Here is a 144179-nt window from a genome sequence, read left to right on the forward strand (position 1 = left end):
CTTACAAGTTGGTTCACGGTGCACTGATTTTAATAATAAAGACTGAAGTAATTAAAGATTCTACCAATAAGACACAGATAAAGTTAATCATATAGGCCTATGGAACTCAAAGCATGCATCCACAAAAGGAATGTTGATAACATATCTTGACAGGAGATGAGTCCCCCAATATTACTAACTGAAAGGGGCAAATCATATATCATTGTTAGAATTTAAAGACTCTGTGGCCATATCTCCCTGAACACAGCTGATCGCTTCTGATCTTGGAAGCTATGCAGAGTTAGGGCCTTTTAGTGCTTGGATGGGAGAATTCATCTATATGTATTTGTGTGTCCATGTGTGTATATATGCATGTTTGCTGTTACAAGAAAAAGAAAAGAGAACTTAGCAGCAGGGTGTTAGGAGTGGGATGGAGTCATTTCTGTTAGATTGCCCAAATCAGCAGTTTCATTTAGGTAAGTTTTATATCCCTCCTTCATGGATGACACTCATTTAGTAATAACGTTACACCACTTAACAATTTTATTTATTCATTTATTTGTGTGTGTGTGTGTGTGTGTGTGTGTGTGTTTGAGTGATGTACATGTGGAAGTCCAAAGATAGCTTGAGACTCCTGTTGAATCTCTCCTTCTGTCTCACCTACCCCAGGAACTTTTAACAAAAAATTTGAAAATGAGCTACTGTATTTATTACATTTCTATTGTTGTGACAAAGCACCATGACCAAAGCTGCTTATAAAAGAAAGCTTTTAATTGGACTTACGGTGTCAAAGGGTTAGTGTCTGTGATGGTGGAGCAAAGACATGGATGGCAGTAGAAACAGCTGAGAGCTCACAACTTGATAAGCAAGCAGGACCAGAAATCGGCACAATGGGAATAGTAGAAGTCTTTTGAAATCTCAAAGCCTGTCCCAAGTGACACACCTCCTTCAACAAAGCCATACCTCCTAATCCTTACTAAACAGTTCCACCATCTGGGAATCAAAAATTGCGTGTAGTTTTGAATCGCTATTGCCTTTGCCCAGGCAGACTGTGTTGCTAGTCCCTTACAGCTTCCCTTTTGTTTACCTGCCTTTGCTCCAGGAGGTGACTGCACTACCAGCTTCCACCTGAGACTCTTGAATCTGCAGACAACACACACACACACACACACACACACACACACACACACACACTCAAACAGTTTGTTCCTCTACAATTTGTCTTCTAGGCACTATTGCTGGGTGTGACTATCTCCCACCTGGAAAAGTGTGCCCTTATCAATTTATTGTCTTCATTTCTCCACCTGCTCTAAACTTGGTGGCTAGTCCCACCTAACCCCTTCCAAACATCATTGGCCACCTGCCTGTAGCGAAGGCCACAGGCCTGAGCTCCCCCAACCCCACCCCCTAAGACCTCACATGGTTGCTGTGTTCTTCTTCCTCCAAAACATGGCAGAAAGATCCGTTTGGCTTCCCAGCATCTGTGTTTTCCTCCTGGCAAAAAAAAAAATTGTCACTACAGAGGTTAGCCTGTTGAACAGAGCAAGTTCCATGGCAATCAAGGGTACAACAGAGAAAAATTTCTGTCTCAAACCAAAAAAAAAAAAAAAAAAAAAGAAAGAAAAGCAAGAAAAGCAAGCAAGCAAGCAAGAAAGAATGCAAGAAAGAAAGAAAGAAAGAAAGAAAGAAAGAAAGAAAGGAAGAGAAAGGAAGGAAGGAAGGAAGGAAGGAAGGAAGGAAGGAAGGGAGAAGAGAAAGAAAAGAGTCTGTGCATGTGTAGATGTGATGGTAACTGAGAGTAGCTTCCCTAGGGTCATATGTGAAGGGGGTGGTTCTGATGTTAAAGTCCTGTTCCCCAGTCCACAGTGGCTGATTATGATTTGCCTCGTGCTCTAGCATGGGTGTAATTTTGCCAGCTACAGATAGTTTCTGCAAAGGTGTGATGTTTGGAATTCTGGAGACTTTTCAGAGGATAAATAAATGTGAGGGCCGAAAGAAGCTGGGGTGTGTTGTTGATTGGTTTCTGTAGGTCATAGTTAGTTAAGTAGCCTTACACAAAGAAGAAAGAAGAAGAAGAAATTAGATATCCAGACAGTGAAAATTGAACTCGTCCAGAGGAACTTGGCACCTCTAATCAACAGGAAACAGTCTAATGATAACATCACTTCCTTTCCCCCTTTATCCTTTTTGTCTCTCCTATCTAGTGTTTGGGGTTAAAGGGTAGAGAAGGGTGGAAGGAAGTAGTTAAAGTTATAGGCCTCAAACTCAGAGATCTGTCTGCTTCTGCCTCCTGAGTGCTGGGGTTAAAAGCGTGCACCATAACCTCCTGGCAGTCTCATTTCTTATGCAGGATGAATCCTTCAGAATGAAAGAATATGTATCTAAAGAACTATTTGCATATGTTGCTTAAAATAATGTATGTATGACTGCTTTTTATACCAACATAGTGAAAAACATTTCAGTTCTATGTCTACCTTAATGCTAGTTTCTTGTTCAATGGGTATTTAGTGTGTGAACAAAAATATTTTTAAAAACTACCTCCTTTGACCTTGCTCAAGAATTGTTTTAAATTAGTTGTGTGTGTGTGTGTATGTGTGTGTACATGTCTTTGTGTGTATACATGCTATGGCATACCCATACAGATCATAAGACAACTTTTGGGAGTTGGTTTTCTCCTTTCATTATGTGGGTCCCAGGTATGAATATGGGCTGTCAGAGTTTCATGGCAAGTATTTTTGCCCACTGAGCCAATCTTTCTCCACCAACAATTTTTTAATAAAGTTATTTAATATTATTTTATGAGTATGGGTTTTGCCTGCACATATGTCTTAGGACCATGTGCATGCCTAATGTCCAAGGTGGCCAGGAGAGAGCACCTTATTCCCTGAATTGCAGTTACAGATGGATGGGAGCCACCATGTGAGTACTGGGAATTGATCTTGGGTCCTCTGGAAGAACAGTCAATGCTCTGAAGCTCTGAGCCAGCTCTGCAGCCCCTCACTTGTACTTTGATTTTGTCTTGTGTGGCCTTGTGGAATAGCCACTCAGAGTTCACTGGTGCTTGTCAGCATTGACATTTAGGGGACAACATCTGGCCTGCTGACATATTGCTGGACTTCCAGCTCTCCCAAGACCTCTTTCATCTAACATCACATCCTCGGTCTTTCCTCCACAGTGGCCTCCAGCCTCTACTTCTCTCTCTTCTCAGTGAAGAAAATGGTATTCCAGTGGCCTGTTTTCAGATCAGAATCGGATGGTTCCTCTTGAGACCTCACTCTTCCTTCCCCTTTGAAGTTATCACCAAACTGTACTTTTAGCTCATAACTGTATCTCTAAGTTGTTGATTAGTTTCTGTCTCTGCTACTGAGACCTTGGTCTATGCTACTGTCTTCTCTACCTGGAGGCCTGCAGAACTCACAAAATCTAACACAGTTGGCCCATGTAGGGCATGACTGAAAATAGATTGCATCAAGCTAGCAGAGCATGCTAGTTCTGTTTCTTTCCTCAGGTGCCATATTTTGCTCTAAGGCTCCAACTAATCATAGTGGTTTCCAGCTTCTGTTAGACATTTTATCCTCTCTGCTCAGATTTTTTTTCTCCTTGCAACCCTTGCTTCCTCTCACCCCCTAACTTCTGCTAATTCTGTTATCTAACAGAAAATGTTGGATCCTACAAAATCCGATATAGGACTGTTTCAGTCAGGGTTTCTATTACTGCACAAACATCATGACCAAGAAGCAAGTTGAGGAGGAAAGGGTTTATTCAGCTTACCCATTCTCATTGCTGTTCATCACCAAAGAAATTCAGGACTGGAAAACAGGCTAGGAAGCAGGAGCTGATGCAGAGGCCATGGAGAGATACTACTTATTGGCTTACTTCCCCTGGTTTGCTCAGTTTGTTTTCTTATAGAAGCCAAGACTACCAGCCCAGAGATGGTCTCACCAACAAGGGGCCCTCCCCCCTTGACCACTAATTGAGAAAATGCCTTACAGCTGGATCTCGTGGAGGCATTTCCCCAACTGAAGCTCCTTTCTCTGTGGTAACTCCAGCTTGTGTCAAGTCGACACACAAAACCAGCCAGTCTAAGGACTCCCTTACTGTTCTTTCCCATGGCATCCTGTTTTCTATATTTAAATTTGTAAACACTAGACTTCTAAGTATAAATGTACTTGTAAGATTATTTATTTTATCTTTCCAGCACTGTTTTTGTTGTTGTTGTTGTTGTTGTTTGGTTGGTTGGTTTTGTTTTTGTTTGTTTTTTGTCTGTACAGCAATTAGGATGGTTCCCGGTTCCTGGTATGTGACTATTACTAAACAACAATGAGATGCGATGTTAGCTACAGGGATTGTGATGACAATATTTTTAAACAATTTTACCCTATCTCAAACAACCTTTGGGTGACGACTTTCCTTCTCATGCTCCGACTGGATTTGTTTAGATGGGAGATATCTTCTAAAGACTCATGTTCAGGTGACAATTCTGATTCAAATGAACTTCAGTTCACATGCAAGATGTCGTCTTGTGTGGGTCATAATTGGGGTCCTGCAGCCTGCCCAGGGCTCAGGCCACTGGGCGAGGCAGGACACAGGAAGTTTTGACTGTGCACACACCCACACTGCTGCTGGGTGGGCAGCAGGCTGTGAGAAGCCGCCTGACAGTGCTCCAGGGGTGGGGAAGGCACAGTCTGAGGTCCCTGCGGAACCTGCCAGAATTGGTTCTGGATCCCCGGGCCTGCACGGAGCCCTGGGATGGCAGGTTCTAGCTCTCAGACATTCCAGATACCACTGTATGCTGCGGAAGAGCTGAGAACAGGGAAAAGGGCAGGAGGAGAGAGCTCCTGCTGGGTCCCACGGGGTGGATGGTCTTCTGGCTTGCTTTGGCTGGTGGCTTGGGTTGGAGGAAGCCATAGTTGGGACTGCAGGGAGGCCTTCTGCAGGAAGTTAGACATGTGGCTCTTGAGAGGAAGACCTGCTCCATTGTTCCAGCATGGCAGGTCCCAATGAGAAGAGGCAGTCTATGGTTTTATGGCATTTATTGTAGAATAGCAGAAAAAGGAAGAAGAGTAAAGAAGTAGAGGTGGGTCATGGCCATGTGGAGAGAGGGGAGAAGGGAGGGGGAGCAGGAGGGTAAGAGCAAGAGGGTAAGAGAGGAAGGAGGGGGCAAGCAGTTCCTTTTAAAGTGGGCTGGGGCTACCTGGCTGTTTCCAGGTAACTGTGGGGGTGGAGTCCAGAATACCAGGAGCTTAGGGCATTGCTTGTGTGACTGCTAGCCACATACCTCTCTGTGTGTGGTGGAGGTGCTATGGAAGGCTGTATCTTCAACAGGAGTCAGGGGCCAAGGAGGCGTGGCCAAACATCTGCCTCTCTTAGGGTCACTGGAGTTCAAGGCCTTTGCTCGACCAGGGGACAGGCTAGCTGTGCACAGCTCACTGCCCCACAGTCTTGAGAATAGTTCATAGAGTGCCCAGACATGAGATCAGGTCTGAAATTGCATCAAGTAAGTAATATCAGCTGTTGGGCCGGGGTGCTTTTTTTTTTAATTATTTTTTTTTTTGAGAGGTGTGTGTGTGTGTGTCTGTGTGTGGTGTTACAGGGCCCTATAAACAGGTAGACACAGAGGGATGTAGGGAGAACCTGTTGGTCAGGTCTGCTTTGATAGGTTAATTTGCACTTCATTTTGTCGCTGTTTTGAGACCTGAAGAATACCATTATCTCAGAAGATCTAGTTTATCTGCGGTTCTGCTCTAAGACTGTTGAGAAGAACCAAGACTTGATGTGGTCAGACCCTTTGCTTTAGACTTCAGCTTGGGTGCTTGAAATACTGCCAGTTTTGTCCCATTTTGATGGATAATCCTTATAGTGGTTTGAATAAGAATGGCTCCCATAGGCTCATAGATTTGAATGCTTGATCATCAGGGAGTGGCACTACTTGACAGGGATTAGATGTGGCTTCCTTGGAGGAAGTATGTCACCCAGGGTGGGCTTTGGTGTTTTAAAAGCTCAAGCAAGGCCCAGTGTCTCTCTCTTCCTGGTGTCTGTAGATCCAGATCCAAATGCAGAACCCTCCAGTACTTCTCTGCTTCATGGCTGTCTGCATGCTGCCAAGCTCCTGCCACAATGACAATGGACTAAACTTCTGAAACTGTAAGCCAACCCCACTTAAATGGTTTCTTTTATAAGAGTTGCTGTGGTCATGGTGTCTCATCACAGCAATAGAACTGTGACTAAGACTCCTCTCAGATCTCCAAGTATGCTCCCCTCTGCAGAAAACGACAGTTTTACTTCTCATTGCCTCTATTTGTTTGTTAAATCTTTAGAACCCATTAAGGCATTGATCCTCCTGCGTTCTAAGTATCTGGATATTTGTTCATTTCCCATGAAACCAGAGACTTTTACAGAGCAAGACGTTGTGTATTTTCATTTGCATTTTTTAAAATCTAGAGATAGTTACTAAATAGAAGATTCTCAAAATCCTTTGTTGAGGGCCAATGAGATGGCTCTGTTTAAAGATGTGTACAGTCAAGCCGGATGATTTCAGCTCAATTCCGAGGACCCACATGATGGAAGGAGAGAACCAACTCTAATGACTTCTGATCTCCATATGCACATCATGGCATACACTCGCATATGTGTGTGTGTGTGTGTGCGCGCGCATGCATACTCTCTCAAACACACACAATAAATCAACGTACTAAATTCTTTACTGAATAAATTCATGGTTAATATCACAACACGTATTTTAGTGGCCAATTAGCTTTATTCCTATGGCCTGAATCGGTCTTTGAGAATAAAGTTTTGTTGTTTGTTTGTTTTGCTACTAGGTAAACTAGTTGATACCCAAGCAGAGTTTCACATTGTGCTGAAGAGTCCAGTCCAGCTCAAGTCTGGCAGACTTGGATCTGCAACTAAGTCCCCTCCCCTGCATGTACTCTGAGGACCTTCAAACCATGTTTGCCTTCTTTGTAAAAGGAGACCAGTAGCCACACAAATAAACCTCTGTTTTGCAGAGTGACAGCTAGCATAACGAAACAAAACCTGATAGTATGATTCCTGCCCTGTGGAAAGGTAGTGAATTACCATGGTGATTTCTTGGAACTGTCTATCAATTCTGTGATACTGTGTCCAGTTGATGCTGAGCCCATTCATACACCATCAACAGAACTTCCCAGGGCAGGAAGAAGTGGTTTCAGTAAGAGACCTGACTGGAGAGTTTAGAAGTCCTACGATTAGCTCAGTGGCTAATCTCCCAAGTGGCACATGTAGATGATAATGACTCTTTAATAACTGACCAGTGTTTGGCAAAGTTTTCTAATTGCTCAGTGTAGACATTCCAAAAAGAAATGAAAGCACAAGTCACTAAGGGTGCCAAAGATAGTGGATTGGAACGGGAGGTTTGTCTGTAGGTAGGCAAGATAGCTCAGTGAGCAAAGTCACTTCCTGCAAGTACAATTCCTGGGACTCACATGGTAGAGGGAGAGAACTAATTGCAGAAAATTATCCTCCGTTCTTTACAGGTGCACACGTGCTTGCGTGTGTGTGTGTGTGTGTGTGTGTGTGTGTGTGTGCACCTGGGCATTCATGAATGATTGTGTGCATGCACACCCCTTTATCTACCAAGGGTCTAGGCCTTCCTCTCCCTGCCGCTCTTCCCTATATAATCTAACCACCTTGGTTATGTGACCTTTTTGTCTACTCTTTACCCTCCTGGCCTCTTGGTCTGTCTTCTTCCCTTCTTCACATGACTCAGGTCATGTTCACTCTGGATTCTCCCAGATGTCTCTGCCTCTGACTATGTTCTTCCTTTTATGTACAATAAACTTTCTCCTTCAAGTTGCCTATGAAAGTCATATCCTTTCCTTTTCAAATTTTTATTTTTCTGTTTAACAGGTGTGTCCTCCCTAGTGATCATGGTCTCTGGGTCTTGGTTCACAATTAAGGGCGAGAATCTGACTACTCATTGCCCAACCGCGTCAGGCAGGTGTCTGCCTCTCCTCTGGTCAATAGGGTGGCCAGGAAGGCCCGTGAATGGGGGTGATTGCATTTGGAGCCACCCACAGTTGAGAGTCCATGGCAGCAAAGCCCTTCCTGAGCATGATGGGGGGAGATGTCTGTCAGAAGGCAGTACACGAGAAGGTGACAAATTCATCTGAGACAGCATTCTGGGAAATGGAAAAAAATGTCTATAATTTAAAAATGGACAACTACAAAAGTTAATCCAAATCCAAAACAACCCCCTATCTGTTAAAGACCAGTTTTTATATCTTCAATATTTAAGACTGCCTCAATCATGACTATCAGTTACGATCACTCCCACTCATGACTCTGGAGTAGAAACATTTCTAAGGCTGAATCATCAGATTTTTTTTTCTTTTGTATTGCTACTGATTTTGAAATACTTGAAAAGGAATCTGCATGGTAAATAATTCATTAACAAAATACTGACCCACCCACCTTAACCTTAACCCTGGCAGAGAAGACTGGTGGCCACAGAACTTCCTCTTTCACTCACACCAGTAGTGGTATTCATGAGAAACTTCTCTTTATTTGATTAGGGCTGGTTTGTTAAAGAAGTTTGTAATTGGTGGCTCAGACAATGTTGGGTGGAACAGTATTCAACATTCGTAGATTGTCCGGCTCACGTCCTTTGGTCTCTGGATAGGATATAGCCTGCCCACTCTGAGTCTGCGGCTCTGGATGTGACCTCCTTACATCACACAAGAGCTGTACGACCTGGACTGGGTTTCTATTGTGGTTAGTTACTTACTTTGTGGTCTATTGTTGCAGCTTTTTACCTGGACAAGTGGCATTTTACCATGTAACATCTTTTGTATTTGTCATGCACTGCCCTTAGTCTACATTTGTTCCTAATTAATAAAGAATTCATAAGAAAACCTTAAGATGAATTTTCAAAAATAGTGGCATTAAAAACATTCTCCTCTAAGTATCCAAGCTTTTTAATGATGTTTCAAATTTTGCATATGTGGAATTTTTCAAAATGACTGGTGTAAAAATCCAGTGGAAATAACATAAGCTATATTTCTCTGGTAGTTTGCAGTACCTAACCAAGCTTTCCTAACTTAAAATTTCATGAAAAAAGTAATTTATTTCTTAGATATGTGTAGATTTGTTTCTTATTTTGAGTTGAAGGTACTTCTAGGCACATAAATCTATTGATTAATAAGCTGAGTAATCTTATAAAAGGTTACTTTGGGATTCATAAACTCCATATTTACACTGTACCCAGATGGAAACAGACCCGAGAGCTTAGTGAAAGATTCACAGTAAATCATGGAACAGATCACAGCATCACAGTCAGGATACTGGGCTTGTGCATTTTGTCCTGTCCTTGGGTGACTCTGCTCCTTTTGAATGGTGTGCTGGAAAACTCACTTTGTTTCTGCCTCCCTCACCCCTATCCCCAGTGATCTTTCAGGTCCTGCTACTGAGCTACATCCAGGCCTTCAGAGGAGTCTTTCTCGAATTCTCCCTGGAGCCTTTCATGAATCATCTTAAATTTTCTCCCTTTAAATCAATCTTTTATCATGCATAGTTTTGTGGATACTGAAAAGATCTTGAGTTATAAATAATTACAAATAGCCCTGAACCCCTGAGAACACAGGCTTCAAATCTCTGGAGTTTGGAAGCAACATAAAGGAAATGCTTTGGAGTGTCTGGGAGTCAGGTGCCCCAGTCTTTGACAGGCATGGTTTTCTGCACTGTATTCTTATCGTCACTCAGGGAAGAAAAAAACAAAACAGAAAACAAACAACAAAACAAAGCAAAGCCTCCCAAACCATGAAATGGTGAATGTTTTTGCTTTTCAAAGTCCAAAATTAATGTTCATGTGAAACACGTCCACAGTGATAGGATGATTGACATTACGGAAGACAGACCCAAGGTGCAGCTTCTGACTTTAATGGTTTGTTTATAAGTAGAACTCTGACAGTGGAGGAGAAAATTTTCTCTAGAGCAAGCAAATAATTCAACTATTCTTTCAACACTGCCCCTACATTTTCGGTGAAAACTTTATTCTCTTCATAGTCCTCTTTGAGAAGAGTGGGTTTAGTGTGATGGCCATGTGGCTTTTTTCTGTCCTGCAACAGTTGGCTCACTTGTTAGCGATGTAGATGATCTTGTGCTTCTCAATGACACTGATGTCGTGTTCCAGCTGCTTCATCTCTTTTTCCAGCTTCTGCTTGCGAATCTTCTTTGGTACAGAATCAATGAAGACCGAGAGGGATTGGAACTCTTTGTGCACCTCTTCCCAGTTCTTCTTCAGTCCCTGCAAAGGGAAAAGAGACCTTGACATAACAGGTAGACTGGAAAACCAATAAAAAAATTGCCCGTAATGAAGACTGGGAGGGTACAGATGGCTGTTGAAGGAACTTTGGGAATAATAACGTGTCCATTCTGGACTTGGCCACAATAACAGAAAACACATACAGAAAGCAGAGCCCTGCCCTCTGTCATCTGCTCCATCCCCGCTGGGAGCATTTACTTGCTTCACCGGCAATATGGCTGTAGCTCTATTTTCAGTGTCTTATATGTAAGTGCAGAGTTATGAGCATTGTGGAGCCAAGCTTATAGCAAATGCCTTGGTAAAAATCAATGATCTGAAAATTGATAGTCCCAAGTAAAAGTTGGTTTTGGAAATATTTTTTACACATTTATTAGGAAAGTTTTGTCTTTCTAAAGCACATATATGCACACTCATGTATATTTGCGAGTGTGCCTGGGCATGTATGTGCCCAAGTCAGTGAAAGCTAGAATACAATCTCACATATATCATGTTCAGGACCACCACCACATCCTTTGCAGCCCTGGAACTCAGGAACTTAGGTTAGCTGTCCAGTGGTCCCTCCCACTGCTGCCCCCTCCCCCACTGCCAGGATCTACCTGTTTCTTCCACATTCCTGCTAAGATCACAGCACATGTCGCCATGCCTGTCACTCTTACATGGGTGCTGGGGATCAAGCTCAGCTCCCCATGCTCACAAGGTAGACACTTCATACAACAAACCACCCCACCCCCACCTTCACCTCCTCTCTGCTCAGAAGTTTCTATTTTATCCTTATTCTTCAACATGGAGGTCTCATATTTTATTTAGTAAAATGTTATTGTAAGAAAAATACCAAAATTCAATTTTACAATGACCTTTTTGTATATCTTTTCAATATATTACAAAGACTAAATCATCTTCCATATAGTCAAGGGCTCCATACTTCCTGTTAATGTATTCTAGACATTGTTGGAATGTCATTAGATGTAGAACACATGCTAATTTAATAACATAGTTAATGTTTTATGATCTCTAAAACCAACAAATTTAAAATTAAGGATCTCTTAGGAGCTATAAACGCCATTTCCATCTTTGCCTGGCTACATTTCTCGCTCCACTACACCAGGGGCACCACTGACAGGTCTTAAACTACAAATTCAATTCATTCAGTGAAGTTTTACAAAGCAGCACTTTTCATTCATCATAGATCATTTTATTTACACACTTGTCTGTAACAAACTCTACTCCTGGGCGTAATGGTGGAGATAAGAAGATATAGCAGGAGCTTTCAGAGAAGCCAGCCTGTCTGAATTGGTAAACTCCAGGTTCAGTTGGAGACCCTTTCTCAAAAAATATGGTAGACAGTGACAGAAGTCACCCCCACATTGACCCCTAACCTCCACATATGAATACATATAAGTTGGTTTGGAAATATTTTTTATACATTAGAAAAGTTTTGTCTTTCTAAAGCACATATATGCACACTCATGTATATTTCTGAGTGTGCCTGGGCATGTATGTACACAGGTACACATGTGTGTATACGTGCAGACACAAAGAAAAAGTAAATTGCATGTCAAGAGAGAAAGAGCAAGCTTTGGAAGTCCACAAAGGAAGCAAAAGGATGCCACAAAAGAGCAGATGCCATGTGAATAAAGAGAAAGCCAACCTGGGTCATGTAGGCTAAGAAGAAACAGATGCCATTTCTAAAAGTTGAGCCACATAGGCAACAGGCAGTCCCACCATTAGGACAAGTCCAAAGCAGCATTCACAAGCTGTCATTCCATTTTGGTGAGATGGTGAGAAATCCCACAGTGTCATTCTGGGTGACTCAGGGCAACTAACAGGCAGCATCTTGAGCAAGATCCTATTAAAAACCAAGCTTCCTTGAAGTGTGAGAACAGGCCTAGCAGCTTTGGTTTGGCCTGCCACAGGGTCAGGGTGTGGGAAGTCTCTGGAGGCAGAAGTAGAGACCAGCAGGCTGGAGGCTGACAAATCCAGGCTGTAGACAACAGGAAGCTGGGCAGGGAAGTGCATGGGGAAGGATAATCTAACCCTGGAGGCCAGAAACAGACACAAATCAACAAAGAATCGCTCTGCAGTCTGATCAACCTCTGGACCATGATTACTGACTTGCACTGCCGTACAGCCCCAGAAACCTGATGTTTCAGGCATGGTCTGTATACCTAAGAGCTGCTTCCCTCCAACATGGCAGTTAGTACTCAAGAGTTCTTGCAAGTATAAAGACAGTTTCTGCTTGAGCAGATCGCAGTGCTGTGATTGCTTCTCACACTCCCAAGACATTTGGGAGAGATCTTCACGTTTGGGAGACATCTCCAGCTAGAACACTAGCTATCACAGGGATGCAGTACAGCATGTATGTAAAGGATGAGACAATTGCCTGGCCCACAGGCTGAAAAGTTACATGTGGCCAGCAAAGATTCCTGAGAAGAAGAGTAAAGCCACCAAAGTAAAGACAGACCTGGTGAACATCTGGTTTCTCAGTATTGACTCAGCAGCAGTGTAAAGCTGGGAAAGGAAGGGAGTCCACTAGTTCAACTGACCCTGCCTCCACCCCAGAACATATGTAAGTGTCAGTTTCTAATCTTCAAGGGCCTTCAATAGCCAAAGCAATTCTTATCAAAAGAGTGATGCTGGAGGACTCTCAATGCCTGATTTCAGACTATATTAGAGAGCTACAGTAACAAAAACAGCTTGGTACTGGCTTAAATGCAGATATGCAAACTGATGGAATAAAAGAGAGGACCCAGAAATAAACCCACAGAGATATAACCACTGAATTCTTGACAAAGGTGTCAAAAAAGAAAAAAAAAGACACATTGAGAAAGAGAGAGTATTTTCAAAACACGGGGCTGAAAAAAATGGAATTTCTGAGTGTGCAATGAAACTACTCAGATCAGTTCAAAATGCATAGAAGGGATCTTAAGGTAAGACCCGAAGCTTCGCAGTGACTGGGGAAGATGTGTGGGAAATACTTGAGGACATCAGCAGAGGCAACAGGACTGCAACAGCACTGTAAATGAGCCCAATGATTGAGAGTCAGGATACATGAAAGCAAAGCTTTTCTCAGGGTCTGCAGAGAGGGCTCAGAAGTTAAGAGGACTGGCTGCTCTTCTAAAAGGCCACGGTGTGTTTCCCAGTTCTCACACAGCGGCTCATAACTATCTATAACTCAGTTGTAGGAGATCCAACACCTCTCTGACCTCCACAGGCACCAGGCATGTATGTGGTATACACACATACATGCAGGCGAAACACCGATACTTATAAGATAAAATCAAACTGTATAATAGGCTTCTTCAGAGCAAAGGAAATAATTGGCATAGTGAAGACAGCTTTCAGAATAGGGAACAAAAATAAGCACAAATCATTCGACCTGGTCCATTGGCTAAGAAACAGAACAAATAGATCTCCAAAGAAGAAATCCAGAAGTTGTCTACTCGATAGCTGAGAAAATGTTAATATTCTCAGCCATCAACGAAATTCAAATTAAAACTGCTTGAGGTTCCCCATCTCACCCCTGATAGAATGGCTGCCTTGAGAAACATAAATGACAGCAAATACTGGTGAGGATGTGGGGGGAAAGAAATCTTTATAAGCTGCTGGTAGGACTGTGAGCTGATACAGCCACTGTAGAAATCGCTATAAGGGTTTCTTTTCAAGTAGAAATATCACATGACCCAGCTATATCACTCCTGGTTGGGTACCAGCAGAACTCATAGCCATCATGCTACAGAGATCTTTGCATTTTCCATGCCTATTGCTGCACTACTCACAATAGCTAGGAAAGGGAACAAGCCCAAGTGTCTGTCAGCAGAGCAATGGATAAGGAAGAAGGCGACATGTGCACAGCATGTACATGTTCAGCCTTAAAGAAACAAGATGGTAAGATTGGCAGCAATGGATCACTATATTAAGTGACATACAGAGGCTTCTAAGAACAAAGATCACATTTCCCTGATAAAGAGCACAGAGACATAAAAGTATACATATGTGTATGTGCATGCATGTTACATGTGTGTTCATGGGTTCATGTATGTGTGTGAGCGTGCTTGTGTGTGTGTGTCTCTATCATAGCAGCAGGGAAGAATCTCGAGGGGGGAGGGTACAGGGAAAAGGAACAGATCTTAAGCAAGGCAGCAAAAGGAGAGGGTAATGGACCGATGTGACAAGAGAGCAGAAGGGAGGTCCATTGTGTAGAAAGGGACCAGCCAGAGCAGGCCATCGAGTATGGGAGAGGCCAGTGGGGGAGGAGAACAAACTGGAGCAGAGTATATAGCCACATAGCATGAAGCACATCACGATTCCCATCACTCTGTATGCCAACTGTAAACACTGGTAACAAACAGAGGAGGAAATCAAAAGGACAAGAGATCAGTAAGAGGGGGAGAGACATGTGAAGACCATGAAGGGTTGGTATGATCAAAGCACAGCAAGTGCATTTATGAAAATGTTGCAATGATTTCCAGTGATTTGTATCACTATTTTGCTAAGCAAAACCAACCAACCAACCAACCAAAACAAAACAAAAGAACCAAAAAACCAAACCAAACCAACCAACCAACCAAACAAACAAACAAAAAGGATTGGAAGTATCTTATCTTATAAAATAATGAGGTCACAGTAAGTAGAATAAGAACTTCTTTGTGGGGAACAAAGAAGTCTCAGTGATTTACTTCTGTGTTTAGGTAAAGCAATGAGAAGCTAGGCTATGCTAAATAAGACACACTGGTTGGCTGGAGCAATGGGCCAGGTGACTTCTTTGAGTCAGACTGAAGCAACGATCTGAGATGCTGAAAGGTAGAAGCTGAAATCACTATACTTTAACTCTCTCAAGAGGGAGTCAGGTCAGAGACGCTTTTAATAGCACATGACATGGGTCCTGAAGAGAAGCCCTCAAAGAGACTCTGCTTCCCCCTGCTCCTTCATTATAGAACCTGAACATGTCTCCACAGTGCACCACAGGGCCACCTACTGCAGAGAGAAAATGTATACATTTATACACTTTCAAATATCAAAGGGGTTTCAAGCGAGTTGGGGAATATTTTCATATTACTTGCAGTCCCAGAAGCACATCTTTGCCCCCGTGGGCTTCTTTTTGATGGGTAGTTTGCTTTTAACTTCTAGAATGTACAATACTGTCAGGATCAAAGTCAACAACTAAGGATGGAAACTCAATATAATTTTGTATCATGTTGACGCAACCCCTTTGTTGTTTTTAAACCCTTTTTTGTCGTTGTTTACAAAAATGGTCTTTTATCCATTGGAGCAATAGAAATTTGTCTTTTTAACTTTTTTCATTTTTGTTTCTCTTGTTTTTGTACTCAAATAATATTATTTGTGATGTAAATTTTCAAATAGTGAGCTATGACCCATAAAAATTGCCTTTCACTTTCTGTGTTTGGCTCCTTGGCTCCCACACACTCTCTACCTTCCTGCCCTGCCTTGTGACACAGCTAGAATGGACTTCCTGCTTTTTGTCCTTCTGTCCTCTGAGTTTGAAGGCGCTCTGGAGGGAGGGAAGAGAGATTGTGCCTCTACCTCTTGCATCTACATTCCTGAACACACTTTCAGGTGTCCTGTACTGTGAGGTCTTTCCAGCTCATTATGTACTGAGAACACTGACGGTCCTTTTCCCCCCACCGCACAGCAGTCCTTATGTCTATAAATGTTGCTGTATTTCCCTCTCCCTGGTCTTGGAGGTCTCAGGGCCTTGCTGGTTCCCTTCAATGAACTTCACTTCTCTTTACCATTCCTTCCAAAACTCCCCTCAGAACCCCAGCTGAGTCCGTGTTCTGTTTCTCCACTGGAGCCCAGAACTCATACAACTTCCCTTTTACCCAACTTGCCTGTAGTAGGAAAAACAGCAGCCCAGGGTTTGTTAGGTGTGACTTTAGTCCTGACTCACCAACTTAATGATATGTGGCCAAAGGCAAGTGTACCAGTTCACTAGAGTAAGGACTGTGCTTATTTTGTGTGTTAGGCTCTTGACAATAAACACATAGATGTCCACATATTAAGGAAGGGATAAACACACAGGTGAACTGCTTATTATATTTGCATTTAATCTCCTCATCTATAGAGTGAGGTGTTTGGAATCAGGTGCAAAGGGACTGTTACTTGTGTGAAGAAGGAGCTCAGGGCACATGTGCAACCATTGTACCATAGAACTCTGCAGTTCTGAGTTGAGTGGGAAGCAAGGCTCGTCAGTAGGGCCACCATTAGCCTTATAACCGGGTAGCTATGCACTGGCTGGAAAGTAAGGCATTCCATGAAGGGTTTACTATGTTGCCAGTGAAGCATCAAATGGAAGTCCTGGGGTGACCTGAAGAGGAAGGCAAAGAATGTTTCTCCACTATGGCCAAAAGGCACAGGAGCCTTTGCACTCTGAGGAAGGCCTTCCTGTTCCTGTTTTCCACCCTCATGCAGTCCTGCAGGCATGATGATCTGGCCTTTGCAGAGGGATGCGCTTCCTGAAGACAAGTAATAATTGAAAAATAATGGGCTACGAGCCTTTTCCTCCACCAAATGATCTATAATTCTGCATTTCCTGCCTGCCGTGACTACCCCCTCCCTGTATATTTTCAAAACTCCATCATGTCGCCTCCAGAGAGAAGCCCTAGCTCTAGAGCTCCCCCTGCTGTCTAGGTGCTTCTTACTCTGCAGCTCCACGCAACAGCAAGATCTTTCGGTGCTGACAACTACCTTGGGCTTTTCTTAAGCTTGAGATCCACACACCTACAACACACACACACACACACACACACTCACAATTCCTGTCTATCTGGTGCATTTTAGAGATCGTGTCTCACTAATCCAATTAAAGCACTTTCTGTAGCAAAACTTGGATCTCATACCATTTGCGGTATCTTCATGGCTCAGGCTAATATTGTGTAGAGAATGGACATTTAATAAATCTTTATTTGTGCTTATGATTTCATCCTTTAAATGTTAAGTATCATAATTGCATATGGCCCATTTTCAACAGCTACTAATAAGATAAAGTTTGCTTTTTATGTTATGTGTGTGTGCGTGTTTGTGTGTGTTTGTGTGTGTAGTATTTATAATTAAGGGTATGTGGGTGCTATGATGCCTGGGGAGAGGTCAGAGGACAATGGCAGGTATTGGTCCTTACCTACCTTATTTGAGATAGGGTCTCCTCTATATGCCAGACTAATTGGCCCATGAGCTTCCAGGGACTTTCCTGTCAATCAATGCCTTCCATGTTCACATAGGGGCCCTATGCACAAACAAAACATGTACTACCACATTCCATGTTTTATGTGCCACAATCATCAGACAAGCTCGTTACTACTGAGGTATCTCCCCAAATGAATTCTCTTGTTTTATGAAGTCATTGGATACTGTCTTATAGAAAGCTTTCAAAATATATGTAAAAAGAATCATTATGCCACTTCTTTAAGGGTCAGCGTGGTGGCAGAAGAGGACAAGCAGGTGCTTAGTAACTGCTCTGTGTAAATGACAGTGTCACGCCCTGCTCATCTCTTGATGCCTCACACTTCAGATAGACCTCTTCCATTAAACTACAACAACGATATGTCAAATGGCCCATTTATTCAAAATAGAGGAACCATATGTGAAACCTAATATCCATTCACGCAATAACCTGGGTAGCTGAGTTACTAGAATGGAAAAGATACAGCTTGGAGACAGCTTCAATTATTCTAGAGCTCCATCTAGTGAAAAATAGCTCCGTTATGAGTACTTTAAAAAATAAATTTAGTGAATGGAAGTAACTATTTTCTCACTCTTTTAAAATACCAGTTTGTTGTAGGAGAAAGTGGGCTTCCTTACAACCTAAATGCACCAAATTGGAAACAAAATATTTTATGAATCTCTGTATTATGGCTTGCTTTTATTTTTTCCTTTCCCTTTTCAAAGAGTAAGCTTTACTGAGCACTTTTGCTAGAGCCCAAAGAGACTGCTTTGAGACAGTGGAAGCCCCGGCTTCAGTAGCAGGGCTGGGGGGTGGACGAAGAGTTAGAGAGGCCTGAAGCCCACAGGCTCACCTGCAGAACTGCCTCCCTTTCTTCGTCAGAGAGTCTCTTCATGGCCGCTTTCTTGAGGTTCTCCTGGATGTAATTGTCATACTCTTCTTGTGCTTTCTTCACATCCTCATTTCGCTTGCATATGTACTCAGGCGTGATGCCATAATCCTGCGAGGATTTCCAGAGAAAAAAAGCCAATCAGTTTCCTGTGAGCAGTCTTCTGTGTGTGAGCAGAGCAACTGGGAATTAGAGAACAAGAAAGCTTATTGTTTTCAATATTCAAGAAAAAAACAAACAAAAATGACCCAATAAACAAAAACTAGGCAAATTGGCAAAATCCAGCCATTACACATACACACTTACATGCACATACATGCACATGAGCGCACACATACGCCACTTCCAAAACGTAGAGCTAGTTCATTCTGATCTCTTAAAATAAGATGCTGGACCAGAAAGTTGGCTCACTGAGTAAAGGTACTTGCCACCAAGTCTTACAATCTGAATTCAATCTCCTGAACTCACAGGATGGAAGCAGAGAACTGACTTCTATAAATTGTCCTCTGACCTTCACATATGTGTATATACTTGGGCACGCACACACACATAACACACACACACATGCATACACACATGTACACACACATAATACACACATAACACACATACATCACACAACACACATAACACGCACACACAACACACATAATGTACACACACCACACATAACACACATACATAACACACACACATGAGAGCGAGTGAGCGAGCGAGCGAGAGAGAGAGAGAGAGAGAGAACTTGTAGCAATTTGTTTTCTCTCTTCTATCACCAGTGTCTCTTCTTAAACTCTAGACTATTTTTTAGACAGAGTAGCCCAGGCTGGCCTTGAACTCTTTATGTAGACCAGACTAGCCACAAATTTATAGAGATCCACATGCCTCAGATTCTTGAGTGCTGAGACTAACATCACCATAACCAGAAACTTTCACTTTTAGGTGTTGGCTTTTCTGGGGCTGTGGAGAAGGCTCAGTGGTTAGAAACCTTGCTGCCTTTGCAGAAGAGCTGAGTTCAGTTCCTAGCACCCACTGAGGTAGCTCAGAACCAGCAATATCTCCAGTTCCAAGGGAGATGTCCTCTTCTTGTAGGTACTGCAATGATATACACATGGACACATGTGCATATACACAGCTAAAAAAATAAAGTAAGTCTTTTAAAAAAAAGAGTTGTTTTTTTCTTTCTTGTATAATTTAGCTTGAAATCTCTTGAGTATCTCCGAGGTGCCTTCTCTCTCTCTCTCTCTCTCTCTCTCTCTCTCTCTCTCTCTCTCTCACACACACACACACACACACACACACACACACACACACCTGGCTAAATAAAAAAGACAAACCCTCTTAAACCATAAAAGCAAGCCCTTCCTGGGCACTAGGCCCACGGGGAGCTTGGCTGTGGCCTCTAAGGTTGATATGGAAGGGCGAGCTGCCTGTCTGGGCTCCTGGGATGCTCACAGGAACTGATGGTGAGGCCACTGGCTGTACTTCTTTCATATTAGTGAATGTAGTGTCACTGTCTAAAGGACTACAATTTCTTTGTGTTCAGTTTTCAAAACAGTATTTGAGGACATATTGAGTACTAAGAGTAATAGTGAACAGAAAAGTAAGGTGTCTTTCCTCATAGGATTCTTATTCTTGGGTAGAGAAATGTGTTCAGTCTACTTCAAAAGAGGAAAACACTAGGCATCTGTATCTGGGGCCAGGAAGATGGCTCAGAAGTTAAAGAGCACTGGCTGCGTTTGCAGAGGACCTGGGTTCAGTTCCCAGTACTCACATTGTGACTTACAACTATCTGTAACTCCAGTTTCAGGGGATCTAACAACCTTTTCTGGCCTTCACAGCACTGCTCACATAGACAGAGATACATGCAGGCAAAATACTCATTAAAATACTTAGGCAAAGTACACATAAAAATAAATAAACCTAAAAAAATTAAATGACATCTGTATTGATTTTCTTCCCTAAGCAACATGGTATACCAATGATCTATACAGCATTTGCCCTATTATATTGGCTACGTTAAGATATCTAGAGACTAAGAGTAAAGCCCATAACAGGTTATGTATGTTACATACATCTACTAAGCCATTCATATGAAGGCCACAAGTATTTGTGGATATTGGTACCCACAAGGTACCCCTGTGATACTGAGGAAGAAGACTATAACATGTGCACATGCTCTGATGTAAACAAGGGCTAAGAAGGGTAATATGAAAGGGAACCTACTGAAGATAAAGATCCCAGGGAAGTTATCTCCCAGGAAGCAGCCGTGAGGGCTCTGGTAGTCAAGGAAACAACTTATAATTCTCAAAAAGTCATCCCCTGACTTCTGCATGTGAGCTGTGGCACATGCTCCATAATAAAAAGATAGTTTTTTAAAGGTTAGATTATGTTTGGGATGTTATGTTCAGGAAAGGGACCAGTGTAATGCATTTTAGGAAAATAATCTGGCAAATGAGCAAAAGCTTTAGTGATCTTATGGGTTGCTACAAGCTAAGTGGCTGGAGGCTGATGAATGGTGTCACTAATTGTTCTATTATAATGTTTATCCATTCTGGCCATTTTATTAAGTGCCAGACATTGTCAGGTACTTAGTACACTTAATGTCATTTAATGCTCACTATACCCCTGTGGTCGATTCCATGGCATGTCACAGATCCCAAAGTTAGCAAGCAGCAAGTCAGAATTTGAAATGCTAGCTCGCTGTTACTGTGACACACACCATATGCTCATTCATCTTTCAGTTTGTCTCCACAATCTCAACGCACAAATGACATATAATTCATTTAGAACCAATGAGGGGGTGGTCTATTTGTTTTTCCCCAAATTGTATCCCTTTATCATCTGATACTGGTTGTTGTTGTTGCTGTTGTTATGATCTTGGCATAAGCTAAAATCATCTGGGAGGATAGAAGCTCAATTGAGAAAATGGCTTCATCAAATTGGCTTCTAAAACAAGTCTATTTGGGCATTTTCTTGATTAATGGTTGATATGGGAGGGCACAGCCCACTGTGGGTGGTGCCATCCCTACGCTGGTGGTCCTGGGTTTTATAAAAAAAGCAAACTGAGAAAACCATGGGAGCAAGCTAGTCAGCAGCACCCCTCCATGGCCTCTGCATCAGCTCCTGTCTCCCCATTCCTGGGTTGAGTTCCTGGTCTGAGTTCCTTCTGTGATGGACTATAAACTGTAAGACTGAATAAACCCTTCCCCTTCTATGTTGGTTTTGGTCTAGCACATAGGATAGTAATAGAAACCAAACTGAGACATGGTGACCTCCACTACTTATCATGGATTTTTTTTTTTTTGAGTTAACTCTGAAGTTGACCAAATAAGTCTGTGAAGAGAGACAGCAAGAGAACAGCAAGTGTGTGCTGCCTCTGTGGCTTGATAGACACACACTCTCACACTCTGTGAGCTTTATATTTCTGTGATGGAGGATACTTCAACATTTTTTCAAAAAGAAAGTGTATTAACATGGGGAGCACAAACAGGGACGGCACAGAGGAGAGGCAGTGTGTGCAGCCCTTGCTGTCACAACAGATCAATAGTGGGTTGGAAGTGACTTGAAGGAGCCAGTGATGGGACAAGAACCATGGAATAAGTATCCCGAGAAGCCTTAGTAATGTTCTCAGCACGAGGCCAGCGACCCGACAACAGCTGAGTTCTTCCGGAGGTGATCTTAGCCTGCTGGACAAGACAAATTTCCCAGAGAATGGGCGCTGTGCTCTGAATATGGCCTGGAGCCTGTTTCCACTTCTACACTCATAGGTGGTATGCAGCACATCACTGGACTACCTAGATCATCCCTCACGGTTAGAGTTCACCCTCCCTCCTCTCCCCTCCCCTTTCCCATCTTCTCCCTCCCCTTCCCTCATCCTCTCCCCTTCCCTCTCATCTGTTTTTCCTTCTCTTCTTCTTTTCTTTCCCTTTCTCCTTTTCCTCTCTCCCTCTGCTTCTCTATTCCTTAAGCGCGCGCTCTCTCTCCTTCTTCCTTCCTTCCTTCCTTCCTTCCTTCCTTCCTTCCTTCCTTCCTTCCTTCCTCCCTCCCTCCCTCCCTCCCTCCCTCCCTCCTTCCTTCCTCCTTCCTTCCTTCCTTCCTTCCTTCCTTCCTTCCTTCCTTCCTTCCTTCCTTCCTATTTCTTTTCTATTTCTGGTCACAACTAACTACTATTTGTTATTAATATTTAGGACTTTGCAGCTTATTTTAGTATGTGTTCACACATACTTTTATGCTCAACAAAGTATAGAAAATAGGATAAGATTTAAGTATTTTTCTTTGTAAGTTTTTTTTTTTATTTAAAAAACCTTCTCTTTTTTTCTTTTTTCTTTTTCTTTTTTTTGAGACAAGGTTTCTCTGTGTGGCCCTGGCTGTTCTGTAACTCACTCTGTAGACCAGGCTGGCCTCAAACTCAGAGATCTGCCTGCCTCTGCCTCCCAAGTGCTGGGATTAAAGGCATATGCCACCACTGTCTGACAAAAACCTTTTTACTAATTGCAAACTACTAATTTACTAATTTTACAAATTTACTTTTTACATAATGTCTAGCAAATAAAATCCTGTCCCTCCCTAATGAACACCTTTTCAGGTAGAAATCAATGATCCAAGTCATTAATCCCTTTACAGAGCTTTCCCAAAACTCAAATAAAATAAATAGGCTTTTACTAAAATAGTAGCACAGGTTATTTTGGAGAGATTGAAAGGATGGGTCTCTGAAGCTCTGTGTGCTTGTTTCTTACCCCGGCCCCATGTTGATGCAGGTGAATGACTACATCTCACGGCCTCCTGAAAGGTCCGTTCCTCCAGATTTACAGTAGTGACCGCCTTTAGTGACATTTTTACCTCACTGATACTTAATATTTTTAGAGACCGCTGTAGTTATTAAGTACATTAGTAACTAAAATTGAGGAAGACAGCAATAGTACTTTAAATGTGAGCCGCACACAGACCACAGAGCGATGGGGACGGGAAGACGCGTTGTGTGTCCAGGGAGCACACTGTATATCTATCTCAGGGAGAACACTAGCTCTCCGCAGGACTTTGGAATCCATCTCTTACTGACAAACAAGGGCTACCTTTTTGTTGATGTACTTGGGGAATAGCCCTGAAGTTTCAAGGTCATGCTTATCTCCAGTTCTTTTGTCAACATAAATCGGCTTGGGCTTTTTGGCCACGCCCATGATGACGTCAGCTGCATTTGTGTTTATGAAGTTTTTTCCACTCTGTATTCCCATAACTGGATGATCGGTTCTCAAGGGCACTGCAGGCTTCTTGGGAGAGCACCTATTAAACTTTTTTTCTGTTAAATATAACATTTCATTGTTAATGTTCAAAAGTAAACATTATTGCTCACTACTGTTTGGGACATGCAAATATGTACCACTAATATTGAGGTTTCATTATAACATATATAAATACTTAAGGTGAAAAAAAATTCTTTATATCCAAAAGTTTACATCAAATATGCATTGCTTTCCATTTGTCAATAGTACTTCTATAAATGTACTTAAACAGAAAAAATGTAATTAATCAAAATACAGAATTGAGCACAATGTAATAATTGATTTGTTGTTGAGTTACAGCATAAAAAGTAAGAGTGTCATAACAATAGATCATTACTACAGTTCTGATGGCTACTATAAAGGCTATAGCCACCCATATTTAGTTTTACCACTTAAAATAAGCTTATTTTCAGCACTCTTTCAGTATGAACCAGAATTATTTTTAAGAGAAAACTATAACAAAGCCCTTGAATAAATTAATAAAACTTTACATCGGAAGCCCAATAATCTCTGAATATTTTCACAGACACTATTATTACTACAATGAATAATTACTACGCACTCAATGCACAGTATAACAAGTAACAGGTCACCAGTACGACCAAAATTCCCTCTTCCTTCCTTCCTAGTGTGTCCCACCATTCTAAGGGAGCAACCACCAGACTTTTTATTCTCTCTGTTCCACATACTCTTCATGAAAGCAGGTGAAACTGTTTTGTCTAACAGTCTTTCTGGTTCAACAATTCCAGCCAGCATTTTTATATCGTCACATCAACATGGCTTGCCTATTCTAAAATGTAAAACAATTAAAGTTTATTTCTAAGAACTAGAACAACTACTCCTTGTCTTATTCCAATCTCAACTGTACCAATAATTACTGTGGTCTGAGTTTATTCACTTCTGCACTAGTTGACTCTGTTTGTACAGTGATATTCTGGGGCGTTCACAAGAGAGGTCTGCTTAAACGTGGTTTAACCAAAGGAAAGTCTTTGTTAGCTAGCTGGCTGGCGATAACACTGGGTGTTCCGGATCCTAGTGTAGCCTCAAACTTTTCTTAGGGTGAGCTTTTAATCATAAAAATCATGGGCTATGTTGACATACTTCAGTTAACAAGAGCAGTTAGCCAGAAGCAGAACTACAGAAGCCAGAAAGCAAGGTGAGCACATTTAAAGACTTTCCAAGAACTACGGACTTTGATAGATCAGGTCTTTGTTTTAGTTCTGGGAGGTGGTCCTGTCTACAGGCTGAGTTGTATGACCTGGATGGAACTTTTATCATGGAGTCAGTCATACTAAGATCTGGGGACCTGTTAGAAATGAGATTATAGTACTTCCATTTTCAGGGAAAAATAAAACCCATAATTATTGTTAAAGTCTATGGGTTGGACTACCTTCTTCTTGGGGCTGACTTCTGCCCCTCCAGAATTCACATATTAAATCTATAGATATAGTACCTTAGAATGGGAACGTTATTTGAGGGTAAGGTCTTTTAATGTTATTTAGATAAATAGAAGCTATTAGAATATTTGTTAATTCAAGTTAGATATTGGTCCAACTGGTAATAACCATTATAGTTTTTATCTCTTAGAAAAAGGTCTGAAGCTGGGTGTGGTGGCACACACCTTTAATCCCAGAACTTGGGAGGCAGAGGCAGGAGGATTTCTGAATTTGAGGCCAGCCTGGTCTACAGAGTGAGTTCCAGGACAGCCAGGGCTAAACAGAGAAACTCTGTCTCAAAAAACCAAAAAAAAAAAAAAAAATAATAATAATAATAAAAATCTGGAGACAAAATGAGGGGCACCTTGCCCATCAATCAAACACTATACCTGGGGTGCTAACCCTTTTTTAATAAAATCTTAGTGTTAAAGATACAAGTCAGTTCCGGATGCTGAAGCATGGGTGTTGAAGCATGGGCCTCTTTGGATAGGTCAAGAAGTAACTCATGATGCTTGTCCCACCAAGAGTCTGTATAGAGTCAAGTTATCATTGGCCACTATATTTATTTTCTATTTCTACTTCTACTTTCTCCTAATCTTGCCAAACCCCACTCAGTATTAGGTAAAGTTGCTGTTGTCTGTGTATATTTAATATTCATTGATGGTAATATAATGGTAGCTAAATTACCAGCCAAGAATCCTAATTTTTCAAACAGTAAGTGATTTAACCTACTTGGTGGTAGTGTTTTTTCCTTGGAATGCTTCTTTAGAAAATCCTTGGGGGAAGGTATCTCTACTTTTGCAGGTCCCATGGTTTTCATTGCCGTTTTAAATTTCTTCATGTCATTTTTTATAGTTGCTCTAAACAGTGATGTATACCTGAAATTAAAAATTAAAAATTGTAGCATTTCTATTTCTAGTGCAAAATACTTAAAGATTAAAAACAGCCACCAAATTCTGCTTTATAAATGTCTATATTGATAATGGAGAGTGGGCATAAAGATTAACAATCTGACATGGCATCCACTACACTTACCCACACTGGGCTAAAAGAGGGACCAGGGCAAAGGTATTTATTTGTCTCCGTATCATCCTTTGGCTATCCCTAGCATCAGTTGGGCTGTCTCCTCCCTCACTGCTGATCTTAGTTATTTGTGTGTCTCCCACCCGCAAGTCCCAGCCAGTTAGTCTTGCTGAAAGTTTACTCATCTTCACAATGATCCTAAATTTTATTGATTTTCTCTAATGGTGACTTCTTGTTTCATTTCAACATTTTCCCCACTGTTCTTTAGTATTATTTCCCAAAATTTTTTTTGAGGTATAATTTTAACCAAGTATGTTTGGTTTTAAACTTTTGGGACCTTCTGAGTGTTTAGAGCTATAAAATTTCCTCTAAGTACTGCCTTGGCTGCCTCCCAAAGATCCCCAAAGAAAGGAGATCTTTTCCAGGCTTGGGGCACACACCCTTAATCCCAGCATTTGTAAGACAGAGGCAGGCAGATCTGTGATTTTGAGGCCAGTGTACTCTACAAATTGAGTTCCAGGATGGCCAGAGCTACATGGAGCAATACTGTTTGCCCGGGGTATAGTGGGGAAGTTAGGATATCTTTCATTTTTATGCATTAAATACAGTTTATATTGCCTTCAAATAGAAGTTTGCTTATGCTTACTCAGTTTTCACAGATTCAGAGCTCCCAATTATTTTTAACTGATTTCTAATTTATTTCCACTGTCGTTGGAGAATACACTTCGTATGACTTCAATCCTTAGAATAAATACTCACACTTCTGTGTATACTAGAAAGGTTGGAGCCTGAACAGAGTACAACTAGACTCTTGACTGAAGAATAGCCCTCCCTGTCTCAGCGAAAGGTCATCCTCTTTTACCCAGCACATAGCTTTAGGAGGGACACATATGGGGTGGGCTGCTAGTCAGATCACTGAATCAACCTGTTTTTGTAGTTGATATCTTTATTTTTAGAGGGATTTTCTCATAAACTGCATAGAAATTTTAGCCAAGTACTAATCACTTTTATTTTGTATGTTTGTGTCACTTAATTTTAATGTGCTTTTTGGGCTATATTTGTGGGTTGAAAAGATGACTCAGCAGGTTGAGTTTGCCAGGAAGCCTAGGGACCTGGTTTTGATCCCTGGGACCACAGTCAGAGAGACAGAATGACTCCTGAGGATTAAAGAAAGGTATGCACTGCCCCCTCTAATTTATGTCCTTAGCTTGACAATGTTGTGTTCTCTTTTCTGATCTCTAATCTCCATGTTTCATTTTATGTTGTTGCTACCGTGTCTTTAGATTCCTGCTTGTTACTGTGTCTTGAGATTTTTGTTTGTTACTGTGTCCGCAGATTCCTGTTGGTTACTGTGTCTTCAGATACCCATTTTCTTTATGAGTGGCTTCCCTGTTGCTGACCCCATCCAGTGTGCTGTTTTCATTTCAGACATGGTCATCTAGAAGATAGACTTGCATCTTCTTTCCCCTTTCCTTTCTCTCCATATCTTAGTCTTACATTTTTCTACCTCTTTGATTGTGATATTTAAAATGGCTGTTTTAAATGCCATTGTCTAGCATTTTATTATTTGTGCCATTTCTAGCTATTTAGATTGACCACTTCTCTTTAGGTTATAACATATTTTCCTGGTTCTTTGCATGCCTGTTCATTTCTGTTGTTTTATTTTGATTTTGAGACAGGGTTTCTCTGCTTAGCCCTGTCTGTCCTGGAACTCACTTTGTAGACCAAGCTGGCCTCCAACTCACAGAGATCCCCCTGCCTCTGCCTCTCAAGTATGGGGATTAAAGGCATGAGCCACCATACCTGGCTTGCCTGTACATTTTTTATTGGATTTCAAATATTGTGAATTTTATCGCGTTAATTCCTTACTTTTGTCTTTTTTTTACTTTAAAAATGTTTTAACATTTCTTTAGTTTGATTCTAGAATGCAGTTATTATAGTCCAAAAAATTAGTCATTTTAAGGCTAGATGTAAAGTCTTTGGCTTTCTAGCTTTGTCTTTGATTCTGCTCTGCTTCTGAGGCAATGTGTTCTGTGTCTAAGGAGACCGCACCCCTCCGGCCGGTGAGTGGATGAACTTTTCAGCACTGTTCTTTCTGAGGTCATTTTGGTGGTGTTGCATTTCATCACACATATGCACTGTCAGTCAAGGAGCACGAGGACATCTCAGGTAGGTTTCTGTCCCTCTCTGGACACTTCTCTCCTCTCTGGTGCACTGTTCTGTGAGTGCTAGCTGCTTTGTCTTCCCAGCTCTTAGGTCTCTTAATTTTCAGATAATCAAGGGCTTTGTTTTCTTTCTCTGGACTTTGGCCAGGATGTTGTCCCTAGAGTGTCTGTTAGGGCAACTGTAACTGCATGCTTGCCTAAATCCTTTCCATTGTTCAGGAAGGACTGACTGCTCTGTGCTGTCCCCTGTCCGGTGTTTGAAAACCTTTGTTCCATGTGTTTTTTCCTGTTGTCCTAGCTGTTCCTGATGAGAGAATAAATCCCATCCTTACTTGGAAGTACACGTTTGACTATCTTTTTTTTTTTTTTTAATAAAGTATTTAAAAAGGCTGGAGAGATGGCTCAGCAGTTAAGAGCACTGTCTGCTCTTCCAGAGGTCCTGAGTTCAATTCTCAGCAACCACATGGTGGTTCACAACCATCTGTAATGGAATCCGATGCACTCTTCTAGTGTGTCTGAAGACAGGTGCAGTGTACTCATATAAATTAAAAATAAATAAATAAATAAATAAATAAATAAATAAAATCTAAAAAAAGAATCAGAGAGGAGATCTCTGTAAAAAAAATAAAGTATTTAAAATATATTTCTTTTTGTATAGTACTCAATAGCTTTAGAAAATCCTCAGAACCTGATGCTGATGTTATTAAAATTCTATGTGTAATATCTACCCAAATATAGATTTATCAAAATGTTTGTACTAATATTGTTGGAAGAAAACGCATCAAAGTATCTTAGGGATGTGGAATTTGGGATAGTCTGTTTTCTTCCTGATCTGTTCCTAATTTGGGTTTTTAATTTTTGACCATCTCATATTTGTATAAATTCACTCTGCTCACACCCCGTTCCCCACCCAGTCATGCTGTGTCTATCAGCTTGTATTCTCTGCTTGTGTGACTATACCGGCATGTATGCAAAACCAAGCTGTTCCTAGGCTTTAGGACCTTCCCTCAACCATGAACTCAGTAGCTGGGAACATGATGGACATGAATGAGTCATAGACAACTTTCGGAAGTGATCTTCAAGCCTGCGCCTTAAAGCTTTTGCGGAAGTAGGCAGAGAAGGTTTGGCAAACTAGGATGCTTTTTTAGCCTCTGTCTTTTTAGTTTGGAAATTTGTGATTCAATACTTTTTGTGTGTGTATGAATTGAAAACATGCTCATTGGTTAGACAAAACTCTGATATTTGTCGATAAGTAACAATTTTTGTGCCAAATCAATTAGAAATGAATGAATTCAGGTCCCTTCCCTTCATTTTTTTCAATCAGTTTTCCTGTATAAACTCAGTACGTGTTTGTTTATATGCATTGCAATGCCAATTGGTGCTGTCTTCTTTCTTTTTTATTCTTTTCATCCTTTTAGTGTACGTCATCAATATACTTAACTGCTTATATCCATAATTAAGTATTTCTTTCATTTTGGGGGTTTTATAACTACATCATCTCACCCTTTTCCCCTTCCTAACCATCACATATACCCCTCTTGCTCTTTTGCAAATTCATGGCCTCTTTTGCATTACTTGTGACATAAATTATGTGTGCATGTATATGTGCAGCTGTATTTCTTAAATATAATAAAATGTTATGCCTTTTCATGTCAGTATATAGAAAACTTGTTCTTTTAAATAGCTACATTCCATTGCATTTTGGAAATTGTGCAGCTTCATTATAAAGACGGGGCAGGTAATATATTTTTTAAAAGATTTATTTATTTATTTTACGTATAGGAGCACACTCTTGCTGTTTTCAGACACATCAGAAAAGGGCATTGGATCTCATTACATATGGTTGTGAGCCACCATGTGGTTGCTGGGAATTGAACTCAGGACCTTTAACAAATGACAAGCCATTGCTCTTAACCGCTGAGCCATTTCTCTACCCCTGTGGCAGGTAATTTTATTAACTGGACCTGTTTTTTACTTACTTTAAACTGGGCTAGAGATAACTTTTATTTTGAAACTAAAATTGTCATCTTCAATTAACATACTATAATTATTTTATTGCCAATGAGCATAGCATCATAGTCCATTTTATAACATATTAAAAGGATACACATTGCTTAAATGTGCTGAAAATTTGAAAGGACTTTAAATTTTCCTTGTAATGAATGAGAGATCTGAGAAGCCACAGTATGCGTGTGTGTGTGTGTGTGTGTGTGTGTACTTGTGTGTACTCATTAATTTAATCAATTTTAGATTAATATTGCCTCTTGAGCTTGAGCTGTCTTAGAAAGTCCTCCAAATTATGTCTTGAGAATTTTACATTTAGTTAAATACTGCATAAGTTCACTCACAGACATTGGAATGATTTTTTTCAGTTCATCCTATTGATTATATAGGGTAATTAAGTTTTCTAAATTAGATGAAATTCTACTCCCAGAGTAGTTAGTTGTCACCGTTATGCCCTGTACTTAATTTATAGCCATTAATGCAGGTCTATGTCATTGAGTGTAGTTATGGTAATTCTTAAGCTATTGAGAAAAAATACAGTAAATTTCAATGCTGTCAATATAATCTAGAGTTCTGCTTATGGTTATTGGGGCTAGTGCCACATATTGAAATGATGGTAATATAGATACATCAGGCTAAAAAACATACGTCATGAAGGTTAATTTTGCTTTTTTGTCTTCTCTTTTCTTTTAAAAATGACTATTAGAAAATTTTTATTGTATTTCATTTCTAATGCACTGTGTTGGCCTAAATACCAGAAAAATATGTCCAATTAAACTGAAGAGCAACATATCCATTTAAACTGCTTTCATTAAGCTATGCTGGCAATGGAGCAATATCAGGGTAACAAAACATGGCACATGCCATGAGAGAAGGATAATGACCCTGGCTCTCATCCTACACTGTGTTCTCTCTCCAAGAGCCATGAGAAGGTATTTATGGTTCCCCATAAAGAGAATCATACTTCTGCTCAGCTACAACTTAACTTCTGCATATGATGTTGTAACTCGGACATTTCTTCCTTTGTGGATAACTGACTGCCTTCTAGTAGCTCTAAGTCAAATCTGAGTGAGACAGATTCAAGACTTCTGAGTACACAGTCATGTTCTATGTCATTTTGAAATTACATTTACTTTTCTGTCACTATTTTCTTTTTCTATGCTTCTCATCACAACATATCTTATTGCATGAGAAGAAAACAGTGTATGAGTACTAAACAGTATGGGATACATAATAAATTATCAGAAACCAAAGGGGAATGCGCTACTGAAGCCAAGGCACACCTCTAGTTTCTTCCTGTTATTTGGGCAGTTACAAGCTGATACCGCATTGGACCTTGTAGTCAGACTGCTGTCAATCTCTGCTCTTGTCCTTCTTACCTGCCTCAACTAAAACAATGCTAATCATCTGATAGAGTTCCCATTGGAATAGGGATGGTGAAAAAAGCAGTATAGTGCCCGGAATGCCAGACCGACTAGTAAGTTGGACATGACTCTGTGGGTATTATCAGTTGCCACTGTAGCTGTTGACATGTATATTGGGTTAACATTTTAAAGTAAATCAATGTAACACTGTTTTTCCAGAGTCTTGGGTAAGATAAAAATGCAGTCTTACGTCCAAAATTTTTGAATTCTGGTGAATCTAATAAACTGACCTAAGTTCCTAACATTGTTACTTCTCTTATACAGGGTTGTTTGCATAGAATGGTAAACCTTGTTCTCTAATGAAATAAAGTACTGAACAGGTTGACTTATCTACAGATTTCCTTGGCAGCTAATTTTAACTGGTAGTGTTGGCACATTTCCTCTCTCCAGTGGTTTGCCTGCAGAATGCCAGTGAGGCGTGCCAACAGTTCTGACTGTATGTTATCTACAGAAGTGTGGGCGAGAGGCAGTGATGTGGATGAAACATGTCTGCTGCAATTTTTCTTGCTGTCAAAATTCTGTTTGCATATTATGTCCTTCTCTTCATTTATAAGGCAGAAAGCAAAAACTGATATTTTGAAGTATCTCTTCCACTCATTTATTTGAAACTTCCATTAGGGTTTTAAGTAATATATTTCTTTGCAGTTAATCAACATTTTAATGCTCTATTTCTGTTCGACAAGAACACTTCTGTTTGACAAACATGGTGTGGCACATCATGTTTGGGATCAGTTAGTGATCAGTCTCTGCCAGTGCCTTACAGGTGTGGCAACCTCTCCAAGAACTTGGATTATAATTCAATGATGCAAGAGGGACTCGTACATTTAAATATCTTCTTGTTATTAAGCATCTTAGTGAGAAGACTAAGGGAAGAAAGTTTGTAGCAGTGTGGTGAAGAAACATGATGAAATGTTTTATCATGCTTTAAAACAACAACAAATCAGTAGCTTGCTTGTGTGGCATCTTGTCAAAATCATAACAGGATCATTTAGGGCACCCCCTTTATTCCTTCTTATACTAAGTCTGTCTTGTAATTATTTTTTAGGAATAAACCAAGGAATTTATAATTTATGCTGTCACTCTAGCATGCGCAAGAATACTGGGGCACAGTTAGACACAGAACAGGGGCCAAATGAATCCCCTTTAAAACAAACAAACAAACAAACAAACAAACAAACAACAAACTTCCCAGGTGCATTAAAGCTCTTTACCACTTAACAAAATGCTGAACTAGTAGAATATCTTAACATCCAAACTCAGTATTCCATAGAAGGCAGTTTCTTCCAGTGTGCTACAGAGAGGAGGAAGTTTATCTTCAACAGTACATAGGAATTTTGGACCAAAAGTTGATTCAGCTACAAGTAATGTGAGCATTGCAAACTCCACACCGGTGTCAGCATTTTCATTCCTCCCCAGAGATGCCCAGCTGATAAGCAAGGGAAATACAATATCATGATTGCTCTGATATAAGCTGCCTATTCAGTTTGAGTTAAAATGGAAGGACCTACACTTTGCTGTTACCACTCCACGTCATAAAAAATTGGCCATTACATTTGGAAGGAACCTCCGAATGTCTACTTCACTTATTTTCAAATCAGAAAACAAGTGCAAATTGATTGTAGACCTCCACAATAATAATAACTGGTAACTCTTGATTTTTTTTTTTCTTGGTTGTTTGGTTTTAGAGACAGGGTCTGTCTTTGTAGCCCATGCTAGCCTTGAACTCAGATTCTCCCCATCAGCATCCTGGGTGCCGCAACAGGCATGCGCACCTGAGTGCTGGTTCTTTTAAAGTGGCTGTGACTTTCTTAAGTCAAAAGACAAAGGTAAATAACAGAAATCACCAACTCCTAGGAGGCATGGGACTGCCCTCTTCTCTCAGACTTCAATACAGTTTACAAAATACCTATATGGCCAAGTATCTGGGACATTTATTTTGAAGTTTCCTTTTTCAGATTTGGAGATTTTCAGAAATATAACAAACACATAAGAATTTCCTTCAGTTATATATTTTGGAATTTCCATCCATCCAACTGTACCCCTTTCATTAAACCACAAGATCTGTAAAAATCCTAGACATACTCTCTAGTCCATCATTTTTGTTAAACCAATTGAAATACTGAGGCCTAGAAACAAATGAGAATTCAATTTAGACACAAATTACGGGAGGCAAAAGAGTGCCTAAGTCAAATACAACATTGAGTTCCTAAATTAAACATCAGATTTCCTAAAACGGACGGATAAAACAGATTTTTCCCCCTCTTTTCAACGACATGGAATTTCACATTATACACAGCACCTAAAACCAAATTAATAATTGCATATTAGTGGGGGGCTATGATCATAAAATGGACGTCTGACAACACTAGCTCACTTTTTTTTTTTCTCTGTGAAATATGAAACGCTATTTAGATTTGTCCACCTGGTCTTAAGAAGTTGCGACCCAAGATTAAATGTAAAAGTCAGCCCCGTAAGTCTTTAAAAGAGGTCAACGATCTTCCTCTGGGCTGAAGTCATCGCTTTTGCTTACCCACATACCTAGGATGCTGGGGCGGCTCCTTCAAGTCACTGGGTATGAGGTTATAAATACTCTCGGAAGTGCAGGGTGAGTCCATGGCCACCAAGGAATTCCTTAACAAGTACTCAGCTTTTTGGCTCACTTTCCCACTGTCTCAACTCCTTCTCTCACCGCCTTTTTCTTTTCTTACTTTCTTATCAAAGAACTAAAATTTCTCTTTCGTGTAATTTCCCTTTGACCCTTTCGTAACAGTCCCTTTTTCAGGAAGAAAATAATTCTGCTCCGAGTCTGTTTAGCGTTGTTGACCACGTGGTTGCTAAGGAAACAGTTGCTAGGAGACGGGGCAACCTGGCTTTTATCTGATTCCTTTTTTGTAACCTCTTCTGTCTGAGAAAAACGTAAGGAAAAAGACGTTCCTGCGTCTTTGGAAAAGACGACATGAAAACATTGTCCCCCCCCCCCGCACCCAAACATTTTGTGGTTTTCCTCGGTACATCTGGAAAGAAAAATTCTACAATAGGGAGCAGGACAGACACGCACGCGTCACATAATAGTTTCCAACATTCAGGCCGCGCCCCTGCGGAGGTGGAGCGATCGACGGGGAAGGGGAGGAGCCTCGGGGTAATGGGCGGGGCGTCTGGGTTACGTGGTTGGCCTAGTGGCGCAGCGCGCAGTCAGCGCAGGCGCAGAAGCAGCAGCTTGGGGCGGGCTTGCCGGCTGAGGTTGCCAGGCGGTGCCGAAGGCGCTTCCCTTTCTCCCTTTCTCTCTTTCCTCTTCTTTGGGTGGTTTTCTTGGTGAGTTAATGGAGGAGGAATGGAAAGCCAGCGAGAGTTGTTACCCTAGCATCCCCCCTTCCGTCGTGCCCCATCAGGCCTCTCTTTGCCATCCACCTGTCGCACCGGACCCTGCGGCGGGCCCTGCGGTGCTCTGTCTCCACGGTGCGTGCGCGAGCGCTACCCGGCGCCAGGAGGACCAGCCTTTGGAAGAGGGCCTCGAATTTTGCCCAGGTTTCAGCCCTTGACTCCCTTTTTGACATGTTTTTGTTTTTTTCCTCTCCGAGAAGTGCTTATATTTCGTTTGAGCTGTTTGATCTCCCGTTCATGCATATGCACTTGTGATTGCACTCTCATTTGAAAGCCTTCACCCAGTCACATCCTTTGGCCCTGGGATTTGGGAGGAAATTTCGTGGGTCTAAATCCACTTGGCAGTTGCCCTGCCAGGGAAGTCAGGTGCATCAGTTCTTCAATTCTCACTGCCTGGTGGCTGGGTTAAATGGCCTGGTGGCTTAGTGAACTTTTCAGTCCTCACTTGGAAGGCCTCGCTCAATGCAAGTCGTGATTGGAGGCTTCTGCTAAATTTTATTCGATAAGAATAAAGAAACAATTTAGTTTCCCGTTTTTCGGTTTGATAGAATTTATCTATTTTTTTTCTGGGCAGCCCACGGTTCAGATGAATAATCTTTTGGGGTGGGGTGATGTGTTTCCTTATTTCACAGCAGATTGGGTTTCTTTAAAAACATTCCATAGATTAAGGGGTGGATAGGGAGCACCAATTTTTGCTTTTGAAAAAAAATGATTTCTCTGCTGCTTTTTACTTAACATGTAAAGAGAAAAACTTCCTTGTTGGATATATGCTCCTGTGCATGTTAACTGTTGAATCGTGAATTCATAGAATGTAAACAGTATTAACCAACTTGATAGCCATTAGCCAAGGCATATACCTTCCTGACCTCAGGATAGAACCCAAGGATTCAGGTATTTGAGGCCAGTAGTCGGAACCAGGTTGACAACCCAAGGCATGTTCTAATTAGAAGCAGCTGATACGTGAAAAGGGGTGTAAGAATGCAGCTTTCACTAAAGGGGAACGACATAAAGTTAGCAGACATTATTCATGGATTCTGTATGTCAGTGTCTCATTTGTTCAAGTTTATTCATAATTCTTCAATACTTAGCCACACATTATTAGTAATTTATGGACGTAGGCATGGCAGTGAAAATTTGGAAGCGTGGTATGTGATGTTTCCAGCTGAAGTGAGGCCAGCTGTGTTTTGTCTTGTGTGGGGTTTCAGTAACATATATCCTTTCTATATTCTGCAAAACATGCCACATGCTTTGCATTCTTATGGTTTCAGTGGCCACTTAAAGTGATCCCTAAACTGAGTACTCAGGTAGTAGTCCAAAGTATGACGAGACTGGTGTGTATACAGAGAAAGCAGGTATGTTAAGATGAGCTTCATTCAGGAATGAGTTAAGAGTGCTGCTGGCTTCATTCCTATTAATTAATGAGCAGCATATATATGTGTATATATATTAATATATTCATTGGAAAAAGTATTGTGACTAAAGGCTCATGGGAACCCAACCCAGCGTCTCACTTAGGAATTCATAGTGGCCACGCTCACCAGTTCATGGGTGGTGGGAGTGACCCTAACTACATAAACTACATAACTACATAAAGGAGAATACAGTGAAGACTCGGATTACAGGTAAACGGGCAGCAGTGGAGGATTAGTCCATCTTCTTCTGTCTTTTAATTAGCTCAACTAAGACTTGGCCAGAGAGGCTCCAAAGTTATTTTTATGGCTGAATATTACAAAACAAACTTTAGTATGTAGTTTAAGACAGAATTGGAAGGATATTCTTTTATTTGCCATTTGTCATCGCACTTGCCTGCCTTTTGCTAGTCTAATGAGCCCATTTACTGTGAAATTGTATGGATGCAGAATTTATAAGTTGAATTTATAAGTTTACTTAGACCTGCCAGTATTGTTTAGAAAGAGGAAATGAGGTAAATTTTGAAGTGAGACCATGGGGTGGTAGGCCCGAGGAAGACTGGAGAAAGTAAGGAAAGTTAATATGTGTAGTGTTTGCCTTTCCACTGTCTGCTCTTTATGGAATGGATATTAAGTAACCTGTGTAAAATGTTGAATCAAACATGAAATATTCATTGTCTATGAAGACAATAAGAACAAACCAGCTACTCAGCTACTCAGGTAGTCCACCATGTCTTGTGTGTGTGTGCGTGCATTGTGAGTTGTTTAATGCATGTGTGTACCTAAGAGTGTGTGTTCCTATGCATGTGCAGAAACAGAGGATTAATTATGTTGTTTTGAGGTGTCCATAAAAGCAGGTAGTGCTGCTGGGCAGTGGTGGTGCACACCTTTAATTCTAGCACTTGGGAGGCAGAGGCAGGCGATTTCTGAGTTCCAGGCCAGCCTGGTCTAGAGAGTGAGTTCCAGGATAGCCAGGGCTACACAGAGAAACCCTGTCTCGAAAGAAAAAAAAAAAAAGTAGGTAATGCTAACACACACTACCAAAGTACAATTTTGTGAATTGCTGAGTGATTTAAATTAAATGTTTTCACTAGGCTTTGCTTGGCTTCAGAGAGTGTATCAGACTGCATGGCAAACTGGTTTTCTTTGAAATTTATACATGATATCCTTGGTCTTATCTCTGGATAATTTGATTCTGTCTGTAGATTATTTGATATCTATCATTGACTGGAAATTACTAATATTAATATTTGTGGGACCGTGGGTGTGGGGGAAAGAGGGGAGTGGGAGAAAACCCGCATCCTGCCAGAGTTCCATTGCTCTGGGTGGTGGAAGACTGCAGCATGCTTTCTAGTGGCCCCAGGTGGGTGTCTGGCTGTGTGAAGCCACTGACCCCAGCTTGGCGGATTGTGGACAAGGGGCAGTCCCAGGCACCAAGTGCCCAGCTTTGGGCATCCCATACACGGATGTGTAGAAAGGCAGGGGGGAAGAGAGAAGGTAGAAAGAGGGAGACCGACCACTGCCATGTGGAAAGAGGGGGGAAGGGAGAGAGAGAAGGAGGGCTAGAGATGAGAGTAAGAAAGGTGAGAGCTTAAAGAGAGGGAGGAGGGGGTCAAGCAGTTCCTTTTATAGTGGGCTGGGCTATCTTGCTGTTGCCAGGTAACTGTGGGGAGGAGGATATTTGGCTATAGTCAGGAAACTGTGGGGGCTCTGTGGTGTCAGGCACCTGTCTCTGGGAATGTGGCTCACTTTTCTGTCCCTTGTAGAGTTCTCTACTTGGTCGCTAGAGTGAGCCCCATTCAACCAAAATAGGTTGCCTATCATAGTCCCACAAATAGTTCTGTGATACTTACCAGAATATACACTTTGAATTTACCATAGATCTATTTCAGTAGCTAAGACCTGTGTGTGGATAGCAGAGGCTTACAGGGTTTTCAGAGTGGCTTAGATGAACAGGAAAATCTGAAAGAACAGTTTAGGTACTCATTGCATAGCTTTTAGTTTACCAATCTGCCCTCAGCATTAAACATACAGTTAAAAAAATTAAAGTCAGAGGTCATAATGAAAGATACTGCAATTGCTACTATTTGGTTATGTTGTCATTTTGTTTTGTTTTGTTTTTTGTTTTTCGAGACAGGGTTTCTCTGTATAGTGCACATTATGTGCCTATCTGGTTCCTATAGAGGTTAGAAGAGGTGTCAGATTCCCTGAAACTAGAGTTTATAAATGGTTTTGAGCCACTGTGTGGGCACTAAATCAAATCCCGGTCCTCTGCAAGAGCCAGTGCTCTTAACTTCTGAGCCATCACTCCAGCCCTGGATATGTTGTCTTTTATTGCTTGATGATTCAAATAACTTCAATACTGTTACTAAAATACATTTATATGATAAAATTTTCAAGATAAAAGCCCAGTATTTTAATTATTCAATAATAGATTTGGAAACATGAAAAAATTTTCCTTGTCATTTACAAATTTCAAGTGCCATTTTGAAATATTTATGCATAAAATTTTAAGATACTGTATGAAGTTAGGATTAACTTGAAATTCTTTTTCGTTGTAGACCCTGCTTTTTGCAAAGATCGACTTTGCCTCAGACTCAGTACACTCTTCGTCTGTGGTTCCTGTAATGGTGTGCTTCCACTTCAGTGAGTTAAGCACAGCACCACACAAAGCCAAATAAGGAAATGAAGTTTTCCTCTTGACAGGCCAGCTTGCTTGTAAGTAAAATTTAGAGTTAGATTTTAAAAAACGGTCTAAAGATTTTATTGTAAAACAGAGTTTAGGTAGTGTCAAAAGCAGTGAACTGTTGGAAAATTTTTATGAGTAAATATACCACTTAATTTTTGATGTAGTTTAGTTGCATACTAGTTCTATCAGAGAGTGTGTAAAAGGCCTCACTCTGTACCTATAAAGCTACATCAGTCAATTTAAGAAATGTTACAAGTTATTAACACAATACTTGATACCTGGCATGTTTTGTTTTAAAAATGAGTACATTTCCAAAGACGGGTTGGATCGGTATTGAAAATTGTAGATCATCTCGAGATGCCAAAGTGGTATCCTTTCAGCACTGAGTATCTTTATGTGTTTCTTGGCTGTTTATCTCAAGTCTAGAATTTAAGTTCAACCACTAATGATGCTGCAGTAACGCAAACAAGTGAGGACTTTGCTGGTTAATCTTTATTAATTTTTGTCCATTATCCATTCCACTATGGCCTTTTAAAGGCATCCAATATGAAAATATATAAACATGGTCCTCAGCAGTGTGCATATAGGAAGGGAAAGGGCGCACTTGGACTCAGTGTAGAAAGTCGTATCTTACGAGCAAGTGTGGTCATTTACTCCAGTCTTCTATTGTGGATTTTATGAGAAGTTAATAAATAACGATAGTCAGTTGACATGATCATAAAGATAAATTGAATATTAAGACTGTAGCTCAGCTTTTGTGAATTGCAAATGAGTATTTGTGTAACTACACATACTCTGTGTTATAAGCCAACAAATCGTAACCCAGTGTTTCCTACAGTATTTTTACAAGGAAAGGGGACACTAGTAGGAGATACTGTATTTTTTTTTGAGATACTGTATTTTTAAAGTCTTTCTGATAAGGTATTTTCTGAATAGTATTTCTGCTGTCTATTTGCTCTTTGTAATCCTCAGTCATACACTTCATTTTGAATCTCATTTTATTGGTGTCCTGAAATTTGAGAGGATATTAACCAATGCTGTTTTTTTTCTCAAAGAACAAAATAGACATGACAATAGCAGAGGGCCTTGGAGGGAGGAGGTGGGGGAGGAGGGGGTGGGAGGGAGTGGAGGAAAGATAATCAGAACGTAATAAAAGCCTGATGGAAATGGCACGATGAGGCTCATTGGTTACGTAATTAATATGTCATAGTTATAATACCTTGTTAAGAAGAATAGTGCACAGTATTTATTATAAGACTTTTAAAGTGTCCCATCGATTTGAAGTAATTTGAACATCTGTGTATTGAGTGCATGTATATATTCAGTTCTGTCAGGATGTTAGCAGTAATCACATGCCTTTTTTGTGTCTTAAAAAAGGGCTGAAGCCAACCCCTAGGTTGGCCTGGTCAGAAAACTGAAAAGAAATGCTGACCTTGACCAGATGTCACCATTTGAAACAGATAGCACAGGAGTGTCTTTCTAGCCTGCTGGTTAAAGTGCAGAGCCGCACACAGCTCCTGCTTCCACGAGCCTCTGCACGTGCAGAATCAGGGAAGTCATGGCACTCCACCCACTCTCTTGTTGGAGACAAAAATATTGTCCTGATGGGGCCGCCTGGTTCTGGGAAAACAACAGTTGGCAGAATATTAGGTGACAAACTAGGCTGTTGTGTCATCGATGTAGATAGTGATGTCCTTGAGAAAGCCTGGAATATGAGCGCATCTGAAAAATTGCAGGATGTTGGTAATGAGCGATTTTTAGAAGAGGAAGGAAAAACAGTGTTAAACTTGTCTGCATCTGGAAGTGTGATTTCCCTCAGTGGGTCCAATCCCATGCATGATGCTAGCATGTGGCATCTGAAGAAAAATGGAATTGTTGTATACCTAGATGTGCCTCTAACAGATATAATTAGTCGTCTGAAATCAATGAGAATTGATAGGATTGTTGGCCAGAACACTGGAGCATCTCTGAGAGACTCGCTGAAGCACGTAAGACTGTACTATAAGAAGTGGTACGATGCCCGAGTCTTCTGTGAGAGTGGGGCTTCAGCTGAGGAGGTTGCAGACAAAGTGCTTGATGTGGTTAAAAGATACCAAGACGTGGATTCAGAGACATTCATTTCAACAAGGCATGTTTGTCTTAAAGATCATGACAAGAAGTTTCCACCAAAATACTTCAGTGAAGCTGTAGTTGAGGGATTGGCTTCTGATGGTGGCCTCTTTGTTCCTGAGAAGGAGTTTCCAAAACTAAGTCCTGGGGAGTGGAATAACCTAATAGGAGCAACCTACATAGAAAGAGCACAGGTGCTCTTGGAAAGGTGCATTCACCCTGCGGACATACCTGCTGCCAAATTAGGAGAAATGATTGAAACTGCTTATGGGGAAAACTTTGCCTGCTCCAAAGTTGCCCCTGTCAGGCACCTTTCTGGCAATCAGTTCATCTTGGAGTTGTTCTATGGCCCAACGGGGTCCTTTAAGGATTTGTCTTTACAGCTTATGCCTCATATTTTTGCCTACTGTATCCCACCAGGTTGCAATTATGTGATACTTGTAGCCACTTCAGGAGACACTGGGAGTGCAGTCTTAAATGGGTTTAGCCATCTTAATAAAAATGATAAGGAAAGAATAGCTGTGGTCACATTTTTTCCAGAGAACGGAGTTAGTGATTTCCAGAAAGCAGAGATAATTGGCAGTCAGAGAGAAAATGGTTGGGCAATAGGTGTCAGGTCAGATTTTGATTTTTGCCAGACAGCTATTAGAAAAATATTTAATGATTCTGATTTTACTGGCTTTCTGGCTGTGGAATATGGAACAATCTTAAGTTCAGCTAATTCTATAAATTGGGCTCGACTACTTCCGCAGATAGTTTATCATGCCTCTGCATACCTTGAGCTTGTTAACCAACGGTTTATTTCTTTTGGAAGCCCAGTAGATGTCTGTGTTCCCACAGGAAACTTTGGGAACGTGTTGGCGGCAGTGTATGCCAAGATGATGGGAATCCCTATTCGAAAATTTATCTGTGCCTCTAATCAGAACCACGTTTTGACTGACTTCATAAAAACTGGACATTATGATCTAAGGAATAGGAAATTAGCACAAACCTTTTCACCATCAATAGATATTCTCAAGTCTTCCAACCTGGAGCGACATTTATACTTGATGGCTAACAAAGACGGACAGTTAATGGCAAATTTATACCATCAGTTAGAGAGTCAGCTTCACTTCCGGATTGAGAAGATGCTGGTCGAGAAGCTGCAGCAAGAGTTTGTTGCCGACTGGTGCTCTGAGGGAGAATGCCTCGCAGCTATCAGCACTACCTACAATGCATCAGGCTATATTTTGGATCCACATACCGCTGTTGCAAAAGTGGTTGCAGACAAGATGCAAGACAAAAGCTGCCCAGTGCTCATTGCATCCACAGCTCACTACTCCAAGTTTGCCCCTGCTATCATGCAGGCACTGGGGATTAAAGAACTCAACCAGACGTCGTCCAGCCAGCTTTACTTACTGAGCTCGTACAATGCATTGCCCCCTCCTCACGAGGCTCTGCTAGAGAGAATGAAGCAGAAGGAGAAGATGGATTACCAGGTTTGTGTAGCTGATGTGGATGTCCTGAAGAGTCATGCAGAAAAACTCATCCAAAATTGGTTTGTAAGGAAGTCTGAGTAGGGGTTTTTCTTGGAAAGGAGCAATAATAAATCTCAAACATTGATTTGGACTACAATAGCATTTGCTTTATTTTATGTAAATGTTTATGTGTGCATCTGATCTCTGGACTAAGAGACGGAGGCCAGCATAGTACCTGGAACCCTCTGCTATCATGCTTTATTTTCTGCACTTGTTGGTATGGCAGTTTCTCCTTTACCCAACACTTCTGAGTGGAACAAAATATCTGGTATTTAGCATAGCATTTACAAATATTTAAATGCAGTTAGGTGCTGCATATCTAGTCATTTAGTGTTTATTGAACAATTTGTGCTTGAGATAGTTAGCTAACATAGAGGAAGTAGTAAGCTCACTAGGATTAGAATCATCGTTTTTAACCCCTTTCAAATTCCATTTTGGACAATACTTGATGACATGTACACTGTCCAGCTAGAGATTTCGTGGCCCATTCACTGCTCTTTGAATGTCTGTAGTTAGTGCTGGTGAAGTTTGAAAATCAGGCCGATGTAGGATGTAGCAGTTGACAGAACTGTGAAGTAGTGAACACGGAAACAAAGTCACCTACTTCAAGAGAAAGGTGATCCAAGATTAGTAATGTTTAAGATGCTTTATTAAAGTTCAGTTATAGACAGCAGCTCTTCTGTATTATTTTTAGTCTGGTCCTATTTGTTTCACTTAAAAAAACATTTTGGGGTACCTAAATCCACACAAAATGGTAACTGTGTTTCATTTCCATTGCTGTGTAGTGACAGTGATCTTAATTGTGGTTTGTATATTTCCTGAGTATTTACTTTCTGGATTGAAGGGTGTGACTGAATGAAGACATGCAATGGGCTGCTCCCCACCACAAGATGGCATTCCTCACAGCATTTGCTATTGCCCATGACAGTCTGCTTCTGGTTACCTTTCAGAGAAATGTTCAACATTGAAATGATGAAAAAGGTTAATAGTTTTAATGGGCAATAAGCAATTTGTTATACAAGTTTTAAATTAAACCATTTACATGTTAATATCAGCTCTCTGGTTTTGCTTCTAAAATGTAGTTCTAGGGCTTATAATGGAGGCCAGGGATGTCCCTGTACAGTGCACAAAACCCTGGGTTCCATCCTTAGCACCTAGGAAGGTAGACGCAGTAGGAAAAGGTCATGTTTAGTCACACAGTTTGAGGCCAGCCTGGGATACATGAGGTCCTGTTTAAAACAAACAAACAAACAAACAAACAAACAAACAATACTTGAAACACTTTTTGTTAATAGAGACTCAAAGCTCTGTATTTGTGTACACATTCTATCATTTCAGAATATTTGTTTCAGTAGACTTAGAAAATTATCCATAAAAGAAAAAAATTATCCTAATGTTACTCTGCATATGCATGATAATCTACTTTAAAAATAAGGGGATAATGTTGAGCCTTCAATTTTGGACTCAGCAACTCATGAAAGAGCACATGAAGTCCAAGTGATGTACAACACAAAATAATTACTGCAAAATAGTGTGGGAATACATAAAAAGCCAACGCTGCATCCAGGTAGGGCAGAGTTTAACAGAAGAGGGAATAAGGTGAGGTGTCACTCATCTAAGCTCTCATCACCTGGGAAACAGAGGCAGGAGAATTGCGAGCTTGAGACCAGGCTGTGCTACATGGGAAAACTGTCTCTAAATGAATAGGTGAGCCAACAGAAGGGAAATACTGCTGTAAAGTAAGCAGGCTTCATAGTGGATGTAGGTCCTGAGGGTCAGCGTTTGGAAGTTAAGCAGTAGAGAGAGAAGACACTGTGACTTCCTGTTTCACTGGTTGTTATATGATTATTCTCTCAGTATCTAGATGGTTACCTCATGTCTTCATGTGGCCTTTGGGTCCCTGTCACTCTCAAGCTTCTCTTTTTTGTTTGTTTCATTTGAGACAGGGTTTCTCTGTGTAGCCCTGGCTGCCCTGGAACTCACTCTGTAGACCAGGCTGGCTGCAAACTCACAGAGATCCACCTGCCTCTGCCTCCTAAGTGTTGGGACTAAAGGCATGCATGGCCACACCTAGCTTCAGCTCTCCCTTGTAAAGAGTAGAGATGTTCACTTTCCTCCCATGTGACCTAGGATGCAGTCCTCCTTTCAAGGGCTAGTGTCCATGTAAGCCTTGTGTCCAGTGTCCTTCAACTCTGATAACATGCTTCAGTATGATATCTTGCTTCCTCCCTCTCTTGTTCCTTCAATGTCTCCAGGGATCCTGTCTTCCTGTGGTATTTACATGCTCTTTACATAGTTTAGCATTCATAGCAAAACCCACACGTCTACCTTCTGCATTCCTCCTTGCTCTAACCAAGACAGTGCTGCAAAGGCTGTAGGATTGATTCCACTTTCTTGTCTCCACTGTACAGTGAGTGGAGGTAGGTTATAAATACTGAGGTGCATGAGTCTCTGGAGTAAGAGCAGAGCACCACAGACATCTTCACCTCTGGCACCTTAAGAGGTACATATATTCCTCCCCCAAGAAGTAGCTATCCCAAATTCCATGTCTGAAGTCAGTTTCTTTTTTTCTTTAATACCAATTTTGCTATGTTTAGTTTACTATCTAAGTCACGTGGGAGGAGAGTGAGCTGAAGCTGGGTGTGGTGGTGCATACCTTCTGTACCAGCACTTGGGAGGCAGAGTCTGATGGATCTCTCTTGAGTTTGTAGCCAGTCTGTTCTACAGAGTGAGCTCCAAGGCAGTCAGGACTATAAAGAGAAACCCTGTCTCAAAAGAAACAAACAAGAGGAGCTGAGGATGATGGAGACCCAAAGACCACGTGAAGACATGAGATAACCATCTACATGCTGAGAGAACAAGCAAGTGAAGTAGGCAAGACACAGCATCATCTCTCTACTGCTTTTCTTCCAAAAGCCTGACTTGGTTTTGGTTGTTAGTTGTCTTAACTTTGTGAATCTGAAGGCTGGAGAGATGACTCAGCTGTCAAGTGCCCTGGCTACTCTTCCACAGGATACAGGTTTGATCACGGAGCACCCACATGGCAGTTCACAACCATCTATACTTCCAGTTCCAGGAGATGGAGTCTTCTGTCTGGTTAATGCAGGTACCAGACATGTGCACTGTGCACAGACATATATACAGGCAAATGTACACATGACAATTTTAAAATAAATATTCTAGGGGACATGATGACATACATGGGATCCAAATCTTAAAATTTAAGGGAAAGTTAAATAGGCATATAGGGGCTGGAAGGAATTTGACATAGAGTGTGGAAAGTAGTGTTCATTTTGTCTGAAACAAAGGGTATCTGGAGATGAAGCCAGGATGTCAGGCAAGATCTACAGGTTCAAACATTTCTGAGAGCTATGTAATGTGACTGAATGAGTTTAAGTTGAATACCATAGTCCTCTTTTAAAAGGTTGTTTTAGAAGTGTGTATTGCTCATATTCTTAGAGGTCAGAAGAGAGCATCGGATTCCTTAGAACTGGGCTTATGGATAGTTGTGAGCCACCATGTGGCCCTCTGCATGAACATGTCCTCTTGGCCACCTCTGCAAGAACATGTCCTCCATCTCCAGATCTCTCCAATACACACACACCCCATACATATATACATATATATATATTTTAGAGAGAGATCATGTTGGGAACTGGGTGGAGGTAGAGGAATTAAAACTTACAGGTACAGAGCCATTAGAAGGCTAGTACCTGGGCCAAAGCACACATCCTTTCTTCTCTGCCCTTCTCCTCTCTACATATGCTATTCAACCCACCCCAGCCCAGACCTCTTCGCCTGTCTTCTTTACAGGGGTAATCAACTTTTCTCTAGTTGTCATATTCCAGAAGTAGAAGTAGAAGTCTACACAACCATAGTGTATCCCTGGGAGACACAGAACGCTCCAAAACATCTCTTCCACTGCATTGCGTGCTTAAAGCAGGTGGCAAGCCCAGTTAGATTCAAGTTGTACATAAATAAGTTGCAGTTCCTGATGACTGGAGTAACAAAGTCACACAGTTCAAGAATTTGGACTTGGAGTCATCCATTTGGGCCATATTATATGCTCTACTAGTTATAATAAATGGTCATTTCAAGAGGCAGTCACACCAGGAAGATAGTTTTTTGTTCATGATTTGAGAATTCTATCACTAATAATATATAGACAGTGATGAATCCTGCACCTCATGGTGTTTGATCATCTGCCCTTTTTAGCACAAAATTCTGTCTCTTCTTGGTGAAAACATACTGGACTTATGTTCAGGATATACCTGAATTCATGCCATTTAATAACCTCTCTTTAAAGCTTCACCAGATGTGCTCTGTTGGCAAAGTCTTTGCTATACAAGATGAGGACCAGAGTTTATTTCCAGAATCTGTGTTTAAAATGCCAGAGATGATGGTGCATGCTTATAATCCCAGTACTGGGTGTTGAGACAGATGAATCCTGAGTGGGGTGTGTGTGTGTGTGTGTGTGTGTGTGTGTGTGTGTGTGCCGGACTGCCAGCCTCGTCTACTGGGTGAGCTTCCAATCAGTAAGAGACTCTACCAAACAAACCAAGTTAGACTGCACCTAAGGAAAGAAACCTGAGGCTGACCTGCCCTTCACATATGCATAACCACCCTCACACATAAACACACGTATACACAGACAAATGAACAGGATTGTACAAATCTGTCAATAATTATGAGCATAATTTTAAATAGCTCATAGATGTACATCAATATTTAATCCCTCCTCTACTGTTTCAATCTACTTATATCATTTCGATTATTCATGGCAAATTTGTTGAAGTGGAATTCTTAAAGGGCATGGACATTTAAAGCATGCATGTTATCTTCCAGAAAGGATGCTGAGATAGCCTTCTGCTTCCCAAGGCTTTGATGAGGAATAGTGTTCATCTAGGCCTCTGTTTCCTTGTGCAGCTTTTTCCTATCTTTTTTTTTTTCGTTTCTTTTCTCTCTATTGCTTCCTTTCAACACTTACATTGTGTATGTGACTATGGCTTTCTTTGTGTGTAATTAATGTTAACCAAATGAACATGGGTGCGGAGCCATCTGATGGAATGTGAGTGACCTATCACAGATCACACTCTGGAAGAAAAAGGGCTCTTCTCCCAGGAGACTTCATAGCCTTAGCCCATCCATGCTGAAATGTTGACTGGCTCCATCTTTTACAGTCACAGTAACACACACAAACTCTTCAGTGCAGCAGTCTGTCATATCCAGAAGACACTATTTTGTTCTTTACTACTTTCTTGGAAGTAAAGGGGGAAGTTTATGTTGACATGTTTTTTAAAATATATTTTAAAGATGGTGAGATGTGCTTGCTGCCAAGACTGTTGACCCAAGTTTGATTGCTAGGACTCACTTGGTGGAAGTGTGAGAACTAAGTCTTGCAAGCTGTCTTTGTTACTTCCACACGTGTGAGTGAGTGGGAGAGCTCACACAGAAATGTACAAATGAAGAAATAAATGGAATAAAACTTGTCTTAAATATTTAAATATTTAGTGATTAACAATTATACAAATAATTTTGAAGAAAAAAATAATTCTTTTACAAACCAGACCAGTTTAAATACTTTGTAAAATACAGTACAAACGTACAGGTATATTGACAGATAGGTTTGCCCAAACACCCTAAGAATTCTGCTAAAAGGTGGCTGTACTCAAAATTTAATTCTTGTGTGTTAGTTCCCACCTTTAGAGGTCTAAGATATTAATAGAAGCTGTTGTATTTGGGTGAAAAAAAATTGACAGTTTGCTGACTGCAAGCTAATCTGAGTTTTAAGCCAAGAAAGTAGACTCTTGCTCAATTTTTCAACAACTTAAAACAAGGTGGTTTTTATTTTTGTTGTTGTTGGTTTTTGTTTTTGTTCAAAAACCTCAAAGTCGTTGTCTCTGGAACTGTTGGCAGTTTAAGTACCATCTATGCAAATCTTCATACTTAGGACACATGAATCCCAGTTTTTCCTCTTATAAATTTAACCTGATGGTGAACACAGACTTTGAAGGTTCATTCACAGATGCCAATTACTTTTGTTTCTTTCTTTCTTTTTTTTTTTTTGGACAAGGGTATTGTATGTCAGCAGCAGGATTAGATCCCAGCTGACTACTAGGAGATACTGGTCTCTCATTCTGTTTGGCCACTCATATTTGATTACTCAGAGGAATCATGGGTAGAGAAAGCATGCATAATTAAACTGACAAACTCTTGTACCTTATTTTGACTGAAGACGTCTCTTGTGCTGCAGTAGCAAGCAGGGTGGTCGGAATCACAGCTTTCTAACCTTGCTCTTCCCTCTTGTCATTTCAAAGAAGTATTGGCAATCAATGAGACATCTCTCCACCAGGCCCCTATCCCTCTGCTATTAGAAAAGGCACCAGCAAGGAGAAGAAGCTAAGGTTATAATAAGTCCTTTCATTTGCAGGCAAATTTACCTTTTCTAGTACTTTTTGGTTATAAAAGGGAAGAAAGATCTTAGACTTCTGGTTTAGATTTTAGTTTTTCCTTTTCTTGAACACTTACTTTCTAGCCATCTTTAAAAACATTTTTGGGGGCATTTATTTATGTATATTAGTGTTTTGCTCATAGATATGTCTGTGTACCACCTGCATGCCTGTGGGAACCATAAGGTGGCACTGGATCCCTGGAACTGAGGTATAGACAGTTGTAAGCCACCATGGAGGTGCTGGAATTGACCTTGAGTCCTCTACAAGAGTAACAAATGCTCTTACCTCTGAGCCATAGCTCTAGCCCCAGTTTCGTCAATCTTAAAGACTACTTTTCTTTTCTTGCATGGTAGGTTTTGTTGTTGTTGTTGTTGTGGGTTGGGTTGATTTGGGTGTCCTAAAAGTAGCAATGGAAGCAGGTATTTCCGATGGTCTTTGCAGCATCCCTAGCCAGCATATAGAGCAGAAAGAATCACATACACAGTGGGACTGACAAGGCCTTATTTAACTACTTCATATCCCAGAGAGTACTCTCTTGGCCATAATAGTTGCTGTAGTTTCTACCTTTTACCTCTGGATTGCCTTACATATAATTTCTGAAGCATTCTTGCACCCCCTGCACCCTAACCCCACACCACAACAAAAATTGTATAACACTGTTGGCACAAATGGCATCTGCACAGTTCCCTTGCAAATCTTCTGTGGGAACAATTAGCAAAGTCCCACAGCTACATCTGGCTCTCCCATGAAACCGCAGGTCACAGAGGTGGCAGTAAAGTCAAGCAACATTAGCAAGAAAAGGAGGGAAAGAGTTGAGAGAGGATGTGAGAACTTTGAATTGGAAAGTGGAAACATGAACACAGAGGTAAAACCAGCTGAGCGTTTAGAGGCAGCTGGAGGAGGACTGTTGGAGACCCTCTCCATCCTGTCTGCACATGCCACATCATGTCTTTGAGTTTGAACATTCCATGAGAAATGACAGGCACAAGGCCGGTGGGCCTAGGTCCACATGAGGAAGAACAAGCCCAGAAACTGAGAAGCTCAAACCCTAGCCAGGGTCTTGACATCAAGCAGTCATGGCTGATGAGAAGCAGAGAAGCACAGGCTGTGGCTCCAACCAACAGCCAAATCAGATTGGATTTCATTTGTGAGCCAACGTCTCACAGAGCTGTTCTCAGCCCTTAGGACACTTCAAGTGGGGTGATCACGTGGAACTTACATGGCAGGCTGGGAATCAGGGGGGACACGATGGGCTTTTCCTAATCCATTCTTAGATGTTGGTCTCTAGTGGTAAAGGAATCTTTATATGACTTGCCCCAATGCCTTTTTGTTGTTGTTGTTTTGCTTTTTGAGACAGGGTCTAACTATGTAACTCTGGCTGTCTTGGAACTCACTGTGCAGACCCAGCTGGCCTTGAACTCAGAGACCCATCTGCCTCTGCCTCCCAAGTGCTGGGATTCCACACTCCACTCAACACCCCCATGATTTTAAGAAAAGATCAAACTACATTTCTTTCTGTTTTAGTTTTTGTTTGTTTGTTTATGTCTATGCATATCTGCATGTGTGTATGCACATATTCATTTGAGGGCCCAATGGGGCCAGAAGAGGGCTCCTAATCCCCTATAGCTAGAGCTGTAGGTACTTGTGAGCTGCCCGAGGTATGTAGTGGTAATCAAACTATTTCTCTGCAAATCTGCATTTTTAACTTGACTTGATTTAGAATCCCTCAGGAGATTGGTGAGTCAAAGCTCCGGATGCATGTGGAGGCCTGAGTGAGAAAAGATAACTCATCTGAAGTATAATCAGGAGAGACTAAGAGAGAAAAGTAGGGAGCCAGTATCCCTTTCTCTCTACTTTCTGAAGTGCTCTGCTACACACTTCTCCACTGTAGACTGACACCTCTGAAACTGTGACTCAGAATAAGTGATTCCTCATTCAACTTTTGTTTTCCTCAGGACTTTGGTCACAGTGATGAGAAAAGTGATGAATACACCAATAGGGTAAATTATGAAGTGTATTTATGTCTCATCTATAAAATGAGGATAATAAAGTCAAAAGATTGTTGGGAAGATTATTGTAAATCATTAGAAGACACTCCATGCACTATAGTTGAGCTGTTTGTTTTCTGGGGCATTTTTGCTGTTAACTACCAGTCACGAGCAAGGAACTCAGGATTGTTAGGGAAAACTTGAGAACAAGTACACATAGTTTTGGGAGATGACCATAGAACTGGATTTGAAAGTCTAAGGACCCATAGGTCAAACCCAAATGATAAGAATGAATGGGAAAGATAAAAAAGCAAATGAAACAAGACATTAGAGGAAGACAATTCTATCCACTAAGGTGTGGAAACACAGAGTGAGAAGTATCTTGGAAAGACCAGCAAGGGAAGCCGTGTCATCCGAAGAATCATGTGATGGGAATGCCAGGAGCCATACAGAGGAGACAGTGAAACCCAGGATCAGATACCTGCAGTTGTGCAGAATGTCTCAAGATCACAGTGGTGTCAAAAACAACAAAGGGCACTCCATAAAACCCAACCCTTGACATCAGTGATAACATGCGTGATTGCAGAGCTGCCCCAATAGTAATGGTTTGCTGGGCCAAAGTCCAAGCGTAGCCCTGAAGAGACACACTCACTGTATCATAGTTGTCCTTCAAAGTGTTCGGATTTGGGAAGCCGAGCTGAGAGGCCAAATAGAGATGTGTCAGGTTCACAGAATGGTGGAAGTAAATGAACGGAAACAGAGCTATGAGGTGGAGTTTCACGGCTTTAAGGGATAGTGTCTGCAAAATACCTTGCTTTCAGTTGGAGCCTCAAAGTAGCTTGAACTAACCACAACCCTTAGTAGTTTCACAGAAGTTTCAAAGTCAGTTTTAGATACTTTATTTAGAAAGCTAGAGGTGTGTGTGTGTGTGTGTGTGTGTGTGTGTGTGTGTGTGTGTGTAGGGAGTAGGGAAGGTTTTATTTAGCTTACACTTTCACAATATAGTTCATCATCAGCTTAAGCAGGGCAGAAACCTGGAGTCAGGAGCTGATGCAGAGGCCATGGTAGGGTGCTGCTTCCTGGCTTGCTCCTTGTGGTTTCTTACTGAACCCAGGCCCACCAGCTCAGGAAGTGCTGGGCCCTCCTCCATCAATCACTAACTAACTTGTGTCAACTTAACATAAAGCTAGTTACATTTTTTATTCTGTGAAAAGAATAATTTGAGGAAAGTTGACCTCTTTGTAATAATTGCCTTTCTGAACAACACTGGAGATAGTCCACTTATTCGGATAATCCCAGAAGGCAGTTTTACAATGTGATGATTTTTTCCCTGCCATTGTGTCTGCAGGCTTTCTGTTACTTTTACAGAACATCTGAGGTAATCAACTTCAACAAGAAGAAGCGTCTATTTTGGCTCCTGTTTTGGAGTGTCCAGACCATGATCTAATCCCATCTCTCATATTATACCATGGTGAGAGGGCAGTAGGAGGCATTGCTTACCTTCTGGCCAAAAGCAAAGCAGCAGGACCAGTCCTGCAGACTCTTCTGAGAGTAAGGCTCCAAGGACCTGAATCTGACTATTCTCATCAAAAAGCACTGGTACTGCCTAGAGCATAGAGGGCTCAGGAGGAAGCTTTTGGTGTTCGGGGTGGTGGGTGGGGTGGTGAGTGGGGTAGGGGGTGGAGGAGTAGGAGAGTAGAGGGTATGAGGGTGTGAAGGTGCACTGGGGAAGAAGCCTTTCATACACAGGCCACACAGAGATCTTGATGTTGTATGTCAGGCTAATCTCTAGATATTTCACAGTTCACACTGCGGATGTAAGTGGTTGCTTGGATATAAGTAGTTATGTGATTGTAAGTGGCACGGACAAAAGAACAGTTTCATAATTTGATATCCAGTGTCGCGTCCGCTCTCGACCAGCAAGAACGACACGAGCACCAGTCCTTCTAACAGCAGTTTATTCAGCAAACTTCAGTCTTCCTCTCTCTCTCTTCATCTTTTTCCTCATCTATCTCCCTTCATCTTTCTCCCTCTCTAACCCGGGCCTCTCACTCTTATATACTCTGAGTCCCCATCTACTCACAGCAGTCCACGTCACCTCACCAGGCACGCAGCTTCAGCCAATCAGGGCGGCAGGGGCATGTCTCCACCAAATATGGACTTTTTAAACCACCAGCATCATGGTGCACCTGTGCAGCTCTCACGATGGTCGTGGCTTATTTTCAGGTGTAAGAGGAAGTCAGGTGCAAGTCATAAGACTTAGCTGCAGTCCCGGGTGCCATCTTGGGACTGCTGCCACACCCGCTCCTCACAATCCAGCACCAGTGTTAAGCTTTCATATCTTTTGGGTTATTTTTCTAGATAGATAATTATATAAGCTCCAAATTGTAGTTTTGTATCTTTCTTCTCTTCTCATTTTGTTCCTCCAAATGTCAGCTAGAATCTCTAGGACGATGTGAGACACTGATATTAGGTGTCTTTGTTAGTGGTTGGAATTGGATCCCTGAGAACCAGTGGGACACACACACATGCACACACATACACACACTAAATGAAATTTTAAAAATTTAAGAAATAAAGCTTCAGATGATGAAGACTGACCTTTCACTCTCCCGGGTCCTGTGGAAGACCAGCTGATGTGACCAGATTGTATGGATACATTACTACGGTCCTTTTTCTGAATTTCAAGCAGTGTGCCTATATAGAATCAATATCAACTAAATAGATATTCTCTTCTTGTATCTGTACACCAGAGAACTTAAAATTAGGGTTAAAAAATGAGAATGATGGATCTAAAGCTCAGGCCCAGAGTTCAATCTCCAGCACTACATAAACTGGATGTGGTAATACACGCCTGTGATCCTACCCCAGCACCTGAGAAGCAGAGGCAGGAAGATCAGAAGCCTAAAGCCATGTTGGCCACAGAGCTCAGTGCTAACCTCAGATACTTGAGACTCTGCCTTACCAAAAACAAAATCACCTGAGATTTAAAAATTTAAATTTGTAAAAAATAAAGAATTCTGTGCTTGTGTTTTTATTGGGGTGTATCATGGGCCACCTTAAACATGTTCATCCATTCTAATCCTCTAGGGATGCATTCTGGAACTTTTTCTTTGTGCTGCTCTATTGCAGCTAGCCCCAAGTTTCAGGCTTCTTCTTGAAAGAAAATTTCCTTTTCTTCTTGAGGATGCTGGATTTTGCTGCCTCCCCTGGTTCAGTGGCCATTTCCCCCTTTAGTTAAGAAATGTCTTTCTCTTAGGAAGACTTGTAGAAATAGTTGTGATGGTTTGTATATGCTTGGTTCAGAGAGTGGCACTATTAGGAGGTGTGGCCTTGTTGGAGTAGGTGTGTCACTATGGACATGAGCTTTTACACCCTAGTCTTAGCTACCTGGAAGCCAGTATTCTGCTAGCAGCCTTCAGATGAAGATGTAGAACTCTCAGCTGCTCCTACACCATGGCTGCCTACATGCTGCCATGCATTGATGATACCTTGATGATACTGGACTGAACCTCTGAACCTGTATGCCGGCTCCAATTAAATGTCATCCTTATAGGAGTTGCTTTGGTCATAGTGTCTGTTCACAACAGTAAAACCCTAGCTAAGACAATAGTAGTCCTTGTGTTTTTTAATTTAGTCAGATGAGCATTAGCTTATTGATGCAATGACATTCTGTAAGCCACAGAGAAGTGACAGCGTAGTCAGGTTCATGCTGTGTACTTTAGAATAAGACAGAGCTGGCAAAAATTCTTGAACTCTCTTATTTTTACTTTCTTTCCAAGTGAAACAGGAAATACAATAGTTATTTAATAGAGAACAGAACTTAAAAAAAAACCTTCAAATTCCCAGATGATAGAAATGTACCCTATGTTTATAAAAGGTTGAAATGCATTTTATAAAAAGGAGAAATCATTAAAGTTAACGCAAGAGTCATCTTTGCCCTGGTCAATTATGGCAAAAAGTCTAATTCAGTTCAAGTTTTTTACTATTTACTGATAGCATAGTCTTACTCATGTCTACTATGAACAGACTTGGACATTTTATTTATGCATTGAACCTACAAGCTTCTACACTAACAATATTGAAAATAAATAGATGTGCAAACTGAGTGTAGTGCTAAGTCCTGAACAAAGGACAAATACTTATAGGGTCATTGCTGTTCTGATTTCTGGAGTATATCTTCTCTCTTATTTCCATACTTGAGATCCCCCAAAACTATACTGGGTCCTTTCTTGAGTGCTAGGGAAAGAAATCACCAAGACTCCAGAGCAAACAAGGCTGAACAACGAGTCTAGGACTATTTGAGGAAAATTTGGTTTCCCTAGCTCATCACGAGCTTACATCTTTCTCTTGATCTTTGAAGTAATTCTACAACCCAGTGTTTGTAGTATACTGTGTAGTATACTTGTGTACTATATGAATATATCACTTGTCAATTAAAAAGCCTATGACCTATGGCTTAGGAAGGAAATAGAAGGTGGGACATCTGGGAGGAGAAAGAATTTGGATAGAGCCAGGTAGGAGATTGCTGGAAAGATGTGTTAAGACTAACACATGGCACCTGAGCACAGGTAACCAGCCATGTAGCAGAATGTAGGTTAGAATAAATAAATGGGTTAATTTAATTTATGATTCTAGTTAGATTAGAGCCCAGCAATATGGCCAAGGTATTTGTAAATATATTTTGAGTCTGAGTCTTATTTCTAGGAGCATGGGTCTGGGTGGAAGACCTGGACCAAACTTTGACAACTGTTACAATACTCACATGACATAGACACAGTCATATATGCATCAGAAACATACATAATCCATATATTATAAATTAATTACTTTTAAAATATAAAGATTTACATTGAATTACAAAATTCCCATGTAGGCCTCCAAAGAACAGAACAGAAAGCTAGTTTGCCATTTATTTGAAAGCAGTGTTCCTTAGAATTGTTGGGTGGGATGTGCATAGACATGTGCTAGAACACCATCTTATTGCATGACATCCTTGTGGATGAGAAATGACCACCTAGGTCTAACAGTTTGATAAGTAAAAAAGAAACTGAAAGTAATCTCGACTCAAGATATGGGAGGTGATCCACTTCACTTGGGACTGACCATTTTTTTCTAAGTAATCTCTTTAAAATTCTCTATTTGGGCACCACTTGGAGGGGGTAGGGCAGAACATACCCGAGATGATGCCTGCCCAGTGCCACTAGGAGACACTCAGAGGTCCTGGGTGCCACTCAGATGAGCAAGTAAGTGGAGGACAGATGGAAGAGAAAGAGAAACAACGGTGTGTGCATTATGAACAGAGGCAGAGCTGGAGACTCGAAGGTGGCAAGCAACAACCTGATGTGAGTCACCTGTGCTGATGTCTGAGGCCATGGTGACATACTGGTGAGTGCTGCCCCCACCCCCCAGGACCATATCTGTGGACCTGCAGCAGTGGGCTTGTGGGGATGCCTTTGGCCAATGTCACCACCATGGTAAAGCCATGATGATGTCCCTGGTCTGGACTGCTGCCTGGGGCCATGTTCACATCTGAGGGCTGTGCAGGGCTGGCGAGGCCCCTCACTGTTCTGAGGGCATGAACAAGGGAGAGTTGGCTCACCCAACATGGGCTGCAGCACCACATGGACCCAGTGCCCACAGAGGCCAGAAGAAGGCTTCAGATCCTCTGAAACTGGACTTAAAGATGATTGTTAGTGCTGGGGACCGAACCCTGGTTCTTTGGAAGATCAACACTGAGCCATCTTCATATCTTTCTGAGCAAGCATTATATATAATATAGTATAATTATAGTCTAATATAGTAAGGCACAACTATGTCAACTGAATTTATTCTGAATCCACAGAAATTCTCACCTGGTAAGCACATGTGTACCAGTCATGGGGTTATAAAAAGAATGGAGAATGTAGAAGTGGACTCTCAGCTAGGTGCCACTTCCTTTTTAAGAATTTTTGCTGTAAATTGGAAAATTAAAATTATGTATGATTGTATATATTAACAGATTATAAATGTAATTGTACAAATTATACAAATTGTATAAATACATACCTCAAATACTCCTCTTGTGTGTGTAGTAAAAACATTTAAAATTTATTCTTTTAGTACTTTGAAATATGCATAATTACTAAGTGTAGTTGCTATATCATATAATAGACACACAAACAAAACAACAAAAAAATCCGTATTTTTTTCTACTCAGCTCTTTGACCACTGCCCCTGTCTTAGTTAGGGTTCCCATTGCTGTGAACAGACACCATGTTCAAAGCAACTCTTATAAAGGACAACATTTAATTTGGCCTGGATTACAGGTTCTGAGGTTCAGTCCATTATCACCATGGCAGGAAGTATGGCAGTGTCCAGGCAGGCATGGCGCTCAAGGAGCTGAGAGTTCAACATCTCCTTTTGAAGGCAACAAGAAGAAGACTTGTTTTTTTCCAGGCTAAGAAGGGTCTCAAAGCCCATCCCCACAGTGACACACTTCCTCTAACAAGGCCACACCTACTCCAACAAGGTCATACCTCCTAGTGGTGCCACTTCCATAGGGCCAAGTGTATTCAAACCACCATAGCCCCATCCTCACTGAACCTGAAACCTGAAGCTCTTGTTTTGTTTTGCTTTTGGCTGAGTTGGCTAGCCAGCAAGCCCCAGTGATTCTCCTGTCTCACTGTCTCTGTTGGACTGGAGTTAAGTGCACATGCCCAGCTTTTTACATGGGTCCTGGGGATTTAAACTCAGCATGCATAACTTGTGTTCTTATCCACTGAACCATCTCTCCAACCCAGGACTTTGCTTCTCATTGCAAATTTAAGGCCACTCCTTCTTGAAAGGCTGAGGATAAACAGCAGCTTTAGACTGAACAATGCTTTACCATTTGCAAGAATTTAATTCCCTTGCTTCCCTATGAGGTGTATGATTCTTGCTCTCTACTTTCGACATCCAAAACAGAAGTTCTGAGAGATCTTGAGATGTTTAGATTGTGGAGTCAAGGACCAAAACTTATACCTGTATCTTTCCCTTTCAGATTCACTGTTTTTTTTTTTAATATTTATTTATTTTATGTATATGAGTACACTATCACTCTCTTCAGACACTCCAGAAGAGGGCATTGGATCCCATTACAGATGGTTGTGAGCCATCATGTGGTCTCTGAAAATTGAACTTAGGACCTCTGGAAGAGCAGTAAGTGCTCTTAACCGCTGAGCTATCTCTCCAACCCCCACTGGGTTTTTATTAATACATTTTATCAATGTTCTTTGGTACTCTGCTTCTTCAAATCCCCAGCTTGAGTGATAGCATTCACAATATATTCTTTTTCTTGTCATCTTGTGAGTTTTCTATTTGAATAGGAATGTTCATGGATATTTTAAGTACTTTTTTTTCTTGTGTACCAAAGTTAGTCAGGGAACAGAAATACATTACAATTTACCTTAGATGCTGTAGTGGTTATTCCTGGTTGTCAACTTGACTATATCTGGAATGAACTACAATCCAGAATTGGAAGGCTCATCTGCGATCCTAATCTGGAAGCTGGGAGAAAAAAAGTTTCTGACCTGGATCTTGGCATGGAGATCTTGAGGTATAATGGCTATGAATCCCAGAAGATTAAGACAGGGAGATCTCTGAGTTCAAGGTCATCTGGGACAAAGCAAGTCTCAGATCCAGGCATGGTGGCACACACCTTTAATCTGGGCCACACCTTCGGCTGGAGACCTACATAAGGACATTGGGAGGAAGAAGGAAGATTCTCACTCTCTTCTTTGCCTGTTTGCCTTGTGGGACTGAGCAACTGCTAGGTCCTTGGACTTCCATTTACAGCTGCTGCTGACCATTGCTGGGGAGCTGGACTACAGACTGTAAGTTATCAACAAATTTTTTACTATATAGACACTACCCATAATTTCTGTGACTCTAGAGAACCCTGACTAATACAGATGCCAATCTCTGAAAAACATGGTGCTGATATTGGGCCCCCTTTCCATAACCTATCTCCTTTCCATGGGGAGGCATACACCCACAGGGCTGGCAGGCTCCCTTTAGACTTGCCTTTCTAAGTGTGTTTATATTGCTCCCATGTTGTACAGTGTAACCCTTCTGCATAGGCATAGCATTTCACACTAAATTTAGGGAGCAATTTTCAAAACCAACAAATGGTGGCAACCACAAAAACAACCAACCAGCAAGAAGTGGTGCTGTTGGTGGTCACAGGAGACTCTAGTAACTCTAGGCAGCCTCGCTTCTTTTTGAGAAGCCTGATAAAAAGACACCAGGTTACTCCTTTTATGTCTCTTGAACTCTGTGATGCTCTCTGGTTACTTTCATTTATCAGGCTATTGCTGTAGCGCCACCAGCTGTCTACCTTCCCTAAGCTGAGCCCTGGAGCAAGCTCCTAGGCAGCTGCTCCTTGTTGTGATCACACAGGCTGGCAGGAGGATGTACACTACCCAGACCTTCACCCCTGCCAGCATTGATGTATATTTCTGGCACCATCTTTAGTCTCATTCAAGATGTACATGTTATTGTTCTCTCTTCACAGATGAGGAGTCTAAGACTCTGCAGACAAACTGGCTGGCCTAACTGGGGAAAGCAGCAAGAATTTGCATCCAAGTCTGCTGGGAATCAAAGCTTGTGCTCTGTAGAGAGGCAGCACCAGTCTTCCACCCAGTGGTTCCTAGGTCATGGGGAGGAGAAGGCACACACAGGAACAGTTCCTCTGTAGACTCAGCTATACAGCCTGCTAACATCAGAGACTGGTGGCAAGACTCAGGCTGGGACAAAGGTGAATTTGTATATGGGGGCTAACTAGGGACTTCAAAGGGGCTCTGAAAGATGGACATCACCAGGTTCAGTAAAGAGAATACAAGGTGTGTAATACAAGTGTAGCTCCTATCACAGTGCTGCAAACAGGTGAGAAGATAAGGGGATTATTCTATGGGCATGGCTTAGAGGGAGAAATGTCTGGAAGGCCAGAGATTACTTTGTGGAAGGACTGGAATGCTGGGAATTCTAATAAAAGGAAGAGTTAAAGACTGTCCAGTTTACTGACATATTAATGTCATGAAGTTTGGACACTGCTCTTACTTGATGGCATTAAGGTGTCAGTAGAGGAGTATTTATTTGTTTGGTGCACTGATGGTATGGCGTTAACCCCTATAATCTTAAGACTCACCTTGAGGATGTACTACTCTCAGTGAGCCGCCACCTAAAGCTGTGGCAGCTGTCACAAAAGACCCAGCTATGGGAGGAATCCAGGGGGAATCAAAACCCTGTTTAGCTAAAGATAGGCAGTCACAGCTGGGCAGGGCTGGCGTGACTTGCTCCAGAGCAAATTCACTACCAAGGGTTCTTTTCCAAGGTCAGAAAGGCATACTTTACTTGGAAATAAATTATACCCAAAGGCACAAAAACTATAATTAATTGTATTTGACTAAATCAAAAAACAGACAAACAAAAAACCCCTGAAAAAAGCTGAGTGCCAAGATTACAGCTCAGTTGGTAGAGTATTTGCCTACCATACACAAAGTCCTAGGTTAGATCCCTAGTTCCCATGGTGGGGATGCTTCTAATTCTAGCACTTAGGAAGTAGAATAGGAGGATCAAAAATTCAAGGTCATCTTCAGCTTCATAGGGAGTTCTGTTCCGACCTGAGTTACATGATACCCTGCCTCAAAAATAAAATAAATTTACAAAGGTGAAAAAAAAAGAGGTTAAAACCAAAATGACATGTATGATATGGAATGTACATCTAAAATAGATTTATCTAGAGGAAATGAGCATGCTGTGTAGTCATGTACGTCCCCAAAATACACATGGAACTCAGAATGGAGAGAGGTAGAGTGAGGGTCAGGAGAGTGAGAGGAAAGGAAAGAGTCAAGACTGGCACAGCTCGGAGCTGGGCTCTGTCAGGAACTATGGCAAATAATTAGATTTGGGATATTTATGTGTGCACTTTTGTGTACACACACACACACACACACACACACACACACACACACACAGAGAGAGAGAGAGAGAGAGAGAGAGAGAGAGAGAGAGAGAGAGAGACCGAGATGGAGAGACAGACAGACAAAGTTTTTATTGCTTATAATGAGCTCTGGGAAGATTAAGAGTACCAGGTTTCCTTAGGGACTCAATATAGGAATACAATAAGGTAGGTAAACACAGTGTTTCTGGACTCCTAGTCTTTGGAAGAGTCAGATTAAGATGCTACTGCTAAATGTGCTTATCCAAATGATCGCTCTTAGATTCTTCCCTGTGCGAGCTAGCAACACAACAGCAACCACTCGCAGTCAAGCACACACAGAAGAGGCAGGGAGACAGTGGTAGCAGCTAGGTCATGTCCTTACTTTCTTTCCTCTTGATACAAAACAAAATACCACCTGAACATTTTCATGGCCTCACTTATGGAATCCTTCAGGATGTACACTCAAGATTTATTTTAGACCAAATGTGGTTCATTTACACAATGGAATCCTACTCAGCTATTAAGAACGAGGACATCTTGACTTTTGCAGGCAAATGGATCGAACTAGAAAATATCCTGAGTGAGGTAACTCAGACCCAAAAGGACATGCATGGTATGTAGTCACTAATAAGTGGATATTAGCCAAAACAACAACAACACCCATACAGAATACACAAGATACAGCCCACAGAATTCAAAAGGCTCAACAAGCTGAAGTGCGCAAGTGAGAATGCCTCAGTCCCACTTGGGAGAGAAAAGAAAGCAATCATAAGTGGGGAGAGAGGGAGGAACTTGGGAGGGAAAGCGGATGGGGAAGGGGGAACCTGATCTGGTACTGGGTGAGGGGAGAGGTCTGAAGCTCTGAGGGCCTGCAGAAAGAATCTAAAGAGCCAACCTCAGGAAATAGGAGGTTGGGGGGGAACCCCACAGTGCACCAGAGACCTGGGAGGTGAGAGACTCACAGTGCCCAACAGTAGGGAGAGGGAACTTATAGACCTCCAGCAGGAAGACAGGACATCAAGTGAGGGATGAAGTTTCCACCCCACAGTCACACCTCTGACCCATAATTGTTTCTGTCTGAAAGAATTACAGGGATGGAAATGGAGAGAAGCCTGAGGTAAAGAAGGTCCAGTGACAGGCCAAAGTGGGATCCAGCTCAAGGGGAGGTCCCAAGGCCTGAAACTATTATTGAGGCTATGCAGGGCTCACGAAAAGGATCTATCAAGACTGCCCTCCTAAAGACTCAACAAGCGGCTGAAAGAGTCAGATGCAGATATTTGCACCCATCCAAAGGACAGAAGCAGATGATCCCTGTTGTTGAATTAGGGAAGGCTGAAAGAATTTGAGGAGAAGGGCGATCCTATATGAGGACCAGGAGTCTTAAATAATCTGGACCTCCAAGATCTTTCAAACATTGGACCACCAAACAGACAGCATACACCAGCTGATATAAGACCCCTAACATATACACAGTAGAGGACTTCCAGGTCTATGTTCATTCAGAGATGATACACCTAACCCTCCAGAGGCTGGAGATACCAGGGAGTTTAGAGGTCAGATGGAGTGGAGGGTGGGGGCATCCATGTAGAGACGGGGTGTGGTAGGGAGGAGGTGTGGGATGTGGAGCAGTTGGAGGGTAGGAGGGGAAGGGTGAGGATTGGAATATGGAGTGTAAAAACTGAATTACAAATAAAATTAAATTTAAAAATATAAAAGTAATAAAAAATTTTAAAAAAAGATTTATTTTAGACCACTGGAAATCCTACAGTATAAGCTTTCCATATGTGTAGTAGCATTCTACATGTATATATATGTATGTATATTGGAATATATATTCTTTAGAATATATATTCCTTAGAACATATATGTGTATGTATATATATATATATATATATTCATTGCATATATATAAAGTTGGGGTATAGCTCAGTGGTAAAGTGCTTACCTAGCACTAGTTTTAATTTGTGGTACCTGAAAATAAACAAGTAGACACACACATATCTCGCTAGAGCAGAGCCTGTCTCCTTTCTTCTCTTAAGTCGGTCGGTTCAGATGTCTCTCTTCCACTGTCTTTGTCTCAGTAATGTCAGGTCCCAAGAATGGAGACAGGGGTCGGTGGGGAGAAAGGAAGCTTTACTTGTTGCCACCCCAGGCTGAAGCACTTTGCAACCAGGACCAACTGTTCATCTATTTCTTTTCTGGTTCAAGAAAGTCTTCTGTCTCTGACTGCCTTTCCAGCCTGTCCATGTCACGTAATTTAAAATAGGCTACCTTTCACCTAAGCCCAGTTGATTTCTGACACAGAAGTCAGCCCACAGGAAAGAGGGACCTAGTGTAACATCTGAAACCCACACAAAGCAACTGCTCTGAGAAACTGTGGCCACTCCCCTCCACAGGCCCATGCTTCAGAGTTTAGTTTTCCTCTGCATACGTTAGCTTTTTATTTAGGAGGACAGCTGATTGGTGTTACTTTTGTTCCTGATTTGGTTTTAAAGTATAATTTTGTACTAGTTATCAGAGACCTGTATATATAGCACAAAGAGAATTCTTATAGTAGAAATAGCCAAAGTTCTGGTAGTACCTGTTGATATCTCTCTCTCTCTCTCTCTCTCTCTCTCTCTCTCTCTCTCTCTCACACACACACACACACACTCACACACTCACACACACACAGACACACACATACACTTTGTTGCTATATTTGCAGTGCCTAGACCTGGCAAGGTAATTGCTAAGAAACACATGTTGCATGACATATTTTACTGGGAATGGGAGGGTATACCTGCTAATGTTAACCTAAGAAAAGCCTGAAAAAAATCCCAGATGAATTGGACCTGTTACACCATTTTGCCCAAGGCAGCTTTCTGTGAATTCGGTCTGGCAGGGAGTGATAAAACCCTTGTTATCGATACCTGGTATTCCCATGCAAGTGGGTGTAGTATAGGCAACCCTTTGATCTGCCGTGGCTCCTCTCCCTGTGGAGGTGGGGCTCCTGAGAAGCCCTTTGAGCAGACCTGCCTGTACAAGGAAGCCAAGGTAACAGGATGCTGTGAGGTTTAATCCAACCTGATCAGACCAGAAAGAACTCAAGGGTGACTCAGAGTCTAAAAATGTGTTGTGCAAACAGACTGGGTGCCAAGCTCCTGGGTAATTTGGCTGGGTTGGAACAGGCTCCTGGATGAGGAAAGCAAGTCTCCATTCTCATCATACAGGCTTCAACACAGAGCCAAAGAGCACCTCAGCTGCTCGACCTCCTCAACCAGCGCATAGGAAGAAGATTCGTCTCCTTTCAGCAAGGAAAGTCCAGAGAGAAAACCTAATTCATGGAAGCCTCATACGTAGCCCAGACTTGAAACAGACCTTACCTGCTTCCTCAGTCTCCAGGACAAGTGTACATACACTACATCAATGCAGGGAGATTTGCCAGAAGGAATTTTCCCAGTATCTGTCACCTTACTTCCTGAAACTTCAAACATGGTTGGAATCAGAACTGGTAGACTGTTCGCTCTGGGCACAGGGCAAGTAGAGCCCACCACAGCCATACACCCAGAAAGATAAGAGACGCTCTGTCTGTCTCTCTGTCTCTGTCTCTGTCTCTGTCTCTCTCTTACTATGAAGCACAGGCTAGCTTTGAACTCAAAACCCTCCTGCCTCAGCCTCCTGAGTGCTGGGATTACAAGTTCTACCCACCTCCTCCATGTATCTTTAGATGAAGTAAGACCTCTAAGTCCCCGGAGGAGCTAGCTGTCCAGATGTTAAAACTCTGGGCAGGACAGTTTCAGTGCTCCATGGCAACGGGTCTCCATGAGAAGATTCTCAGGTACCAGACTCAGGTGGCAAGGTGTTATAGTCTCTGAGATGTGCTGCAGATACAAGGCAGGCTCCAAGACACATCTAGGCAAGAGAACAGGAACTTGTCACAGGCTCAGCACTTACAGCAGCTTTAAGACTGCTTAACCCATGTTCCAACCCTGTCACCCTCCCATTTAACCAAGACACACCTACAGTCAGTCAGTCAGATAGACAGACACACACACAGTAAAATCAGTAATACTCAGTAAGTTTATCATCGGTATCCTAACCAGCTGCTTCTCCTTTCTAGCCCACACCTTTCTCTTTTCTGTCTGATATATCAACATAGTCCTCACAGCCTAACCCCTGACCCCAGCCAAAGCGGAACTGTTGAAATGCACGTAGTCACTGGGTTACATGCTCTACCTGTTCACTGCTATGCGCTTAGTATTGAGATCAAATAATTTCTGGTACACAGTGGATATGTCAAAATATTTGCTGGGATGACAACTGCAAAAATGTGTACTTACCAGGAACCACAGCAGCTGGCCATCTCTCTGAGGGAAACCAACTATAACCATTACAAGCAAGGAGGAAGGCATATACAATGCCACATCCCTGCTAGCTAAAACTGTAGCTTACTGAGTCATTTCGTACAGTTAAGAATAGGATTTTGGCATTTTCATCAGTTTGGTGGTGTGCTTCCTGTGTATATAGAGACCTCCCTGGTTCCCCAAAGGACACCACTCTGAGAGCCACCGTCCCTGCTAACAAACTGTGACCTGCCCACAGAATCAGTCTTCCTTAATCGAATAGATTTTGCTTTTCCCGGATATTTGCACCAAAGTTCTCTTAATGAAAGACAGAAAAGGTAAGTGCATTTGCTTTGAAAAGTTGTATACAGACTTGCGTATGTGTGTGTGCATACACATGTCAAGGGAGGAAAGATAGAGGCAGAAGATGACAGAGAAGATTCAGGAAGAGTGGAGGTCCCAAACAGCGGCTCCTCATCTGGGAAGTCCCTACTTGGCCTCTAGCATTTCCCTTTTGCGTTTGCTTGTGTCCCTCCAGAGTGACTATCTGCCTTCCTCAGGAAGGAGCTGTCTGCAGGGCCAGCCAAGTTCTCAGCCAATTGCCCATCTGGAGCTAGATTTCTGGCAGCCAGTGACACTGCCACTGCAAGTCTGGCCTTATCCATTAATAATCACTGAACTTGTGTGAGGAGAGCCATGTTTAGACAGCACACACCTCGGTAAGCCAGGCTTGCGGCTAGACAGGGAATATAGGCAGTGAGTCATTTGTGGGGAGAGAGCCTGGTCAGGTCAACCGGCTGCTGGGAAGTGACAGGGAGGCATAGCTGTCCATCCCCGATTGCTCTTTCCACTTCATCCATCCTGTCTGTCCTTCAGTACCCGTGTTCATTTCACTCTCCCGGATCTCCACAGCATCGTGTGTTCTAGGTACATGGGATGCCCTCCCTCTCTCCTGAGGCCACTCGCTTTTCCCTCTGGGCTTTTACACATTATCTCCTGTGCTTACTATGCTCTCCCCTCTGTCCCACTTTCATGCTTCTAAGCCCAACCAAGCTTTTCCTCCTCTGTGAAACGTTCCCTGCGTTCCCTTTCTACAGGGAAGTCCTTTGTATAAACTGGACTCAAAAGGTAGATTTTACATCACCGTGGCTCTCAAGAGTCTCCGGTAGATTTGGAATGCTTGAAGTCGGGAAGGGTAGATTGCTCATCTGTGTATCTCCTTTGCCCATTGAGGGACACAGTATGTATGTGACACAGGATAGGAGAAGAAGCAGACACAGTGCCATGGGCAGCACCTGATCGGCAGAACCAGCTCATTCTGGAGGTGGGCTGTGATGCTTTGTCCAATTCTAGCCCCTCAGAACCTGAAAGGATCCTTGCCCAGTATGTTCTTTAGGAGTGGTCCTTTTGCTGGCTCTCACACATGGAGGTTATTGTTTGGAGGGGCGCAAGGGTTGGGAGTGTAATGGATCCCTTGTTCAAAGCACTTGGGTATGTCAGCTGGAATTTCCCTAGCTCTTTGGATAAAAACGTTGTCTTAGAAATAGTTTGATGGAAAAACAATATACAAAACAATAGCAATAGTCCCCCCCCCCCAAAAAAAAAACACCTCACAACGAAGCCAATCTAGAAGCCAATCTAGTAACTGTTTGCAGCTAACCTAGTTCAGCTCCAGCATTGGATCTCTAGGAGGGCCAAAGCTCAGGACCGAAAGCCTGGTTCGGGCAGATGGGGAGGGTGAAATGGAGGTGGATGATGCCTAGCAGATTTTTGTCCTTCATGCAAGAGGTGGCAAGGCATGGGGTGGGGCAGGGATAGCCGACAAGACGGCTATTTAGAGGAATTGAAATGGAGCTCAAACAGCTTATCCCCACCGTCTCTCAGGCATTTACGGCTAGTGGAGGAAGAGCGAAGGTTAGCATAGAGCATGAAGCTGGGAGACGGAGTGCGACCCACCACCCCCAGCTCAGGGAAGCTTTTCTCTCACTGAGATCTATCATGATATTTGAAAGCACACCAGCGCTTGGATTGCTTGGATTCTCCCCAGCAAAATTTAATTTCTTTAATAAGTTTAATTGGTGCACTAATTGTTCACATTTTGTGCAGTTGAGAATGCTATCAAGCCATGCAATGAGACTCAGAGCCCCTATATCTCAGAATGAATCTGGCCTAAAACCCACCACCCACTAAATAAATAAATAATAAAAAAATTGAAAAACCTATCAGTTGTATGTTCAAATAAGAATTTCTGATGAAAATATTGATGGTATTTTGTCTATTCTAATCACATATGCTTATTGAATAAAATATGGCTGATAAATGCTAAAAAAGTTATATAATAATTTTTTTTATTGTGGTTCCCTTTTGTCTGGGGCTGAAGCTACATGAGGAAGATGTGCGGGGGGGGGGGTGTTCACAGGAAAATTGAATTTATATTCTAGATATCAGCTGGCCAGGGTATGGGTCTACATCTTAGTCATGGAAGGGATTTTATTGCTAGGCCTTTCCATTATCCCAACAGTAGTATTAAAGGTGGTGTCTTGGGTGTTCCCTGATGGCTCAGCCTGTGACACTGTGTGACAAGACCTTTAGTATTACATCTGTCTCTATGTGTATGTGTGATATTTTAGGGAAGGGGACACATGAACTTTCTGAGATTACATGAAAAAAATCATATGTGTGAGGTGGGGAAACAGGTTAGTAAATAAAGAGTTTGCTGTGTAAACACAAGAATCTGCGAACTTGTATAGAAAGCCACGCCCGATGGGGCAGAATAAACTCATGTAACCTCAGCCCTGGGTGCAGTGGAGACAGGTTGATACTGAAGCAACATTTAGCCAGGCAGTCTAGTAAAATTGATGGGAAAAAAGGGTAGAAAATGATTGAATAAAGATATCCAGTATTAACCTCTGGCCTTTACATATATGCCTGTGTAACTACATATACACACATGCACATATCTACACTAACAAGTACATATACTATCCCACCCAGCCTACAGCCTCCCCACATCATATATGTGTACACAGATACTTTTTTGTTGTTTGTTTGTTTGTTTGTTTGTTTGTTTTGAGAATTAAAGCCAAAGCTCTTAATTCAGGATGGGGTCCTCTAAGTGTTCCAACTGGTGGTATCTTGACTTCCCTGAAGAACTGTGTTGAGCTAGGGTGTCTGGTTTAAATGTAACAAACAGATGGAGTCTTATTGAAAAGGAGGCAAATGTGCCTCTCTGTCCTTAGCTTGTCCAGGGTGCCAGAGCTTTCTTTTTTGCCCAGAAGTCTCTGTTCCTTAGCTCAGCCAGCCCATTATGCTTCCTGTGCAGCCACATAGAAATATGTAGCTGGGTCTTTCTGTCTGCTGTTGCTTTTCTTTCCCAGGAGTGTCAGCCTGCATCTCTACTTCTCTGAGTCAGGCCCTCTCCAGTTGTGGCAAAAGCTTAAGGAATGATGGTGGAGTTTAGAGAGCAGAGTGTGACTCTCTGGTTTGCAGACACAGGGACATAGAGCCCATGCATGACTAAAGCCTTTCGCTCAGGAAGAGGAAATGAGTGGACTCATCATTCAAAGATGGCTTCTCTTCCTTGCAATGAGTGCTTAGAAACATACTGACAAAGAATATGGTTCTGGGTAATGAGCAGTGACTTCATCTGTGTGCTGACTTAACCTGGAGATATCACCTTGTATAATCGCCAGTGAGGAGGCATTTGAAATATTCTAATCAGGCATCCACATTCCAAGAGTGGCTAGGTAGCATTTGACATGCCCTAATTAGGGAACAACCCTTTAGAGAGTGTTGCTTAGCGCCTCAAATATTATTGCTAAAATGTATACCACAAAGAGTGTATTCATCTGCATAAGACAAAAGGGAAGCGAAACTCTCCTTCTGGGAATGGGTGGCATTAAGGGGATCCAGTTAACTGGAAAGATCTGATTCCCTGCCACCTTGTCCTGACTGAGGCTTAAAGATTAAGACAATGGATGGCTCCAAGGTTAGATCAGAGGTCCAGAGCACACACCTCAGGGAACTCTGATTTCCCTCTGACCTCGGCTTTCCAGAGTCTCTGGAGTCATAGCTTTAGATACAGTGATTTTTTTTTTTTTTCCACTACGGCTTGAGTGTTTAGGATAAGGTGCTCATTAGATGTCCGAGGACAAAACTGAACTACGCTGACAGAGGAAATGACAGTTCCTGGCCTGTCTCTAAAGCTTGCTTGGCTACTGAGGTGCACAGGACAGCGGGTCTTCACTGGTTTCTAACTGCCTTTGTACTCCCCTCTTCCATTCAAATTAGGGCTTAAAGGGATGTAGGATTAGCTGAGGCCTCAGCATATTAGGAGTTTTCATAGCTATGGCATGGGAGTTTTAATGTGGAAGACCAGCATCATGTGAGCAGAGCCACTGGAGCCGTCAGCAGGCTTCTAGTTGTGATGTTGCTGCCTGTGTACAGTCCCCCCAAAGTATAGCACACTTGCTATTCTCATTTCTTTCTTTACGCCCTTTGTAGATACCATATTCCTGGCTGGAAGCATTCTCCAAACAATGTTCTGCTACTTAATGAGTGTGTGAACTTGAGAAGGCACTTACTATTCCAAAACTTTCAAATATCCATTTTTCTCATCTATAAAATGAGAAGAAATTAATGTATAGAGTTCCCTTTAGTTTACTTATGCTTTTTTTTTCTATTCTTTTCTTTCTTATTTCTTAATTTGATTTATTGACAGAGTCTCATGTCCTAGGCTGGCCTTGAGCTCATTTGCAACTCAGGATGACCTTAAACTTCCCCGATCTTCCTGTGTCTGTTTCTGCAGTGTTGGCATGCTGGGATTACAGGCATGCATCACCAAGCCCAGTTTATGAGGTGATGGGGATCAAACCCAGAACTTTGTCCATGTTAGACAAGGGTTACTGAGATTCTACTATGAGGCATGTACTGCACATGAGAAATTCAATTATTATTGTAAGCTTATATTTTTCAAGACCTACTTTAGTAAGTGTTCTTAAATGCTTTAACCTCCCTTTAGCCCACCACTCACCAGAGGTATTGAAAGGTTAGTAGGGCAAAGGGGACTGAAGACCTGTTTTAAAATAGATTTTTGGGGCAGATTTCAATTTTCATTGTCAGGATAGCAGCAGTTCAGTTCATACAAACATATAAATCAACAGCAGTAGCTTGATCCACTTGCAAACACCATTCAAAAATTAAAATGGCCGTTTGATCCAGAAGAAACATCCCCAGTCTGCAGAAGTGGTAAGAAGTCCCCAGAACGCCACCAGACGCTCTTTGGTGTATTCTTCTCTACAAAATCACAACGAATGATGATCAGGGAAGAAGGCAAGGTGAGCCAAGGCCACAGTGTCATCAGTGAAGACCAGTGTTAGCAAAACCTAACAAAGACCAGCAAAGAATGGCAAGGTGAACCAATGCCACAGAGTTGTCCACTGCCTGTTGGGTTATACCTATATCCTTTTAAACATCACACGTCCTCTCAAGCGTCTGCTCTAGCAAAACATCATATGCTCTTTTTCCAGGCTGCTTCCAGAAAAACACCACGTGTCGTGTCTGTTCTCAGCAAGTATCTTCCCAAGTGCATGCTTCAGCAAAAACTTCCTCTCATAAGACAGTTTCCAGAAAAACATCATGACACAACTGAGTCTGGAAAGCAACCAGAAATTCCCAGTTCATATTGTTTTTATAGTTTTAGTGTATTTAAACTATTTTGACCACGAAAATTTATTTTAAGAACTTTTGTTTTACTCTCCAACCTTTCAAATCAAAACCAAGTCTCTTGTCCTTGCTGTGTGTTCTCATAAAGTCTGGACAACTTGTGTGGAAGCACTATCCTCCATAGTCAAGTTCTTTCTTCATGTTAATCTCTACCTAAATCTCATTAGCTGTTTAAGGTCTGGACTATGGCTTGCCTCCTGTTCCTAACCCTCATTATACAGTAGACATTTAGTAAATATTTAATATGTGAGTAAATAGGCATGTGAACTCATTGGGGATGTATGGCTTCATGAAGTGACAACTCATAGGGAGTTTTTAGGGTTGTCAAATGGCAGTCAGATGGCAAGGAGAGGCAAGAAGAGTAAACCAGTATGATCAGGATATTAAAGCTAGGTTAACAGATGTTAATACTATAACAAACTGCTTCATCCACTGGTAAAAAGGTATCTATCCCCAACACTCCTTGAGGATTCTGCAGGAGAAATAACATTTTGTGAAATACAGTCTCATGTGATGATTTGGACTTCGTTGCGTATTGATTCTATATTTTAATATCTACACACTCTCCTTCTGTCTTAGTCAGGGTTTCTATTCCTGCACAAACATCATGACCAAGAAGCAAGTTGGGGAGGAAAGGGTTTATTTGGCTTACACTTCCATACTGATGTTCATCACCAAGGAAGTCAGGACTGGAACTCAAGTAGGTCAGGAAGCAGGAGCTGATGCAGAGTCCAAGGAGGGATGTTCTTTACTGGCTTGTTTCCCCTGGCTTGCTCAGCCTGCTCTCTTATAGAACCCAAGACTACCAGCCCAGAGATGGTCCCACCCACAAGGGGCCTTTCCCCCTTGATCACTAATTGAGAAAATGCCCCACAGCTAGATCTCATGGAGGCATTTCCTCAACTGAAGCTCCTTTCTTTGTGATAACTCCAGCTGTGTCAAGTTGACACAAAACCAGCCAGTACACCTTCTAAGTACACATTTTAGTTTTTAAAAATGATTTATATCTCTTCTGATCAATTTTATATAAACTCTTATGTTTTTGTAGCTAATATCAGCACAGTTTTATTGATAAGATGATATCTTCCGTGAGACTTGTGCTTGGCTATTGGGAAAGCAGACAGAGTGATTGTAAAATGTTTAGACCAAATTCTCTGATTTTACTTCTACTTGCTAAAAGCACATGGATAGCTGGGGTGGGTATTTTGGTTTTAAAATCAGAATGTCTTTAAGCTCCAAAGAATAAACATGAATGAAATGCTGAACTAAACTTTAAGTTATTGGTATCACTAAATGCTAAAAAAATCCAAAAGTTCTCAAGACAATAGTCAAATTCAAAATGAATCCATTTCCCAAAGTCAGTGATCAATCAACTATTGGAACGAGACAATCTCAAGCTGCACTGGAATGAAGGGCATTTAACCAGAAATAGCCATGCAGCTTCTGGGGTAAGTTTCTTTACTCAGAGGGGCACAGCAGGGCATTGGACTATATAGAAAGGCTTTAACATTTTAAAGATATTTTTTCATGGGATATATTTTGATCATATTCTTTCCCCTCTTTCAATTCCTCTTTGATCTTCTTTATATCACCACCCACCTAATTTTGTGTTCTTTCTCAAAACCAAAACAAAACCCATGAAAATCAAAACAACAACAAAACCCAGTAAGACAAAAATTACCAAGTCAAAACAAAAAAGGTCCTTATCCCATCCTAGACTAGCACAAGATTCCAGGAGATCCAGTGCTCTCTCCTGGCTTGTCCTGAAGTATGGTTGATATACCAAGTTGGTACACCATTGAAGAAAACTGATTTTCTTTTTCCCAGCAGGTATCAATTACAAATCGCTTCTTGGTTAGGGTTAGGACCTTGTGTCCACTTTTTCTTCTCAGTGTTGAGATTTTGTCTGGTTTGAATCTGTTTAGGTCCTGTGTATGTTGTCATAGTCTCTGTTAGTTCATATGTGCACAGGTTCTGTTATGTCTGGAAGACACTGTTTTCTTGGAATCACCCAGATGTGATGACTGGTTTCATGGAGACTGTGTTGGATTAAGTCTTTCTCAAGCACAGCAAATGGGAGAGGAAGACAAAGAATATGTTTGTGTAAGGTGCTGTGCTGAAGAAGATAAAAAGACTGACATACTAGACACAGAGATTTTTGAAGCCCAAGCTCCCATCGAAGCCCACAGCGAAGATAAAAGGATGGAGTGTGGAAAGCTGACATCATCGAAGCACGCAGTCACTGACGATAAACACAGACACTCAGATGACCCTGGGAAGCACAAGGTCAAAATTTTAAAACGGGAGTCTGGTGAGGGAAAAACTTCCTCTGACAGTAGAGATAATGAAATTATCTCTACTCTTAAAATCTTTCTGCCTCCTCTTCTGCATAGATCACTGAGCCTTGAGGGGAGGGGTTTGACAACCCATTTAGGACCCAGTGCTCCAAAGTCTCTCATTCTCTGCACATTGCTCGGTTGTGGGTCTATGTGTTAATCACCACCTATTGCAAGAAGAACCTCTCAGAGAGACTTTTGGTTTCATGACTATATAACAAATAGATTAAATTCACTTATCAACAACATTTTTCTTACTTTTATGATCAAAACCAGATAATGGCCTCATGGGATTCAGCACTCAGCAACTTTGGTTCTAATCTTTTTGGAAAAGCAAGATGGCTTTTAACACAGGAAAAGAGCTAGATTCTTTCCATATTTATATCCCAGATACTCATTTAAAAAAAAATTCTGGTCTTCCTTGTTTATCGGCTGATAACAGATATTGTGACGGTCTAAGATAGTATAGAAAGCATTCCTTCTGGCCGGGTGTGGTGGTGCACACCTTTAACCCCAGCACTCGGGAGGCAGAGGCAGGCGGATTTCTGAGTTCGAGGCCAGCCTGGTCTACAAAGTGAGTTCCAGGACAGCCAGGGCTACACAGAGGAACCCTGTCTCTAAAAACCAAAAAAAAAAAAAAAAAAAAAAAAAAGCATTCCTTCTGATGGCTGAAGCCCAACTCTATTTTTGGCACACGTAGATTATAGAATGCATAACAAGTAGCCTGCTGAATTGTGACACTTGAGAGAAGCAGAGTTGACAATTACCCAACTGCCTCCCTGTCTTGTTTACACGAGAAAAGCATTGGCTCTATCTGGATTGCACTTAACGCCATGGAGATAAAGTCTACTGACATTCAGCCCTAAGAACTTTCTTGGCTTTCACAAAAGTTAAGTGGGCTGTTACTCTTCAGGATAAATGTGGAAAAGAACCACACCGAGGTTGCATTAAGAAATTACTGACTAGAAATTAATCAAGAAGCCTCCTAGCCTTTACATCAGTGGTCCTCAACCTATGGGTTGCACAGGGGCTGAATATCAGATATTTACATTATGATTCATTACAGTAGCAAAATTATAGTCATTTGTACACCCTTCCCCCATCCCTGACTTTTGAAACCTATGGTAGACAGGAGAGATGTTCCTGAGGTCATGAGAGTGGGAGGGCTGGCTTTGCCCCTCCCTGGCTGTAGCACTGGGGAGAACAGACTCTGTACCTTGCCTGGGCAACACAGCAGAGCTGACCTCTGGTGGTGGAGGCAAGGGTCACTAGCCATGAGAGTCTGAGTGTGAGAGAGCCAGCCCTGCAGTGTGTCTGCTGAGCAGTTGTATAGGCAAGGGAGAGATGTTCCCCCTTGCCTCCTTGCCACCTATGGCAGGCAGGAGAATTGACCCCAGGGTCATGATAGTAGGAGAGCTTGCCCTGCCCTTCACCAGCTGCAATACTCGGGAGAGCCGGCCCTGCACCTTGCCTGGGCAGCACAGTAGATGAACTGCTAGAGTGCCTGAAGGAGACTGTGCTACAGACCCAAAGCTGCAGTATCTCCATGACACAGGACATCAGGCTATATGACAGAAAGCCCAGTGAGGGATGGGTTCCCCCCTTTTATAAGCTCAGATTCATAAGTAAACATTAGGCCTTGATCAGAGAACTTTGTCTTGGCTCATTATTTCTCTGGCCACCTTTCCCATCCAACGCCATCTTTCCTTTCAGGCACCCAGTAACCTGTGGCCACTGGCAGTTACAGAAGAGTATGATGGGACGGGGAGATGAGTGAGATTGGGGTGCAATGTGACATTCACAAATAATTTTTTAAAAGTTAAATATTTATTTATTTTATGTATGAGAACACTGTAGCTGTCTTCAGACACACTAGAAGAGGAAATCAGATTCCATTACAGATGATTGTGAGCCATCATGTGGTTGCTGGGAATTGAACTCAGTACCTCTGGAAGAGTGGTCATTGCTCTTAACCTCCGAGCCATCTCTCCAGCCCGATGCATTTGTATTTTAATTTCAAATAAAAAATTAAAAAATCTCTCGAGCCCCGGGCTACCTTGCCAGCAGAGTCTTGCCCAACACCCGCAAGGGCCCACACGGGACTCCCCATGGGATCCTAAGACCTCTGGTGAGTGGAACACAGCGCCTGCCCCAATCCAATCACGCGGAACCTGAGACTGCGGTACATAGGGAAGCAGGCTACCCGGGCCTGATCTGGGGCACAAGCCCCTTCCGTTAGACTCGGGCCCCGGGCTACCTTGCCAGCAGAGTCTCGCCCAACACCCGAAAGGGCCCACACAGGATTCCCCACGGGATCCTAAGACCTCTGGTGAGTGGAACACAGCGCCTGCCCCAATCCAATCACGCGGAACCTGAGACTGCGGTACATAGGGAAGCAGGCTACCCGGGCTTGATCTGGGGCACAAACCCCTTCCGCTCCACTCGAGCCCCGGGCTACCTTGCCAGCGGAGTCGCCTGACACCCGCAAGGGCCCACACAGGATTCCCCACGGGATCCTAAGACCTCTAGTGAGTGGAACACAACTTCTGCCAGGAGTCTGGTTCGAACACCAGATATCTGGGTACCTGCCCTGCAAGAAGAGAGCTTGCCTGCAGAGAATACTCTGCCCACTGAAACTAAGGAGAGTGCTACCCTCCAGGTCTGCTTATAGAGGCTAACAGAGTCACCTGAAGAACAAGCTCTTAACAGTGACGACTAAAACAGCTAGCTTCAGAGATTACCAGATGGCGAAAGGCAAACGTAAGAATCCTACTAACAGAAATCAAGACCACTCACCATCATCAGAACGCAGCACTCCCACCCCACCTAGTCCTGGGCACCCCAACACAACCGAAAATCTAGACCCAGATTTAAAATCATTTCTCATGATGATGATAGAGGACATCAAGAAGGACTTTCATAAGTCACTTAAAGAATTACAGGAGAGCACTGCTAAAGAGTTACAGGCCCTTAAAGAAAAGCAGGAAAACACAGCCAAACAGGTAGAAATCATTAAAGAAAAACAGGAAAACACATCCAAACAGGTGATGGAAATGAACAAAACCATACTAGAACTAAAAGGGGAAGTAGACACAATAAAGAAAACCCAAAGCGAGGCAACGCTGGAGATAGAAACCCTAGGAAAGAGATCTGGAACCATAGATGCGAGCATCAGCAACAGAATACAAGAAATGGAAGAGAGAATCTCAGGTGCAGAAGATTCCATAGAGAACATCGACACAACAGTCAAAGAAAATACAAAATGCAAAAGGATCCTAACTCAAAACATCCAGGTAATCCAGGACACAATGAGAAGACCAAACCTACGGATAATAGGAATTGATGAGAATGAAGATTTTCAACTTAAAGGGCCAGCTAATATCTTCAACAAAATAATAGAAGAAAACTTCCCAAACATAAAAAAAGAGATGCCCATGATCATACAAGAAGCCTACGGAACTCCAAATAGACTGGACCAGAAAAGAAATTCCTCCCGACACATAATAATCAGAACAACAAATGCACTAAATAAAGATAGAATATTAAAAGCAGTAAGGGAGAAAGGTCAAGTAACATATAAAGGAAGGCCTATCAGAATTACACCAGACTTTTCACCAGAGACTATGAAAGCCAGAAGAGCCTGGACAGATGTTATACAGACACTAAGAGAACACAAATGCCAGCCCAGGCTACTATACCCGGCCAAACTCTCAATTACCATAGATGGAGAAACCAAAGTATTCCACGACAAAAACAAATTCACACAATATCTTTCCACGAATCCAGCCCTTCAAAGGATAATAACAGAAAAGAAGCAATACAAGGACGGAAATCACGCCCTAGAACAACCAAGAAAGTAATCATTCAACAAACCAAAAAGAAGACAGCCACAAGAACAGAATGCCAACTCTAACAACAAAAATAAAAGGAAGCAACAATTACTTTTCCTTAATATCTCTTAATATCAATGGACTCAATTCCCCAATAAAAAGACATAGACTAACAGACTGGCTACACAAACAGGACCCAACATTCTGCTGCTTACAGGAAACCCATCTCAGGGAAAAAGACAGACACTACCTCAGAGTGAAAGGCTGGAAAACAATTTTCCAAGCAAATGGACTGAAGAAACAAGCTGGAGTAGCCATTTTAATATCGGATAAAATCGACTTCCAACCCAAAGTTATCAAAAAAGACAAGGAGGGACACTTCATATTCATCAAAGGTAAAATCCTCCAAGAGGAACTCTCAATTCTGAATATCTACGCACCAAATGCAAGGGCAGCCACATTCATTAGAGACACTTTAGTAAAGCTCAAAGCATACATTGCGCCTCACACAATAATAGTGGGAGACTTCAACACACCACTTTCTTCAAAGGACAGATCGTGGAAACAGAAACTAAACAGGGACACAGTGAAACTAACAGAAGTTATGAAACAAATGGACCTGACAGATATCTACAGAACATTTTATCCTAAAACACAAGGATATACCTTCTTCTCAGCACCTCACGGGACCTTCTCCAAAATTGACCATATAATTGGTCACAAAACAGGCCTCAATAGATACAAAAATATTGAAATTGTCCCATGTGTCCTATCAGAGCACCATGGCCTAAGACTGATCTTCAATAACAACATAAATAATGGAAAGCCAACATTCACGTGGAAACTGAATAACACTCTTCTCAATGATACCTTGGTCAAGGAAGGAATAAAGAAAGAAATTAAAGACTTTTTAGAGTTTAATGAAAATGAAGCCACAACGTACCCAAACCTATGGGACACAATGAAAGCATTTCTAAGAGGGAAACTCATAGCTCTGAGTGCCTCCAAGAAGAAACGGGAGAGAGCACATACTAGCAGCTTGACAACACATCTAAAAGCCCTAGAAAAAAAGGAAGCAAATTCACCCAAGAGGAGTAGACGGCAGGAAATAATCAAACTCAGGGGTGAAATCAACCAAGTGGAAACAAGAAGAACTATTCAAAGAATTAACCAAACGAGGAGTTGGTTCTTTGAGAAAATCAACAAGATAGATAAACCCTTAGCTAGACTCACTAAAGGGCACAGGGACAAAATCCTAATTAACAAAATCAGAAATGAAAAGGGAGACATAACAACAGATCCTGAAGAAATCCAAAACACCATCAGATCCTTCTACAAAAGGCTATACTCAACAAAACTGGAAAACCTGGACGAAATGGACAAATTTCTGGACAGATACCAGGTACCAAAGTTGCATCAGGATCAAGTTGACCATCTAAACAGTCCCAGATCACCTAAAGAAATAGAAGCAGTTATTAATAGTCTCCCAACCAAAAAAAGCCCAGGACCAGATGGGTTTAGTGCAGAGTTCTATCAGACCTTCAAAGAAGATCTAATTCCAGTTCTGCACAAACTATTTCACAAAATAGAAGTAGAAGGTACTCTACCCAACTCATTTTATGAAGCCACTATTACTCTGATACCTAAACCACAGAAAGACCCAACAAAGATAGAGAACTTCAGACCAATTTCTCTTATGAATATCGATGCAAAAATCCTCAATAAAATTCTCGCTAACCGAATCCAAGAACACATTAAAGCAATCATCCATCCTGACCAAGTAGGTTTTATTCCAGGGATGCAGGGATGGTTTAATATACGAAAATCCATCAATGTAATCCATTATATAAACAAACTCAAAGACAAAAACCACATGATCATCTCGTTAGATGCAGAAAAAGCATTTGACAAGATCCAACACCCATTCATGATAAAAGTGTTGGAAAGATCAGGAATTCAAGGCCCATACCTAAACATGATAAAAGCAATCTACAGCAAACCAGTAGCCAACATCAAAGTAAATGGAGAGAAGCTGGAAGCAATCCCACTAAAATCAGGGACTAGACAAGGCTGCCCACTTTCTCCCTACCTTTTCAACATAGTACTTGAAGTATTAGCTAGAGCAATTCGACAACAAAAGGAGATCAAGGGGATACAAATTGGAAAAGAGGAAGTCAAAATATCACTTTTTGCAGATGATATGATAGTATATATAAGTGACCCTAAAAATTCTACCAGAGAACTCCTAAACCTGATAAACAGCTTCGGTGAAGTAGCTGGATATAAAATAAACTCAAACAAGTCAATGGCCTTTCTCTATACAAAGAATAAACAGGCAGAGAAAGAAATTAGGGAAACAACACCCTTCTCAATAGTCACAAATAATATAAAATATCTTGGCGTGACTCTAACTAAGGAAGTGAAAGATCTGTATGATAAAAACTTCAAATCTCTGAAGAAAGAAATTAAGGAAGATCTCAGAAGATGGAAAGATCTCCCATGCTCATGGATTGGCAGGATCAACATTGTAAAAATGGCTATCTTGCCAAAAGCAATCTACAGATTCAATGCAATCCCCATCAAAATTCCAACTCAATTCTTCAACGAATTGGAAGGAGCAATTTGCAAATTTGTCTGGAATAACAAAAAACCTAGGATAGCAAAAAGTCTTCTCAAGGATAAAAGAACTTCTGGCGGAATCACCATGCCAGACCTAAAGCTTTACTACAGAGCAATTGTGATAAAAACTGCATGGTACTGGTATAGAGACAGACAAGTAGACCAATGGAATAGAATTGAAGACCCAGAAATGAACCCACACACCTATGGTCACTTGATTTTCGACAAGGGAGCTAAAACCATCCAGTGGAAGAAAGACAGCATTTTCAACAATTGGTGCTGGCACAACTGGTTGTTATCGTGTAGAAGAATGCGAATCGATCCATACTTATCTCCTTGTACTAAGGTCAAATCTAAGTGGATCAAGGAACTTCACATAAAACCAGAGACACTGAAACTTATAGAGGGGAAAGTGGGGAAAAGCCTTGAAGATATGGGCACAGGGGAAAAATTCCTGAACAGAACAGCAATGGCTTGTGCTGTAAGATCGAGAATTGACAAATGGGACCTAATGAAACTCCAAAGTTTCTGCAAGGCAAAAGACACCGTCAATAAGACAAAAAGACCACCAACAGATTGGGAAAGGATCTTTACCTATCCTAAATCAGATACGGGACTAATATCCAACATATATAAAGAACTCAAGAAGGTGGACTTCAGAAAATCAAATAACCCCATTAAAAAATGGGGCTCAGAACTGAACAAAGAATTCTCACCTGAGGAATACCGAATGGCAGAGAAACACCTGAAAAAATGTTCAACATCCTTAATCATCAGGGAAATGCAAATCAAAACAACCCTGAGATTCCACCTCACACCAGTCAGAATGGCTAAGATCAAAAATTCAGGTGACAGCAGATACTGGCGTGGATGTGGAGAAAGAGGAACACTCCTCCATTGTTGGTGGGAGTGCAGGCTTGTACAACCACTCTGGAAATCAGTCTGGCGGTTCCTCAGAAAATTGGACATAGTACTACCGGAGGATCCAGCAATACCTCTCCTGGGCATATATCCAGAATATGCCCCAACTGGTAAGAAGGACACATGCTCCACTATGTTCATAGCAGCCTTATTTATAATAGCTAGAAGCTGGAAAGAACCTAGATGCCCCTCAACAGAGGAATGGATACAGAAAATGTGGTACATCTACACAATGGAGTACTACTCAGCTATTAAAAAGAATGAATTTATGAAATTCCTAGCCAAATGGATGGACCTGGAGGGCATCATCCTGAGTGAGGTAACACATTCACAAAGAAACTCACACAATATGTACTCACTGATAAGTCGATATTAGCCCCAAACCTAGGATACCCAAGATATAAGATATAATTTGCTAAACACATGAAACTCAAGAAGAATGAAGACTGAAGTGTGGACACTATGCCCCTCCTTAGATTTGGGAACAAAACACCCATGGAAGGAGTTACAGAGACAAAGTTTGGAGCTGAGATGAAAGGATGGACCATGTAGAGACTGCCATATCCAGGGATCCACCCCATAATCAGCATCCAAACGCTGACACCATTGCATACACTAGCAAGATTTTATCGAAAGGACCCAGATGTAGCTGTCTCTTGTAAGACTATGCCGGGGCCTAGCAAACACAGAAGTGGATGCTCACAGTCAGCTAATGGATGGATCATAGGGCTCCCAATGGAGGAGCTAGAGAAATTACCCAAGGAGCTAAAGGGATCTGCAACCCTATAGGTGGAACAACATTATGAACTAACCAGTACCCCGGAGCTCTTGACTCTAGCTGCATATATATCAAAAGATGGCCTAGTCGGCCATCACTGGAAAGAGAGGCCCATTGGACTTGCAAACTTTATATGCCCCAGTACAGGGGAACACCAGGGCCAAAAAGGGGGAGTGGGTGGGCAGGGGAGTGGGGGTGGGTGGATATGGGGGACTTTTGGTATAGCATTGGAAATGTAAATGAGCTAAATACCTAATAAAAAATGGAAAAAAAATTAAAAAATATTATCTAGTTGGAGCAATGACCTGGCAGGTAAACACCAAGAGCCGAGAAAGCCTTATGGCCTGAATAAGATCCACAGAACCCATTGTAAAAAGGTAGACACACAGCACATACCAAAAACCTCTTACCTAGAATTGAGAGGAGACAGAGAGAGGAAAGCCCACGAGAAATGAAGAGGCACATTGCCTGGAGTCTGAACGATTCCAGAAAGTCCTCTGACTTCAAGTGCAATCTGGCAACATGCACAATCACATCTACTAAATAAACTAAATATTTTTCTTTTTTGATATATATATATATGATGACAGGGAGGGTACAAGAAGAAGGAGAAGGAGGAAGAGGAGGAGGTAGAGGAGGAGGAAGAGGAGGAGGAAGAGGAGAGAGAAGAAGAAGAAGAAGAAGAAGAAGAAGAAGAAGAAGAAGAAGAAGAAGAAGAAGAAGAAGAAGCAACAGTAACAGCAGAAGCCAATAGTCAAAATGGGACAGAAAATTTGTCTAAAAATCCTATTCATTTTTTAAAGGGTAAATGCCATATCTTTGAACATATAACAAAGTGCCCTAAAATAATTGCCAAGACTCTGGGAGTTTTCTAGATTAAGCAATCCTGAGAAGATAAAATACTGGGAAACTGTGAGAAAGTCGAATATCTGAATTGCTTACACCTTACTCTAAATATTAAGAGTAAAACATCCTTGAGCCTCAAGAACATTGTTAGTAGTGAGATTTTTTTGGCAGAAATGCATCAGTTTCACTTTAAGCAGAGGTGCATCCAAATAAGTCAGAACGGCCTGGCTATTGTTCAACTGGGCATGAGCTGCCTGCTCAGCCCACTCAGGAGCAAGAACAGTGACCACTCAGGCCACCACCATTCTCCCGATGTGCATTCTGGTTTTCAAAGGCATCTTCCGTTGAATGCAACATAAGGAGTCTCACCTCTCTACTAAGAAGCAGGGGTTATTCTCTGGCTCCACCCACCTGCTCCCACAATGGCTCTAGTAGAATTCTCTTTGGTTTACATTTTTTTTCTTCACTGTGTTTATCTATATTGATGTGGTTTTTGTAATGTTTGAAGTAGATACCTAATCATTTCTTCCCATGAAATAACTTCACTCCCAAAACCGGTAACATTTGGGGAGCTAAGGAGGGCAGACAGCCAAAATACCTCTCTGCAATTATAGAAACCATAATGGCCTGCTGAGGTCATTTGTGTGGTTACATGTTTAAGTAGGGTTGGGAGGGATGGGAAAGAGGAGGCTGGCATGAAGAAAACTGAATCTTTGACAGTGGTCTGGAGACTTCCAGCAGACAGATATAACTCATATAAATTTCCCTATCAGAGCAGTAGTAGTTTGTGTATTCACATTTATTTTCTGTTCTTAACCATCTGACTTATTTTTCAGTAAGAGAGTTTCTGGGCAATGTAGGCTTAGGCTTTTTTTCTTTTTCTTTTCCAAAATCTACTTTATTTAGGGTTCTTAAATGCTTCAACCTCTCTTCTATCCACCAACCAGAGGGAGGCAAAAAAGAAGGGTTCCTTAGGCCAATTCCACTCTCCATTGTCAGGATACCAGCTGTCCAGTTCAATAGCAAACAGCAAGCATGAATCAGCAGCAGCAGCAGCCAGGCTCTGCAGAAGCAGCACAAGTCAGCAGAAGGGTACACAATCAGCTTTAACATCATGCAATACCACAAGAAGGGCTTTGGCATAATTATCTCTATGAAGCAAAGACCAACAAAGACCAGCAAAGACCAACAAAGCATGGGACACTGTCCCTATGCAAGAATGTCCTTTTACTGTTTGTGGGGTTCTATTTATATTCTTTCTATACTCACATGCCCTCTCAAGTATCTGTTTTCAGCAAAATATCTCATACCTTCTCACAAGATGGCTTTCAAAAAAACATCATGTGACACAACTGAGTAGTTAAAAAACCCAGACATTTCCACTTCAGGGTAAGAAAGCAGCTAGGTTCCTAGCACACACATTACTTGGTATGCAACTCTAGTTTCAGAGGATCCAACATCCACTTCTGGCCTGCGTGTGAGTCTGTGCGTGCGCACACAACACACACACACACACACACACACACACACACACACACACACACATTAAATAAATAAATACAAGAAGAAAAACCCAATGACTATGAGGGGAAAGAAAACATAAGCTGTCAACTATGAAGTGGTGATAGTGGGTGAGGTCAAAAAGCATTTGAAGGGCTGGAGAGATGACTCAGCAGTTAAAAGCATCAGTGTTCTGGCAATGGACCCAAGTTCATATCCAAGCCCCTATGTCAGGTAACTCACAAGGGCATATAACTCCAGCTCTGTGTGTGGGATTCAATGCCTCTGGCTTCTACAGGCATCCGCACTCACACACATACACCCCCACTCACATGCATTCACCCCACACACAGACACATTCACATATAGATAATTTAAAAAATAATATAAGTAATTAAAAAAAGATCATTATAAATAAAAGTTTAGTCTTATTTATGCAGTCTTGAGAAAGTACCTAGTAAAGGAGTAAGGCTATGCTTAAAGGCATGATTCACTGCGAATTAAAACAAATGTGTGTGTGTGTGTGTGAGAGAGAGAGAGATTTTGCGTGTTGAAACAATCACTTAGATATATGTGTATATTATATATATGAAACATACTGCATGTTTTATATATATATATATATATTGTTTTATGATTACATATATACATATGTATAATCAGATTTAAAATAAAAATTATAAAAAACACAACAGCCTCACTATGTAGGTCAGTTTGGTCTTAAACTTATCACCCTCTGACTTTAACCTCATGAATGCTGGGGTTGCAAGCATGGGCCACTAATCCTGAGCTCCAAAGTAGATTTTTAGTAACCCACATTCTGGTTACAAAGGCACTTGCAGGGGACTTCATTAAGTGCAAGATGTTTTCCCTGAATCCCATTTTAATGAAACAATGGAGAATTAAAAACATAAGGATACTATGGATACTGATATATCTCTTTCTCCATGTATCTTTTTATCTCGAAATCTTTCTATATCTAAAACAATCTCTAAATCTATCTATCTATCTATCTATCTATCTATCTATCTATCTATCTATCTATCTACCTATTCTCTATCTATCATGCTAAATTTACCTCGGAACTCTTCATTCCTTTCAAGACTTGGGCCATAGATCAAGGACGGGGTTTTTAGGGCACTGGCCTTTTACCTTCTCTGCAAGCCTGAGGGTGCTGCTTGGATGCTCCAGTCTAGAGATGAGTGCCACAGGCTGCTGTTCGATGTTATTAAAGCTATTCACTTTCCCACTATATGTTTCCTCTTCACCATTCCCATTCTTCTCATTTCTTTTCCTCTCCTTCCTTTCTTCCTTGGTGTTTACTTTTGAATATATCATATGTGCCCCAGGCTAGCCTCAAAGTCAAAACCCCTTTGTCTCAACCTCTTCTGTGCTATGATTCTGACCATGTTTGATATTATTACAAATGTTGCTTTCCCATTTAATTATCATGCATTCACTATTACAAAGCCTTACTATGTGCCAGGAGCTGAGATATGCTCATTAAAATGCAAGTTCTTTGATGCCCCACACTAGGGCAATTTTTATTATCTCTAATAATGGTCTATGGCTGTTACCCTAAACAAGCCCAGCCTTGTCTAATAATAAAAATGTATATTAATTTGTAAATAAGAAAACAGGTTTATAGGAAGTAAATATTGTTGTATTATTTGCTGTTGTATGTATTATTCTGTATTCACAGACTCAACCAGCTGCAGGCCAAAATTATGTTTTAATAAGTGACTTACTGTATGTGCATAGGTCTCTCATCTATGCCAACAACTATTTCCGTAGTATTTATATTGTAGGGGTGTTACAACTAATCAAGAAATGATGGATGGGAAGGCATGTGCTCAAATTATATGCACATACTATGCCATTTTATACTAGGACCTTGAGGATCTGGGGATGTTATTATCTGAAGAAGAGAGCCTGGAAAAACCAGTCCATATGGATTCCAAGGAATAGTCCATGTTATAAAACCTGCATAGGCAGAATTGGCACCCGTCCCACACCTGTCTGACTCATACGACCCAGGATCCCTCCTGTTTCTTTAACTTCATCTTCTGCACTTCTGAAAAATAAGGCCTTTCGTCCCACCCGGGGCAGAAATAGATCTTAGTAAATGTTCATGGTAGCATCCTTCCATTTTCAGACACAGCTTTGGCTGGCTAGGGTCCGGCTCTGGGCCTCTAGCATGGCCTGGTGTTTTTCTTATTGCTACTTCACCTGTTAAAAACAAGAGCATCCTGCCCAGTGCCTTCTAAGGCAGCAGTGTACCCATTTTGCATTGGTAGCGATGCTCAGTTGCAATCTTCGTGGAAAATCCTCCTTGCTCTGCCACAGCTCCTCTAGGATCCTGAGAGCCTATCTGTCTACCCATCCACCCTAGCCAGCTGTGGCTAAGGCCATCTGGGTCATGGCTAAGCTGTAAGACAGAACTTAATCCTGGTGTAGTTTGTGGGTAACAAGGGTGTCTCCTAGGCCCTGTACTTGGTATTTGTTTTGTTGTTTTTCAGGTAGGGTCTCCCCATGTAGTTCTGGTTTGCCTGAGATTCATTACATAAACCAGGCTCATGTTAAACTTATAGATATCTACCTGCCTTTGCCTTCTGAATGCTGGGATTAAAGATGTGTGCCACCATGACTATTAACTTTCTTAGCACCAGAACTACTTTTTCTCTTACTTTTCAGTCCCAAGAGTCCTAATAAGTCATTTGGATAAGAATGACCGTTTTTGGCTCCTTTCTCAGAAAATCTGGATTGAGCCAGTTGAGTTCAGTTGGAAGTTTTTTTTTGTATAGAGCAATACTCAACTCTATACTAATTACTTCTATGTCACTAGTTCTCAAATTTGCACAGAAACAACCTAAGGGAGGAAATTTTTATTTTGGTTCATGTTTTCGTACTGTCATGATGTCTGGGAATATATGGCTTCAGGAGGGAGGGGATGTATCTGTAGAGATAGGAGCCAGAGGTGGCCATTCACATGATTGGTGAGTCAGTAAACTGAGAATCCATTATAATCTGGAACCAGGAATAGGCATAACCTTCCAAGGCAGCCCTGCCCCTATTGACTCTTCTGCTAGCCAGGTCCCAAAGCTTTCAAAATCACACAAGCTGGGATGATGCCTTCAAAACATGAGTGCAGGTGCCCGGGACATGTCAGCCATTAAGAAAGAGTGTGTGCTGCTCTTTCAGAGAACTTGAAAGCAGGTTCTCATTATCCATGTTGAATGGCTTACAACTCCCTATAATTCCAACTCCGGGGATCCCATGCTTCTGGCCACTACAGGTACCTTTGTCCCTCACCTCCTACCCTATTTTAAATAAGTCCTTAAATAATAACATATGCCTGGACTTGGTGGATTTCAGATTCAAACCATAACCCTCACACTCAAAGATTTCATTTTTTAAAAAAAATCTACTTTTTTTATATGTATCATGTTTATATGGTGAATAAATTTTTATTTTATAGTAGGATGTCTAGGCATTGTGTATGTGGCTACTCAAAAGAATGAGTCAGATATCCTGGAACTGGACTCACAGATGGCTATGAGCCAGCATGTGGATACTGAGAATCGAAACGCTGGTCATCCACAAGAGCAGCGAGTGCTCTAAACTGCTGACTGTCTCTTCAACCCCAAATTCAATGCTTTTAAAGGCCTTATTGATATGTTTATATAAAATTTTCTTGCAGAGCTTATGTATACTGTTTTTGTTTGTCTGTGACCGTTTTTGTTTTATTCCCTTTGATTAGAAGAAAACTTGTTATAAATTATATTAAAACTTGTTATAGTCCAGCAATGTACTCTAGAAGGTTACGCCTCTTCACTTGCTGAACATAGTAATAGTGCTTTCTATTTGGATCCCTGATTCTGGTCGTTACACTCACAAAACTTGAGGTATCTTTTTCAGAAAACTTGCCTATAGGACCCATGAGGCATGCAATGGCCACTATAGCTCTCCTCATATAGTGTCAGGCTGTGTATCTCCCTCTCATACTATCAGAAATTTCGTCCTTTTTCCTTCCCAAGGGAGAAGCAGAATCACATTGTGGTTTTCTCTTTGGTTGGGTTCCATGCTTGTCCCTAAACAGGGATGCATAGGGGACTCATGATAGCGTGAAGTCCCATGAGTTTTCCATTGTTTCACCTTGGAACAATAACACAGTAATTCTCTGAGAGCTAAAGAAACACTAACAGAAGTGCTTACTCCAGATGGAGCGATATTTCAGTTTGCAAGAAAAGCTTCTCCAGAATACCAGCTGTGACGGGAAAGTATTTGTTTGCAGGAGTGATCACATGCCTTAGGAGTTCCCTTTCCACCAGTTAATCATTCACACAGCTCAATCGAGGCGGGTCAACGAGAGTCATGGAAAGATAAGAGGACTGAAGAGCAACATTTACCCAGTCAAAGTCTAGAGATTTTTCCTGCAGCCTCTGTGGTCTGTCTCATGGTCCCCATGCCCATCCCACCACTGGCTAAAGTTGGAGAGCAAGGGAAGGCCAATGGAGAAGGGTTTCAAGATTCACCTTAATGAGCTGAAGAGAGAAATCTTGCTTCCACTCCTTCTTTTTCCTAGGTTCAGGTGTTTCTTAATTTCATTATTCATACCTTGGTCATTTAATTTCTTTAGCTTTACAAGTCTGCCAGTGGATATCTGCCTCTATTTTCCACGTTATTTCAGACCCCAGCAATCCACTCTCCTTCCTTTCCGTAGAGCCTTTCACTAGGTGAGTGAGCTACAAGTGACTGATGAGGAGCGGAAACTGTGGAGACTCCTGGGCCCTGACCAAAATGCTGGATGCCCATTTGCATGTCTGCGGGGAGTTGCAACCATTCTCCTTAAATTAAATAAAAACACCCTCCAAGTCCTCAGACGCACATCTTACCTAGTTCCTCTACTGCTTGCCTTAGCTCAATGAGGGACAGTCTCCTCCAGATTTTCTTTCAATCACACACAAATGCTTGCCTCCTCCACTTTACAGATGCCACCCATATATTTTAAAATATAAGTGTTTTCCTGGATACATAAAACACATCCACTCGCTGACTCTGGCAAATGCCCAAATGAATTTTATGCAGTAAAGAACACGATTTATGAGTTAATTAAAATTATTTGGGTCATTTATAATCACTGTGAATTGAACTGAGCAGAATAAAAATAAAACTTGCCAAAATGGTAACTGTTTCTCTCTGCCTCACAAAATGGTAACTGTTTCTCTCTGCCTTGCAAAGCCCCCTAGCAAAGGTTTCAGTGCTCGCTTTCTAATCGGCCTGGAATCCAAGGGCTTGTTCTTGGCAGGCAGTGTAGTCTGGAGGGTTGTCATCTGCTCCTGTCTCCCTGATAAGTTTTCATTATGGAGAGCGGTGCCTGGCTGGGCACTGCACAGGGAGCTAGGTGAGGTGAGCATGCATTAGCTTCGCCATCCCCCTCCACACACTCCTCACCCTTCCTGCTAGAGCACTTCCTTAGTAACCATCCTTTGTTCTCACTGGTTACAATCTCCTTTATACTCATTCACACAAAAGGAGCACCTTCTTTTTTCCCTAAAAGTAGTTTATTCCAGGTTTTGATTATAAAATGAGTATGTATTTTAACGTAAAAAATTAAGAAAGACGAGGAAAGTTCAGCTCTTAGCAATAGCTCAGAGTTTGAGCCTTTGCTTTTTTTTTTTTAAGATGATTTTATTTTATGTATATTAGTACTTTGCCTAAAAGCATGTGTGTTCATGACCTGTGTGCCTGGTCTCCTAGTAGGCCAGAAGACAGGTTCAGTGAACTACCTTGTGGATGCTGGGCACTGAACCTGGTCCCTCTGGAAAAGCAGCCAGTGCTCCTGGAGACATGTCCTAGCCATATCTGCAGTCCCATAGAGCTTTACTAAAAAAAAAAAAAAAAAAAAAAAAAAAAAAAACCAAAAAACCTAATGAAGATCAGCCAGCTATAGTGATGCAGAGGGAGGAGGCTGCTGAGTTTCCATCAGCTTGGACTACACAGTAAGATCCTGTTTCAAAAAAACAAAAGTGATCTAGCTCAACTTGATCATTAGTTTTCCAATGTGCTAGTTTTCATTTAGTGTTTAATTTTGAAAATTAATTATCATTGTGTGTATGCGTGTGTGCGGGTCCAGTGTCACAGTGTATATGTGGAGATCGGAGGACAGCTTGGTCCTCGCCTACTGTTGGATTTGGGAATTGAACTCAGATCATCAGACTTGTGTGGCAAATGATTTTACTAGTTGAAAAGAGCTTTAGTAGCTGACCCAGCGAGTCATCTGAATCACCATTAGATTGTGATGATAAAGGATTCCTCATAACACATCCGGGAGTGTCGTCAGAGCTTATTCACTGTTTCCTTGGTAGGGAGCATCTGGTCTCCCTCTAGTAGTTAATGCCAAGTGAACACCTCTTCATGTACCCATGGGGCATGCTGATAGAGGATAACCCAAGAGGTGTCTCTGTTACATTAACTGAGGGAACTGGCTACATATAGCAGATACAGTTTTGAAAGGCAAAGGAGCTTTTGCTTCGTTCCCTTGTTTAAACCTTCAGTGTGGCCAAAGCCAGGCAGCAGGTGAGACAGATGCTGCAGGCCTGTCCTCAAATTGTCAGTCAGGTGAGATAGGAGCCTAGGGGAAAGCTGGCATGTTTGCTTTGTAAACTTCCTGACTTCTCTCTATACCACTTCAAATGCAAGACTGGCCCTACTGGGTGTACAGATTTGGTGTCCCTAACTGTGTAATGTGAACGCACAGAGGCCCTTCAGTGACTATTGAAGAGAGGGATCAATCTAGAAATTGAGCAGTCTCCAAAGACATGAAGTGAAACTTCTTCCACTATGTAGGGAAGCCTGACTGCTGTGGAAGTTCAGGTCCCTGTCTCCCTCTAGCGGTTGATCTGCACACTGGACCAGCAGGATGGCTGCCCTGCACAGACCAGAAGCCAAGATCAGTGGTGTCCTTAAATGCCCTTTGAAAATAATAGGAGCCGTGTTTTTGAAAGTGTCTTCCTCACTTCACAGAAGTTTCTGTCTTAAGCAGGCCATCTGTGTCTGCTTCTGCCACCAGGCATCAGTCAAGATTTTCTCCTTCAGGGAAGCACCTCAACTTCTTTTTAAAAATGAATTCAATAACCCACAGTGGGGGTTGTGGTGTGCGAGCTCACGTGTGTGTGTGTGTGTGTGTGTGTGTGTGTGTGTGTGTGTGTGTGTGTGTGTGTGTGAGAATAAAATAGCCATGGAGTTGACAATGCTCACATAAACTATGGAGGAACACACAAACATACTCTCACACATGCACATACATCACACACATGCTAAAAATTGTTTTCGCTTTTCATAAAATTGAAAGCATTAGGAAAACAATAAAAACCTGAAGAGATTTTAGGCTTCACTAGCAAGCCAGCTGCTTGCTTCAGGCTATGTCCAAAGTCTGTGTGAGAGTCTTTTCTCATAGTTTAGTCAATTGCCTCAGTTAGCCACAGCACCCTATATCTTTTATTGCCTTTTATTGAGTTCTTCATGTGCTTGCCATGTCTATAGCCAGGTGAGCAGCTTGGCTAAATGGAGGACCATCTATCTCCTCCCTGGCCTGGCCTGGCCTCCCTCCCACCCACTTCCTTCCCACCCACCTTTCCCCTCCCTATCTGTACTTCCTTCCCACTTCCTTTCTTCCCTTCTATCTGCCTATGTCCCGCCTTTCTAACTCCCTCCTTCTTATCTAAGGCAAACAATTGGAAAAACTGGCACAGATTTTCATATGTGTCTCCTTAGAGGACCTAATCCACTGACTTGTAACTTGGATTCCAGTCCTAGGCATGCAAACGAAGCAGCCGCTTCTTAGAAGAAAGACAGCTTCCTCTCCGCTGCTGCCATTGTGGCCATTGTGCTTGGCTTGTAATTTACAGCAAGTGCCAAACATAAAGTGAGAAACACTTTCCTTTTTGTCACTCTTGGTTCACCTGTCCAGTAAATGTTCTATTGCAGTTCCAACCACCTCCCTCACACCCACCTCGTTGGGATGAAAGCTGGCTATCCCAGCTTCTCAGTCTGTACTTGGCTAAGAACAGGCCATCTTTCAGGACTTAATGTGCAGCTGCAATGAGAGGGGGACAAATACATCCACCTCACCAGAATTACAATGAGGCGGTGCATCCAGGCTGTATGTCAACTGATGTCACGGTGGGCAAGGAAGGCGGTGACCTGTATGAGTGGTGTTTGTACTTCAGTCCAGAAACCATTGCCCACCCCCTTTTTTGGAGGAGAGCTCTTTATGGACTTGCAGGCAAAGTGCTGGAGGAAAGGAATTCAAAGGATGCTGTTAGCAAAGCTGAGGGGTGGGGGTTATTCTAAGAGGTCAAACTATGCAATATGCACTCGCCTCCCAAGACTTAGTCCTGAGGTCCCGAGGCTCTGGAGAGATGGGCAGTTAGGAGCTGGAGGGCTTTGCATGAGAGGCATTGAGGAAGCTACTTCCTCAGTGTGCTGGCTCCTGCTCTAGCTGGTGTTGAACAACTAAGGAAAAGGGAAGGGAAAAGGGAGGTGAAATCCAGGGTGGGCTGGCACTCACTGATTTTCACTAGGTGATCTGCATTTTATTTAAAACTTTCTGGCTTCAATGGGAGGGGATGTGCCTAGTCCTTTGGTGACCTGATGAGCCAGGTACCCAAAGGGTGCTTTGTCCTTCTCAGAGGAGAACGGGAGGGGGAGGATGGCGAGGGACCGTGTAAGGGGGCTCTTGGAGGAGATGAGGCCTTGATCAGGATGGAAAGTGAATAAATAAACAAATAAATGAGAGAGACAGAAAAAAGACTTGCCGGTTTTCAGTCCTGGTGGAAGGATGTGTGGGCTCTTCTTGAAATGCAGCAGGGAACTACTGTATTAGCCCACCCTGTGTAGAAGAAAACTATAGTAGGTTTTGAACAAATTGATGAGTAAAAGTTGAGTCAGTCAAAGGTCAGAACTACCCCTTGCCTCCTTAGGTGCAAATATTGAACACCGAAGCCGTCGGACCACATAGTTTTAATTTTGCATTGTCATTCCCGTCTTAGCCTCTTGACGTCCCTTAAGTCTGGGTAGGGAAGGGAAAAATGCTTGTCTTTGCTTTAAGCCCCAGTTTACCTTTTAAAAGTTTTGATGAAAAAGAAGCTAACCCAACTTTCTCTTAGATTGTTGTAGCACCCTAGTACCCCAACACTTACAACATGTGATGTTAATGAATGATGCTCTCAGAGGTTTTGTTCTCAGTGAGAACAAAGCAAGTCCTGTTTTCACTGCAGACTTGGCTGACCCCGAAGCTGTCTCACCCCATGACTGCTGATGGAAGGAACCAGACCATCCGCGTGCCCTCTGGCACTTGGCCTTGCTTGGAGTAACATTGCTGGTCCCTTGGTGGAGAGATTCTTCTTGCTGAATGACTTGGGGACAGGGTTAAAGAAGGACAGTGTTGGCTGGACACTGGCCTCCGCATCTCCCAGGCTGCCTGGCTTGTGTTCTGCTACTGGTAAGGCAGAGTGGGCAGGAGGGCTCTGTTTTGGGTGTTGTGCTTTAGAAGGTACCCGTGCCTCCAGCTAGCACGTAACCTTTTCCGGAGAGCAATGCCTTACCATCTCGTGCCCACACGAGTGGTTCCCAGAATGTGGTTTCTTAAATATTATCCTAGAAATTTGTTAGAAATTCAAATTCTTGGACTCTACTCCAGAACTGCAGACCTAAAGACCCTGAGGGATGGCAGTTACCGAGGGCCCGCAGCCTCTGAGGATTCTGATGCTTGGACAAATGGAAGAGTGTTGTTTTAATCACATCACATCTCTGGGAAGCCAGAACAATGCTGGTTCGTGTCTCCCAGGCATACAGAGGCCTCTGCTCCGTGGCTGAGACAGACACATCTCCAGCAGGAAGGCTGATGGCTGGAAGAGAGCTCGAGCTGCTGATTCACAACTGTATCTTGGTTATGAACGTTGTTATCATACTCAAGTACAGTTATACTTTTTATTATGCATTTTTTCAGGGCTGGATATTGAACCTAAGACCTGGCAGGGGCTCTGTACACTGTACTCATGACTCTGTCAAGGGCTCTACACTCTACTGTTTACGCTCCCTCCTTCAAAATATTGACTCCTAAGTAGGAAGACATATTATAATTTTTGAATAGCTTGTTAGTTTGACTTAACTTTTACATATTTAAGGTATGGCATGTAGACCTCTGTGTTTACACCTGCCCTGGTACCTGCTGCTGGAAGGTTGTAATATTTTATTCACTGGTTCCACATTGGCATATTATTATTATCAGTGCTCATAAATTTATTTCTGCCTAATTAATGTGTTGATGTTATATTTTTCTTCTCTTCTTTTAAAATTACCCCCTCCCCGCTCTCTGTCTGTTTCTCTCTGCACTCCTGTGACACCGTGTGCATGTGGAGGCCTAAGGACAACTCTCAGGTCTGTTGTTCCATCATGCAAATCCCAGGGAATAACTGAAGGTTGTCAGCCTTAGCAACAAGCATCCTTACCTGATGGGCCATCTCCCTACCAAGGGAGAAGACCTTGTTTAGTGTTTCTGAGATTGGGTCCTGCTACATTGCCCTGGTGCTGGCGTGATGCTCACTATGGAGCCCAGTCTGGCCTCAAACGCGCAATCCTGCTACCTCAGCCTCTCAAGTGCTCGGACTGCAATCGGTCCCACCGCACCTGGCTTTCCTGTCATGGTCATGGATGCTTTTATTTCTTTTGGCAGATTCAGAGTGTTATTTACATCCTTTTCTGTTAATTCTACCAACATCTGCCCTCATGGGCAGTTTATGTTGCCTGCTGTGGCCTGGCACACTCACCTGTCTATGTGTATGTATGTCTTGTAATCTTGTTGCTGGGAAGCATGGCGCTTTAGCGAGCTCTATCTATGCACTGGACCTCCTTCCCAGGGCTTGGGGTTGGTGCTGATTATTTGTTCAGTGGTTTCCTGGATTATTCTAGTGACTCCTATGCCTTTGTTAAGCTCCTGGCCTTGCTGCTTAGGGACAGGTACCTTGGAAGGAGCAGATGGTTGTCAATGCTGTTCACGCCTGACCTGACTACACCATCTCTTAGTTTGTAGTTTATAGTTGCCCGTGACTTCTATCTACTATCTTCAACAATGCCCTGAAGGCCTAAGCTGTTCTACAGGTAAATGCAGTTGCATTCCCTTTCCTTCAAGGGACAGTCTCTTTGGTCACTGTTGGAGAGTACTCTGATCCCAGAGACACTGGCTCAGCCATCTCCTCTCTTAAAATGTCACAGAATCGTCAACGGATCCACATGTCTCTGTCAACTGCCCCATCACAGCCTCTGATGGAGAGAGCTCCCGGACTCTTGAACACCTCTCAATTCTGCTAGAAATGAAGCTAGTCCTTTTTGGAAAGGGTTAGGAGCTAACCCTTTTCTAACCTCCTTTTTCTTCCCAGGAAGTGTCTCTGAGCCAGGCCCTGGTAGGAATTTTTTTAAATTTTAATTTTAATTAATTAATTTTTTTTTGTCATGGTGAAACCACTGCTTTAGGCTAGGAGCCTTGGGTGGAGGCAGGGTAGTATCTTGAGGATTCCTTAGCTTCTTTCTGTGAATATGAAACCAGCTGGCCACTAAGGTTAGGAGTGATGGGGGCTCCATCACTTTCAGTTATACAATACTGAATGTAAAGCTATCAGCTTCTACTCAGGGTTGAGAGGAGACCACCCCTTTCTACTAAGCTTGGTCACATGCAGTGGTAGAAGAGAAATATGTGCATGCTCTGAGAAGCAGCCTTCTGGCTAAGAGCAGGTGACAGCAGTGACCCTGCTCTGGGTTCTTTCAGTTGAGTCCGGAGTGGAGCCTCTGCCTCCTTGAACTGGTCAGTGAGAGAAGGGAGTGCGGTGTTAAAGGCTGGGAAAGCAGAGGCTTTGGATTGGTAGGAAATGGACAGGGAGGGTTACGTTTGACAAATGGTTCAGTTATCATCTATGAGAACTGGACATTGATTGATTGTGAGCATGGGGGGGGGGGGGAGGGGATCATGGAGGACTGCCAAATCATGTACCCCATGGAGGGCCTCACCTCAAAAGTAAGCGCATAACACACTATCTGTAGGTGGTCTCACTGCTTCAAGTCCCTCTGTGTGCCTGAACCATGTGCGGGAACTTCTGTGTATTTCTTCATGTCTTCCTCACTCAAGAGCCCTAAAATAAAAAGGGAAAATGTCTAAGACCATTAAAACATGCTGCTTTAGCTGAAAATATAGTTTAGTTTGTTGACCTGAGATTTGTTTGGTTGATTGGATTATGTCAGTGTACTGAGAGCATTTTTCACCTTTGGGGCTTTTTCGCGTATAGCTCTGTTTAATATCTTTGCCTGAGGCTGTCCAGGCAAAGGTGTACTGCCCTGAGCAAGCTGACTAGAGCTTTCCCAGGACTACTGAGCAAAAAATAGCTACTGGACAAAAAGCACCCTGCTGTGGAGTTCTGCCAGGTGCAGGGGATCTCAGACCACTCTAGCTGCAGGGGACCCCTGAGGGTCAACGCCTTCAGACAGAAAAGGAGAACAGCATTAGCTGGAGAGTGTCTAATTAATTCATCCAGCAGATGCAGATGTTACGTGAGCGCTACTTTCTGTGGGTAATTCAAGACAAACACAGCCTGCATTCTCTAGAAGTGCATATTTTAATTGGGTGGGGGAGGGGGGAAACGGACAGGGAGGGGAGGCAGGAGGAAGGATGAAAGGGAGGGGAGAGAGGAGGAAAGGGAAGGGGAGATGGAGGGAGAGGGAGGGGACAGAAAAAGGGGAGGAGGAGAGAGGAAGCTGAAGAAGGTGAAAAGAGAGGGGAGGAGGAAGGAGGTAAGAGGAGGTGACTAAGGGGGAGGCGAAGAGGAAAAAGAGGAGGGGAAAGGGGGAGAGGAGGTGGAGAGATTGTGGAAGGAGGAAAAGAAGCAGAAAGAGGCATGAGAGAATTTCAAATAGGAGGAAGAAAGGTAATAGCGTGGAGACTGCAAGCAGACACCGCCATAAGCAGGGTCTTCTTGTCTGCTGGGCTTAGTACCCTGGGTTGTTCCGTGGTGTGGAAAAACTGGAGTGGGTTGCATCTTTGCCTCTGCTTGATGTATTCAGCAGTATTATTTTCTGTAGCAATGGCACATTAAAAGAACAAGCATAATGACCATCAAAACAAAACAGGGAAGTTTTAAAAGAATTTAGGAGCCCAAGGCTTTTTTTTTTTTTAAATGTTGTTGTTTTGTTTTCTGTTCTGCTTTGGTTTTTTGAGACAGTGTTTCTCTGTGGAGTCCTAGCTGTTATGGAATTTGAGTAAGTCTAAAGTTGATACTATTTTAATGAAGGAAAAAAAGTATAGCTATTCAATAGATTTCATATCTGCTTAGTATGGTGGACTTTAATGCACTGGCTACAGCCTAATGTAATAATATCTTAGAGAAATGACTCTAGTTAGTTGTTAAGTTAATATTTACAAAATGAAGAGATCTAAAAACATACAATTTAAGTAAAATAAAATCATACTACTAATTTTCTAAATTAATTGTTTTTTAAAAATTAGTTCACTTTACTTGTGCAAGTATTTTTGCCTACACGTAGTTCTGTGCAGCTCACGTGCTCAGTGCCTGCAGAGGTCAGAAGAGGGCATCAGATTGGAACTGGACTTATATGACATATGCTTGTGACTTGCCATGTGAGTGATGGGACTTGAAGCTAAGTCCTTGGGGAGAGCGGTGACTGTTCTTAACCATGGAGCCACCTCTCTAGCCCACAAACTAATTCTTTAGTTTCAAAACAGCCAGCAATTAAGAAGAACAAACTCAAGTTAAAATATATTAAAACACAGTAAAATACTCCATGAACCGGTTTAAACCTTCCCCCCAAAATGGTACCTCATCTCATGTGTCCGCCTTTCTGCTATAGATTCTAAATGTTAATTAAGAAAATTATCAAAAATGCCAAGTAGTCACATCAAGAGGTAACAGCGACAGGCAAGACTGAATTGACAACCCTCAGGCTACTGTTGGCTTAAAACTTTCGGTTTAAATGCAAGGCACTCAGGATCCCCCGGAGTTGCAGGCATGGGTCTCACCCAGATCCAGTTCAAAGATTCTGGACTGGGAATAACTGACTGTCCAGCTGAGTCCAAATGGTCAACTGTTATAACTAGGATTTCTACAAATTCATTTCACACAGCATCCAGAGTGCAATCAAGGACAAGCGGTGAAGTGAGAATAATTTAATATGTGTCACCAAACTCCACTGCGGCAGGGACTCAAGCCTCAAACCTACCTGAATGCTTTTCAGTGTGGTAACTTTCTCATACCACCAAAGTAACATGTAAGCTCATTTTGGCCAGGATCTTCTAAAGGAGCATGTGCTTGTCTCGATTGCTGGTCAGATTTCTTACAGTGTTGAAATTCTTCAAAGACACTTTCCATATTGGCACCCACACTTTGGCCCTCAGAGCTCTTCCATCCGAGATATGGCGAAGGATTTTCCCTAAGCTTTCCTTGCAAAGTACGATGGCTGCTCATGATTCTCAGTTCCTTTTCCTATGGTGGAGAAAGGCTTGTGGAGTATCTCTGTGTTCTGCTCTGCCTTTCATGATAATTCTTACTCCAGCCCGAACTAGCATCTCAGAGCCTATCCTGGGAGTGGAGTCATCCGATCTTTCATTCTACTTGTGGCAGAATCCCATAATATGGGAGAACGAAAATGGCAGGCCCGTTTCCTAAATTACCACACAGTCTTGTGGGAGAAACAAGAGTGAGGAGTAAGTGACACACAGAAAGAGGATGGCTGGGTTCGCAGAGAGCCTACAACTTTGTAAGGCAATGGTAAATGAGGAGTTGATAGGAAGGTACACCCTTGGAAGAAACCGGTGCAGCTGATAGCTGGCCTGTGTGCATTTGTAACCAATTGGACTGGCTCTGTGCCGGTCAGCACTCAATCCCTGCAGAAGTGGGCTCTACTAGAATCACTCTGAAAACACTCATCTCTGTTGGGGAGGGAGATAATAAAGAGGTAAGCTGCTCACAGCGGCAGTGGAGGGATGAGTCTCCCAGTGACTCTCAAGAGGAAGGGCAGAGTCATTTTTTCCTTAAGAAACGCCTGGACCTGTCTGACAGGACAACTCTTCCCAGCCCTGTTTACTGACTGGCTTTGATAGGAAACCCTCCATGAAGAGCGCCTTTGACGGATATCCTGTTAATTAACACACTACTTCCTCTCTGCCTAGACATTGGCAAGAATATCCACGCTGTGAGCTACCTGAATTCCTGCCAATCTGTCTATCTAGCGCTGCTTTGCATAATGTGCCTTGTCTGAGAAGGTGCTTGGTCAGAGCGACTGGCTTTGGGACAGGCTTCCTGGAGTTGATTTTCTAAGCTGTGGCTGTCAGGGAGCCAACACACATTGTAGTAGGGTCGGGCTGGGAGCTAGGTGAAGTGAGCACCCATGTTTTATGCATCTGGGAGCTGTTTTCTTTGGGGTAATGGAGGAAAGATGCACAGAAAGGGAATTTCAATTGGATAAGCCTAAAGAAGTTGTGCACAGTCCTTTCCAGTCAGTGTGAACAGGCCCAGTGGAGCTGGGCCAAGACTGGACAGGTCCGGTTCATTAGCATCTGAAAGCTGGGGCAGGGAATGGAGCTGAAGGTGGCTGCCCGTTGCTTCAGCAGGAAAACAGAAGTGGAACCGACAGACATACATACATTTCTTCTGCCTCCACAATGTTTAGAGGCTCGAAGGAACCATCTCCTGAATGGTGAAGAGGGTTGTGCAACTGGCCAGTGGCATGATGTGAGAAAATCCACCCTTCCTGTCTTCCTTTCCTCTTGTGAAGATTGGCTTTTGCATTTTTCAAAAAATATTTTAAATTTATTATTTGTGTGAAGGTGTGCGCATGCTCAGATGTATGAGCAGGCCATAGGATAAGTTTCAGAAGTCTGATCCTTTGTGGGTTCCAAGGATGGGACTCAGGCTTGTACTGCAAGTCCATTTGTCAATGGAGTCATTGTGCAGGCTGGAGATTGGCTTGGCTTTTTAAATTTGCAAGGTCTCTCTCTCTCTCTCTCTCTCTCTCTCTCTTCTTTGGAGACAGAGTTTCACTAGCCTTGGCTATCTGGGAAATCACTATGTAGATCAGGCTGGCCTCAAATTCATAACCATCCACCTGCCTCTGCCTCCTAAGTGCTAGGATTAAAGGCATGCACCACTATGCCCAGCTGAGGAGGGTCCTTTCTTCTGCTGAAGACCTGGCCTTAAAGTTCAGTCCTGACCAAGGATGGATATAAGGAGAAGCCAGTGGGCAAAAGGATGGCTACCTGGTCTTTTACTTATGTGCCTTCGAAGGAACTGAGAGCCTGAAGGATAAACATGCAGTATCTTTCATGAAAGATCCATTTCCACACTGAAACAACAACATAGCCAATGGTCTCAAGAAGTTTCTAACTGTAAAAATCAGACTTAACCATGAAGATGGCATATGGGAAATAACAAACTATAGAAGAAATCCCATGTATCTATCCTCCCAGGAAATCATGGTTAGAAAGCTGAGTCAGATGAGTGTGGAAGAGCAGTTCCTAGTCTTCAGAGGGTCTGATTACAACGTTGATCCATTGGTCTAGAACAGTGATACTCAACCTTCCTAACGTTGCAACTCTTTATAACGCCCCTCATGTTGTGGTGACCCCAACCACAACATTATGTCATTTCTATGTCACAACTGCAATTTTGCTACTGCTATAAATCACATCAAACTTCAGGATATCTGATATGTGACCGTGAAAGTGTTATTCATCCTCCAAGGGGTGGGGTCATGGCCCACAGGTTGAGAACTGCTGATGTAGAAGCATCCATCACCAACACTTCTAGAGCTGTTCTTGGAGGAAGCAGAAGTGTGGAGTCTTTTTAAGCTGGGGCTAATGAGGCCAAGGTCATAGGGCTGTGTCTTGGAACAAAGACCAAGGCTTGTTGTTATATGTCTACTGTGTTCTCTCCGCTGGGTTTGTCCAAAGCTCTTCTGGGATAATTTGTGAATGAAGGGAATTAGAGTGCAGGGCTGCCAGGTTAACGTCCTCTGCACTGTGGTCCACAGTCTCACAGCAGAAGCCCTCTTATCCCCCATCCTCCAGCCTGGTTCATGAAGGCCTCTGACAAGCTGTAGAGCAAAGTCTCTCAACCTTCCTGTTGCTGTGACCTTTTAATACAGTTCCACATGTTGTGGTGACCCCGACCATAACATTACTTTTATTGCTACTTCATAACTGTAATTTTTCTAATGTTAGGAATCACAATGTAAATATCTGATATGCAGGATATCTGATATGTGACCCCTGTAAAAGGGTCATTTGGAACCACTGCTGTAGGACATGTAGCCTGGTCCCACTGAAGCTGAACATGTCATCCCAGAAGTCAGAGCCTAGATGGCTTCTCATCTGTGCAGGAACTGAAGTAAGCTCATGTCATTGTGTGCATCTGGAGTCAATTTTCTTTTGTCCTTTCTCCACTGTTAGCCATTCTGGGTCTGCTTATCATGACCCTTTGGGTGTTCCAACCTTGCTTCCTTTCACTTCCGCCATGTGGGTTAGTCTTTCCTGGACTATGGTTCTAATGCTCAACACAATGAGTTTTTCAGCCCGGCTGATAACATTGGGTATCAACAGCTGAAACTTGAGTGGCCCTCCATCCTGGGATATGGGGAAATAGGTCATTCTCCGAGAAGGGAGAGTAGACCAAATGCTTGCTCTCGGGAGTGGGCTTTGTCTCTTTCATTACCAAAATACATCTCATTCTATAAATGACTCACAGATAAACTATGAAGGATAAGATCTGGGTCTCAGAGTCATTTCTGCATCCCCAGTGCCCAGGTGCTAATGAGACAGGAGTCTCAATCTCTATCTAGGCAGTAAGGGTAGGATCCACAGTGGATCATGAGCTAGCCCTGTAGCAGATCTGACCACTCCCCTGAAGTTGTGAGTGACATTCCTGTTGGGCGGAGGGAACATGCATAGGACTTGTGGACTCCTTATTAGTTGGCTTCATGATACATTAAAAAATGACCTATATTAATAAAGATTATGTCAGCCTCCATCCATTTCTCTCCATAAAATCCTTAACAGCCTACTGGACAGGGCAACACATCAGGAGCCCCTCCCACTTCAGGATCCCCTTTCTCAGAATAAGTCTGTATTCTCTCTGCTTATTTATTTTCCATGGTTTCTTGTTCTTGGACAACAAACTTAGTGATCTTGGATGCCACTGACTTGGTGTGGCTCTGGTGGCTATTGATTTTCCAGTACCACAAGCCCCTAGTTATGTTCATCAAGAGCCGAGATAGTCTACGTTGCTACTAAAGAATGTGCATCACTAGGGTTGGGCCATAACATGTTGGATGTTCAGTGAATGTTTCAGTGAATGAAAGTAGTGAATGAGGCATCCCACCTGGGTCCTTTGTGATTCAGAGACGGCAGAGGGTAAAGAAAACTGGGACGCATAGGACGGGATTTCATTAGTAACACACTGTCTCTCTGATGCTCTAGAGGAGACTCAACCCTGCTGCTTTCACAGCCAAATGTTGCATTTATTATATGGTATTAATTTTCTTCACACACATTTCCTGTTAATTAACACAGTTCTCGGCAGATGAGTTGGCCGGACCTGCTAAATCAGTGTATCTGCCAAACTGTCCATCTTGTGCCTGCTTTGCATAGCATCTTCTGTGTGATGATTTCCTAAGAAATGACACTTGGCTTTTGCTTTGACAGGAACATCTCTGCCTTTGCTGATCTTCCCATGTCATAGTTTTTGCTCTGTGTCCTTGGCAAAGTTCGGAATCACAGCCAGTTGGCACTACTGAGTGAGCTAGTCTCATGTGGGAAAAGTGATCAGTCTTGTTCAAGGGTGGCAGCTACTAACCATTTCATTCCTCACCCAGTTTTCCTGTCTATAGAAAGTCATCTTGACTTTCTAATGGTAGAGAAACTGACCACAGGCTTCGGTTGAGAATCCACTTCCTTTCTCCCCTCACATCTCAGAAAGTTGGTCTCCTCAGTTTCTTATCCTTAAAAGCCACCTGTTAGCCAATTGCCTAAGCACTATGCTCTGATTAACGTTGGTAAGCTCTCTCTCTCCTCCCTCTCCATATCTCTGTCTCTGTCTGTCTGTCTGTCTCTCCCTCTCTTTCTCTTCTCCCATTCCCCATCTCTGTCTTTGTCTCTCTCTCCTCCTTCTCTCTGGAAGAGGCAAGTGACTTAGTACATTACAATCCCCAAATTCCTCTTCTTTATTTTTTTCACATTGAAGCCATAGCATTTTTATTTATACTTTTTGTTTTCTTCCTAAATAATAGTCTATGCAAGTTAATATTAATTCAATTAAAGTCATTTTCTTCATCCAAATTGTTAAATCTCACTGGATGATAATCCAGTGTTTGAGTTTCCTTTACTGATATTGCCCTGGGTTCCTATTCTTCTAATTTCTTGGAAAGCTTTGATAAATGACACTATTATTAGGAGAGTGGCAAATTCTTCTTTTTAAGGAGAAAAAAAAAAAAAAACCAGACCAAACAAACACCCGTCCCTAAACATTATTGGGGCTGGTAGGATGGTTCAGTGGTTAAGAGCACTGACTACTCTTCCAGAGGGCAGGGCTAGATTCCCTGCACCCATATGGGTTACAACAGTGTGTAACCACAGTAATAGGGGATACAATGCCTTTTCTGGCCTCTTCAGGCATTGTCTGTACAGGGTACACAGGCATACATGCAGGCAAAACACCTGCGAAGTAAAAATAAAAATAAAATAAAAATAAAAATAAAAACACCTTTAAAAACCCCTAAAACTTCAAGGATGCTAAGCAAGGAGATGCATACCTATAATCTTATCTTCTGTGAGGAGGAGGAGGAGGCAGGAAGACCTGGCTTTGAGGTCAGCTAAGGCTACCTTGTATGAACCTGTCTTAGGGGAAAATCAAATCATTCTTAATTTATGTCTATTCCCAGTTCCTTTGAAACAAAGCAAAGCATTAATATTTGACACAGTCTTTATCTCCCTGCTTCAGGCACTTAAGGAAGATGATGGGGAATAAAGGTTGCCTGGGTTTCAGGACTCAGCCCGTGACTTCTCTGAGTGGACTTGCTTGGTGCTGATTATAGGTGCATTTCTTAAATTTCATTTTGGTAAACAGAGCATTTCAAATTTGTAGCCAAACCATGAGAGTTTTAAAACACTTGAGTGAGGTGTATTGCAGATGGAGAAATTATCAGTGTCTTCCTAGTGATTGGCTGTAAAGAGCTGTGTCAACGTGTGTTCTCATTAAGACAGAGCTTTTTAAATCACTCTCTCATAACACATTGCTAAGTCTTCCGCTCCTATTAACTATAAGAAAAACGAAAACAGAAAGCTGGATTGAAAATGAATTTATGTGCTCATTTACCTCAGCTACTGAAACAATGTCACCGCTTTGTGATGAACTTGACGATTCAGGCTAAGGGACAGCTTGAAAAAGGCACCTGGCTTATGATGTTTGTCAAAAACATGACAGGAAAAAGCAGGTTGGAATGTCCTATCTGCCAACAAACTGGATATTGCCAAGCCTGGAGGCAGTTGACTGACAGCCTGTTTAAACTGAAGCTGCTTACATAATGATAGTATCATTTTCTATTCTTGATAATGCTAATGCATGCAAATTCATGGACAATACATTCCTATAGACGCTGTGGACCTGAATATAAAGAGAGCCCGGTGAGATGGCATCTGAAGCTGTTCAAGATGCTTATGTATAATTTTTGTTTTGTGGTATGTACTATCGCTGTTGTGTTTCAGTTGTACTAACTGCTGGTGTGTGTGTGTGTGTGTGTATGCAAGTGTAGGACTAAAGCTGATGTTGGATGTCTTCCTTAATTTCTCTCGACTTTGTTTATTGAGGCAGGATCGCTCACTAGTTGGCCAATTCCACTAATCTAGGTATCTGGTTTGCCCCAGGGGAAACATTCCTCCGGTCTGCTCCCTAGTGCTGGGATGCAGGCTACCTGGCTTTGGCATGAGTTCTGGAGTCCTGAACTCTGGTTTTAAGCAAGTGCTGTTATTCATCAAGCAATCTCACCTGCCTCCATCACCATCATTTTGAAGCTACCTTGCGCTGTCAATAATGATTTTTCTTAGAAATTGAGGATCTCAACTCTACACAAAGGACTATAGGCAATGGTGGAAAGATGGGAGCTGAGGAGGTCGTCTTTTCCAAGGAAGAGCCCGATCATTGGGTGTCAAGTAACCAATGGTCAGCCCCTGCAAAAACACATACAAGCATCATTATGTGAACTCACTTGATTATAGTTAGGACTTGCACGTATGTACAAATATACATGCACACCATGTATACATGAATTTGAAGGACAGCAGGGAGGGGCATGTGGGAAAGTTTGGAGGGAGGAAAGAGAAGAAATAAATGTTAAAATTAGATTATAACCCCCAAAAGCAAGCAAGCAAGCAAGCAAGCCCAGTCTAAATCAATCAATCAATCAATCAATCAATCAATCAATCAAACAGACAAAACCAGACTGAGCAAGTCGTAAAGAATAAGCCAGTAAGCAGCATTCCTCCATGGCTTCTGCATCAGTTCCTGCCACCAAGTCCTGCTTTGATTGTTTTGTCTTGTTTTTCCTGATGATGGACCTTACCCTGTAACCAAATGAACTCCACACCCTCTTCGACATGAATATCTCCATAGTCTCATTGTTCTTTATTTCCCTTAGCTACTTCCAAATTCTCAAGGTTCATTTGATAAAGGTGGCATTATGTAGTTTCCCAAGGTTGCTGTGTTGAAAGGTAATGGTGTCACTCCTGTTGCACAGAGAGAAAACCGAGGTAGCGAGGAGTCATGGTCTCCACTTAGTCGGCTGAAACAACGTAGAAGGTCTGCTCCTGTGGTCTCTAGTGAATGCACTTCTTATGCCCCCCAGCCCCCCAGGCCACTGTGAGTGTGTGTAAGTTAGTGAGGCCTGATAGTTATTCTATACAAATGCTGTTCAGACAGATCTGCAGAGCCAGAGACAGGATGAAGAGATAATTGTGGACGTGGTCAGGAAGGGCAGCATGCAGTCACAGGCAGCAGTGTGCATGTTTCTGATCCGAGCAGACCCTTCCAAGCCTGTTGCTGATTGGTTTTTGTTTATGTAGTCTCCCACCCCTTTTGTGTGTGCATGCATCTGTGTGCACCTATGTACATAAGGCCAGGATGACTTGAGGTGCTGTCCCTTCTCAGAAAGCATAGTTTTTGATTACACAGTCTCTCACCAGGGCCTAGGACTCACAGAATGAGCCAGGCAGGTTGGTTAGTAAGCCTCAGGGATCTACCTGTCTCTACCCACTCTGGGATTGCAAATATACACCACCACAAGTGGCTTTTCATAAGAACACAGGGATTAAGCTCAGCCTCCTATGTTTGCATGTTGTACTTTATTGACTGAGCCATCTCCCTAGACCTTGATGCAGGTTTCTGAATACAGTGCAGTGCCAGAGATTAAAGTTTCTGCAGAGAATGCCCGGCTCAGTCTTTTCATCATATGGTCTGTTTATAAGGAGCAGAGTCAAGAGCACTTAGCTTGCTGCAAGCTTGCTCCATGCCTGAGCCACACACAGCATGCCGTGATTCTTCAAAACTTTCTGTTATCTTGTGGTGGTTAGTATTGCAGCTAGCTTTAGTTGAGCACCTACTGTGTAATCAAGTGCTGTATACCCATCTCTTTTGCAAGACAGTCTTGCAAATGAGTCATACTGTCTTTATTTTACAAAGCAAGAAGGCATAACGTAGGGAGGTCACACAACTTGTCTCCACTGCTGGTAAATGAAACTGAGCAACTAAGTTTAAAGCCCTTGGCCTTACCACATATTTTCTCATTTCACTTCTGTTCTGACAGGTTAAGACACTGTTGCTCAAGATGGCATAGTCCATCAATTTATACTAGGTTATTTTCTGCCATGATTTTTAATAAATTACTGATTGGTATCGATCACATTCAGAGTATGGGAATCAGGTCAAGGAATGGTTTGACCTTTCTCTGGCATTTCATGCTGTAGTATGGTTCTTTTAAAATTTATGCATATCTTATTATGTATCTTCATTTTGTGGAAAGATGTAAGTGGTGTTTGTACTGTTGCTTCCCTTGCATATTCAGCTTACAAGCTATGCTAGTTACTTTTCTGTTGCTGTGATGAAATGCTATGACTACAGCAACTTATAAAAACCCCGAATTTTCAGCTCACAGTTACAGCCATGCGAGGAATCATGGAGGCAGGCAGGCATGATGATGGAGCAGCAGCTGAGGGCTTAAATGCCTTAGATCAGGCAGTATCACTAGCCTGTCCTCTGGTAAGAAAGAGCCTTCTGGCACCTCATAGCACAGTGGCAGAAGGCTTTACTGTGACAAGTGTGAAAGGAAGCAGCCACACAACCAGGCAAGGAAGCAAGAGGGAGCAGGCTTGCTGATCATGTGATGCACTTTCCTAGCAACTTATTAATCCTGGGGACAGGGCCCCAACACCCCAAGCTTGCTTTCTATCAGGTCCCATCTCTGAAAAGCTCCATTCCTATATAGCTGCATGCTGGGGAACCAAGACTTCAGCATATGCAACTTTGCAGATCCACCCACCCCATATCTGAACTGTGGCAGTAACAACAGTGTTTCACAAAATATTACAGAAAGCAGGGCGTCTCCAGAATCAAGGGAAGATCAGAGATGGAATTGCATGCCATAGCTGTGCATGGAAGGGAACAGGGGAGCTGAGAACTGGATCTGGATGTCTATTTGGTTTCTCTTTTCATTCCTAATCACTTTGCAACACACATGAAGCCATGTAAGGAATCATGGTGGAGCAGAGATTCCTGTCACCCGACTTCCAAATCTCAAGGCAAGCGAGTGGGCTTTCTCTTGAGTATTTTCTTTCCTTATCCCAGAGCTGAGGATTGAGCTCATGGCCTCGTGTATGCTCAACCCATCCTCTGGACTACACCCTATACCTCGGGGGAATTCCAGACTATTTCCACATCAGCATATATCGGTTTCTCCTGTGGAAGGAGGCAAGTTCTCTTGTGCAAGCTTCCACCCTCCTGTGATGGTTCTTTGCTGCCATGGCCCAATAGCTCAGTAGGGCATCTGGCATGGCATCAGGACGTGGCAACTTGGTGTGGGTACAAGTCTATTCAGACTTACTGTCCCTTCCACTTTCTTGTTTGCTCCTCACTTGAAGCAATCAACTTTCACCAGGTAAACAAAAAGCTGGCCAAAAGAAGGTAATAGAGGAAATAAATCTTGCTAATGGTCTGCAAGACTCCAGTCCATCATGGTGGGAGTGGCGTGGCAAAGAAGCTCACAAGAAGCAGATAGAGGAAGAGGAGAACAAGAGGCCAGAGCAAAATACAGCTCTAATGCACACCCCAGTGATTCCTTTCAATGTGGCTTGATCTAGTTGACATTCCCGGGCCTCTTTTTAACCATCATGTTATGAATCCAACAAAAGATTCATCTGCAGGCAGGTCCAAGCTGTCAGAATCCAATCACCAAGCTGGGGACCAAGGCCCCAGAGCATTTGGTTCCACTATCCCACCATCTTAGTTCCCCTGTATTTTCAAAGAAATTTTGAATCAGAAACTGGTAAACAAAACACATTTGTTTACAGTTTGTCTCGGGAAAGAATTACTCCTCGTTAATCTCCACCCTCTGTCATGATATAACTATCTTATGGAACGGATGGAAAAAGAGCCCAGAAGTACCATCAGAACTCTGATGTCTTCTCCTGCAGGGCCAGGCTTCAGCCTTTTCCTCTTTCAGCATTAAAATTTCCCTAGGAAATTTTAATTCTTAGGGGCTATTGTTTTTAGCATCCTTGATTTAACTGTGAAGGACATTCAGATCTAAACCTGAAAACTATGGCACTAAGACATGCCTAGCCACCTCACACGTGTCCATGTTCTCTTAGGCTTCAGTCACATGCTCTTTTGGCTGTCTATGTGTTACGGCCTGGCTCAAGCCCTTCCTGTTGGGTCGCCTATTGTACTGCTCAATCCCCTTCTCACAGTCCTGTGAAAGGGTAGCTAACAGTTCCTTTACACATTCTTTTATAGAATGTAGATTTACCATGGAGTGATTGCACAGACAGGGCCCTAATCCTGGACTCCAATTTGGCCATTTACAAGGTGACTTCTGTGAGATGCTTGCCATCATTCTTTCTTAGTTCCTGCATCTGCAGAATGAATTTAATAATAGGCTTATAGACATGATAAGGCAATGCATACAGTAATGGACAATACAATACATAATAACGATAACTGATATTCCTGTTACATAGCAGGGCTCACATTAACTAATACAAATGGCATGGTGCTCATGGAAGTGTCTATTCCAAGGGCTTTACATACTGAATTCATTTACTCCTCCTTGGGACCCCAGAAGGCAGCGATTGCTATCATTCCTTTTATGGATAAATAGTCAGAGAGAGAGGTTAGGTGTTTTTGTTTCCCCCCTTTGACATTACAGTTTAGAAGTGATGAACTGAGATGTGAGTCTTGCAGTTTGTCATCTGTCCATGCCCTTCACATGATAGTGTTGCCTAGTTCTGACTCAGCATGAATGCGGGTCTGAACCAAGAGCCTTGGGGCCAATCTATAGAATTGTGCTAGATGAGTGTTAAAAGGTTTGAGTTAACTTTGCGGTTGCTTCTAGTCCCTTCATTTCACATGTGGGACAGAACACAGAGAAAGAGGACCTCATGCCAATTCCACAAATATTCCAGTTTGTTCCCCAAAAGCTACCTCACGGAGAGGTAGGTAGCTCCTGCTACCCAGACAAAAACTGAACAAGGGTCAGCTTTGCCGTGAGGTAGAATTAACTATGAAAGCAAGCCTGGCATGCACTTCTGCCTCTGCCTAATGAGCTCCACAGGAAGCCAGGTCGGCTGCAAGGACAGCAGGTGTCCCACATGTCCACAGGCCACTTCACTGAGGTGGGCACAGCTCCAGTCTCATGCTTCTGGGCCTGGAAGGCAGGTGGTGGCCGGCACAGCAGGAACCTAGACCACTAGGGGGCGCCTGGACATCGGTTCCCAGGCTGCAGTGCTCTCAGGGCCTGAGCATCACCATGTTCTATGCTCCGGATCACAAGGCTCGAATCGGTCAGAGACTCAGCAAGTTAAGAGCTCTGAGAACTACCTCAGTTTCCCCATTCCCAGAAGCTCACCTCACAGTTCCTTCCTGTCAGCCTTGAGTGTGGAACAGGTGTGTGGAGGATGGTCAGCTCTCTTGGGATCCCATGTGGTTGTAGTTGTCTCTGTGTGTACGCGTGTGTATGTGTTTATTGGCTGTTCTAGGGATTGAACCCAGGGGCTCAGGCAGGCTAGATAAGCATGCTGCCTTCTAGATACCTCCCACTCTTTTTTCTTCTATATTTAATTTTTCAAAATTTTCTATGTTTTGAGACAAGGCTGCTTAGTTTGAACTCTCTTTGTGACCCAGCAGACCCTGAACTGTGGTTCTCCTGTTTCAGTCTACTACACTACACTACACTACACTATACTGAGGCATCTTACACTTTTCCCAGTTAACTCCTTATCACCTAAAAAAAAAAGTCTTATGTGACCTCAGGCATATAGTTATACAAAATACATATTAGAAGCAAAGCATTTACTGATTAAAAGCATCATCATAAGGAAATGCATTTTAAAGCAATTATTTGCTGTACATATAATTCTAACATTGATTAATAATTAAACAAATTTACATATTAATGAGATGTCTGTGCTTGTTTATTTTTGCACTATTTTTAAATTTAAGTTGGCGACTATTAGGTACTGCTGAACACACAGCTTATCATGGTTTAAGGCTTTAAAATCAGCAGCTGAGAACACCACTGTGAATAAGTCTGCAGTACAGAGTAGCAGCAGGTGTTTCAGGTCATTTTCGAAGTTGTTGGAAATTCTGCCCTAACCCTAAGACAAAGGAAGGAAGGAGGGAAGGAAGGAAGGAAGGGAGGAAGGAAGGAAGGAAGGAAGGAAGGAAGGAAGGAAGGAAGGAAGAAACTGAAACCAGCAATTCAAACAATAGTTTTAAAAATCAAGCTTTCTAGTAGAATCCAAACCACAGGGAAACCCATTTGATACTTCCATGCAGGGGAACTATGGGAGAAAATACTAAGTCTTTGCTTTCTCTCCTCTAATGAAACCATGTATTTCTATAAGAGCACAAAACCTTTTATGTACAATAAAATCCCCAGTTTATAACAAGCAAGGTCTGGAATCAGAGCCCGGGTGTTTGAGCTGCATTGCCGGTGCTGCACCGAATGCCGCTATGTGTAAGATGAACAATTGTACTCAGAACCGGGGCTGGATGCAGTCAAATCCCAGGATGTAGCGTGGGTGAGCACTTTCAGAGACACTTAATTTGACATTGTTGTGTGTTTAGAAACTTTTTCCTGTGGCAGAGTTTTTCTTGACTCTCAGTCAGTTACAAGAATGCCTTGTGGGAGGCTGTGTGCGGGGCGGGGGTGGGGGAGGATCACAGGCCTGGCCCTCGGTGGAACATAGTTTCAGAGCAGGAGGGTAGATCCCTAGTTGGTAACTTCTTGATTCTCTCATCTATTAGCGCATATGCTCTCCTATCAGCAGGGCAGCAGGTAAACACGAGGAACAGCCCAGAGAGGAGAGAACTGGGGCGGGTGAGGACACGGGACACAAGCTCCACACTAAGCTGAGCTCAGAACTAGAGTGAGGCAGGAGCAGCCCCACGTTTGTCCCAGACTGACTGAGCGGTCCTACGCTCAAGCACTCTGCCTCTTTTCATTGGTCTGAACTGCCACCCTGGCAGTAGCCTGTAGTGAATGAAAGGCCGTAGCTTCTTGCTGTTGCTGAATTTCAACTCCTCGCTCACTCCCCTCCATCTCTGCTCTCCTAATTGTGGATCTTCTTGCTCATACCGATTAAGACACTGATTGCTATGTAATAATACAGCTTCCTAATTAGCAATCGTCAGAATCAAAGTAGCTAACAATCAGTCAGAAGGCTCTGTGTATCCAAGGCGCTTTCACATGCTCTGCAAGTGTTGGCTCATTTAATCCTCTCAGCCACATAATGAGGAAAGGACCTCTCTGCAAAGCAGACTTGGTAGCTAAGGCTCTGAGGTTAAGTAGGCGATTTCATGTGATGTGCATTCCGCATGCTGGACAGAGAGTCTGCTCTTGGGAGTGTTTGTTTACAGTTGAATAGACTGTTGCCTTTCTGACTAGAGTTTTGGTGTCCTCAGTACTGGCTTTTTATAACCTGAAAGACTGCATTCACTCGTATCTTATTCTGATCGGGTTCTGGTTGGATGGCTAGGAATTTCAGGAAGAGTAACAACATCTTGCTCACTGTATATTCCTACAGCTCTAGGTTCAGGTATGCACTCATATTCATTGTGTTAGACTCCTCGAATCTATGTGAGCCTTCTATCACTGTGGGACATGGTGAAGTTTCTGTTCTAGAACAGTCAGGTAGCCATGACCTGTCTATCACTGGCACTACAACAGGTAGATGACCATAATCTGTCCATCACTGGCCAGCAGCTTGCTATTACCTGTCTGGCCTGCAGATGGCTATGACCTGTCTATCACTGGCCTGCAGGTGGCCATGACCTTTCCATCACTGGCCTGCAGGTAAATATGACCTCCTCATTGTTGGCCTGCAGATGCCCATGATCTGTCCATCACTGGCTGGCCTTCCTCCAAGACTCCTCATTCCTTCATTCAGATTTGGCTTTTGGGGTTTGGTTATGTCAATCATGACAGGCATATGTGTTTTAAAGTTACACCTTTTAGATTCATGTGAACAGGAAGGGCTAGAGAAACAACCCTTTACTCCTATTGCTGGCTTTCAATTTCAAGAGTAAACGAAATCCCATTATTCTGCATCAAACCATTTAATTTATCATTTTTAGATGATTTTCTTCACCACATGCTTTCTCTAAGCTTAATATGCTTTTCTGTAAAAGCACAATTAGTTAATTTGCATGTGAATGTATGTGTACATGAGTGATTGGCTATGTACTTGTGCAAAGACCAGAAGAGAAGGAAGGCTGAGTGAGTGTTCTCTTCTATACTCTGAGGCCTATTCCTTTGAGGCAAGGTTTCTTCCTGAACCCTGGCTGTATTTTCTCAGTTAGTGTGGAAGCTGGCTCGTCCCAGAGACCATCTTTCTCTGTTTCCTTCTGAGCTGGGGTCACGGGTGTGTGCAGGATATTTGGATTATTATGTGGGTGCTGGGATATGAACTTTAGTCCTTGGTTTTTATGACTGCACAGCAATTGCTCTTAACTATGGAGCCAGATGCCCAGTGCCTATCCCCCTGCCCTGTCTAGTGTCCTTCCTGGACAGTAAAAAGCCTTCACTTCATTCTCTTACCACCAGTTATTTACTGTTGGCTTTTTTTGAGACAGGGTTTCTATGTGTATCCCTGGCTGTCCTGGAACTTTCTCTGTAAACCAGGAATCCTTTCTCAAACTCAGAGATCCTCCTGCCTCTGCCTCCCGAGCGCTGGGATCAAAGGTGTGCGCCACCATGCCTGGTCAACAATCATTTTTTTTTTTTGGTTGAAAATAGATACTTTTTTCATACAATAAATTCTGATTATGGTTTTCTCTTCCTTGACTTTTCTCATATCTTCCTCACCTCTCCAACCACCCGAATCTACATCCTTTCTTGCTCTTTCTCAGAAACAAAAACCAAACCAAACCAAAACCAAACCAAAACCGAACAGGAATCTTAAAACAACAACTACAACAAAACAGAAACAAACCTTAATAATAAGACAAAGCAAACAAATGATTGGAAAAGCAAGAGCCAAAGACAAAGAACAAGAAATACATATAGACACAGAGACACACAGATTGGCACACATAGAAATACCCTAAAAACACAAAATTGGAAACCATGGTATATAAACAGACTTGTTGGCAAGGCCAAAAAAAAAAAAAAAAAAAAAGGGCGACATGTGACAAAACCTCTAAAAATAAATCTGAGTCCATCTTGTGCTTTGCATGGGGCCTGGCCTTAAGAGTGGTTTGTTTACCCAGTCAGACTTCTTTAGAGAAAACTAATTTTCCACTTGCTAATGGTTATCAGTTGGAATTAGTTTCTGGCCAACCACCAATTCTTAACTCTGATAAACACAATTCCTATCCAAATATGAATTACGGACTGAGAACTACAGACCAAATGCTAGGTTTCAGGAACCTGCAGGATGCAGTGACCTTTCCTGAAGAAGCGGAGAGGCTGGAGATCCTAGCTTCCTAGAATAGGATAGACTCTAGGAAAAGAAGACTCTAGAGAAAGGAAGTCCAATTGTATCTGGAACAATCTGGACATGCAAGCAAGGACCCCAACACTCAGGTTGACTCAGAGCCAGAATTGCTTTTTGTGTGAGGCAAGTTGAGCCACTGTGTGGGTGGATTCTGTCTATGTTTGTTGGAGATATTCATGAAATGGTCCATCTCCTTCTACTAATATGTTCAACACATTGAAAACGCCTTTCTGATTCCTGAATAGAAAAGCAATGGCTTGTGCTGTAAGATTGGGAATCGATAAATGGGACCTCATAAAGTTGCAAAGCTTCTGCAAGGCAAAAGACACCGTCAATAAGACAAAAAGACCACCAACAGATTGGGAAAGGATCTTTACCTATCCTAAATCAGATAGGGGACTAATATCCAACATATATAAAGAACTCAAGAAGGTGGACTCCAGAAAATCAAATAACCCCATTAAAAAATGGGACCCAGAGCTGAACAAAGAATTCTTACCTGAGGAATAACGAATGGCAGAGAAGCACCTGAAAAAATGTTCAACATCCTTAATCATCAGGGAAATGCAAATCAAAACAACCCTGAGATTCTACTTCACACCAGTCAGAATGGCTAAGATCAAAAAATTCAGGTGACAGCAGATGCTGGCAAGGATGTGGAGAAAGAGGAACACTCCTCCATTGTTGGTGGGATTGCAAGCTTGTACAACCACTCTGGAAAGCAGTCTGGAGGTTCCTCAGAAAATTGGACATAGTACTACCGGAGGATCCAGCAATACCTCTCCTGGGCATATATCCAGAAGATGTTCCAACCGGTAAGAAGGACACATGCTCCACTATGTTCATAGCAGCCTTATTTATAATAGCCAAAAGCTGGAAAGAACCCAGATGTCCCTCAACAGAGGAATGGATACAGAAAATGTGGTACATTTACACAATGGAGTACTACTCAGCTATTAAAAAGAATGAATTTATGAAATTCCTAGGCAAATGGATGGACCTGGAGGGCATCATCCTGAGTGAGTTAACCCAATCACAAAGGAACTCACACAATATGTACTCACTGATAAGTGGATATTAGCCCAGAAACTTAGGATACCCAAGATATAAGATACAATTTGCTAAACGCATGAAACTCAAGAAGAATGAAGACCAAAGTGTGGACACTTTGCCCCTTCTTAGAATTGGGAACAAAACACCCATGGAAGGAGTTACAGAGACAAAGTTTGGAGCTGAGACGAAAGGATGGACCATCTAGAGACTGCCATATCCGGGGATCCATCCCATAATCAGCTTCCAAACGCTGACACCATTGCATACACTAACAAGAGTTTGCTGAAAGGACCCAGATATAGCTGTCTCTTGTGAGACTATGTCAGTGCCTAGCAAACACAGAAGTAGATGCTCACAGTCAGCTATTGGATGGATCACAGGGCCCCCAGTGGAGGAGCTAGAGAAAGTACCCAAAGAGCTAAAGGGATCTGCAACCTTATAGGTGGAACAACATTATGAACTAACCAGTACCCCGGAGCTCTTGTCTCTAGCTGCATATGTATCAAAAGATGGCCTAGTTGGCCATCAATGGAAAGAGAGGCCCATTGGACTTGCAAACTTTATATGCCCCAGTACAGGGGAACACCAGGGCCAAAAAGTGGGAGTGGGTGGGTAGGGGAGTGGGGGGGAGGGTATGGGGGACTTTTGGGATAGCATTGGAAATGTAAATGAGGAAAATACCTAATAAAAATATTAAAAAAAAGAAGAAAATGCCTTTCTGTGACCATAGCTGATTATGCCCAAGAATCTGAGTCTTTATTTTGTGTTGTATTATCACTCAAAACACCAAACTTAGTGTTTTTTCCAGATCTCTTTTGTGGAAACTAGTGTTTAGAATCATTTCTGTGATAAGTGGATTTCTGTGTTGTGGCTAGCCCTGAGGCTAATTATATTTGATGTTAATTTTATTCTCCAGTGAGTGGCTTCGAACAAGGAATGAGTCAGCACTCAGGTGATTTACTGTAAACTGGCTTCCCACCTTAATTTATAAAATAAAGGAGAACTTGATGATTGGGCAGACAAAAGGGAAGGTGGAGTGGAAGGTGAAGAGAGAGAAGAAAGAGAAAATGGAAGAGGGAGAGGACGAAGAGGAGGAGGAGGAAGAGGAAGAAGAAGAAGAAGAAAAGCAGAGCAGAAGCACATGGCCTGTAGAAACTGCAAGTTCTAAGGGGTCTCATAGATGTGGAAGATGGTAGTATAGCGGTAGATCTGCCCAATCTAGGTGCACAGCATGTATTCATATTAACTGTGTTGTGTTTTCATTGCTGGGGCATATTTGGGATGGAGATTTACTGCAACAGAGGTGATCTGGGTCTTATGTGTAAAGTCTCTTGTATATTTTAAATGAGACTTGTTTTTTTTCCTATTCTTGTATCTGTTGTTTTACCAAGATTCTCTAGACTGCGTGATGCACTTCTTACCAAATGCACAAGCCTGGATATGGTGTGTCCCTTGCTGTACAAACCTGTGTTCAAGTCACCAGGAATGATTAGGGATCTGCTGTTAGTCCGGAGTCTCCCCCATAGCGATGCTAGCCGTTCAATTCTATTTAAAAAGCTCAGTCGGTATCTAGAAACAGTTTAGAGCACTGTGTAATGCGAGGATTTTGCGACTCAGGGAAGATGCTTTCCTACTAAGAGGGAAACAGGCCCTGACCGGCTTTCTTTCCCACACTTACATAACCATCCCTAGTGTGCCTCTGCTCTGGGGCCTCAGAACAAGGGACTCTTCTGCTGCTGCTTCCATGGGCTTTCCTCGGGCAGGCTTGGAAAGCTTGTCTCCGGCCCTGTGCCGCGTCTCTGCATCTTTCAGGCGTTGCCTGTGCTGCTTTTCCAACTCCGTTAGGGAAATTGAATGTGAGCACATGAATACTGAGGAATGATTCAGAGCATGGAAGTGTTTAATAAATATTGCTCCAAAAAGGATTACTTCTCTGAACACATGGCAGTGATACATTTATCTGAAGGGAGGTTTCTTTATGTCTGAGCATAATCAAAGTACACTGAGCATATATTTTTTATTTTACCTCAGCTTTAGGTAGTATTGACAAAACAGCTATTTTTAGTTTGTTTAGGAAATTCCTTCAACTGGGAAAGGTAGGTTCTGAGAGAAGAGGAGGAGGAAATGGAGGAGGAAGACAAAGAAGACGATTAATGAAGATAAAACCCATTGGAAGAGGATTTTTGATAAATTCTTTTCTGAGAGACTTGGAGAATGAAAGGGAAGGGAGTGGAGAGGGCTACTCATCAAAAAGTGTTTTAAGAAATATTTGCTGGCTTCTATTTCAGGAAGGTTTGCGTTGACATTGCTAACTGAGACAAATGAAAGAAGAGGTGACACAGCTCGTTAGCTGCATTTCTTCTGAAGGCGGTGGGTAATGCTTCCCTGTATCTGAGATGGTCAAGGACAGAAATCAATATTACAGCATGGAAAGATTCCCACACAGGTGGGGACTGCAGCTGATACATGGAAGCCCATTTTCTCTCTCTGCAATCTCCCTCTGACACAGATGTCTAGAATTTTCTTCCTCTGACTCTCACATGGTAACCTTATTGGCAAGGTTTCACTCAAGACCCAGCTCCTGATAATCTGGTTCTGGTCTGCCTATACTCAAGAGTATGCTGGGCCCCCCAGGCTGTGGTACATGCAGCCGTGCTCTTCCTTTGTGGGGAGTTGGCTTACTTTATTCAACATAGTTCATAGTAAGTTTAAATGTTTCTATATAAGTCATCAAAAGTCAAGGGTCTTCTCTCTTTTCAGAGTAAGCTATGTAGATCAGGCTAACCTTGAACACAAAGAGATTTGCCTGCCTCTTCCTCTAGAGTACGAAGACGAAATGTGTGAGCCATCATACTGGGCCCCTTTTTCCAGATGCTAAAGGCAGAAGTCTGTTCATCACCCATGTGGGAAGGCCATGCCCTGTCCCGGGGCTCATAGTGGCACTCCCAGTTGGTGTTGTTCATTCAAGGCCTCAGTCAGCCTCACATACTGAGAATGAAGTGAGGCAGAAAGGTCTCATAATGAATTTGAGGCAGGCGCGATTATTATTTTGCTTTGAATTTTTCAAAACTATTATTTATTTTTTTTTTCTGGCTGTAGAAGTGCTAACACCAGTGCTAAAATTTGAGGAAAAAATATATTTAAAAAAATAAAACCCACAACATGAACATACTATCAAGGTTTTATGCCTTTTCTCTCATATTGTATTTTCTGGAGAAAAGTGTATTTGGCAAATATATGTGTGTATTAGCCAGCTTATTGATGCAATGAACAAAGGGCTTGAGGGAACAATGTCAGAAGAGGAGCTATTTATTTTATTCCTGTTGCTGTGATTACAGACAGTGCTTGGCCTGGTACATTCAGGCGAGTTTTATAGTGGTGAGATAGGTAGTGGGAAACGTTTCTTTTCCTCATTGCAGAGAGGAAGCAGATCAGAGAAGATAGAGCTTCAGCAAGGACATCCCCAGTGACATATGTTCCCTCCGTACCTATCAATAATGCCACTTGATATGAAGCCCCAGGCTTTAACCCACTCACTCGCTCAGAACTCTCCTGAGCTAAGTAGCTCTGAAAATATCATAGGCACACCTCTTTTAAAGTCACCTATGAGTTCTCAGTGTAAGAAAACTGACATTCAAAGTTAAGCATCCTCTCTCTCTCTCTCTCTCTCTCTCTCTCTCTCTCTCTCTCTCACACACACACACACACACTTAGATATAAAGTCTCTTATATGATCAGAGTCATGTTCTATGTACACATTTGCATTCTGTATACTTCCACTTAGTATTTGAGGGTGGTTACTTCCTAATGCCTTCAAGTAGTTCCTGCAAACCATAGTTTTCAATAGCTGTGCAATATGGCTATATGTAGTTATAGAGGGAGAACATCAAGATTAAGTGAACTGGTCCACTGTTCATTTGATCACTTTAGTAGTTTCTGCTACTGAAAAAAAATGGTCACTGGCTTCTAAGTCTTATATCCTATTTCATTTTTCAGAATAAATTTATTAGTGGCTAAGTTAATGGCCCAAGTGGTAGGAGACCATTTGAGTGTGTGCATGTCTCAGTGATGTGAGATCCAGTCCCAACAAAACTTCATTCTTACTACTTGTGCATGCATGTGTTTGCATGCATGTTAACATACCTATTCAGATGGATAAACAGGATAGATGTAAGAGACATGCCTGGTTTTAACTTGCACGTTTTATAAGTGGTAGAGTGCTTCTGCACAGATAATTGGAGAGCCCAAATGATTAGCTGTTGGTCTGTATTAGATGCACATCGCCTGTGAATTCATAGGCTGATAAGTGGTTTGAATTTGTTTCCCCCCTTCATATTCCTTCCTATCATCTCACTGGAAATAAAACTAGATTTGTCCATTTAGTACCAGGTGTTCCGTGTGCACTGAGATGGAATGCAAATCAGACCACATGAACAGCACAAGAGCTGCAGAAGAGGAGGCAGGGGAGGGACTGAGCTGGCATAGTCAACAGTGTCATTGTTGGAGGATTGGAGATTAAATAAAAAATGTGTGAAGGAAATTAATAGCACTTCCATCCATTTTATTTATATTGCCCTATTCCAACCAATACAGACCAGTTGTGGCACAGGCAGTTTCTTTGGTATAGAGCTTCTGGGAAGTTTGTGTGTATCGGCAGAGGTCACTGGCTTTGCACTGGCACTGGGCTGGAGTCCAGAGTTGATACTTACTCCAAGTGACCTTAGCAAAACTCACGTATGCTTCTTAGCCTCAGTGCAGAGAGAATACTGGTTTCTCTGAGCATCACAGGAAGAGAATACAGTGCCTGGTACACAACACAGCTGTAATTATGATGTCCTAGGACGGGTGATGTCCTCAGCAGCATCTTGTCACCAGCACTGTGTCTCATCTCTGTGTCAGTCAAAGACAGGACAGAGATGGTGCAAATGAATCCAATACTTTTCTTAATAATATAAATTCAATTCTATGGCTTGTGAGCTGGTTTAATCCATTACCTACCTCCATCATAGATCAAGTAGTGTTTTCCTGAACCCAGATGGGAATGATAATGATCCAACTAGAGGGTGATAGAATAAAAAAGAGGATTTATATCAGTGTGTTTTACCATTCTCTCACTCCTTTACTCCCAGATGTGTCTAATGGAAGTCAGTAATGGGCAGGTGTGTAGATTTAGGGCACCGACATTTCCAAAGGCTGTATTTCAACAACACTGTAGCATTCCTGACTTTGGTTTCCGGAATAGTCTATTTTTATATATCTTGCATTTGGTTTTATAGGTGAGAACGTGATTCTAACAATATAAACCATGCACACATATACAACTTAGCGACTCCAATTGGAACCTGTTTGGAGAATGGGATGCTTCCTGCTGTAGATGTTCCCAGCTTGTCTTCTGTTGGTAGACAAAAGTGACCTGAGTATTTGACACATTGATGGTAAGGAGTTTCAGGGACAAAGTTCGGAGCTCAGACAGAAGGAAGGATCTTCCAGAGACTGCCCGACCTGGGGATCCATCCCATAATCAGTTACCAAATCCAGACACTATTGCATATGCCAGCAAGAGTTTGCTGACAGGACCCTGACATAGCTCTTTCTTGTGAGGCTATGCCAGTGCCTGGCAAATACAGAAGAGGATGCTCACAGTCATCTATTGCATGGAACACAGGGCCCCTAATGAAGGAGCTAGAGAAAGTATCCAAGGAGCTAAAGGGATCTGCAACCCTATAGGAGGAACAACAATATGAACTAACCAGTATCTCCCCGGAGTTGTGTCTCTAGTTACATATGTAACAGAGGATGGCCTAGTCAGTCATCAATGGGAGGAGAGGCCCTTGTTCTTGCAAAGATTATATGCCCCAGTACAGGGGAATGCCAGGGCCAGGAAGCAAGAGTGGGTGGGTTGGGGAGCAGAACAAGGGGAGGGTATGGAGGCTTTGGGGATGGCATTTGAAATGTAAATGAAGAAAAATATCTAATAAAAATGCCTATAAATAAATAAATAAATAAATAATAAAAAGACATTTATCCAAGACAATTTAAGAATATAGAGAAAAATAAGGACATTTTGAACACACACAATCCAAATGCTTCACATTGGCAAAGTAAACTGTTGACATTAAAAGCAGCCATCCTATACCTTGTGTAGTCATTGTTTCTGAGAGCAGTTCTCTATATAGGCAACAGGCTCCTTGAACTTGCAATCCTCTTGCCTCAGTCTCCCAAGTATCAGAATTCCCAGTGTATACCACCACACCCAGGTTAAGTATTCCTCTTCACTCCTTTTCTTAATTAGTTCTATCCTCTCACAGAATGTTGTTACTTGTCCTTTGGGATGCCCAAGATGAGCCTCTGGGATGTTCCAACATAAGGAGGACCTCCACCATATAGCCTGCCTGCTGAAGTGGGAGCTTGGAGATGCTCTGGCACATGCTGGCTCCCAGGCAGCCCTTCAGCTCTCCCTCCTTCATGGTTTGGTGGGCATAGGATCTAGTTGCCATGACAACATCAGCAGCCATCTCAGGCTAGAGGGAACATTCCCTAAGGCTCCTCTCCATCTGTGTGTCCTTGGCGATCTTTCCTGCCTTGGTAAAGGAGGTGGGGAACCACTTCCTCTAGGGATCTCCCCCAGCTCATGGATGGTAGAAATGGGCAGGGGAACTGTGTTGCTATGGCAGCAACTCCTCTAGTTCCTCCATTCAAAGAAAGCCTGGCTCAAGGGATCTGCCTGGTGCTCCCAGCTGCAAGTCAGCAAGGAACTGCATTATCATAATGGCTTCCACAGTATTCTTCCAGGGGAGGAGTTGGCATAGCGGGGTGGCAGCTGGAGGCTGGGCAGGGAGGTTGACTAGAGAGGCTTCAGTGCCCAGGGATCTTATTGCCAAGGTAAATTCCCAGTGGAAGGGAACAGGCAGGTCTCTCTCACCAAATCCAATGTTGTCTTTCAGGTCTGCTCTTACTCCTCTATGCTCCCTTTGTCTTTTTCTGTACCTGTCACATTTCTCTGTTGCCAGGATAACAGCACAAAGCCTTTCCTCTCTATTCAAGGTTTGATATAATCTAGGTTGAGTCTTGGCTTGTGGTCACCTTCCCTTTTGTTTACCAGAGTTAAAAACAATCCCCTTTAGGAAAAGGTGACTTCTGTGTGTAATGTGATAGGGATGCAAGAACTCACAGTTAATCCATGTCAGGGCATCCTTTCCCTTCATCCTTTTGACTGGCCTCCTCCTGGTTTCAGTGTTTGCACAGCTGGCTTGGAGTCTTGTTCCAGTCTATTCTTACCAGCTGAAAGACCCTGACTGAGTCATGTACCCCTCCTCTTATCCATTTTCTTATCTATAGGAAGAAAGAAAATGTCTTCATTACCAAATTGTGCTGAGATTAAGAGATAGTGTATGTAAAAGTACTTTGTCAGGACTCAGGTGTTTGGGGACTCTTGTTATTTTGGCAACTTTCATTCCCACAGGGTGTTCTTAATTGAATGACTCAATTGGTTAGTCATTCACTAGATGAATATGCAACTCATTCTAATTTCTCCTTTATGGCAGTTTCTTGATCTAGGAGCATTGTTTGTCCCATCTGTGTCATGGGACACAACCACGTTCCAAGTATGGTTTTGAGGAGTAAATAAAGTACTGAATATAAATGTATTTGACATTCCCAGACAGAAGATACTTGTGCAGTTAATGGTCATTACTGTGAATGGTCATTAATGTGATTCTATTGTGTGTTCTTGTAGAGTTTTCCTCTCAAGGCTTGAGTGTGTTAGCAGCTTTGGTTTTCGTCTACCAACTCATGTTTTCTGTACTTCCCCCACCCCAGTTCAGACTAAGATACCCTGAATGCTAAGCAAACACTCTGTCACTTAGCTGCATCCATGTGACAATTCATCTCAACTGTCAACCTTATGAGATCCAGAGTCATCTGGAGGGCATGACTGAGCATGCTTATGACTCACCTACTGTGGGTGGCACAATTCCTTAGATGGGATGCTGGAGAAAATGGAGAACGTAGGCTGAATACAAGCAGTCCTATTGCTGTCTGCTTCTTGATTAGATGCCAAGTGACCTGACTTCAAGCTCCTGCTGCTATGACTTCCTTGCCATAGCTGTCTGTGAGCTCCAACTGTGAGCTTCTTTCTTTAAGCTGTTTTTGTTGAGTTATTTCATCCCAGCAACAAGAAGCAATTAAGACAATAATTGACCTTTCTTTTTACTTTCGTTTTAAGACAAGATCTCCCAAAGTTGTCCAGTCTAGCCTTAACTTGGACTTCTTCTGGCTCAATCTCCTCAGTAGCTTGGATTACAGACTTGCATTACCATGCCTAACTCTTTCATACATACATATATTTGTTTGTTTGTTTGTTTATGTTTGAGACAGGGTCTCTTTATTATAAAGCCCTGGCTGTTCTGGAACTCACTGTGTAGACTAGGCTTGCCTTGAACTCACTGAGATCTGCCTACCTCTGCCTCTTGAGTGCTGGGACTAAAGGCATATGCCATTGCGCCTGGCCTTTTCATACTTTTAATGGCAGAAAATTTACAAAAATATGGGCAGGATGACAAAATCTCTGCAGCCAGTGGCTATGACCCCTCAGCAGCAGTTTGTCTTGACTAGGATTTTCCCCAAATCTTCCTCAACCTTCTTTACTCAACAGTGAGCCAGCAATTTTGACCTGGGGTTTTGGAGCCAGGACAAATGTTTTGAGGATTACCTCTCTTACTGCCCCTCCTTTCCTCCTCTTTGTTTTTCCATCTATTCTTATCCAGACTCAGTATCCTCCTCCTGACATCCTGGAGACTCTCATCCATGTCTGCCCTGCCTCTCGGGATGCCACCAGCTCTGAGACCTTCTCCATGTCTTCTCTTCCTCCAAGTTCACCTGACCCACCACAGGCGAGTTCTTTCAAGTACGACTCAGCGTTCAGTAGCCTAATCAATAATTTATAGATAAGACATTAAAAAGTAATGAACACTTAAAACAACGCCCCACCCAGAAAATATTTTTGCAGTTCAACTGAGGCTTTCAAAGGTCTCCCTTCTAATCCCTGGCGCACACTTTTCTGACTACATCAGCCTGCGGTGACTGACTCCTCTCCCTGAACTCCTGTGAAACTTATGGCATTTCAGATTTAATTGTACTTTAATTATTTCATGTGCTACTCTGTTCTCCCCAGGGAGATGGTAAATTTCTTGAGGGCAGAAATATATCTAAAATGGAACACTCAGTAAATTTTTTTTACATCTGATTAATTATGGGCAGAAGTTTATCAACCAAGAAAATGTCATTCTAACATATGGAGTTACATTCTGAACTCCACTTGCTGCTAACAACAAAGCCCCTTGGGGTACTGTGTTTACATACTTCTCTGGAGTAACTCCAGTAAACCTGAGTGGAATAGTTCTATTCCATTTATTTCCTTGTCATTCCAAGTGGAATAGCGTTAAGAAAATTCTTAGGAGAGCTTTGTATAAATTTGTACCCAAAGAGAGAGTTGTGGATTTATAAATATAATTTATTCAAAGTGTCTAGTTATTTCTGATAAACCACTGGATAGCTTAGTTCCAGGAAGTCTAAGCTTAAAATAGGTCCTATGAAAGGAAGTGATGCATAATGGAATTGCATTTTCCTTATTGATTAGATATTTTTAAGATGTGCCTTTTGCTCAAAACCAAAGGACAGAAAATAAAAAATACATCCTCTAAAATAGTTAAGTCAGAAAAATACCAGCAAAGATAAAAGAAAAAAAATGTTTGAATTAGTGAGGCTACCTCATTCTGTAAAGAAATCTTCTTTTCTCACTGTTGTCAATATGAAGGATAGAATTCTTCAGACATAAAACTCCTCTAGTAAGAGGCTACTGAGCTTTAGCTTCCTCACATATAAAAGAAGGAAATGTTAATTTATCACAACTTACAATCATCAGAAAGTGTAAGGCAGAGCTGTTTTCAGCAGTGACTGTCAATGCGTCAAATGACATGTTTTGAAGATTAAGTTATCATGCCTTTGAAAGGCAGGGCATTGGACTCAGGGCTAGAAGGTGTGCTTACCTTGCACAACACCCTAGGTTCAAACTACTGACAGGAGACATGGAATGTGCAGGGTATTAGCTCGCAAAGTCTAGAGGGAACATACTCTGCAATGCCAAGAAACAGAGCTTTCCCATTGGGACTGTTTGCAGAGTTGAACTGTGTTCAGTCAAACCTTAAGCCAGGCAAGAGAACTACAGTACAACTTTCCCTTTAGGAATTTAGTGTAGAGAATACAAGGCCATCAGATGAGCAAGTTGGAAAGCAGAGACATGATACCATTGCCTTGGTCCTGCTAGTTAGTGGATGTAGGAGTAAGACATATCACAGACAATCTTACTTGTCCCACAACCGTCTTTAAGACTGAAACATCTAGGTTCCAGTTTCTGGGAATATGGGCACTTAATATTGGAGGTTCACTGTGGAGTCCTTCCCAGACACTGCTAGCAACCAGAACTGCCTTGTCAAAGCTGTTCTGATGGGAGCAACCTTCCCTAATTTGAAGGCAGAGGGTGGGGATGCTTCACTTTGCATTCTGTAGGACCGTCTTGGCTCCAGAGATCCTGTGATGATGGCTGATGCTGCCATTTGAATGACTTCAGCTCATTGCCACCTTTCTCTTTTGTGCCTTCCTCCCATGACCATTTGTTTTAGTAGTACTTTGCTTACTCCCAAACCCCCTCACACAAGTCTCTACCTCAAAGTCTCCCTTCCCCTCCTACCCTGGGACACCTAAATTATAACATCTTTTAAATTTTGAATTAGGACTGAGATTATCCAACCAGGGAAATTTACCTTAGATCATGGAGACCTTGAGCCTTACTATGGAATGGGACAACACTAGCTGACTTTCTAGAGGAGGATCTGAGACCCCAAGAGGTTAGAGAGTCTGGGACAGTTGGAGGCACTTCAGGATGGGCAGGCTGGAAGCCAGGAAGATGAAGCCCAAACCATGCACTTCCCAAAACTTCCATGAGGAGTGGCACATATCAATTGAGCAGGTGCCAAGGGACTTGCCCCCTTCTCAGAAGTGAGGCATGGGAAGAAAGCATGTCCCCTTCCCTACTGAGCCATTGGAGTTTTGTATTCAAGGCAGTCTCTCGGTTCCATGGCTGATGATATTTCTCCAGTATTATTTTCTCTTTTATATAAACTACATTACAAAATAGATAATGCCTCAGAGGTGAATGAGAAGCTAAAGAGCCTTCCAGGCTTCTAGAGCTCGGGTGTCTCAGAATAACAATTTTACAAGGTGGCTGCCAGCAGAGTAACAACAGTGATGCCTTTCTGAACTCAGGCAGTAACAGATGCTGACTGCTCAGCACCTCAGTGCTTCCACCATTACTGTTTACTAGGTCATATTTCTAAAATGCTTTACAGATACAAATTCATTTTCCCCAGGCATCAGTTACCATATTATTGCTTCCTTTAAAGAAAGAGTCCGAATCTATCCATTTCAGACTCAGAGATGCACATTACTGCCTTCCATATACCAGAAAAGCTCCCCACTTGAGCTTCCTACCATAGTATTACAGGCAATGTTGGTTCTTGACATCTTGACCCTCACCTAAAAGGGAGTGTGTATGTCTCTGTGACCTAAACTGATCAGCTAATCTCCTCCATGTCACCATGGTGACTGTCTTGAAGGTTACTTTATTTTTAAACACATGACAGTCAGTTCCCAATATTGCTTTTCTCTTGGTGATTAGTTCTAGGAGAATCAATAAGAGGGAAAGCCTTCATGACTGTGAGGAAAAAAGTATCCTCTCTTCTCAAATGGGATAATGAAAAGATGGAAGGTACACATTTACTCATTTTGTCTTAATAGACAGCACCCTCCCTGCCCCGCCCTGCTCTGTGTGGTGTGTGTGTGTGTTCATGTATTTGTATGCATGTGAGCAAGACAGAGGTTGACACTGGATGTTTTTCTCTATTGCTCTCCATCTCAGTTTTTGAGACAGGGTCTCCTGCTGAACTTGGGACTCATCAATCTAGTTAGGATAGGTAGACAATGAAACAGGGATCCATGACTTCTATGCCTCATCACTGGGTCAAAAGATATGCCTCCATGTACTTAACTTTTCATATGTGCTGGGGGTCTGAACTCAGGTCCTTATTCCTGCAGAGCATGGGTTACCTTCTGAACCATTTTCCTAGGTCTTCTCTTAAAGGAACCTAGCACAAGGCTAGCTTTTTCCATTTTCTTTTTCCTGGTTGTACTAGAGATGAAACCCAGAGCCCTTTATACCATTCAGCTATACTGGAATCCCCATCTAGCTCGAGGCTGAAGCTAAGACAGCTAAGTAGGAAGGTTACTATTGATTGTTGACTCGATGTGACTATAATCACCTACAAGACAAGTCTCTAGGCACACCTGTACAATGTTATTTAAATAAAGACATGCCTGTGATGAGTTTTTTTGATTAGCTTAATTGAGGTGGAAAGCCCCATTCTACTGTGGCTTGGATCCTTGGGCGAGGATACTAGACTGTAAAAATGGAGAATAAGGAGCTAAATTGACGAATTCATCTCTCTCTCTCTCACACACTCTACCTCCATCTTCTGTATTCAATGTGAAAAGCTTCCTCAAGTCCTGCTGCCATGCTGCCCATCAGGATCGACTGGAGTCTTGAACTGTGAGCCAAGCAAACCTTTCCTTTCTTGCATTGCTTTGGGCAGAGCATTTATTATGGCAAGAGGTCAATTACTTAGGACCTAGAAGAAAGTGGATCTGGATCACCTCAGATAGCTTGTAAACTTCTGTGACCTGATTTTTTTCCCTCCTGTTAAATCTCTACCTACTGGCAGGGTTTCTAGCCTAGAAAGTAAAGTCTATTTGTTGAATAGACTTTAAATTTGGAACTACAAAACTCTGGTGGTCAGTAGGTTTTGTATAATTTTTTTCTTCTTTTTGAGCTATATTTATACCCAAACCTTTCTCTCTCTTACCAGATCTCTCCTCCTACCAGCTTCTCAGCCAGTCCCTCTATGGGCTTTGTGGTTCTATTTCTAAAATCTGAAATCAGTCCCCTTTATTCCACCTCTGCCATCTGATTTTTTATCTGACTTTTCTGTTTCTGTCTTGTTCTTCTGGAACTGTGAAAAATTTGTCTTCATTTAACAAGTAGAATGCTTTCTAAAAGCAAATAAACAATAAAATGTAATAAAATGTGCCTGCCTGGATCCTGTCAAATTCCTTGTCTCTAAACAGTACACAACACTAGCAAGTTCTCAGAACAATTTTGATGAAGGAATGACTGCGGGCAACATGAGTCACTATGCATGGTCCTCTCTTTTCTTTTCTTCTTTCTCTTCTTCTCTTCCTATTCTGTCTCTTCTCCTCTCCTCTCTTCCTTTCCCTTCCCTGTAGTTCACCTTCCTCCATTTCTCCCCTTCTCCCTTCTCCTTTTCCCTATCTCTTCTACCCATCAGTTGTTTCTCTCTAGAAACTGAAGCATGGTAAGCTTTTGGAAAGCTTGACAAAGCAGGCTTTTCTAGAATGAAGGGGGGATATGACTCAGATGAGGTGAGGGTGACAGGATCCTGGAGGGTGTTCTGAATAGTTCTGGGACTTTCTGCCCATAAGCATCACTGCATGACAATGCCCTTGGGTGGCTGCCAAAGATCACTGTGCTGAAAGAGAAAAGGAAATGACACTTCTCTAAGCATTCATAAAATTAGTCATAATAAATGTGGAGTTGGGCCTTCCGCTCGACTCGAGACTCGAGCCCCGGGCTACCTTGCCAGCAGAGTCTTGCCCAACACCCGCAAGGGTCCACACGGGACTCCCCACGGGACCCTAAGACCTCTGGTGAGTGGATCACAGTGCCTGCCCCAATCCAATCGCGCGGAACTTGAGACTGCGGTACATAGGGAAGCAGGCTACCCGGGCCTGATCTGGGGCACAAGTCCCTTCCGCTCTACTCAAGACTCGAGCCCCGGGCTACCTTGCCAGCAGAGTCTTGCCCAACACCCGCAAGGGTCCACACTGGACTCCCCACGGGACCCTAAGACCTCTGGTGAGTGGATCACAGTGCCTGCCCCAATCCAATCGCGCGGAACTTGAGACTGCGGTACATAGGGAAGCAGGCTACCCGGGCCTGATCTGGGGCACAAGTCCCTTCCGCTCGACTCGAGACTCGAGCCCCGGGCTACCTTGACAGCAGAGTCTTGCCCAACACCCACAAGGGCCCACACGGGACTCCCCACGGGACCCTAAGACCTCTGGTGAGTGGAACACAGCGCCTACCCCAATCCAATCGCGTGGAACTTGAGACTGCGGTACATAGGGAAGCAGGCTACCCGGGCTTGATCTGGGGCACAAACCCCTTCCACTCCACTCGAGCCCCGGCTACCTTGCCAGCTGAGTCGCCTGACACCCGCAAGGGCCCACACAGGATTCCACACGTGATCCTAAGACCTCTAGTGAGTGGAACACAACTTCTGCCAGGAGTCTGGTTCGAACACCAGATATCTGGGTACCTGCCTTGCAAGAAGAGAGCTTGCCTGCAGAGAATACTCTGCCCACTGAAACTAAGGAGAGTGCTACCCTCCAGGTCTGCTCATAGAGGCTAACAGACTCACCTGAAGAACAAGCTCTTAACAGTGACAACTAAAACAGCTAGCTTCAGAGATTACCAGATGGCGAAAGGCAAACGTAAGAATCCTACTAACAGAAATCAAGACCACTCACCATCATCAGAACGCAGCACTCCCACCCCACCTAGTCCTGGGCACCCCAACACAACCGAAAATCTAGACCCAGATTTAAAAACATTTCTCATGATGATGATAGAGGACATCAAGAAGGACTTTCATAAGTCACTTAAAGATTTACAGGAGAGCACTGCTAAAGAGTTACAGGCTCTTAAAGAAAAGCAGGAAAACACAGCCAAACAGGTGATGGAAATGAACAAAACCATACTAGAACTAAAAGGGGAAGTAGACACAATAAAGAAAACCCAAAGCGAGGCAACGCTGGAGATAGAAACCCTAGGAAAGAGATCTGGAACCATAGATGCGAGCATCAGCAACAGAATACAAGAAATGGAAGAGAGAATCTCAGGTGCAGAAGATTCCATAGAGAACATCGACACAACAGTCAAAGAAAATACAAAATGCAAAAGGATCCTAACTCAAAACATCCAGGTAATCCAGGACACAATGAGAAGACCAAACCTACGGATAATAGGAATTGATGAGAATGAAGATTTTCAACTTAAAGGGCCAGCTAATATCTTCAACAAAATAATAGAAGAAAACTTCCCAAACATAAAAAAAGAGATGCCCATGATCATACAAGAAGCATACAGAACTCCAAATAGACTGGACCAGAAAAGAAATTCCTCCCGACACATAATAATCAGAACAACAAATGCACTAAATAAAGATAGAATATTAAAAGCAGTAAGGGAGAAAGGTCAAGTAACATTTAAAGGAAGGCCTATCAGAATTACACCAGACTTTTCACCAGAGACTATGAAAGCCAGAAGAGCCTGGACAGATGTTATACAGACACTAAGAGAACACAAATGCCAGCCCAGGCTACTATACCCGGCCAAACTCTCAATTACCATAGATGGAGAAACCAAAGTATTCCACGACAAAACCAAGTTCACACAATATCTTTCCACGAATCCAGCCCTTCAAAGGATAATAACAGAAAAGAAGCAATACAAGGATGGAAATCACGCCCTAGAACAACCAAGAAAGTAATCATTCAACAAACCAAAAAGAAGACAGCCACAAGAACAGAATGCCAACTCTAACAACAAAAATAAAAGGGAGCAACAATTACTTTTCCTTAATATCTCTTAATATCAATGGACTCAATTCCCCAATAAAAAGACATAGACTAACAGACTGGCTACACAAACAGGACCCAACATTCTGCTGCTTACAGGAAACCCATCTCAGGGAAAAAGACAGACACTACCTCAGAGTGAAAGGCTGGAAAACAATTTTCCAAGCAAATGGACTGAAGAAACAAGCTGGAGTAGCCATTTTAATATCGGATAAAATCGACTTCCAACCCAAAGTTATCAAAAAAGACAAGGAGGGACACTTCATACTCATCAAAGGTAAAATCCTCCAAGAGGAACTCTCAATTCTGAATATCTACGCACCAAATGCCAGGGCAGCCACATTCATTAGAGACACTTTAGTAAAGCTCAAAGCATACATTGCACCTCACACAATAATAGTGGGAGACTTCAACACACCACTTTCTTCAAAGGACAGATCGTGGAAACAGAAACTAAACAGGGACACAGTGAAACTAACAGAAGTTATGAAACAAATGGACCTGACAGATATCTACAGAACATTTTATCCTAAAACAAAAGGATATACCTTCTTCTCAGCACCTCACGGGACCTTCTCCAAAATTGACCATATAATTGGTCACAAAACAGGCCTCAATAGATACAAAAATATTGAAATTGTCCCATGTATCCTATCAGACCACCATGGCCTAAGACTGATCTTCAATAACAACATAAATAATGGAAAGCCAACATTCACGTGGAAACTGAATAACACTCTTCTCAATGATACCTTGGTCAAGGAAGGAATAAAGAAAGAAATTAAAGACTTTTTAGAGTTTAATGAAAATGTAGCCACAACGTACCCAAACCTATGGGACACAATGAAAGCATTTCTAAGAGGGAAACTCATAGCGCTGAGTGCCTCCAAGAAGAAACGGGAGACAGCACATACTAGCAGCTTGACAACACATCTAAAAGCCCTAGAAAAAAAGGAAGCAAATTCACCCAAGAGGAGTAGACGGCAGGAAATAATCAAACTCAGGGGTGAAATCAACCAAGTGGAAACAAGAAGAACTATTCAAAGAATTAACCAAACGAGGAGTTGGTTCTTTGAGAAAATCAACAAGATAGATAAACCCTTAGCTAGACTCACTAAAGGGCACAGGGACAAAATCCTAATTAACAAAATCAGAAATGAAAAGGGAGACATAACAACAGATCCTGAAGAAATCCAAAACACCATCAGATCCTTCTACAAAAGGCTATACTCAACAAAACTGGAAAACCTGGACGAAATGGACAAATTTCTGGACAGATACCAGGTACCAAAGTTGAATCAGGATCAAGTTGACCATCTAAACAGTCCCATATCACCTAAAGAAATAGAAGCAGTTATTAATAGTCTCCCAACCAAAAAAAGCCCAGGACCAGATGGGTTTAGTGCAGAGTTCTATCAGACCTTCAAAGAAGATCTAATTCCAATTCTGCACAAACTATTTCACAAAATAGAAGTAGAAGGTACTCTACCCAACTCATTTTATGAAGCCACTATTACTCTGATACCTAAACCACAGAAAGATCCAACAAAGATAGAGAACTTCAGACCAATTTCTCTTATGAATATCGATGCAAAAATCCTCAATAAAATTCTCGCTAACCGAATCCAAGAACACATTAAAGCAATCATCCATCCTGACCAAGTAGGTTTTATTCCAGGGATGCAGGGGTGGTTTAATATACGAAAATCCATCAATGTAATCCATTATATAAACAAACTCAAAGACAAAAACCACATGATCATCTCGTTAGATGCAGAAAAAGCATTTGACAAGATCCAACACCCATTCATGATAAAAGTTTTGGAAAGATCAGGAATTCAAGGCCCATACCTAAACATGATAAAAGCAATCTACAGCAAACCAGTAGCCAACATCAAAGTAAATGGAGAGAAGCTGGAAGCAATCCCACTAAAATCAGGGACTAGACAAGGCTGCCCACTTTCTCCCTACCTTTTCAACATAGTACTTGAAGTATTAGCCAGAGCAATTCGACAACAAAAGGAGATCAAGGGGATACAAATTGGAAAAGAGGAAGTCAAAATATCACTTTTTGCAGATGATATGATAGTATATATAAGTGACCCTAAAAATTCTACCAGAGAACTCCTAAACCTGATAAACAGCTTCGGTGAAGTAGCTGGATATAAAATAAACTCAAACAAGTCAATGGCCTTTCTCTATACAAAGAATAAACAGGCTGAGAAAGAAATTAGGGAAACAACACCCTTCTCAATAGTCACAAATAATATAAAATATCTTGGTGTGACTCTAACTAAGGAGGTGAAAGATCTGTATGATAAAAACTTCAAATCTCTGAAGAAAGAAATTAAAGAAGATCTCAGAAGATGGAAAGATCTCCCATGCTCATGGATTTGCAGGATCAACATTGTAAAAATGGCTATCTTGCCAAAAGCAATCTACAGATTCAATGCAATCCCCATCAAAATTCCAACTCAATTCTTCAACGAATTGGAAGGAGCAATTTGCAAATTTGTCTGGAATAACAAAAAACCTAGGATAGCAAAAAGTCTTCTCAAGGATAAAAGAACTTCTGGCGGAATCACCATGCCAGACCTAAAGCTTTACTACAGAGCAATTGTGATAAAAACTGCATGGTACTGGTATAGAGACAGACAAGTAGACCAATGGAATAGAATTGAAGATCCAGAAATGAACCCACACACCTATGGTCACTTGATCTTCGACAAGGGAGCTAAAACCATCCAGTGGAAGAAAGACAGCATTTTCAACAATTGGTGCTGGCACAACTGGTTGTTATCGTGTAGAAGAATGCGAATCGATCCATACTTATCTCCTTGTACTAAGGTCAAATCTAAGTGGATCAAGGAACTTCACATAAAACCAGAGACACTGAAACTTATAGAGGAGAAAGTGGGGAAAAGCCTTGAAGATATGGGCACAGGGGAAAAATTCCTGAACAGAACAGCAATGGCTTGTGCTGTAAGATCGAGAATCGACAAATGGGACCTAATGAAACTCCAAAGTTTCTGCAAGGCAAAAGACACCGTCAATAAGACAAAAAGACCACCAACAGATTGGGAAAGGATCTTTACCTATCCTAAATCAGATAGGGGACTAATATCCAACATATATAAAGAACTCAAGAAGGTGGACTTCAGAAAATCAAATAACCCCATTAAAAAATGGGGCTCAGAACTGAACAAAGAATTCTCACCTGAGGAATACCGAATGGCAGAGAAGCACTTGAAAAAATGTTCAACATCCTTAATCATCAGGGAAATGCAAATCAAAACAACCCTGAGATTCCACCTCACACCAGTCAGAATGGCTAAGATCAAAAATTCAGGTGACAGCAGATGCTGGCGAGGATGTGGAGAAAGAGGAACACTCCTCCATTGTTGGTGGGAGTGCAGGCTTGTACAACCACTCTGGAAATCAGTCTGGCGGTTCCTCAGAAAACTGGACATAGTACTACCGGAGGATCCAGCAATACCTCTCCTGGGCATATATCCAGAAGATGCCCCAACAGGTAAGAAGGACACATGCTCCACTATGTTCATAGCAGCCTTATTTATAATAGCCAGAAGCTGGAAAGAACCTAGATGCCCCTCAACAGAGGAATGGATACAGAAAATGTGGTACATCTACACAATGGAGTACTACTCAGCTATTAAAAAGAATGAATTTATGAAATTCCTAGCCAAATGGAAAGGACCTGGAGGGCATCATCCTGAGTGAGGTAACACATTCACAAAGAAACTCACACAATATGTATTCACTGATAAGTGGATATTAGCCCCAAACCTAGGATACCCAAGATATAAGATATAATTTGCTAAACACATGAAACTCAAGGAGAATGAAGACTGAAGTGTGGACACTATGCCCCTCCTTAGATTTGGGAACAAAACACCCATGGAAGGAGTTACAGAGACGGAGTTTGGAGCTGAGATGAAAGGATGGACCATGTAGAGACTGCCATAGCCAGGGATCCACCCCATAATCAGCATCCAAACGCTGACACCATTGCATACACTAGCAAGATTTTATTGAAAGGACGCAGATGTAGCTGTCTCTTGTGAGACTATGCCGGGGCCCAGCAAACACAGAAGTGGATGCTCACAGTCAGCTAATGGATGGATCATAGGGCTCCCAATGGAGGAGCTAGAGAAAGTATCCAAGGAGCTAAAGGGATCTGCAACCCTATAGGTGGAACAACATTATGAGCTAACCAGTACCCCGGAGCTCTTGACTCTAGCTGCATATATATCAAAAGATGGCCTAGTCGGCCATCACTGGAAAGAGAGGCCCATTGGAGTTGCAAACTTTATATGCCCCAGTACAGGGGAATACCAGGGCCAAAAAGGGGGAGTGGGTGGGCAGGGGAGTGGGGGTGGGTGGATATGGGGGACTTTTGGTATAGCATTGGAAATGTAAATGAGTTAAATACCTAATAAAAAATGGAAAAAAAAATGTGGAGTTGGGCACTAATCATCTCCTCTGCAGTGACCTTATCTTGGCAAATAATTGCCACTGCTAAGCAAGATGAAAAGGGGTATCTCATTTCTACCAGGCTAAACAGTAGAATAACAAGATTACTGACAATGTTTCTTGCTCAAGACATTTTGAACTGAAACTGTGTATTTCTGTAAGAGTAAACAAGGATTGGATGGCTGGAAATGTGTTTTGAGAGTTATGTTTCTGTCCATTGGCCATCTAGCATTTAGGAGAAAACACATGGGAATATCTTTATTTTGTATGACTGTTCTTAAATACACCCAGATCTATGGCTGCCTCCTGTTGTGCTGGCATCTCTGAGTAACCTGACTGGTGGAGATCTTCTCCAATTTGGTTAAGAGCACCTATATGATATCATTAAAATGCAAATTAGATTTATCTGGCTGGCACAAGCCCCTTCCGCTCGACTCGAGCCCCGGGCTACCTTGCCAGCAGAGTCTTGCCCAACACCCGCAAGGGCCCACACGGGACTCCCCACGGGATCCTAAGACCTCTGGTGAGTGGAACACAGCGCCTGCCCCAATCCAATCGCGCGGAACCTGAGACTGCGGTACATAGGGAAGCAGGCTACCCGGGCCTGATCTGGGGCACAAGCCCCTTCCGCTCGACTCGAGCCCCGAGCTACCTTGCCAGCAGAGTCTTGCCCAACACCCGCAAGGGCCCACACGGGACTCCCCACGGGATCCTAAGACCTCTGGTGAGTGGAACACAGCGCCTGCCCCAATCCAATCGCGCGGAACCTGAGACTGCGGTACATAGGGAAGCAGGCTACCCGGGCCTGATCTGGGGCACAAGCCCCTTCCGCTCGACTCGAGCCCCGAGCTACCTTGCCAGCAGAGTCTTGCCCAACACCCGCAAGGGCCCACACGGGACTCCCCACGGGATCCTAAGACCTCTGGTGAGTGGAACACAGCGCCTGCCCCAATCCAATCGCGCGGAACCTGAGACTGCGGTACATAGGGAAGCAGGCTACCCGGGCCTGATCTGGGGCACAAGCCCCTTCCGCTCGACTCGAGCCCCGAGCTACCTTGCCAGCAGAGTCTTGCCCAACACCCGCAAGGGCCCACACGGGACTCCCCACGGGATCCTAAGACCTCTGGTGAGTGGAACACAGCGCCTGCCCCAATCCAATCGCGCGGAACCTGAGACTGCGGTACATAGGGAAGCAGGCTACCCGGGCTTGATCTGGGGCACAAACCCCTTCCACTCCACTCGAGCCCCGGGCTACCTTGCCAGCGGAGTCGCCTGACACCCGCAAGGGCCCACACAGGATTCCACACGAGATCCTAAGACCTCTAGTGAGTGGAACACAACTTCTGCCAGGAGTCTGGTTCGAACACCAGATATCTGGGTACCTGCCCTGCAAGAAGAGAGCTTGCCTGCAGAGAATACTCTGCCCACTGAAACTAAGGAGAGTGCTACCCTCCAGGTCTGCTTATAGAGGCTAACAGAGTCACCTGAAGAACAAGCTCTTAACAGTGACAACTAAAACAGCTAGCTTCAGAGATTACCAGATGGCGAAAGGCAAACGTAAGAATCCTACTAACAGAAATCAAGACCACTCACCATCATCAGAACGTAGCACTCCCACCCCACCTAGTCCTGGGCACCCCAACACAACCGAAAATCTAGACCCAGATTTAAAAACATTTCTCATGATGATGATAGAGGACATCAAGAAGGACTTTCATAAGTCACTTAAAGAATTACAGGAGAGCACTGCTAAAGAGTTACAGGCCCTTAAAGAAAAGCAGGAAAACACAGCCAAACAGGTAGAAATCATTAAAGAAAAACAGGAAAACACATCCAAACAGGTGATGGAAATGAACAAAACCATACTAGAACTAAAAGGGGAAGTAGACACAATAAAGAAAACCCAAAGCGAGGCAATGCTGGAGATAGAAACCCTAGGAAAGAGATCTGGAACCATAGATGCGAGCATCAGCAACAGAATACAAGAAATGGAAGAGAGAATCTCAGGTGCAGAAGATTCCATAGAGAACATCGACACAACAGTCAAAGAAAATACAAAATGCAAAAGGATCCTAACTCAAAACATCCAGGTAATCCAGGACACAATGAGAAGACCAAACCTACGGATAATAGGAATTGATGAGAATGAAGATTTTCAACTTAAAGGGCCAGCTAATATCTTCAACAAAATAATAGAAGAAAACTTCCCAAACATAAAAAAAGAGATGCCCATGATCATACAAGAAGCCTACAGAACTCCAAATAGACTGGACCAGAAAAGAAATTCCTCCCGACACATAATAATCAGAACAACAAATGCACTAAATAAAGATAGAATATTAAAAGCAGTAAGGGAGAAAGGTCAAGTAACATATAAAGGAAGGCCTATCAGAATTACACCAGACTTTTCACCAGAGACTATGAAAGCCAGAAGAGCCTGGACAGATGTTATACAGACACTAAGAGAACACAATTGCCAGCCCAGGCTACTATACCCGGCCAAACTCTCAATTACCATAGATGGAGAAACTAAAGTATTCCACGACAAAAACAAATTCACACAATATCTTTCCACGAATCCAGCCCTTCAAAGGATAATAACAGAAAAGAAGCAATACAAGGACGGAAATCACGCCCTAGAACAACCAAGAAAGTAATCATTCAACAAACCAAAAAGAAGACAGCCACAAGAACAGAATGCCAACTCTAAAAACAAAAATAAAAGGAAGCAACAATTACTTTTCCTTAATATCTCTTAATATCAATGGACTCAATTCCCCAATAAAAAGACATAGACTAACAGACTGGCTACACAAACAGGACCCAACACTCTGCTGCTTACAGGAAACCCATCTCAGGGAAAAAGACAGACACTACCTCAGAGTGAAAGGCTGGAAAACAATTTTCCAAGCAAATGGACTGAAGAAACAAGCTGGAGTAGCCATTTTAATATCGGATAAAATCGACTTCCAACCCAAAGTTATCAAAAAAGACAAGGAGGGACACTTCATACTCATCAAAGGTAAAATCCTCCAAGAGGAACTCTCAATTCTGAATATCTACTCACCAAATGCAAGGGCAGCCACATTCATTAGAGACACTTTAGTAAAGCTCAAAGAATACATTGCACCTCACACAATAAGAGTGGGAGACTTCAACACACCACTTTCTTCAAAGGACAGATCGTGTAAACAGAAACTAAACAGGGACACAGTGACACTAACAGAAGTTATGAAACAAATGGACCTGACAGATATCTACAGAACATTTTATCCTAAAACAAAAGGATATACCTTCTTCTCAGCACCTCACGGGACCTTCTCCAAAATTGACCATATAATTGGTCACAAAACAGGCCTCAACAGATACAAAAATATTGAAATTGTCCCATGTATCCTATCAGACCACCATGGCCTAAGACTGATCTTCAATAACAACATAAATAATGGAAAGCCAACATTCACGTGGAAACTGAATAACACTCTTCTCAATGATACCTTGGTCAAGGAAGGAATAAAGAAAGAAATTAAAGACTTTTTAGAGTTTAATGAAAATGAAGCCACAACGTACCCAAACCTATGGGACACAATGAAAGCATTTCTAAGAGGGAAAATCATAGCTCTGAGTGCCTCCAAGAAGAAACGGGAGACAGCATATACTAGCAGCTTGACAACACATCTAAACGCCCTAGAAAAAAAGGAAGCAAATTCACCCAAGAGGAGTAGACGGCAGGAAATAATCAAACTCAGGGGTGAAATCAACCAAGTGGAAACAAGAAGAACTATTCAAAGAATTAACCAAACGAGGAGTTGGTTCTTTGAGAAAAATCAACAAGATAGATAAACCCTTAGCTAGACTCACTAAAGGGCACAGGGACAAAATCCTAATTAACAAAATCAGAAATGAAAAGGGAGACATAACAACAGATCCTGAAGAAATCCAAAACACCATCAGATCCTTCTACAAAAGGCTATACTCAACAAAACTGGAAAATCTGAACGAAATGGACAAATTTCTGGACAGATACCAGGTACCAAAGTTGAATCAGGATCAAATTGATCATCTAAACAGTCCCATATCACCTAAAGAAATAGAAGCAGTTATTAATAGTCTCCCAACCAAAAAAAGCCCAGGACCAGATGGGTTTAGTGCAGAGTTCTATCAGACCTTCAAAGAAGATCTAATTCCAGTTCTGCACAAACTATTTCACAAAATAGAAGTAGAAGGTACTCTACCCAACTCATTTTATGAAGCCACTATTACTCTGATACCTAAACCACAGAAAGACCCAACAAAGATAGAGAACTTCAGACCAATTTCTCTTATGAATATCGATGCAAAAATCCTCAATAAAATTCTCGCTAACCGAATCCAAGAACACATTAAAGCAATCATCCATCCTGACCAAGTAGGTTTTATTCCAGGGATGCAGGGATGGTTTAATATACGAAAATCCATCAATGTAATCCATTATATAAACAAACTCAAAGACAAAAACCACATGAGCATCTCGTTAGATGCAGAAAAAGCATTTGACAAGATCCAACACCCATTCATGATAAAAGTTTTGGAAAGATCAGGAATTCAAGGCCCATACCTAAACATGATAAAAGCAATATACAGCAAACCAGTAGCCAACATCAAAGTAAATGGAGAGAAGCTGGAAGCAATCCCACTAAAATCAGGGACTAGACAAGGCTGCCCACTTTCTCCCTACCTTTTCAACATAGTACTTGAAGTATTAGCCAGAGCAATTCGACAACAAAAGGAGATCAAGGGGATACAAATTGGAAAAGAGGAAGTCTAAATATCACTTTTTGCAGATGATATGATAGTATATATAAGTGACCCTAAAAATTCTACCAGAGAACTCCTAAACCTGATAAACAGCTTTGGTGAAGTAGCTGGATATAAAATAAACTCAAAGAAGTCAATGGCCTTTCTCTATACAAAGAATAAACAGGCTGAGAAAGAAATTAGGGAAACAACACCCTTCTCAATAGTCACAAATAATATAAAATATCTTGGTGTGACTCTAACTAAGGAAGTGAAAGATCTGTATGATAAAAACTTCAAATCTCTGAAGAAAGAAATTAAGGAAGATCTCAGAAGATGGAAAGATCTCCCATGCTCATGGATTGGCAGGATCAACATTGTAAAAATGGCTATCTTGCCAAAAGCAATCTACAGATTCAATGCAATCCCCATCAAAATTCCAACTCAATTCTTCAACGAATTGGAAGGAGCAATTTGCAAATTTGTCTGGAATAACAAAAAACCTAGGATAGCAAAAAGTCTTCTCAAGGATAAAAGAACTTCTGGCGGAATCACCATGCCAGACCTAAAGCTTTACTACAGAGCAATTGTGATAAAAACTGCATGGTACTGGTATAGAGACAGACAAGTAGACCAATGGAATAGAATTGAAGACCCAGAAATGAACCCACACACCTATGGTCACTTGATCTTCGACAAGGGAGCTAAAACCATCCAGTGGAAGAAAGACAGCATTTTCAACAATTGGTGCTGGCACAACTGGTTGTTATCATGTAGAAGAATGCGAATCGATCCATACTTATCTCCTTGTACTAAGGTCAAATCTAAGTGGATCAAGGAACTTCACATAAAACCAGAGACACTGAAACTTATAGAGGAGAAAGTGGGGAAAAGCCTTGAAGATATGGGCACAGGGGAAAAATTCCTGAACAGAACAGCAATGGCTTGTGCTGTAAGATCGAGAATTGACAAATGGGACCTAATGAAACTCCAAAGTTTCTGCAAGGCAAAAGACACCGTCAATAAGACAAAAAGACCACCAACAGATTGGGAAAGGATCTTTACCTATCCTAAATCAGATAGGGGACTAATATCCAACATATATAAAGAACTCAAGAAGGTGGACTTCAGAAAATCAAATAACCCCATTAAAAAATGGGGCTCAGAACTGAACAAAGAATTCTCACCTGAGGAATACCGAATGGCAGAGAAACACCTGAAAAAATGTTCAACATCCTTAATCATCAGGGAAATGCAAATCAAAACAACCCTGAGATTCCACCTCACACCAGTCAGAATGGCTAAGATCAAAAATTCAGGTGACAGCAGATGCTGGCGTGGATGTGGAGAAAGAGGAACACTCCTCCATTGTTGGTGGGAGTGCAGGCTTGTACAACCACTCTGGAAATCAGTCTGGCGGTTCCTCAGAAAACTGGACATAGTACTACCGGAGGATCCAGCAATACCTCTCCTGGGCATATATCCAGAAGATGCCCCAACTGGTAAGAAGGACACATGCTCCACTATGTTCATAGCAGCCTTATTTATAATAGCCAGAAGCTGGAAAGAACCTAGATGCCCCTCAACAGAGGAATGGATACAGAAAATGTGGTACATCTACACAATGGAGTACTACTCAGCTATTAAAAAGAATGAATTTATGAAATTCCTAGCCAAATGGATGGACCTGGAGGGCATCATCCTGAGTGAGGGAACACATTCACAAAGAAACTCACACAATATGTACTCACTGATAAGTGGATATTAGCCCCAAACCTAGGATACCCAAGATATAAGATATAATTTGCTAAACACATGAAACTCAAGAAGAATGAAGACTGAAGTGTGGACACTATGCCCCTCCTTAGATTTGGGAACAAAACACCCATGGAAGGAGTTACAGAGACAAAGTTTGGAGCTGAGATGAAAGGATGGACCATGTAGAGACTGCCATATCCAGGGATCCACCCCATAATCAGCATCCAAACGCTGACACCATTGCATACACTAGCAAGATTTTATTGAAAGGTCCCAAATGTAGCTGTCTCTTGTGAGACTATGCCGGGGCCTAGCAAACACAGAAGTGGATGCTCACAGTCAGCTAATGGATGGATCATAGGGCTCCCAATGGAGGAGCTAGAGAAAGTAGCCAAGGAGCTAAAGGGATCTGCAACCCTATAGGTGGAACAACATTATGAACTAACCAGTACCCCGGAGCTCTTGACTCTAGCTGCATATGTATCAAAAGATGGCCTAGTCGGCCATCACTGGAAAGAGAGGCCCATTGGACTTGCAAACTTTATATGCCCCAGTACAGGGGAACACCAGGTCCAAAAAGGTGGAGTGGGTGGACAGGGGAGTGGGGGTGGGTGGATATGGGGGACTTTTGGTATAGCATTGGAAATGTAAATGAGCTAAATACCTAATAAAAATGGAAAAAAAAAAGATTTATCTGGCTGTTGGAACAATGTTGGAGTTTGTCTTTTATCTGGTCCCCACCAAAAATTTATGCTGGGTGCCCTTGTGGACTCCTCTGCATTTTCTGCATCCTGTAACACATTCTATTAGAGGTATCTGCTGTTCCATTCTGTGTCCTATGATCTTAGCAGGGATTTCCACAGAACTAGACCCAGTAGGAGATTTACTTATTTATTGTGAGGAATTTTTTTCGATACTCGCAGAGGCTGAGAAGGCCACTGCCACCTGCAAGCTGCAGATTCAGGAAGACCATCTGTATAACTCAGACTAAGTCCAAAGCCTGGAAACTAGGGAGGATTGACAGTGGGTATCCAGTCTGAGGTCAATAGAAAATGAAATTTGATGTATTAGGTCAACTTGTGGAGCAGTAGAAAAGAGAACTGAACCCTTTCTCCACTTTGATTTTGTTCAGGCTCTCAGCAGACTATATGGTGGCCATCCACATTGGAGAAGATTATCTACTGAGTATACTGGATTCAAATGGTCTCTTCTCTTCTCTTCTCTTCTCTTCTCTTCTCTTCCTTCCTTCCTTCCTTCCTTCCTTCCTTCCTTCCTTCCTTCCTTTCCAGAGCTGAAGACCGAACCCAGGGCCTTGTGCTTGCTAGGCAAGTGCACTACCACTGAGCTAAATCCCCAACCCCTGGAAACACTTTCAAAGACACATCCAAAAATAGCATTTCATCTGTAGCCTATCAACTTGACATAGGAAGTAAACTACCATATTTAACTACTTAACTATATATTTGAAGGGCAATACTGTCTGATATGACCATGCCACACCCATCCTACTGCTCCTGGGCTTTTATATACCAAAACAACCAAAACAGGAAGATCAGTCATTGATCTCATGTAATGTGGCCATGTTTGGGCTTTGATTTGATTGTCTTAAGTAAATTCTTCTTGAAATACTTACCTATCTAATAGGTGAATAGAGCTGTTCATTAGCTTACCAATAGTAATACAGAAAATGTTTGACTAAGCCACTGCCTCTAGAACCAACTATGATCTCAATATGTGTATTTATAGGTGATGAAATATATGCTATATGCTGTTGGGTCATAAAAGCTGTTTACCTCCAAGATACCTTAATCTAGAGAATCCATAGTGTTTTCCATCAATTGCAACCATTATTTGAATGAGAAAATTTCTAGGATATCTTGTTAGAATGAC

At 42.3% G+C, this 144179-nt stretch overlaps 2 protein-coding genes, 1 long non-coding RNA gene and 1 pseudogene across 10 annotated transcripts; 3 read left to right on the forward strand and 1 right to left on the reverse strand.

Moving 5' to 3' along the window:
- Positions 1–9873: 9873 nt before the first annotated feature.
- On the reverse strand, positions 9874–34508 carry Enkur (enkurin, TRPC channel interacting protein). Its single transcript, NM_027728.2, has 5 exons — positions 34215–34508; positions 25793–25938; positions 23418–23641; positions 18310–18456; positions 9874–10261 (listed from the first exon to the last, which is right to left on the reverse strand). Exons 1-5 carry the CDS (start codon positions 34289–34291, stop codon positions 10088–10090), a joined length of 768 nt encoding a protein of 255 aa, NP_082004.1. The 5' UTR covers positions 34292–34508; the 3' UTR covers positions 9874–10087.
- A 59-nt stretch (positions 34509–34567) lies between these two features.
- On the forward strand, positions 34568–57277 carry Thnsl1 (threonine synthase-like 1 (bacterial)). 8 transcript variants are annotated; one of them, XM_006497433.3, is made up of 3 exons: positions 34568–34592; positions 39028–39184; positions 40533–57277. In XM_006497433.3, the coding sequence occupies exon 3, from the start codon at positions 40580–40582 to the stop codon at positions 42821–42823; it is 2244 nt and encodes a 747-aa protein (XP_006497496.1). In that variant the 5' UTR covers positions 34568–34592; positions 39028–39184; positions 40533–40579; the 3' UTR covers positions 42824–57277. The 8 variants fall into 8 exon arrangements, with proteins under 8 accessions (XP_006497496.1, XP_006497494.1, XP_006497495.1 ...); XM_006497431.4 differs by lacking the exon at positions 34568–34592 and adding an exon at positions 34865–35201 and having other exon boundaries at positions 40533–44158; XM_006497432.4 differs by lacking the exon at positions 34568–34592 and adding an exon at positions 34865–35132 and having other exon boundaries at positions 40533–44158.
- Positions 57278–57873: 596 nt separating this feature from the next.
- Gm52501 lies at positions 57874–60991 on the forward strand. The gene is made up of 2 exons (XR_003953770.1): positions 57874–59074; positions 59755–60991. It is a non-coding gene; the product is annotated as a predicted gene, 52501 (long non-coding RNA).
- Gm13378 (predicted gene 13378) lies at positions 73245–73584 on the forward strand (annotated as a pseudogene).

Source organism: Mus musculus, chromosome 2 (genome assembly GCF_000001635.26).
Source record: "Mus musculus strain C57BL/6J chromosome 2, GRCm38.p6 C57BL/6J".
Classification (NCBI taxonomy): domain Eukaryota; kingdom Metazoa; phylum Chordata; class Mammalia; order Rodentia; family Muridae; genus Mus; species Mus musculus.

Coding starts and splice junctions, on each gene's coding strand:
- Enkur (NM_027728.2), bottom strand. CDS start 34,291: ATGGACTCACCCTGCACTTCCGAGAGTATTTATAACCTCATACCCAGT. Junction 25,939..34,214: donor GAGCCGCCCCAGCATCCTAG/GTATGTGGGTAA, acceptor TTTTAATTTCAG/GTATACATCACTGTTTAGAG. Junction 23,642..25,792: donor GGAAAAAACACTACCACCAA/GTAGGTTAAATC, acceptor TATATTTAACAG/AAAAAAAGTTTAATAGGTGC.
- Thnsl1 (XM_006497433.3), top strand. CDS start 40,580: ATGCTGACCTTGACCAGATGTCACCATTTGAAACAGATAGCACAGGAG.